The 102978-nt window shown below is 54.0% G+C and overlaps 27 protein-coding genes across 27 annotated transcripts; all 27 read left to right on the plus strand.

Moving 5' to 3' along the window:
* Positions 1–196: 196 nt before the first annotated feature.
* On the plus strand, positions 197–2332 carry JKF63_07977 (uncharacterized protein; the record flags this gene model as incomplete). The annotated part of the gene is made up of 1 exon (XM_067903905.1): positions 197–2332. One exon carries the CDS (start codon positions 197–199, stop codon positions 2330–2332), a length of 2136 nt encoding a protein of 711 aa, XP_067755632.1.
* Positions 2333–2896: 564 nt separating this feature from the next.
* JKF63_07978 (uncharacterized protein) lies at positions 2897–3265 on the plus strand (the record flags this gene model as incomplete). The annotated part of the gene is made up of 1 exon (XM_067903906.1): positions 2897–3265. The coding sequence occupies one exon, from the start codon at positions 2897–2899 to the stop codon at positions 3263–3265; it is 369 nt and encodes a 122-aa protein (XP_067755633.1).
* Positions 3266–5823: 2558 nt separating this feature from the next.
* JKF63_07979 (uncharacterized protein) lies at positions 5824–9414 on the plus strand (the record flags this gene model as incomplete). Its single annotated transcript, XM_067903907.1, has 1 exon — positions 5824–9414. One exon carries the CDS (start codon positions 5824–5826, stop codon positions 9412–9414), a length of 3591 nt encoding a protein of 1196 aa, XP_067755634.1.
* Positions 9415–11000: 1586 nt separating this feature from the next.
* Positions 11001–12326, plus strand: JKF63_07980 (uncharacterized protein; the record flags this gene model as incomplete). Its single annotated transcript, XM_067903908.1, has 1 exon — positions 11001–12326. The coding sequence occupies one exon, from the start codon at positions 11001–11003 to the stop codon at positions 12324–12326; it is 1326 nt and encodes a 441-aa protein (XP_067755635.1).
* A 1144-nt stretch (positions 12327–13470) lies between these two features.
* JKF63_07981 (uncharacterized protein) lies at positions 13471–16605 on the plus strand (the record flags this gene model as incomplete). The annotated part of the gene is made up of 1 exon (XM_067903909.1): positions 13471–16605. One exon carries the CDS (start codon positions 13471–13473, stop codon positions 16603–16605), a length of 3135 nt encoding a protein of 1044 aa, XP_067755636.1.
* Positions 16606–17877: 1272 nt separating this feature from the next.
* Positions 17878–20739, plus strand: JKF63_07982 (uncharacterized protein; the record flags this gene model as incomplete). Its single annotated transcript, XM_067903910.1, has 1 exon — positions 17878–20739. One exon carries the CDS (start codon positions 17878–17880, stop codon positions 20737–20739), a length of 2862 nt encoding a protein of 953 aa, XP_067755637.1.
* Positions 20740–22035: 1296 nt separating this feature from the next.
* Positions 22036–23670, plus strand: JKF63_07983 (uncharacterized protein; the record flags this gene model as incomplete). The annotated part of the gene is made up of 1 exon (XM_067903911.1): positions 22036–23670. One exon carries the CDS (start codon positions 22036–22038, stop codon positions 23668–23670), a length of 1635 nt encoding a protein of 544 aa, XP_067755638.1.
* A 4740-nt stretch (positions 23671–28410) lies between these two features.
* JKF63_07984 (uncharacterized protein) lies at positions 28411–31647 on the plus strand (the record flags this gene model as incomplete). The annotated part of the gene is made up of 1 exon (XM_067903912.1): positions 28411–31647. The coding sequence occupies one exon, from the start codon at positions 28411–28413 to the stop codon at positions 31645–31647; it is 3237 nt and encodes a 1078-aa protein (XP_067755639.1).
* Positions 31648–32638: 991 nt separating this feature from the next.
* JKF63_07985 (uncharacterized protein) lies at positions 32639–33568 on the plus strand (the record flags this gene model as incomplete). The annotated part of the gene is made up of 1 exon (XM_067903913.1): positions 32639–33568. The coding sequence occupies one exon, from the start codon at positions 32639–32641 to the stop codon at positions 33566–33568; it is 930 nt and encodes a 309-aa protein (XP_067755640.1).
* Positions 33569–34651: 1083 nt separating this feature from the next.
* On the plus strand, positions 34652–37636 carry JKF63_07986 (uncharacterized protein; the record flags this gene model as incomplete). Its single annotated transcript, XM_067903914.1, has 1 exon — positions 34652–37636. One exon carries the CDS (start codon positions 34652–34654, stop codon positions 37634–37636), a length of 2985 nt encoding a protein of 994 aa, XP_067755641.1.
* An 835-nt stretch (positions 37637–38471) lies between these two features.
* Positions 38472–39308, plus strand: JKF63_07987 (uncharacterized protein; the record flags this gene model as incomplete). The annotated part of the gene is made up of 1 exon (XM_067903915.1): positions 38472–39308. One exon carries the CDS (start codon positions 38472–38474, stop codon positions 39306–39308), a length of 837 nt encoding a protein of 278 aa, XP_067755642.1.
* A 1179-nt stretch (positions 39309–40487) lies between these two features.
* On the plus strand, positions 40488–41501 carry JKF63_07988 (uncharacterized protein; the record flags this gene model as incomplete). The annotated part of the gene is made up of 1 exon (XM_067903916.1): positions 40488–41501. One exon carries the CDS (start codon positions 40488–40490, stop codon positions 41499–41501), a length of 1014 nt encoding a protein of 337 aa, XP_067755643.1.
* Positions 41502–43206: 1705 nt separating this feature from the next.
* Positions 43207–44319, plus strand: JKF63_07989 (uncharacterized protein; the record flags this gene model as incomplete). The annotated part of the gene is made up of 1 exon (XM_067903917.1): positions 43207–44319. One exon carries the CDS (start codon positions 43207–43209, stop codon positions 44317–44319), a length of 1113 nt encoding a protein of 370 aa, XP_067755644.1.
* A 1240-nt stretch (positions 44320–45559) lies between these two features.
* Positions 45560–46531, plus strand: JKF63_07990 (uncharacterized protein; the record flags this gene model as incomplete). Its single annotated transcript, XM_067903918.1, has 1 exon — positions 45560–46531. The coding sequence occupies one exon, from the start codon at positions 45560–45562 to the stop codon at positions 46529–46531; it is 972 nt and encodes a 323-aa protein (XP_067755645.1).
* Positions 46532–47332: 801 nt separating this feature from the next.
* JKF63_07991 (uncharacterized protein) lies at positions 47333–47551 on the plus strand (the record flags this gene model as incomplete). Its single annotated transcript, XM_067903919.1, has 1 exon — positions 47333–47551. One exon carries the CDS (start codon positions 47333–47335, stop codon positions 47549–47551), a length of 219 nt encoding a protein of 72 aa, XP_067755646.1.
* A 754-nt stretch (positions 47552–48305) lies between these two features.
* Positions 48306–50012, plus strand: JKF63_07992 (uncharacterized protein; the record flags this gene model as incomplete). Its single annotated transcript, XM_067903920.1, has 1 exon — positions 48306–50012. One exon carries the CDS (start codon positions 48306–48308, stop codon positions 50010–50012), a length of 1707 nt encoding a protein of 568 aa, XP_067755647.1.
* A 1007-nt stretch (positions 50013–51019) lies between these two features.
* Positions 51020–51634, plus strand: JKF63_07993 (uncharacterized protein; the record flags this gene model as incomplete). The annotated part of the gene is made up of 1 exon (XM_067903921.1): positions 51020–51634. One exon carries the CDS (start codon positions 51020–51022, stop codon positions 51632–51634), a length of 615 nt encoding a protein of 204 aa, XP_067755648.1.
* A 579-nt stretch (positions 51635–52213) lies between these two features.
* Positions 52214–53086, plus strand: JKF63_07994 (uncharacterized protein; the record flags this gene model as incomplete). Its single annotated transcript, XM_067903922.1, has 1 exon — positions 52214–53086. One exon carries the CDS (start codon positions 52214–52216, stop codon positions 53084–53086), a length of 873 nt encoding a protein of 290 aa, XP_067755649.1.
* A 3004-nt stretch (positions 53087–56090) lies between these two features.
* On the plus strand, positions 56091–56669 carry JKF63_07995 (uncharacterized protein; the record flags this gene model as incomplete). Its single annotated transcript, XM_067903923.1, has 1 exon — positions 56091–56669. One exon carries the CDS (start codon positions 56091–56093, stop codon positions 56667–56669), a length of 579 nt encoding a protein of 192 aa, XP_067755650.1.
* Positions 56670–58932: 2263 nt separating this feature from the next.
* Positions 58933–59934, plus strand: JKF63_07996 (uncharacterized protein; the record flags this gene model as incomplete). The annotated part of the gene is made up of 1 exon (XM_067903924.1): positions 58933–59934. One exon carries the CDS (start codon positions 58933–58935, stop codon positions 59932–59934), a length of 1002 nt encoding a protein of 333 aa, XP_067755651.1.
* A 1041-nt stretch (positions 59935–60975) lies between these two features.
* JKF63_07997 (uncharacterized protein) lies at positions 60976–63177 on the plus strand (the record flags this gene model as incomplete). The annotated part of the gene is made up of 1 exon (XM_067903925.1): positions 60976–63177. One exon carries the CDS (start codon positions 60976–60978, stop codon positions 63175–63177), a length of 2202 nt encoding a protein of 733 aa, XP_067755652.1.
* A 752-nt stretch (positions 63178–63929) lies between these two features.
* JKF63_07998 (uncharacterized protein) lies at positions 63930–64667 on the plus strand (the record flags this gene model as incomplete). The annotated part of the gene is made up of 1 exon (XM_067903926.1): positions 63930–64667. The coding sequence occupies one exon, from the start codon at positions 63930–63932 to the stop codon at positions 64665–64667; it is 738 nt and encodes a 245-aa protein (XP_067755653.1).
* Positions 64668–65695: 1028 nt separating this feature from the next.
* JKF63_07999 (uncharacterized protein) lies at positions 65696–66328 on the plus strand (the record flags this gene model as incomplete). Its single annotated transcript, XM_067903927.1, has 1 exon — positions 65696–66328. The coding sequence occupies one exon, from the start codon at positions 65696–65698 to the stop codon at positions 66326–66328; it is 633 nt and encodes a 210-aa protein (XP_067755654.1).
* A 5045-nt stretch (positions 66329–71373) lies between these two features.
* On the plus strand, positions 71374–72306 carry JKF63_08000 (uncharacterized protein; the record flags this gene model as incomplete). The annotated part of the gene is made up of 1 exon (XM_067903928.1): positions 71374–72306. The coding sequence occupies one exon, from the start codon at positions 71374–71376 to the stop codon at positions 72304–72306; it is 933 nt and encodes a 310-aa protein (XP_067755655.1).
* Positions 72307–72758: 452 nt separating this feature from the next.
* Positions 72759–73124, plus strand: JKF63_08001 (uncharacterized protein; the record flags this gene model as incomplete). The annotated part of the gene is made up of 1 exon (XM_067903929.1): positions 72759–73124. One exon carries the CDS (start codon positions 72759–72761, stop codon positions 73122–73124), a length of 366 nt encoding a protein of 121 aa, XP_067755656.1.
* Positions 73125–74696: 1572 nt separating this feature from the next.
* On the plus strand, positions 74697–75851 carry JKF63_08003 (uncharacterized protein; the record flags this gene model as incomplete). The annotated part of the gene is made up of 1 exon (XM_067903930.1): positions 74697–75851. The coding sequence occupies one exon, from the start codon at positions 74697–74699 to the stop codon at positions 75849–75851; it is 1155 nt and encodes a 384-aa protein (XP_067755657.1).
* A 973-nt stretch (positions 75852–76824) lies between these two features.
* On the plus strand, positions 76825–78909 carry JKF63_08004 (uncharacterized protein; the record flags this gene model as incomplete). Its single annotated transcript, XM_067903931.1, has 1 exon — positions 76825–78909. One exon carries the CDS (start codon positions 76825–76827, stop codon positions 78907–78909), a length of 2085 nt encoding a protein of 694 aa, XP_067755658.1.
* Between the last annotated feature and the right edge of the window lie 24069 nt (positions 78910–102978).

The raw sequence follows: 102978 nt of genomic DNA on the forward strand, positions 1-102978 counted from the left end.
CCCTCGACACACCACCACCACCTTCACATCCCTCACTGATGCCTCCACGTTTCTCACTCTGTTGTTTTGGCTCCTGATTTCGGACCTTGTCCCTTGCTACACACGCGAATGTGCGGGAGTTGCTGGCGAGTGCACAGCCACAATAACCAGAAGAAAAAAAAAGGAGGGGGGTCAATCGATAGTCTTGCTTTATAAAATGAGTTTTTTTGCGAATCCCCTTGCGGAAGAGGAGGAGGAGGTGGTGCCCCCCGACTACCCACTGGAGCAGTACGACGAGCTCAAGCGCGAGGATGATTTCAACGAGCTCCTGGTACGATCCACAAAACTGGAGAGAGAGCAAAGCAGCAGCGTCGATGGGATGCCATCTCATCCCGAGCTTGAGACATGTCTGCGTCACACACGGGAACTTCGTGCCTCACTGGAGAGCGGGTGGCTTCGCATGAGTCGGCTGCAGATGGAGACGACACGTGAGGCGCCTTTCCCTCACATCGCCGAGAAACCCAGCTGGTCCACCTCTGTCCCTTCCTTTATCAGGACACTAAACAGCGCCGTCACGCAGCTGCAGTGTCACGTCACTCAGCGCGAACGACTGGGTCAACACCTGCGTGGACTACTTGAGCGTGAGGCTGCAGAGTTTTTCTCCTCAACGCCCCACCCAGTCACCGGCACAGCCTGCACAGACAACGCATCAAGCTTGGCAAGGCCTCCTCAAATGATGGCCCCGCTTACTGTGTCAGAGATGGTGGCCGAGCGTGCAAGTGGTGCGGTGCGCGCACTAGAGGGACTTCTCCCTTCCATGTCAACGGAAGAGGCTGCTTTGGCAAGTGCTGCTGCACAGCAGCTCTGCTATGGTCTGCAATCATGGAGCATGTTGACCCACCGCTGCGGCATCCTCCGCACCACCGTGGCTCTCAAATCGCAGGAGCAGGCTGAGGCTCACCGCGCTGCAGAGGCATTTGCTCGGTGGGCCGCGCAAAGGAAGCTGTCATGGGATAAAGCGGCCGCATCGCCGGCACCATCTTCGGCAGCCGTGTCCTCCTCATTTGACACCGCTACAGCCGAACTCCTTAACAAGGAGCTTTGCGAGGAGAACGGGCGACTGGAGGCGCTGCTAGCGCGACTCATTGCCACGCAGCAGCTCGACGGAGCTGCGTGTGACGCCTTCGCTGGAAGTGCGGTGGTGCAATACAACGCCCTTATCGTTTACGCGCAGGAGCTGGAGGCGGAGGTCAATCGCCTAGGCCGCGCTGTGTTGTATCTCCGTTGCATTTTGGCCGACCCGTCTTCGAGCGAGGCGTGGAGTGCACCAAGTGCCACGGATGCCGGGGCCGCTTCAGGTCAGCGCCCCACTAACGAGAGTAACGAGAGGCTGGCGATGCATCTGAACCGCATCCAGGCAGTTGAAAAGGAACTTCAATCGCAGCAAGCCGCGAGCAATGGCGCAGCATCGGCGAGCGACGTTGTCAACAGAATTCTGCGCCTCGGCTTGAGCCGGCTTCTCGAGTTGCACGACAGCTGCCTACATGGGTTGGCTCTACTCAGCACATATTTTCAGAAGCAATCGGGGACCGCTGCCTTTGTGAGCCATGCCATGCGCGGCGGCGGTGTAGTGGAGGACGCGACTATGGAGCGCGTGCTGGATGTGCAGCTCCCTGACGCGAAGCTGATGCGCCAGTGTTGTCCTCGGCCTCATGTCTTGAGCCTCGAATTCGACGCGAAGCTAAAGGGTATCGTGGAGGCATCGATCACGGCCGGGAATGTTTACCTCGCACGGTGGCAGGCTGTACGGAGGTTGTTGGTTGAACTTGTCCAGTCGGCCTTGGCGACGGCGCCGGAGGTGTACGCAGAGTTTTCGGCGCCTTTGGAGGCCTACGCGGAGTCGAAGACGCCGTCCGCCACTGCTGCCGCTTCCGCCTTAGTGGCGAACAAAATCCATGTGCATCTTGATTGCTCAACAGCGGCTCTCGCGGAGGAAGCAAAGGCGTTCGCTGATGAGAAGGCAGCACAGCGTGAAGAGATCATGGCGTTCTGGGCAGCGCAACAGGCGGAGGTCAAGAAGAAGATGGCGTGGCTCACAAAGCAGCCGAACGCCCCACTCCTAACGCAACTGTGCGAGGTGGAGGAACGGAATGAGCAGCTGCGCCACCAACTAGAGTGTTTGCAAGAAGCCTCTGAAGACACGTCCGTTCTACAGAAGGCTTTGCAAGACCTGCAAAAGCGGATACACGAAGAGGAACAACATAATGCAACACTGCAGGGAGAACTCGAAGGACTGGAGATTGCAAGGCGCGAGTTGGAGACGCAGCGCGATGATCTACTCTCCACCATGTAATGCGAATTGTAGCACACCTCTATAGCAGTGTGCCTGCTACGAGTGGTTTAGCTCGGTCCTTTCACGTCAATGGTTCAACTGCTTCGGTCACCAAGGCATCACCGAAACACACAGTTGGCTTTCACTTAAAAAAAAAAGTCTGTTGTTTATATGTGTTCCACCGCTTCTGGCATGTTAGACGAGGTGGGCTTGACTGCAGCTTGGCACTCACTCACCCGTGGGTTCGAGGCTACGCGTCGCTGGGATGTCGATAATGCGTCTTTGACCTCCTTCAAACGAACCAGCCACAATGAGGTCACCCCCTTTTTCCCTCAGGTACACTGGTCACACGGTGAGTCGGAATGCTCATCTCTAGGTCTGTTTCGTCGTTCTTTGCTCTCCTCTTCTGCATCCTCCCGTCTCTTCTTCATACTTGGGCAACGTACTGCAGATTCTCACGATTCCCCCTCCCCTCCCTTCCTACACTCACACACACACACACACACACACACACGGTCGAGTGCTAGTGTCCCTACCGTCACAACTGGTTCACAATATCATTATCACCAAGGGAGGGGGAGGAGAATGTCGTGCCAGGCAGGCCAGAAGGACTGGATCTTCACCGATTCGCCCGCATGTTATGTCACGTCGAACTTGCGTCTGCGACAATGCATCTGTCCTTTGGCAACGTGCACTCCCACTACGATGGGTTACACGTGTCAAATGACCACCTCTGTTATGATTCTCTCAGGCGTTTTAGTCGTTGTCTGGATCATGGCTGCGTGCGCGTACGTGTACGTATCAAACTATATTGGGGATTTGGTCTTGGAGTCCCGAGCCGAGAAGGTGGCCTCGCTTAGTCGTAACTATTACTATCACAAGCTCTTCGGCAATGATGGCCCCATGCTCCAGTCGAGCCCGTATCAACTGCGTAATGCACTGCACTCGGAGTAGACGTCACAAGTCTGCAGCCAAGGGGAGATGAAGGCGGCGTGATTCCCCCTCCCCATTTCTCTTTCGCATTCGAGCATCCTCACACCTTGAGTGTGTGTGTGTGTGAGGAGGGCGGGGGGTCTCCCGGAGGGGTGGGGGATGCATCTGCGTCTCTTGTAACAGTCAAGGTGCGCAGCTGCCGGCGCGGATCCCAGGCATTCATATGCGCCTGCACGCGTGAATCCGTGATCCCCCCTCCCCCTGAAGGGTGTGTGCGTCCTATTCTCTCGGCGTGTCTTTGGGGTAGTGGTGGTGGTGGTGGTGGTGGTGGCGATACCGAGGTGTTGCCGCCTCTGTAAAGCCGTATCGAGAGCTTCTGTTTCTGTGAGCTCTGATTTGGAATAATGAGCACTGCATTCCGAGGCAGCAACGTGTTTTCACCGAAAAGTGGGTCCACATCAGCAAAGTCAGTGTCAAACAAACAAAGGATAAAGTATGCACCAAAGCTGACCGGGGGGCTTCAAGAGGCTGGTGCCACTGTGAACGTGCACACGTGCCCAGGCGCCTCGTGGAGACAGGGACGGTGTGTGCGATGGGCAGTGCGGTGATCCTCGTATCTGTTGTGGTGCCAGGTGCTCGAACATGGTGTGAGACTCCAGAGCCTTGAGCTTTGCTGAGACTATCGACGCCACTGACCCGCATGCTTGTCTTCTTCACCAAAGAGTTTTTCTACACGGTCGTTGCCCGATCCCCCCTCCTTTTTGGCTTTTGCACTCCATCGCTTTTTCTCTCTCGCGATGTTGCCACTCTACGTACATCAAGGTGGGTCTCGATTCACCGAAGACGCCATACATGTCAGCGAGGCCATGCGGGGGAACATCACGAAAGACTGCCCCCTCCCCCCAAACGCAGGAAAACATCTGGAGAAGTCGAAGCCGAAGACACCAACATCTTTTGGAGAAAAGGGGGAGGTCCCTGTGCGTGTTTACATGAATCCTCGCGCATAGACACCCCTCTGAAGACCGTGTGTTGAAAAGCTTTCTTCTTTTTCTTCCCTTCCGCAACCATGGTGTTGGCCCTGTCAGGCCTTTGTATTCGCGGTGCGCCTCCATCATGTCACTCTTTTGTGTGAATACTTTCACACTCCCGAAGTTGCCAATGCCAGGACACCAATGAGAGTGTCACTCTTGCATGGGAGATCACAATGGTGCGCCTTTATTGCGCTGCCTTTCAATTTGCCCCACTTTTCGCTATCAGATTCTTTATAGACGCACACATGGTGCCCACACGCATACATCAAGCTAACTCATTGATACCCCCCCCCCTCGATCACACATGCACACGCACGCGTGCGTGGATTGATATCCACCAGAGGTGTTTTGAGCTCGCTTGTATCAATGAGTGCGGGCTGCAACGCTCTTTCTCTACCGTTTTGAAAGTGTTCGGGCGTGTTGTGAAACCCCGTTCCTCTTCTGTATCACCCTTTAATTTTGAGAGCAACGCAAAAGTAGTTTAGTAATCACTATCCTTTTTCATTCTCATGTGCAGTCAGGACTCTGTTCTGACTTTCTCTCTCCCCCCCATTGGTAAAAGGAAGGGGCACGCTGTTCTTGAAGTTGTCCTTCCTCAGCAAACAGTGTCCCTTCCTCTGGAAGCGATGGTCTGCTGGTGCCGACTCGTTTCCAGCGTAGGATTACGCCAGCGATGTGTTTGTGCGCGTGTGGTTTCTGAGCTGCACGCAGGTGAGAGGCATGTTTGCTTTACGTGCAGGCCACATAAATATTATGCCATGGTGCGGTGGTGCGCGTGCGTTTATTATTATTTATTATTTTTTTTTTTGGGAGGCGGCGGTTCTCTGACGCCATGCGCATTTCATCTTTTTTTTTCTTCACTTCTCTTCCTCCCTGGAAAAGAAAAAAAAGATTACGAGAGACTCTGGAGGGATTGGAAGGAGGGGAGGGGCGGGTGACGGAGACTTCGCAGGCATATGTCGTACATGATCATGTAGAGTCTACGCCGAGAAAATGGTATGCCCTGAAGGAGCTATTGTTACTATTATTAGAGTGGTGTGAAAAGGGGTCACGTGCACCTTCCGTGCTCACTTTTCTCTGTGTCGATTCCTACTCCTTGGAGCGGCAGAGGTGGCGTAGGATTTTATGCAACCTGCTGCTCAAGCACACCGTTTCTCAGCACGCTAATAACCCATATGATGACGATGGTGTGTGTGTGTGTGTGTGTGTGGGTATGTATGTTGAATATCCTATCTCCCGATTTTTCCTTCTTTACCCCTCCCTCCTTTTACCGCCGAGGCACCGGGGCTCATCTGGTCCGTCGTTGCTAATTTTGTAAAAAAAACGGTTTCATTCCCATTCCCACACATTGGGAGAAGTCACAAAAGTGTTCATTAGAGAAACGTAAAACCACAACAAAAGGGGGGGGGGACCGCAGCAAGTCAACAAAAAGACGGGGAATCACTGAAGTCATCTCTTCTCTCTCTTCTTGTGGGACTCGTACACACCAAAGAATACCTCCGCACGTCCTTTGGGGTAGGTGTAACGCGTCTGCATCAAACGGGAACCATGCCGCCCCCGCTTTCCTCACACACCGCGACTATCGTGGTCACTACGGCAGGAGCCCTGTCCGGAGCAGTGACCCTGGCCTGGGGTGTATCGTGCTGGCTTCGAAGGCGGCAGGTGCGTGAGGACACCGATTTCCCCACTGCAACGTGGACTCCCCATCAGGTGGCGGCGTGGCTTCGGGAGAACGGTGTCAGTAAGGCGTCTGTGGTGATATGTTGCCGCTACAAAGTGGATGGTGACACATTGGTGCGATTAACATCCCATGATCTCTATCGTATGGGTGTGCCATTGCGCGACGCACGAGTCATCCTCGCATGTATAGAGGATGTGAAGGACGGCCCAGTTCTGTCTCGTGCCTCGTCGCACCCGTCAAGCCCCCCAACGAAAATGGATCACCCAGCCCTCCCTTCATCGCTTGAGCAGTTCGAGGCCGCCTGGCAGGCACTGCTGCAGACCTCTGGACTGCCGGCAAGCGTCGCATCGCAAGCCGAGCACCAGCAGCGCTTGGCGTTGTGTACCGGTGCTCTTTTGGAAAGCTTTCAGGCGCTTGACGTTAATCAACAGGCGGCGGCGCTTTCACTTCTGGACGTGGGTGAAAACGTCCCGGTCTTCCCCGCTGGCAGCGCCTCGCGAGAGGTGCAGCCCACCCCAACGAAGGCGCAGGTACCAGTGGATTTGTTATTCCCTACCCAGCCGGTGGAGGAAAAGCTGAAACCTTTGCATCGGATGCTCGATGGGTTCCTAGACTTCTTGCGCTCTCCAGACCTCGACGCGGTGGGACCGGCCGAGTTCGAGGAGTTGGGGGATCGGGTTGCGGCGCAGGTAAAACGGATTTTACGAGTCGCGGAGCAGCTTCCACCCAAACTCGGCAGTGCTCTCCTCCTCAAGTGTAACAGCGTTTTTGAGGCCCTTTCCCGCCACCAACAGCCCGACGACTCTGGCAAGGAGACAGCCGACAAAACAACGCCAATGCAGGCTCTCCACAATGTACTCGCCGTCCTGGGGGACCCAGCACTGCGCGAGTTACCCGCAGCGGAGCGCGTGAAGGTGCTGTCATCGTTGGCCAAGAGAGCGGAGGCGATTGAGGCCGCTGCAGCCCGCTCCGTGTCCAGCGCACCGAAAGGTGCGGAAATTCTCAGTATGGTGCGGTCACTGCTCCAGATGATTCGGGAGGCGATTCGTGCAAGTGAAAAAGATGCGGAGGATGATGCAAGGTCAGCGGCAGGTGAGAAGGATGAGAATGGGGAGGCGATACCCACCGAGGATGCGGATGGCGCAGTCGGACAGATCCCCCTGATTGTCAGGACAGTGAAGGACATTCAGGGCACACTTCAGTCGGAGGAGTTTCAGCACGCGCCTTCAGCGGTCAAATTGAAGTTGTGCACTGCCCTTCTGCAACGTCTCACCGTGTTGGAGAGCGACGTGGCCACACTGCCGTCTCCCGCGCAGGCTATGGTGCGGGATCTTTTATCGAACACGAAGAGCGTGCTCGCTGTCATCGTGGCCGCGGCTGAAACGGGAGAGGACATTGGCAAAAAGAACTCTACAGCGGATGATGGGGCACAGGAGGAGAAGCGCGGCAATGATAGGGCACATGGAACAGAGGAGGGGCGAGGGCAGGACACCGACGCGGGTATAGAGGCGTACGTGGCGCAGTTGGAAAAGATTTTTGACTTTCTGACCTCGGACACACTAGAGCGAGCCACAGTAGAGGAGCGGCAGCGGGTGGCGGCGAGGCTTCTGCAGCAGGTGGAGGTGATCAAAGCAGGTGCAGCTGCACATGACCCCCAGGGCGCACTCATCACTGAGCTCATTGGTCCACTTCAGGATTTGCTTTCAGGCATGGCTGGAAGCCGCGTCGCGTCGCGGGAATTTCTTGAAATGACCGCACCCCTTAGCGATGTGCGACGTCTTCTGACCAGCGAGTCATTCCAGCAGGTGCCCAATGCGGAGAAGATGCGTATTGCGCGCAGGCTGGTGCCACAACTCCAGCAAATCGCCTCGTCGTTTTCGTCCCTATCGGATTCTGAGCGTGTGGCGGCAGAGGATTTGATGCGTCCCATCACCGAGGTCTTACTGAGCGTGATGCGTGACACCAACCCGGATACAGGGTCAGCGCAGGTCTTCGAGCGTCTTCAGATGGTGGTGCGCGCCATTCGGGACACCGGGCTTACAACCATGTCGCCAGCGGCAAGGGGTGCTTGGGCCGCTAGAACCGTGGCAGAGCTGGACCGACTTCGCCTCGACTGTGCACCGCTTGGTGCTGAGGGGGAAGCGCTAATGCCTATCATTGGGCGTCTACGAGGCCAACTAACCGGCCTGCTCCCTGTAAAGAGTGGTGCAGCTGATAGCGAAGGGCCTGAGGATTCCGGTGATGTCGAACCCACCCACAACGGCGACAAGAGCGAAGCGCAGCAACAGCCAGACGAGGAGCTCGAAAGCTCGGTCTGGGATACAGTGCGCGCCATGTGCACGGAATTGGTGTCTGCTGAGAAGTCAGCGGCACCGGTGCCGCTGGAGAGGTTGCAGGGGATACTGCGCATCATGAGAGAGGCGGCTGAGCAGCCGGACATCTCGGTAGAGCAGGAGGAGGCCCTGCAGGAGTTGGGCAGTCTCTTGCGTCGCCAGATGGGGGTCAATGCAAAGGACAGTGGCGGCGTTGCTGAAGGCGACGACAATGACGGTTCAAGCGACGATGTGGCCGAGGCCACGTTGCCCGCCTTCCGAAGGTCCCTACAAGTGCTGGCGGAGATGCTGCACGATGAAAACGTGCCGACGGCGGCGCTGGCAATGGTGGCGAGTAAGACAGAGGAGCTGATCGCAAGCGCGGATGCGGTCAATATAAACTGGCGCGAGGACTCGCGCTGTGCCCAGGCGGTGCGAAGTATTTTAGAAGCCCTGCAGCAGTCTCGCGCTAGCGAGGGCGATGCTAGTCTCGCCACAGCACCAAACTCACTGGAGGCGGTGCTGCAATCATCTATTGCTGCGCTAATCGCAGATTCTCCTACCGACAAGGAGGGCTTCACGCCATACATGCGTCTACTGCACCTGGCCCAGCAGAGGACGGAGCAGATGACGAACAAGGAGCTTGTACTCCTCAAGAGCTTCCAGGAGGCGGTGATCGAGGCCATGCAGCGCCTCCCAAAGCAGCCGCCCCGGGACAGCGGAAAAGATGGGGTGAGGACTGACGCCGAGGCGGTGGAGAGCGACGACAGTGAAGCGGACAAGGTAGACGAGGCGTTGAAGGCACTGCTGGACATGTCGCTCAAACTTCGTGAGCGTTCATTGTCGGTAGAGGAGCTAGACGAGCTTGAGAGGATCCAGCAGCATCTCGAGTCCCTTCTGGCTGCCGAAGGTGTTGATGCGGAGGATGCCGTGAAGGCGGTTCGGGAGCAAATTCGCGTCCAGCGCGACAAACTCGAGAGCAGCAAGGCAATCGGCCAGGAAGACGTCGAGGAGCTGGAGAAGAACGGGAACAGGGTCGATAACTCGCAACCGGAGGTGCAACTCGCTGAGAAGCAGACTTCGGGTCCGCCGCAGCCGGATAGCTCGGTCGCCTTTAACGAGGACGATGACGACATGCATTTGTAGCGGCGGTGCCGCAGTCATCTCGGGCTTCCTGTCTGGTATTGTGCAGTACACTGCAGGAGATGAAGAGATGGGCGGCCAGGTCAAGGTTCAAAAACTGATTCAGCTCCCCATGATTGAGTTGTGGGCACAGCGTCTTCTTTCCCCGTTGTTGACCACCGCCAGCACACCCACGAAAACGCGATGTATTATCTCAAAAAAAAATAGATATTCTCTATGGTGGTCCTCCTCTGACAGTTCTGAGTCACAGTAGAGAATACGCGTCTGGGGCGAGTCGTCGATTTTTACTGCGCCGCTGTATTGTGTGATGAAGAATAACGGGCGTGCACACGCACACACATCTAGATGAAAAAAGTTCGATAGTGGCCTACTGACTACATAGATGCGATGTACGCGTATGGGCGGAGGTGGAAAGTACCACAAAGCCTCCTCCTCTTCCTCCTTCTCCTCCTCCCCCCGCTCCCACCAATCTAATCCACACGGTGGTGATGCGTTTGCAAGTTTTGCGTACGATGGGGGACAGACGAGACGTTTCGCACGCACATTTTTGTTGTTGACCTCTGTTTTTTTTTTTTAAGTTTCTCTTGTACTTCAAAAGGATTTGTCTGGCTGAGAGTGCGTTGATCGCACCTATTTTTGTTTTAATATGCCCCCCCCCCCTACTCCCCGCAATGCTTTTTCACTATTTTAGTGTGACTGCATCCACCGTTGCACTGCCGGAAGGGAGGAGTCGGGTGGGGGGAGGGGGCGGAGGGGAGAGGGAAAGGGCTGATGGGAATATGCCACAAAACATTCCCCATATATATATATATATATTTGTCACTTCTACTATGATCTAAAGCAGCCGCATATAACGACACAGTAGTCCGTCAGAAGCGCACAGCGTGGATATGGCAGAGAAAGAGGCCGTGGCTGCAATCGCTTTGCAGGAGCAGTGCGTGCGTCTTAAAGCGGGTACGTCAGTGCATGCACGTTTCGTGGCTTGGCTGCTGATTCAAGGCGTCGCGAGGTACACTAGTAGGGGTTCATTGAAGTCTTTTTAGTCTCTTCGCTCTCTGAACGACGGAAAACAAAGGTGAAGTACTTCCCTCTTTTTACCTCTTCCGGCCTTCAGTGCGATCTCGTCACGTTTTTCACTACCCGCGGGCGCATCGGCGTCCTTCTTTTCCTTTCCCTGCCTTGATGTGATTTCTTTTTTTTTTGTGGGGGGGGGGGCGTGTCACACCGCCTTGAGCTATTTGATCAACCAGTTCTCCGCTCATCGGCTTCATGTCGAATCTTTACTTGTTTCTCCCACGCTGTGTCGCCACTTGATCGAGGCACGCACACGCCTGTGTTTCTCCTCTGTCTCTTGTTTTCTTCTACATCTTCGAGATAGAGTGTGCTGCATGATCTGTGCAGTGGGGTGCAGGCCGTTCGTAAGTGTGGCCGCCACTACATTTCGCTCCGCTTCAACTTGCTCGTGAGGGTGCACCACTGCTCACCCCGCACATCTTCACGCTGCTTCTCGGCAACCTCAACTGGATCCACACGCCAACACATTTACACACAACACACGTCAGTCCAGCGGTAAAAAAAAAGAAACGAAGATGGCCGAGGCGGCGCGCACAACGAAGCATTACGTGAGCGACTGTCTCGCGATGCGGTACCCTTATGATCCCAGCCAAGGCTTTGCTGGCATTCGCCAGCGCGAGGCGGGTCGCGTCTTCAATGGCTACAGTTCCCCCGCTGTCGATGATATGATGAACAGCTTGACGGACCCCTGCGTCCCCGTCGAAGAAAAGACGAAAGCTGTGCATCATCTGTACGCTCGCTCCGCATCACAGGAGGCGAAGATCGATATGCTCAAAAAAGGCATTGTGCCACTTCTCATAGCGACGCTGCAGAAATTCTCAGACCTCCTCTTGACGCATCAATGCCTGTTACTTCTGCGCTCTCTGGCAGTCCTCCCGCAAGGATGCTTAGCACTAATTCGGGAAGGCACTATCCCGATAGTCACAGCTGCGTTGAGCACCAGCTCACCGAATGCGGAGTCGTCGGAGGCAGCTCAGGCCTGTTGCGTTGCTGCGGCACATGTGTTATACCAGGTGAGCAGCAACTTGTCTGGGCTCCGGTGGATACTGAGGCTCGCTCACGATTCTGCATTCGAGGGGCTCGAGATTCCGTGGGCCGTGGTGCCGTTATCGCCAGAGGAATTGATTTCCTTCGTAGCCGACGCTCTTGCGAACGATGTAACACCCGCAAAGGCTACTGCCTACCTTGTTCAGACCCTGGCACGCTTGACCAGCCTCGAACGCGGAGTGAAAGCATTCCTTGCCGTTCCCAATGCAGTGGACGTTTTGGTCGAGCTTCTCAGGCGCCTTCCTAAACCTCTCACGTGCGACATCGATCTGTGCGCGGCGACGCTGGAAACGGTATGGAACACGAGCCTTGGACACGCCGGGGGCGCCGTAATGGAAGAACGCGGCGTTCCGGATAGCCTTTTCGAACTCTTGGTAACCGTCAGTGGGAGCGCCACTGAAGTGCCTGTATGTATCCAGCGTCAGCTGACCGGGGCCCTCTCTGCTGTCTCTCAGCTCACGTCCGTCAAGCGCAAAAGCACGTGTGCTGCGTCGTCGACGGACGATCGCACCCGTATTCTCATCCTGGTGGACTATGTCTGCGAGTGGAATAATCTCATTGAAATGCAGTACAGTAGCGCGGCCAAGCCTGTGCCGAGCGATACTGCTGCAATCTTGTCGAATTTAGTGCAGTGTATCCGTCTGGCTTCGGAGCTGAAGGAGGTGCGGGACGTAACTCACGCCGTTTTGGACGCAATGGAGAAGGAAGACACCACGAAAGCCTTCTACTTCCGCCGTCAGCTTTATTTTCACACGAGGTGGGAGGCCGAGTACGATGCGCGTGTCGAAGTCTAGGGTCTCACCCCGCGCGGGTCTCTTCTTCACCCCCTCCCTCCCTCCCCCTCCCCCTCCCCTTCCCCCTCCCCCATCCCCCCATTGCGTGCGATGTTGGAACGTAGCGAATCATTTCGTTGTTGCATATGGAGAGGGCACAGCCATGCCAGCAGCGCGGTGTGCGTCGATGTAGAAGATGAGTCATTTGTTTTCCTTTTTAATGCCCATTGCGTCTCAACTACGTTTTGTCCCGCCCCCCCCCCCCTTCCCCTCCCTTTCATCTCCCCTCCTCAGCTTGTTTGCCGTCAACCGCAGTGGCCCACACGTACTCTTGTCCAGACCCCTAAGGATCTCTCGTCTTTGCCACTACGTCTGTCCTCTCGGTCCACCGGTGTCGGTGCATTGTGTGCACAACTTTTGCGGTTTCTGTGAGAGGGGGGGCAAGGGCGGAGCGCGGGGAGAGGGGTTTGTGTCGGCGAGGGGGACCTCCAAAGGCAGACGAGGCAGGCGACCGATGCTTATGTAGTATAACAGTGGCCAACAGACAAGGATAGAACACGGGCGCGTCAGTGCATTGGTGTGCATATCCGGGGGGAGGAGCAGTGTTGCCCTTTTACCTATACTTGACCACATCGACCCACAAGGACGCAGACCTCCTACGCGTGGCGGCACGCCTTGTGCCCGACCTACGCCGGCCTTGTGCGTTTCCGTTGCTGTTGCTTCTCTCTACTCCCCCGCTTCTCTCTTTCCTCAGCACGTGTGCGAGGGCGTCGGCTCTTTTTTTTTTCCGTGTACTTGAAAGCGGAGATACGAAAGCGGTGCTTCCTCCGCCTTTATCTGCTACCACATCGCGCCTTTCAAGAGGTGAATCGAGACAGCACGCACATCGCACCCACGTCCCCATACGGGGTGTGTCCACACCCGCGCATCCGTTATAGATTCGAGTTAGAAACATCCCCAATAGAAAGAGGATTACATAGCCTCGAGGTGTCAAGGCGGCGGGCACCCGCTAACATCGTGCACCTCATCCGTTGCTCATTCAATACTGCGAAGTACTGTGGCAGTTCGCTGGACCTCTATTTTTGCCCGCGTTTTTCTTTTGCTGTTTTTTTTTTGGTGTTGTGGCATATAACCGAAGCCACGCGTTGTTTCACTGGCGGTCCTAATGGGTTCACGCAAGAAGGCAGCTGCTCTCTCCTCGACAGACACGTTCGAGGAGGTTGGGCGCATCTTTCAGCAGGTGCACCAGAGCGCCGCCCACACACAGAAGTATAAGAAGGAGCTCCTTAGTCTCGGCGAGCGGAGCGCGCCGCAGCTGTGCGACGATGTGTGTGCTGTGGTGCTTCTGATCTTGAAGCAAGTGACTCAGATCGCTCCCGAGGCAATGCGCAGACACTACGCTTTCCTCACGGAACTCTGTAAGGCGTTCCGGGAGTCCTTTGAGTCGGACCAGTTGGCGATTGAGCTTCTCAAGGGCGTATCAGCTTATCACAACGCGATGGACAAGACTGTGCGCCTGGCGGTTGTATCCACTTTTGAGGCCCTGCTCAAGACGGTGGACCAAAGCAATGCGTCGGAGGAGCGGCAGGATTTCTACCAGGAGGCTGCGGAGCTGCTAAAGCAGCGAGCACATGATAAGTGCCCGCACGTTCGTGCAAAGGCGGTCGCCAGCGTGGCCGCCTTTCAGTCCGGCAAGAAGGACTGCGACGTGACACAGCAGCTCATTGCGCTGCTCTGCTGTGATACCAACGCGGATGTGCGCAAGCAGATTCTGCATGCTATTGCGCCCCGAAAGGAGTTCCTTGAGGGGTACTTTCACGGTATGGTTCGCTGCGTCCGCGACGTTGTGGCCCGCGTACGGGCGGAAGCCTGGGATGCGCTAGGTCGCTTCCCCTGGCGCTACATTACCGCCTACGCCAGCGCCAAAGGGACAAAGATGCCAGAACTCCTCGCCGCCGGGCTTGACGACGCCAACGCATCCGTTGTCATCGCGTGCCGGGCCGCGATGACCAACTGCTGGGTACACCGCGACTGTAAGGATGTCTGTGAAGACTTTATGAACAGCATTGCATGTGGGTACGTGCTGCCGTCGCTGTCTCCGTACGAGCGCATCAGTGCGGAGCTGCTCACATACGCGCAGAAGCGCAAGCCGAACACACATTTTCCTTTGAAGCTGGATGACATCAACACAGGAGGTCTTCTCTTATGGAAGGCAGACTGTCGCGTGTCGTGCGACACAGTAGGCGAGGACGAGACGCAGCTTCTGCCGCCGCTGGAGCAGTTTAGCGCCGTTCTCCAGGACACTGTGTACGCCTACGCGCGCCCTGATTCCGAGCCCAAGACAGTCAAGTTTCGCAGCGTCGAGGACGCTGACAATATGCTGCGCATTCTGCTCTCTGTGTTTGATATTTACGACGATAACGCCTACTTGGCACACGCCGACAACACCACCCGCGCATCGCTGCTTCGTCTCATCAATTTTATTTTGAAGGTTGTCCCTGACGAAGACCCGTCGCTTTTTGTGGATGTCGCGGTGCGTGCTCTGAAGTCACTCACGGCTCGCACGCCTGAGGAGGCCACGAAGACAATTACATCTGCACTCGACTCACTCTTTCGCAGTCTACGACTGCCTCAGAGGCACGCCTTGGGGTTCGATGACGTTGAAGCGATTGGTCGCAAGAGCCGTGAGCGGCAGCAGGAGCTGGTGAGGCGCAGGGTGCTGTGGCGTGCGGGCGAGCTGGCGGAGGAGTCTTACACGGAGCTCAAGGAGGAAATGGACAGGGACGAGAAGTTTCTGCTGCGCATGCAGCTCATCGTTCTTGCGTTCCTCTCGCATTCCCAACGTGGTGATGCTATACCGACGTTCTGCTACCACATCATTCAGATGGGCCGGCACCTCGACAATGAGAAGGTGCGTGTGGCGGCAACCCAGTCGCTTTGCTTGCAGTGCCTTATCAACCCCGAGAGTGTTCACACATTCATGCCGCTGATCCTTGCCGACTCCAAAGAGAATGCCACCGCTTTCCCCGCCGACGCCGCGGAGACCCACGTGTGCTTACCCATCGCGGCTATTGGCGTCATCTTTGATCTCATCACCGAGTACGGCCTGCGCTTCTTTGACGTGGCGAGGCGAGTTCCCAACGAAGCGAGGACGGTGTACAACACAGAGAGTGAGATTGAGGCCCGACTCCATCACGAGCAGGAGTTGGCGGAGGAGGATGTGCACAAGGTGGGCAGCAAGAGTCTTTTGGCAACACTGCAGTCTTACCTGCAGCCGGGAAGTGAGGCCAAGCACACCATAGTGGCCTCCGGCTTCTGCAAGCTGCTGAGTTGTAACCGTCTCCCTGCCGAGGTAGTGCCAAACGTTGTTGCGATGCTGCTTATTCATTACACCGGTGCCATGGCCTCGAGGAAGGAAAGCTCCACCGCCGCGTACATGATGGCATACCTTGGGACATTCTTTCGAAGCTACGCCGCAAGCCACCCGAAGCGTCAGTTGCAGCTCTGCGAGGGCGGCATCACCGCATTCCGCGTGGTGCTCGAGCGCAACGTCGCCATGTCATCGAAGCTCATCGACTTTGTCGCGCGTATCACTGACGCCTACACACTGACTGTCATTCGCGACATCGACCCACAAGCCGCAAAGCGTGCAACCAGAGACATGACGGACGAGACAACAGGGGTCGCAGGGGATGAGGAAGAGGCACACCGTAAAAGCAACCGCATCAATGCGACACGCTCTTCGATGCAAGCGGGTCGCCTTCTGCGCGAACTGAGCCGCTACTCTCTTCACGAGCGTCTTTCGCAGGAGCTACTCGTTGAGTTGGCAAGCAACGACCTTGTCGAGTGCCGCACTGCTTGCATGGATGCTCTAGAAAAGTGCATGTATTTCTACAGTCGAGATCCGCAACCCTTTTTACTCCACTGTGCCGCCATGGCAATGCAAGCGACACAGCAGGGTGCTCCGAGCCTGTACGATCGCCTAGAGGTCTGGCAGCTGCAGCTCCGTCAGCGATGTACGGCAGCCGGCGCCGCAACACAGTCGCACAGCACTACCATCGATGCGGAAAGCCTGGAGTCACTTGAGCAGCGATGGTGCGAGGCGGTCAAGGCGCGTGCCGAGAAACTGGATGTGCTCCTGGAGGCTGGATTTGGCGGGTTCGCGTCCATCCCATCTAAACTCAATGTTGTCTCGCCCGCGGTGGTCAAATCCGAGGCGATGGAGTTGAAGCGAGAGCGTGACTCGGACGTGTTCGGCGTGGAGTCGATTGTGGGCACTCGCAAGCGGACGAGATTTTGACCTCTGAGCACAAACACCTACAGAAGTGGGCATTTTTTTTTCATGGTCTCACGGGGAGTAGTAAAAGTCACACTTGGGCCGTCGATGCCTTTCCTTGTCGATGTGTCCTCCTCAACTGCTTTGCCCTTGCTGCGAGCACGCTGGATGGTCTTTACCCTCACAGGCTTCGTGTATCGTGAAGAGAGCGTTGGCAAGTGTGAGGGTCCTGAGGGGGGGGGCAGTAGAAATGCCAAGGCCGAGACCGGTGTACGGATCCAGGAGAGGGAGGGCGGGTGATGAATAAGGCCGGGGGGGGCAGGTGTGCATCTTCTGCCTCCTCGCCCATGTCTGTTCCCCATCCTTCCCTCACCTTACCCTCGTGTCCCCGCTCTACTCTAAGTCTCCCACTCCCAAAGTTCCAGCCTCTCTTACTGCTGCTTATTCCCTGTTGTTGTTCAGAGGTTGCGTTTGATTTGACCCCCTCCTCCCTCCTCCCCTCTTCCCCCTCCGCCCTTTTTCACAGCGAGCCTTGAAGAGAGACCCGCTCACCCGTTTTTATACCTCGCTGGTACACATTTTTTAGGCCCTCCTCTCTACTATCTTTGGAAAAGACAACACTGATTAACTGATGCCGAGTGCGTCTTCCATTGGCGACTCGGGTCTGTAGCCGCACTCGAGAAACCCCTCCTCCCCCCCTCCCCCCCCCCCCCCACCGGCCGGGAAGGAGATGGAGGCGCTTGCCCTTTAGCGATAAGTTTTTCTTTTGCCTTTCATTTTTTGCTAATGTGATAGACTTGCGCATGGGGTCATCCTATGCCTCATCCGTAGTGTTCCCCCACCCATTCATCACTGCCAATGGTTGCCGTTGCCTCCCTTGTGGGCCACGTCCGCTTTGACCTCTCTTTCATTTCCTAACCGTGCTTCCTCTCCTATGCTTTCTGTTGTTGCTGAACGCGTCGGTATGCGGGTATAGCGAGTCAGCGCCCGTCGTGCGTCTATGAGGGCTTCGTGAAGAGTAGTAGGGGGGGAACGCAAGTGTGGTGGCCGGCCTGTCTGGTTCAATTTATTTACCTCATCATTCCCATTGTTTTGCCGTGCCATTGGCATCCACACGCTCTGCCCGAAACGGCATCGATTCTGTGCGCTTTCTCGGGACAGGCTCAAATCCTCGTGACTGTCCGCTGCACTTCACGCCTACCTGGGCTGTACGACGTGTAGCCCCTTTCTTTTTTTTTTCACGCTGTGTGTTGTCTCGCTCCTCTCCCTCCGCCCCCCCCCCCTTGTGCCGCGACGATGGGGACTGATGTAGATGTGAGCGGCATTCTGGTGTCGTTCCCCTTCGATCCGTATCCAGCGCAGGTGGAGTTTATGCGAAGCGTCGTGGAGTGCCTCCAAAACGGTTTCAACGGGTTACTGGAGTCCCCCACAGGGACTGGCAAGACACTTTGTCTGCTGTGTAGCACGCTGGGCTGGCTTGCGGCCACCTCACCGGGCGCAGTTCTTCGGCACACAAGCGGTCAAGCTCAGCAAGGACGAGGAACACGGACCCAAAAGGTGGTTTACTGCAGTCGAACGCACGCTCAGCTGACACAGGTAGTGCGTGAGTTGAAGCGCACGTCTTATGCGCAGCGCTTTACCATGGCTGTGCTGGGCTCGCGCGAGCACATGTGCTTGAACAACGAGGTGACGCGTCTTCCGTCGTCGCAGGCGCAACATTCCATGTGCAGCGCGCTTCGCTCGGAGCGCAACTGCCGCTTTTTCCGCGGTTTACAAGCGGCGCCCTCTGGCGCCAGCCTTCTTTCATCTGATTGCGTGGTGCACGACATGGAGGACTTGGTGCGAGAGGGTAAGCGGATGGGGTTTTGCCCGTATTTCCACGAGCGTGACGCGGCGAAGGATGCAGACATCGTGCTCATGCCATACAACTATGTGCTCGACCCCTCCTTACACAAGCAGCTTCCCTTTGAACTGGCAGGATGCATTCTTATTGTGGACGAGGCGCACAACCTGCCCTCTGTGCTCAGCACCTCGGGTTGTAGGACGCTGTCGCCTTTGGATGTCACTACTGCTATCCACGACTGCTCTCGGGCCATCGCAATGCACCGCCTTACTGCGAAGAAGGCGGAGCTAGACGACGACGTGGCAGAGGAGGAGGAGCAGGAGTTGGCTTCGCTGAAGATTCTTCTGAGTCGGTTAGAGACGTGTCTTTACGCTGAGCCCATGGCGGAAAGGACGACAGCGTCTGCACCGACACAGTGCGATGTCGTGCAAGACGGCTCGTATATGTTCACCTTCTTAGAGAAGGCCCTAATCACTCGCGAGGTCTTTGGGGCGCAGTCGCATGGAGTCACCTCGGCGTCGGGGCTGACCGGGGTCATGGGGAAGTGCGTGACGCTTCTAGCGGACAGCGAGCGGCCCGCGACAAGTATGGTGCGGGTGCAAGAGTTTCTCACGTCTATCTTTGACCTCGATCCCGCTGATCTGGACTCCACCCGGTTTGTCCTGCAACAGCAGCTCGTCGCCACCAAGGCAATCCGCACGCTCGGTTTTTGGGAGCTGGATAATACACGCTTAATGCGGCGGGTGGTGTCGACGCTGCATTCGGTCCTCCTAACGAGCGGGACGCTGTCCCCTCTCGACCAGTTCGCGGCGGAACTCGGCATGGAGTTTCAGGTACGCCTCAAGGGTAGCCATGTAATCCAGCCGGATCAGGTGCTTGGTGGCATTCTTTGCCGTGGACCGAGTGGCGAGAAACTGAATGGCGGCTTTGCGTTCCGCAGCAGCGTGGACTACCGCGTGGGGCTAGGCATGAGCCTGGTCAACATCACTCGTAACACACCTGGTGGCACTCTCGTTTTTTTCCCCAGCTATGCCGCGATGCATTCTGTGGTTGAGCTGTGGCGGGCTGGGAGTGGGCGGGCAGGTGATACCAAAACGACGTGGGGCCTCTTGTCGGAGCTGAAGCCTATCTTTGTGGAGCCGGACAACTCCAAAGACCTCCCAACCATCGTGCAGGGCTTCCAAAAAGAGGTGGATATGTCGCCTCACCGCGGTGCAATCCTTCTGGCGGTGTGCCGCGGAAAGATCAGCGAGGGCATTGACTTTGCCGACCACCACGGCCGCTGCGTCATGGTGACGGGTATTCCGTATGCCAACCACACCGACCTCTTTGTCCGCCTTAAACGTGAGTACATTACGTCGGTTGCGCTCCAGCGACCCCTGGTGAATGGAAGGCCCTTCACGGGCGACGACTGGTATCGAAACGAGGCGATGCGGGCTGTCAACCAGTGCGTCGGCCGCGTGATCCGCCACAAGGGTGACTACGGCGTCGTTTTGCTCGCTGACGAGCGTTTTGAGGGACTGCTGGGTGGCGTGTCGGAGTGGGTGCGGCAGCGCACGCGCGTCTTTTCGGAGTTCCGCGGCGCCTATGCCGCCGTCGCGCAGTTTTTCGGCAGCCGGCGTCACCGCGCGACTGAGTCGGTTGCCATTCCCTATGTGGTGGTCACCGACGGCGCTACTGCTCCAACGGAGTTACCATCATCCGCGACGCTCGCCAAGCGGTATGCAGATGCGCAGGCGTGTCAGCGCGAAGAGGAAGTGCGCGAGGCACGCCGGCGTCGTTTCGAGGAGGTGCATGTAGCCAAGGCTAGCGAACGCAGCGATGCAGTCGCGCCCCCGATGTTGCCATTTGAAACGTTGCCGTTTCAACCACCTCCAATGACGGGCGGGGCTGGCGCTTCCTCTTCGATACCGCGACTCGTATCTTCGGAAGCAGTGGTGACGGTGAACTCGATGGGGAGAAAGGACGCAGCGGGAGCGCTCAGCGCTGTGCAGAGAGGGCAGCCAGACGCGTCGCTAAAGATCGGGTCGACGTCAAAGGAGTTCTGCGAATTTCTCAAGGCACGCGTGCCGGTGGAGGTGTACCATCGCTTCAAGATGGTCTTGGCCCAGCTGGCGGCGCTTCGCCCACTTCTGCGAACTTCGCCATCTGCAGCCGCGGATGAGCTTACAAGGTTGTTCGTGCCATTGCGGTCTGTTTTCCTTGCCACAGACGTCGCCTACCACCACAGTCTCTTTACTGAGTTCGGTCGCCACATACCCGAGGAGTTTCGTTCGTTGTACGCTGACCTCCTCAAATCCAATGTGTTGACCTAAGAACACACTGAGCGGCTCATTACGCCACCTTCCTCTCGCCCCTGTGGTTTGGGAAGTGTGTTTGTGTAGGTACATGTCCATGTGGGGGAGGGGGTGGTCATACACATCTAAACGTTTTTGACGCCACCGCGCTCGCTGCATGGAGGAGGAGGTGCGCGTTTACTTCAATTCCACAGCGCTCGGTGTGTCTTTCGTCGCGTCCAAAGATACACACACACACACACACACACACACAGGGGCGTGCTCACAGTCAATTTCATATTTGTACGGTCACAGGCGCCAGGGCCTTTGTGGTTCTTCGGCCCCGGAATGAAGTGCAGTCCTTTCACTGTCATGTGCCGCCACCCCAGCCTTGACGTGTTCCAACTCATCTCTCCAAGTCGAAGCCTGTTCAACAACACCCCGCTCACTTTTCCTTTCCCCTTTTCCGTGAGCTTTCACCCTAATCTCCCCCGCTAACTTAATTGTCGCCGAGTCTTGTCGTCTTTTTCCCCCCTTTCACACAATCACATTTTCGCTCCCCCCCCCTCCCCTCAACCCACCCACACACCCCTGTCTGCTCCCCGTTGTTTGGGGCTATATCGGTACCGCTTTGCACACCCCGCACTGAGCCGTTCAAGCTCAGCTACCTTCCTCTTGTGCTTGCCTCACTCAATTAGCCGCGTATTGCCTTGTGAGAGTGTGTGAGGGGTACCGTTGCAGAGGGCTGCGCCTGTTCGAGGGATTATCCTCGGACTCGTCCCTCCCTCCCCCCTCGCATTCGTGAGGCTCACGTTTCATTTCAGCATAGACCACTGTCGGCCATCAAATCGAGTCCCGTTAGATTGGAGAGAAAAAAAATCGCCCCTTCAGGATCGGTGACATGAGCTGTTGGTCTACCTCCTGCGGTATTTTTGAGTGGCTGGCGCTTGAACACTTCTGTGCTTCCCCACTTGACTTTCTTCACCTTGTCTCTTAGCGTTTTTTCGGTGCACTGGTGAGCCCCGGTGAGCGCGTCGGTTGGTCTGCACACACGACCACACTGAAAACTTTGCCGTGGCCTGCTTTTCCCCTCTTTCTTCATTTTGGCTTCTTCTTTCTATTTCTATGATTGTTGTCCGTTTTTTTTTTTCGGCTAAACGGAGGTTAGTGTACCGCTAAGGCGCTTTGCTTTCACTGTGCACCTCTCCAATTGTCCCTCCTGCCTCCCCAGGTACACTGTTATTTCGATCGATCGAGTACGTGTGCGCTTGTACCCCCCCCCCCCCCCCCCAGTAGGGGCACCTTCACACCGGAACTCTTATATACTCTACGCCAATGCCCAAGGAAACTGCAGCAGCGGAGCAGCGCATGCGAGACTACAAGGTCTTCGAGCATCTTGGCTCTGGGGCCACAAGCGACGTGTACCGTGTGGTGAACAAGACCAACAACCGCACTTATGTGCTGAAAAAAATGTCGCTTGCCAATATGAGTGATGAGGAGCAGCTTCGGGCCAAGCAAGAGATTGTCGTGATGGACAATGTTGACCATCCAAACATCGTCAAGTTTCGGGAAAGTTTTATCGACCGGGTTGAGAACTCCGTTGACATCGTTATGGAGTACTGCGAGTTCGGCACACTTGAGGATCTCATTGAACGACAGCGCTACGAGGGGCGTCCCTTTCCAACCGATGTGCTCTTGGAGTGGATGGCTGAGCTGCTATGCGGGCTGGCCCACATCCACTCCACTCGCATTCTTCATCGCGATATCAAGACGAGCAACATCTTCGTGACGTCCAAGAATCATTTGAAGCTCGGCGACTTTGGCGTCTGCACGATTCTGTCGAACCCAAACGCCAAAGTGCAAAGCATGATCGGCACCCCTCTATACTTTGCGCCAGAGGTGTGCAACAATGACGCGCACGATGAGAGAAGCGATGTCTGGAGTCTGGGCATCGTCTTTTATGAGATGTGCACTCTGCGCCGTCCATTTGAAGCGGACAACCTTTTCGCACTTATTCAGCTCATCCTGGAGTCTGATATTGAGCCATTCAGCAATGGCGTGGAGAGCTCACTGGAGGGGCTCGTGCGGCAGATGCTTGACAGGGACCCGAGTCGCCGTCCCACCGCGCAGGAACTTATCGATGTGCATCTCGAAGTCCCTCTTAGCCACCCATCGCACCCCTCTCAAAAGCCGTCCAGCGGCCGTCTCCTTCAGCAATTCAGCGGCCCAGAGCTGCAGTACACAAAAAAGTGGCCGCCGCCCGAAGGCACCACACCCGTCCCCAAGGAGGGCGTCAAGGGACGCGCAACAGGCGAGTGGATTCACACTGGTAATGCGCTGAGCGTCTTTGTGGAGCTGCAGCGCACTTTGCACCAAATTCCAGCCTCTGCCAAAGCGAGGGGCCACACTGCCTCCTCACAGGGTTCACGGCCTGCGAGTGGTGCGGCACATAAAGCACCATCGTTTGTTGCAAAGCCGAGGCCGGATAAACCAGGCAAGAGAGCCAAGGGCTCTAGGAGTGCAGTGTCCTCCTCCACATCGGCCACCCCGTGCACGCGGGCGAAAGCCACAGGGTGCGCCGTACCACAGAAGGATGAAGAAGTTTTGAATACTTCTCTCTGCAGCTTTACAATGCGGGAGCTGCAGCTCGACGTGCAGCGGCTTCACTCAGCCATGTTCGGAGAGAATTCAATAAGCACGGACGACGTGCCTGTTGTGATCGAACTGCAGGGAGGCCCTGCCCTGGAGGCGTGGAGCGCGTTGAGTGGAAAACGCAGCGCGTCTGAGTTGCACAACGGCTCGAGTGTTCCAAGGGCGACAGCACCGGAAGGCCGCGCTTCGTTTCTCGCGGACATCAGCGCCGTAATCGATCGCCACGCGGCAAATGGTAGACAGATTGAACTGGAGGCTTTAGATGAGGCTGCTAGTCTCCTTTCGCAGTACAAGTACCTCAACTACGGCCTACGATGAGGAGAAGACGGGGGCGACGACGTGGTTTCCTCGTTGTGCCTGTTGGAATTCTCACCTTTCCGGACTACATGGGATGAGTCACACCGATCGTACAGTGCTCAACAAGTGCAAAGGTACAAGGGGAATCCCCCGTCCCGTGCCATTTCCCGCTTCTTCTCAAATTTCGACGCCCCCCCCCCTCTAAGCTTCCAGCTGCATCCCTCTCCCCCCCCTCCTTTCCCTTCCCTCAATCTCCCTATATTGGGATACTCGTGTTCTACTTCATATACTCTTTTTCTTCAAGCTACACGTGTGATGTGTGTTGCATGCAGTCCACCTTTCCCGTTTACTCTCTCCACTTCCTTCTTGCTGTCTATCCTTTCACGAAGGATTGGGACGTGCTGTTTTCTTTTCTGACAGACTGTTGCGCATTTTCTTTGTCACCCTCTGCGCTAAAGGAATCACATCTGCTGATAAACGTGACGGGGAGGCGGAGCTGGGGAGAGGAGGGGGGGGGGGAGCGTACGTATGCGCGTGCAAGTCAAGGCGGTTGCTTGCTGATCGGTATTCCTCTGCCGCTTTGTGCGCCTCTCAGGCTCTGCTGTCGCCACTTAACTGAACAAAAAGCTGGCAAAGGTAAACAAGTTTGGGTGTTCAAGAGGTGGTGAAGTGGTTCTTTAGTCATCCACCAGAGAATTGAGTAGCGTCCAGCGGAGGAGGAGTTCTCTGAGTTTCGGATCGCCCGCTAACTGCACATGGTGCATCTTCGATCTTCTTACTATGCTTGTTCACTGGGAAAATGCATATCTGAAGGCGCCCTGCCACTCTCTTTTTTCTCGAGGGAGGGAGGCTTGCTTTTGCTCTACTGCTCCCCTTCCTGTTCCTTGCCCCCCCCCCCTCCTCCTCCCCCTACCTCCTTCTCCGAGCCCCTCTCAATCTTCCATTACTGCCTCATACATCCAAGCCCCCTGACCCTCACAAAAAGTGAAATGGCCTTCTCTGGTGACATGGACGGTTTGTCCTGAACAGTTGTTGTGGGCTTCTTCTTTACTGTTGCGCATGCGCTCATCCACTTCGCGATTCGTGCACAGCTTCTGAATCCCCCGTTCCCGAACACACATGTTGAACTAAGCTCTATTTTCAAGGACGCCGTCGCCGGAGTAAAAAGAACAAACAAAATTTAGGAAGGCTGTCATCATTGATGCGAGGTTATTCAGCGCCCTGCTGGACGTCACCTCGACGGGAGGGGGTATTCCGAAAGCGGCTAGAACAATCTTTGGAGACCTCCATGTGCCACACACCAGCGAATTGCCCGAGTCGTGTCCGGGCGCTACCGCGCGGCACACCTCAGAGCTTTGCCCAACTCAAAGGTACAAGGCGAAATCTACTGCGGGGGTTGCATTCATGAACCATGACAGGTCAGGGAGAGAGTATTCTAGGGCGCTCACCCTCGCACAAAGTTGGAGAAGCATCTGCTCACCTGTCTCTACTGAACGGCGCACGCTCTGGTCAGTGAGACTCCCTTTTTTTTTGTTTGGGGTGGGGGGTCTGGTGAGGATGCCATTTGCAATGGACTCGAAGGGTGAGGCCGCCGGCACGACGAACTGCGCTTGACAATCAGTCAAAACCGGACTTCAGCATTCGCGATCATCACACAAACGTCGCAGTGGAGCTGTTTGAGGACGTCTGCGCTCCCCGATAGGCGCCTCCGTTTCTGTCTCGCACGCCATCGCCAGTCTGAGCTGCCCCTCTTCCAGTTTTCCCCTCTCATCGAGTGGGGGAAACTCAGGGGTGCTTCTTCTTGCTGCACTCACACAGCTCGCGGTTGCGGCGAACCACACGGAACGGCTTCTTCTTTCGATTCGCGCCACATATGCCCCGCAACTTCCGTAGAAAATAATATCGGTGAGTGTGGGCCTGTGGCGTCCCTGTCCACAACGAGCGCGGCCCACAAACAGCTGAGGCAGACTTCTTACAGGGGTGGACGCTGAGTCCTCTGTCTTGAGACACGCTGTTTGAGACTTGCTCTCACAGCCAACGCACCCCACCCCTTTCTCTCCCGGCCTTCGTTTGAAGTCGGATTGCTCACTCCGACAAACAAAAATCAGCACAGTCAATAGTCGAAAGTCAAAAAGTAGCCGTGTGAAGAGAGGAGATGCCACAGTGTGTATCGATTGTTGCTTTGGTGGCGGCGCGCAAGGGTGAGTGAGAGGGAGTCCCTTCCGAGAACTCCTCCTCCTCTTCTTGCAGCAGCACACCGTCGCTGGGAGGGGGGGGGGAGGAAGGAGAAGAAGTGCACAGACACTGTGTCGCTAACAGAGCAGCACGTAACCGGATGGGGGTACTGCTCGCTTCTCAGAGTGCATTTTTTTTTTCTCGTGGGCTGTCTGGCTGATGATGTGCGCACAGGTGAGACTCTCAAAGTGGAAATGGAAATGTTTTGCCCCGCAGCACCTCTCGCACATTTCGACGCTTTGTTTGGATAAAGCGCTTTATTTTAGCGGTACAATCAGCACGCGCTCTCCGCAGGCAGGTGAATGGGTCTATGACGCTGCACTTTCCGATTTGCTCTGCAGTCGGGTTGGTCTTGTAGGACGTCTAGGAGGCGCCCAGACACGACGTTGTGTGTCTCGGGAAGTGTGGGTTTCTGCACCCCTTGTCAGGGTGTATTATGTTGTACATCTTCAGTTCCCCTGTGATGTGGTTGGGCTTGCCAATTTGTAGCGGTACATTCACGTAACAATCGTGGTGCGGGGAGTTTTTTTTTTTCTCGGACGGGCTCATTACTGCCAACGTCTTCGATTATCTCTTCCCTGTAATGTGGCAGGGGATGCGACGGCGGTGACAACCTGCCTAGAGCCTTTCCTACCGAAGGCATCTACGCCCGCTATGCCCAAGGAAACCCTTTTTACGTGTGGTGACACACATTCTTGTCGCACCGAGCAAGGGAGCAGGAACTCAAGAAGACATTTTGTCAAGCCTGGAGAGACACTATCATTTTGACTTGGCAGACCCTACTCTCTAGAGTGTGCAGCCGCGTCTCCAAGTCATGGTTGCGTCGAGCCACCAAAGTTATAATCGAGGCCCTCCCCCCTCCGCCAATACCACCACCACCACCACCACCAGGAGTGGCTTCTTTCAGAGCGCCTATCTCAAGCAAACACCTTTGGAGGAGGGAGCCGTTTTTCTTCTTGAACTGGCGAGAAGTACTCGCTGGTCCCCTACCCATGGAGGCACTTGAGCCACATCGTAGAGACACAAGAGTGGGGCAAGCAGCCGGTAGGGAAGGGCGGGGCGGGGCGTGGAGGGGAGGGGAGAGGTCAACGCCGGCAGAGCAGCGGCTGGTCTGCCCTGAGTACGCTGACGGCACACACGCTTGCAGTGACATTGGGCGCTTACAAAGGGTAACGAAAAATGACGGCGTAGAGACGACGAGGCGGCGCGCAACAGCGAATCTTCAGAGGCGCAGCCCGTCGTATCACCCAACATGGGCTCGATTTTGGTGCCATCGGACTTTTGTATCCACTTCACTACACTCCCTGCCCTAAGGTGCGACGTCCACCTCCGGTAACAATTCGGCCTTCAGCGAACACCTTCTCTCGCCCCCCCCCCCCCGTGTAGTAGCTGGTGCCTTCCATTCAAGGGTCGAAAAAGATGTGAGTTCGATGCACGGAGTAGTGAAATCAATCAAAGGGCGTGTGCTGAGGCCGTCGCTGTTGAGCCACATCAAGTCCTGTAGCGAAAGGCGATGAGAGTTTAAGGTAGCCGCAAAGGAAATCTCACCTGAGAACACCCCTCCTCGTTCTCTGCGGCAGAGGAGATGAGGATCGCACGTCTGTCTTTGCATGCTGCACTGTGAGTGTGAGCAACTCTTTCGCTCATTTTTTCTGCGCCTCACTCCCCCACCTCTGCCCATGACCCGCTAAGCGGATTTTAACGGTCATTGGTGGAGTCAGCAAGCCAGCGAATCACAAAAAAAGGTCCACCCCCCTCACCCCCCACCCACCCCGCTCATGTCCTCGAGTGCCCTCTTCGTCACGCACCTTCACTGAAACGACCGCCACCTTTTTGTTGCGTGTGCAGGGATCAGTGACGGAAATTTCGAAGGAGTCGGAGAGCACCTACCCACCAATCAAAGTGATTTGGAAATTGTGCAAGACGGACTCATCTCGTGACAAGTACTCCAAGAAGAACGCGCATGGTTTCGCACCTGGCTTAACTTGTCGCAGTCAAGCATTTCTCTGTGTTGGGATCACGGTCTTTGCTGCGCTTGCCCTGGAATTCCACTGAATCCATGATGCCCACTGCTCTCTCTCTCCGTGCCTTTTTTCATTGCTGACCACGGCCAGCGTCTCTGCAGCACTTCTCTGCATGCACACGTAACTCAAGGCTCGTTCGGGATACAACAGAACGGAGGGGGGTGATTCTATACACATAAAACGGTGCCAGCGAGGAAAAATCCCCCCCCCCCCTTGCCCCCCTCCCTCCCCCCCTTTCTTCCGTTCTGCACACACCGGGACGCATACAACTAAAAAAAAAGTCGATCTTCACATGCACAACTTACAACAGAAACCCATTTATTTTTACGTTTCTTCAGTAAGTGCCTAAGTCTAAGAGCACCCGTTCCCCCTCCCCCTCCCCCCCTTCGTCGACGCCCCTTATACTGGCGTTGATTTCACTTGGTGGGTTTATCTCATCATTCACTTACCCATTTTCTCTCTTTTTTCACCACTTCGTGCCAATCGTGCGCAGCGTGTGCCCATGTCTCTCATGCCAGGGTACCCGGTGCCCACCACGCAGTGGGTGAAATCTGCAGAGGAATGTGCGGCGTGCGGCAAGCGATTTAGCTTTTTTAACTCCAAGGACAACTGTCCGTGCTGCGGGCAACTCTTCTGCACTAAATGTCTGCCAGGTCAGTGCATCCTCGCTCCGATGGCTAAGCCCACGCCTGTGTGCCTCGGATGCACACAGAAAATTCAAAACTGGCTTTCTTCTCAGCATCAGCGTCAAGGGAATTCCGACCAAGTAGACGCGAGTGCCGAAACCGTGCCTCTTTCGACTTCGATGGCAGCGCTGGAGGCGAAGCTGAACGCTCTCGAGGGGGAACTCCACTCCACCAAATCAGGTGCCTGTCAACTTCGCGAGGAGAACGACCGCCTCGTCGATCTCCTCGCTGTCAAAGACGCCCGCATTGCAGAATTGAAAGCGGAGCTCACAAGGAGTGACGCCTCGCCTGGTGCCGCTACAGAATCAGCTGAGAAGCTGAGAGTGCAGGTTCAGGAGGCAATGATGGAGTGCACAGCTATGAAGCGACGGCTCAAGGAGGCTGAGGAAAGAGCAGAAGGTGCTGCTCAGACTAACGAGGTCATGGTAGCACAGGTCCAGGGTTACGCAAAGGCAAAGGCAGATTGGGAGCTGCTGGCAGAAAAGCTGAGATCCGCCGTGCGGCAGGCAGAGGACTTGTCAGCACAAAGTTCAGAAGAGGTGAACAAGCTGCGTGCGTCAATGCAGGCCATGAAGGCCCACAGCGAGAGAAAAATCAAGGAACTGACTGACCAGCTGCAATCTGTGACGAACGCCAACACACAACTCCAGAAGGACTACGACCGTAACGCAGAAGCTCTGCATGCGGCCGAGCGATGCCGAATTAGTTCAGACGCGCAACACAGCAAGGAACTGCAGCTCCTCAGAGAGCAACTCGAAAAAGCTGCCACTGCCCTAGCACAAAAAGACGAGCGATACGAGTATCACCTAGGAAGCACGAAAAGGCCCGCGGAAGACACCGCGACTGGCAGCACCACAGAGGTGGAGCGCGAGCTCGATACTCTAAACAAACGGCTTGCTGCATCCAACAGGGACACGCAGCACTTCCCAGAGAAGATCTCACGTGCAGTAGAAGGAGACCTACATTTTCAACGCAACAGTGTACGTAGACCCCAGACCGCCCCTCCATTTACATCGGGGTCTCTCACAAAATGGGAACTTCAGGAAAGGGCTGTCGGCCACGGGGAGGCGAGTGCAGGGCGCCGTGCAGGCCTGGTGGGAAAAGAGCGACTTGTAGTGAAGTTGCAGTGCAGGTGCCGCGAGGCTGCCATAGTGCTGCGGGCAAAACTGGATAGCCTTCGTGCTCATCTCTCCGAGACAAAGATGGCGTATGAGGAGGGGCAGCTTGCATTTCAGGCATCGCTGAGTACACTGCGTGATGCGGTCGAGGCGGCGGAGGATCAACGGGCGTCTGAGGTGGCAGCTGTCGCCTCAGCGTCAGGCACCGTTCCGGGGAGGGATGCCGCTGATGCAACCAAGTCGAGATGGGGCCAGCCGACTATCATCGAGGATTTGAGGTTTCCGTGTGTTGACGGTGTGGATGTGCACGCGATCGAGGCTGTGTCTGGGCTGGCTAACTGGGAATTTGATACGGTTGCCGAGGCACAGCGAGGCGGTGAAGCAGACGTTCTCGTGCGCATCGGTCACCAGATCGCGCTTGACTTGTTCCTCTTCCCCGACGAGGCCTCACTGCACCGGTGGGCGTGCCTGCTGGTAACGGTGCAGGCGAACTACCGCGCCAACCCCTACCACAACAGAGTCCACGCGGCGGACGTGATGCAGGGTGTGTACGCACTGATGTGCAATTGTCCCAGTTTGCTGGGTCACATGACGACAGTGGAGAAGCGCGCGGTGGTCTTCGCTGCTGCTGTGCACGATCTCCGGCACCCCGGCCGCTCCGAGGCGTTCCTCAGAAACACTTTCGACGCCACGTACTTACACTACAACGGGCTACAGGTCCTGGAACAGATGCACACGGCTACCGCCTTTCAGCTTCTCGCCAGGCCGGAGCTGGACTTCACGAGTGGCGACATGAGCGACGAAGAGGCCTTGCAATTTCACGGCCTCGTTGCGGCGCTCATTGGTTGCACCTTCATGGGGCGACACGCGTCATTGATGGAGCAATGGTCGCGCCCTCTCCAGCACGGCAAGACGTACGACCTCGCGGCTGCCGCGGATCGGCAGCAGGTGCTTTCAATCTTCTTGCATGCCGCCGATCTTGGAGCGCAGTCCCGCGGCTTGGTAGTGTCACAGAAGTGGGTGGGTGTTGTAGAGGAAATGTGCGCGCAGGGTGACGAAGAGGCGGCACGTGGACTACCGCTGAGCCCCGGGGGCAGCAGGAGCGCGAGCTTCGAGAGAGGTCAGCTGTTCTTTCTGGAGACGTTTGTCTTTCCGCTATTTGACCTTGTGCACCAGCTGTTTCCTGTCATTGATTCGCCAATGCGGAACCTGCGCGCGGTGCACGCACACTATTGTGCGGCGCTGCGAGAGACGACACGCGCGTTCCCAGCGCCTATACAATACAGAAACGCGACGGAGCCGACAAGCAACGAGGTTGTCGAGCCCTGCGTGGAGGCCCTGGGCGTTCGCGAGGCCGCACTGGAGGAACAGAAAAGAGCTGTCGATCAGGCCATTTATCGCCTGCGGAAGGCGACGACCGCTGTGACAGCTCGGGAGAAGCGGCTAGGGGAGAGGGAGACCGCTGAGGAGAGGGTTGGGACTTATTCGGGCTCTGGACGTGACGAAGGGGAAGTGACTCCGTTGTCAACAGTCGAAGAAGAACTCCTGCGTGCTGCCACGGCCGTCCTTGAGTGCGAGTCGGAGGTAGGGCGGAGGGCGGCGGAAGTGGAGAGGATGATGGCGGCGTTGGAGGGGAGAGAGGCGATTGCGTCTGGCTTCTCTGCTCAGCTCGCCGCCATCGCCGACAGGGTGAACCGGCGTCGACAACTCGTGTCCTGTCGTGAGAGACGCGTTGAACACCGGGAAGAAGCGTTGCGCCGTGAGCGGGCCACTGATCTATGTTCTTCCGGCTCTGTCACCGAGTTGACGGGTTGTGCAGCGGCTGAGCGGGTCACGAATATTCCACCACCCGATTGTGTATCACCGTCTTGCGTGACGCGGGTGAAGTTGGAAAGCGCGCTGGAGAAGTTGAACTCGGCGTTGCAAAATACGTGAAAACAACAGGAGCGCCTAAGTTAACACAGATTAATAGGTGTATGTATCCGATGTGCAACAACTGTGAGTCAAGTCAAAAGAGGAGGGGTGAAGGGAGAGAGCTTTTTTGGACACCTTCCCCAGAGAAGTGAGGTAGGTGCAATGTATGCCTTCAATATATGGCAATTGTGTAAGGACCTTGCCTTTTCACGGTGCGCGGCTGTCACTTTCACATCTCGACTTTGTGGGGTCTCCGATTTAGGTGACGTCAAGTCAAACGCGCACCCGCTAATGGAAAGCGTGGGGCCCGAGGAGGGGTTGCGGCGTTGCCCTCCCCCCCGCCCTCGCCCTCGCCCCCGCCCCACTCTTTACTCATCCTCTTATCGTGAGAGTCCTATATTGGAGAGAGCTGCGAGTGTGGTGGCGCAATAAAAAAGTCACAACCATCATCAGGGTCTGCTCAATACCCCCCTCCCCCGGTCCAAGAGAACACTGGCATGGGCGAGGCTGCGCTGGGAAGGGATGAAGACAGTGGAACTGTATAGCATTCCCTCTTCGCGTTTTTTGCCACGTCCGTTACACTCCTTTCCCGTTGTTGTTTTGCTGTTCGACTAGTCTCCTGTAAACACAGCCACATCTCCACGACATGGCGTCGGCGTGTGCAGCGCTCTGTCTCTCTCTATGCGTTTTCACACAACCTTATGCCCACCGCGTCCTTGTGCTCGTGAGTGTCGTCTTCCCCTTATCGCATTGCCTCTCACGATGAACGCGTGACTCTTTTTGCTCGCACTTTCCGCATTCGTTTCATCGCTTCTTCTCTCTCTGGTGGAAAAAAAAATGCGGTGCGGTGATTGACTTGTTTGATCTTCCGCCAGGGATCACCACATTCGTGTTTTTCTGCGTTCGCACTGCAGCTGCGTGTGTGTTATGTGCACCCGCATCTGCGCAGTGCCTTAGCCCACTTTTGCGCCGGCTCGCTGCCCCCTCTTAGTTTACCATCTCCCCGCTTTCAATGGATTCATCGAATCGAAGAGCTGACAAGACGCCCGTGGCGCCCTCAAAGATGGATGCGTCAGCCAAGGGCTCAAAGTCTGGCTCTTTCACTCTTGGCGCGAGTGCCCCCAGCTACACAAGCGGTGAGGATGGCGCAGCAGCGCCGCCGCCACCACCACCACCGCCGCCGCCGATGCCCTACTACGGGCAGTATCCTTCCATGTGTGCTCTCCCCCCCGGTGCCACATCGATGGGATTCCCCATGCCGCCGCAGCTTGGTGCCGGTTCTCCACAGGGGTGGATGCCTGGTATGATGCCACTCCCACATGCCGCGAACCCCAACACCACGCTCCCACCTCACCCGTACGTATCACCCTATGGTGCCACTGCCCAGCCGATGGTGTACATGCCAATGCCATATAATTACCCACCTTACATGACCGCAGCTGTGACCGCCTCCGCTGCGGCGATGCCTCCTCCCTTCAATGGGCAGCAGACCACCAAGTTGGCAACACAAGGGGCGACTCCCTCGTACACTCCTGCCGCGGCTGCACCTCCTCCACCTCACTCAAGCACTGTCGAACCTGCGATGTCTCCCCCCCCGTTCATGGAAACACCATCGACAAACAGCGCAGGACCGGTGCCACCGATGGTGCCTGCGCCCGTACCCGTCTCGAGTACCGTGGCTGTCGAACACACTGTGATGCCGCTGATGCCCAACATTAGGTTACCCCCTGGCGACCCCTTCTGTCCTGCAGGTGTCTCCGTGCCATCGCAGTACGCTGCTGCTTCGGTAACGTACCCCTCTGGAGCCACTAAAACGGATGCATCGCTTTTGCCGCCGCCACAACAGTGCAACAGCGTCACCAGCGGCTTTCCGTCCTTGTCGTCACAGAGTGAAGGGCAGAGAGGCATGGCGACCGCTGCCACCGACACCAGCTCATCTTAGTGCATCCCGCACCGTTTTCTTGCAGGTGTTGCTCGTGTTTGTCCTTGCGTTTCTTCCTCGCAGTCTGTCTTTGTTGCGTTCCCACTCTCTGGGGAGCTGATTCCCCCTTTCCCACGCTTTTCCATTGCAGAGTGGTCCAGATTAACCGTCCCAACCACTTTCCTCGCGCCTCCCCCTTTTGGCGCTTTTATGTTTTGGTGTACCCCTTTTTCAACTGTTTCTGGCTTTCAGGCGCCGTTGAAGTCTCTCCGGCGAGTGGATGACGTCTTGATCGCGTTGAGGCAGCGATGTGTGTGCCGGGGGAGAGATGGGGGGGGGGAGGCACACCAACAGTGAGAACGAAATGGTGGTGTGGCCCCCCCCCTCCTCCCCTCCACTTCGTCTGATATTTGGGCGGCAGAACAACTTGTGCTTCTGCCGTCTCTCTCTTGAGCTTCCCCCCCTAATCTTGGCATCTATGAAGTTGCTGCGGGCTGCGGCCCAAGTTATACGCCACCCGACGAACGTTTGTTTTAGGTTGCGCCCCAGCCCCTGAAGATTTCTTGTGCTTAAGTTGGAGTGCGTAATTTTTGTTCTCCAAATCGCTGTGTGTGTTCAAGAGAAGACTCGTTTGGAGGTACGTTACGGGTTAAGAAAATACCGGTCATGCGTCTGACTGCACTTCATATATGAGAGACGTTGTCAAAGATGATGTTGATCGAAGCAATCTTGAACATTGTAGGCGAGTTCGAAGTATCAACCGTTGTTCGCAGTGACCGCGGACCTGCGCCCGTGCGTGCTGTCGCCTTTGTGTGTGTGTGAAGCTAGCGGGTTGCGGCTCAATCAGCAGCAAACGATGGCCCCAGTTGACTTGGGTGCGTCTTGTGCCATGGTGAGATGAACCGCTGCGCGAGACCCCCCACCTCAATCCCATTGCCAGCTTCGGCGCTGCCCGTAGCTTTTTTTTTTTTTGTGACGCCTGTCCTTTATGCTCTCGATGCCCTTGGCGCTCAACTGATGCGTCTCCTACCCCTCCTTGATGTAGGCATACGTACTCGTCTCTCCCATCATCGCAATCTGGTCACCCACAAATTAGGAGCCCGCATGTGGATCTCGAAGGCCCGGCTCGCTTTTCGCTTCTCCGCGTGCCGACGCTCTTCAACATTTTTCGAGCTCTACGGTCGTGCAGAATCGACAGAAGTGAGGGGGGCGATACCGGCATCGCAACCGTCGTGCAGCACTGCACCCGCCGATGAAGAGTGGAATAGGTTCCAAGCGCTCCTGGAGCGCTTTCAGACACACACCTACATCCACCCGGGGCAGGCGCCAGCGCGGCTCTGCAGAGAGACCCTAAAGGGCCTTGAACGACTGCTCGCGTCATCACCGAGGCGCCGGTCGACCACTGTGCGTAGCCTCTGGAGAGACGCGCTCGCGTTGTGGTCGCACCTGCCGACGCATGACGTCACCGCAGCAGCCGACACGGCGAGCGCGCTCCTTCTCTCTGACCAGGCGCAGCTTGGCTGCCATGTGTGCTCACAGGCTGCGAGCCATCCTGAGTACTCTCGCGGGTTGTGCAATGAGACAGAGCTTAGTGGCTGTCTCCGCCTCCTGACTGTGCATGCGATGTGCGCCTGCTATTCGGGTGAAGGGGTTTCCGTCCGCTGGTGGACTCTCCTTGCTGACTCCCTGGAGGAGGCGAAGCGTGTTATCAGCGGTTCAGATAAATCTAGGCGGGCACCAATCGCACACGCAATGGAAGTGCTGGCATGGTCGCTGGATTGGTTGCATCACCACAGCGACATATCAGTCAAAAAGGCGCTCTGCGCGCTGAAAACGAAGCTTCCTCGCTGGCTCCCGCTCCTCTTTGAGGAGTTTAACGTGGCCACAGCGGAATCGTCGTCACAGTCGCTGGCCTTCTTGCCGCCACGTTGGCTGTTGGCGATGGCCACACACGCTGAAAGTGACCGCGATGTTGCAACTCTTGAAAGGCTGCTACGCCATGCCTTAACCAAAGAGCAGCGGTACCACGGCTACACCGTATTTCAGCTCTCCTCTCGTGTGGCAGATATCCTTGTGCGCTGCTTCCCGGATCACCCGAGCGCAGGGCGGGCGGTCACTGTGCTGGGCACAGCCCTACACTGCTCGTCACTGAGTGCATACGGTAAAACGAGAGACGGCTTTGCCACCACGGTTGGGGTGCTTGCGTGGATGTCTGGTGTGCAGCCCTACGTTGCCATGCGGACGTTGCTGCGCCACCACTCGGCTGATACGGCTGCAAAAACCCAAGAGCAACACGGCGACCTGCTCACTGGAAACCCTCACCTCAACTGGAGAACAGCCCTTTCCTTCACAATGCAGCAGGTCGAAGCGGCCAATCCCCACTGGCGTGTGTATCTTCCAGAAACTTTGCGGCTACTCAGCGATGCTGGCAAGTCGAAACAATTTTGGAGCTTCCTGCAAGAGTACAACGCATCAGACGCAACCGCCAATATCTCTGTCGCAGCGTCGCTAAGCCACGTAATGCAGCGGAGTGGGAGATGGTGGCACGCAATGGAGGTGCTGGATCTCCTTGCCAGTGCACATCCGCCACGCGACACAATCGAGGATCAGTTGATGACCATGGCGTGCACCGACACACTACACGTGTTACTGCAGGCGAAACGGTGGCAAGAGGCATTGCGTGTCTTTCTGCTCTTGAGAGATGCTTTCCCACCAACAGCATCGTCCCTCGTCTCTAGGTTGCTCACGTCGATGCCGACGCTCGCCCCTTGGGACACAGCGCTCGCTGCTGCGTCACAGAGGAGGCTTGCCTGCGACACCACTCAGATTATATTGCGCTGTGTGCATGCCGGGGCATCGGCAGCCCTCTTGACACACTACCATCAGCAGAGGTTGGCTGTGCCCATCTTTGCCCAGCACGGCCGCTGGGATCTCGTGCGCACGATAGTCGAGCAGCGTCCGACTGAGGTGATATTCTGGCACGCCCTCGTGCAGGCGATTGTGAACTGTGCAGACGTTGTGGATGAGCCAACGGCCACCACCGCCTTTCCCGTGCCGCTTCCGCAGAGCTGCGTGCGCGACATGGCGTTTGTGAGCTCGTTCGCGCGTCTCTGTCTTCAACGGGGCTGGCTGTCGCTGCTTTCGTTGCACCTCCTTAGTCCTCCTGCATCATCACAGGACACCACCACAACGCCGATGTCGCGCCTTCGAGTCGAGTATGAACACCTTCTCCGCTTTATTCAGTCGAATTGCCGGCCGCCACCTGACTTTGTGTTCACCGACTCGTACGTTGTTCACCAGCTCATGTCATGCGTGACGAATCGACGGATATCCGTAGTGGTCAAATTGGCGTCTGCGGTGGCGAGTACCAAGCGGCAGGCATCCACCCATTTGCGCATACCTTACGAGAATCTGAGCGCGCCGCGCCCTGAGGGAGACGGCACCTTTGTCGTGCGGGCTTCATCGATTCGCGCTGCAACGTGCCTCAAGGAGCACTGCATTGTAGGCAGCTCCAGCGACATTGTGGTTGGGTACAAGGTGCCTGCCGCTTCTCTTTTCGCCTCTGCCAGTGGCCTTCTGAGGGTGCTCAACAACAACGGGGTTTACTCTCTCGCATATCACATGTCGCTCGCGAGCAGTGGCCTCTATCTTCTTTACCCTGCCCATGGCAGCCTTAGCTGGTATGCCTTCAGACTGCGTGTCCATCTCTGCTTGGCGGTGTTGCCGAAAGCGCCTCACGTGCCGCTGTTGGCCACATCATTTTTCGACCGCTTTGCGATGAGGTGGCGCAGGGGTCAGGGCAACCGTCACGAGGTGGAGGCGGTCCTGGTGGCTGAGGGTGGACAAGAGGTGCGACACGCGTGGAGGTCCTTCAAGACAGATCTAAACGCGGAGGGCTGGGGACCAGTCGAGTTGGAGGGGGGTGCAGGAGATATGTATCATATCGTTGAGCTTCACATATCACGCCGGGCGCCAACCAATGAGGGAGATGCGATGGTAGCCGACGTGATGGTCTTTTCGTGTCGCCAGCGTTCCCTGAAACCGCTGACCGCAGACGACGACGCGGCGGCGGCGGAGTGGGACTTGTGAGGCGGAAGCTTGTCGCTGGCAGCCTCGAATCCTCTGTGCGTGTTTTCTTTGATCTTTGCTTGTCTACACATGCGTGTATGCGTAGCAATGTATCCGGGTGCGTGCGTCAACACTGTTGTTTGGTCGTCATACATCTTCCATAATCTAGGTTTGCCTTTTAAAACTTTGCGACCGCCGCTTCCGCGGCAGGGCAGGGGAAAAAACATTTATTAGCGTCAGGAGCGGCTTCTTGTCGTGTTCGTTCCATTGCGTAGGCGTCGCGAGGGCGTGATTAGGGATGCACTGCACACCCCTCTGGTGAGGAGCGTATGGAGTTGACACACCAAGGGAAACTGCCATGGCGCCTGGTAGTTGCCCTCTCTAGTACGTTGGCCGTTGTTGCGTGTCTGCCGCGTAGTTGAGCTGCAGTCGTTTCGGATGATTGCTCAATTAAGCGCTGGCCTTCCCTGCTTCGGTAATCCTCCTTACACACACACACTCACCTCGGCCTCTCTCTCTCGCCGACCCCCCCCCTTCATTTACCTGTAATTCTCCCCTACACATCACTGCCGCATCAAATGTCACTGCGCCTCGGCGTTCAGGGACAACCCCCCCCCCAAAAAAAAAAAAAACAGCCGCGGAATCTCTCGTGTGCTGTGTCTTTGACTTCCTCATACCCTCCCCTCTTTTTTTTTTCCACGCGAAGCCGTTTCTCCCGAATCCCCACCTCTCCTCGGCTTTGTCCCCTTCCCCCACCCAGCACACGTGTATATAAGTGTGTGTGTGTGCTGCACTTTGCACACTCGCATTGCTTGCTCTTTCTGCGTTTACACCCTGCGCCTTTTGAGACTCTTCCATGCCATCGGAGACCATAGTTGTCGGAATCCAGGCGGGCGCCCACGCCGACACACTGGCTGCGGCGCTGGAGCTCGCGACGCCAGGTGATTCGATTGTTCTCTCTACCGGTATTCTGGAGGAGACGGTTCACCTCTCCTTCAACGTTACGATCACGGCACCTCCGGCAACGGTAGATGATGAGGACTCCGATACCCCGCCTGCCACTGTGATCGGCACTGTGATTATCTCGGCGAACGTGACGCTAGATGGTCTGGACATTCGTGGTATGGTAGATGTGCGCAAAGGGCATGCCATCCTCGACAAGTGCGATATCCACCACGGTGCTGATGGTATCCGCATCCACCCTGGGGCCACAGCGACCGTGCGCAACAGTCGCGTGCACCACTGCATCGGCGGCGGTGACGGCGTTTACTTTATGGCTGGTTCGTCTGGAGAGGTTTCGCAGACAGATATTTTCCAGTGCCGTGTGAACGCACTCCACGTCAAGGGCAGTCAGCCCGTGCTCCGTGGGAACCGCATCCACGACTGCGCCTTTGGCATCTACTTTGAAAAGGCTGCGGCGGGGCTCTGCGAGCAGAACACGATCGAGCACGTTCACAAGTTCGGTCTCTACGTCACGGACGGTAGCAGTCCGATCATTCGCAGTAACACCGTGGGTTGGTGTGGGATCCTCTGCTTCTTTGCCTCAAAGGGCGGTCGCGGCTCATGCATTGGGAACACATTTGAAGGCTCCCTTCACGTGTTGGCTGACTGCGTTGTACATCTCGCAGAGAACCGAATTAGCGGTACAACAGACGTCGAGGCCAGTACGGCAGCGGTGCATGTTTCAGGGTAGGTAAGGTCCCCATGAATTCTTAGCAATTCGCCGGTACACAGGCGATCTGATGTAGATTATAGGGAAAGCCTACATCTCTCGTGGTGCGCCCTTTTTGACTGTTTATTACTTCTTCAGTTGAACGGCTCATTTTTTCATGAATGGAGCTCTCCGGTACACGTTATCTGTTTGCTTCCTCTTCTGTGTGCGCCATGTTGCGTATGCGAGATGCAGCTCTCCCTTTTCGGGTTCTCCCAGCCTGTGCCTGCTTTGCGTCATTTCACTCATCTGTTTCTCGACTACTTTGGCGAGGGAAGCATGAGAAGGTTTTCATGGGTTCGATGGGCCTTGGCAAGGGTACTGGATCACATGTGAACAGGTGTGGCTCTGTCCCGATGTGGGGAGAACTGTTAGTGCAAGCGGCAGAGCTGCACAACCCTTAGTTGTCACTGCAACAGGTGGCTCTGATCGAGGCCGTTCCTCTCTTCCCTTCTCTTCTTTAAGGAAAGACTTCTACTCTTTTTCTCGGCGCCGTCGCGCTCTCCTCCCTACTTTTCTGTGTGTAAGTCTGCGTGTGTGTGTGTGTGTGTGTCTGCAGAGCTTCTAAGCGCAGAAGTGCCTTCATCCCTCGTCTGTGTACTTTGGTTCCGCACACTCGGCAGACAAAGAACCCCGACGGTCGTGTAGGCTTGCCGCACATCCGGCCATCCCTTTACTCTTAGTTGGCCTGTCACAAGTAGTGCACACACCGGCACTCCTCCCACGCGCGTACCTAAAACCGCGGACAATCACTCGCGTCTGCTGTATCGTTTTTCTTCCCCTTCCACCATTTCAGCAGATCACCCGGTTACCTGCACATACCCGCGTCGTGTATCGTACTGTTCAGGGGTACAGTGCACGCACACACTCACTCACAAAGACATACATACCCCCACATGCGCGCATCTGCACCGATAACATTGTAGGAGGATTTCTCGTTGTGTCTGTGGGCGTGCATTGCTAGCCTTGACTTCTCCTCTCTCCTCAATCTATCGGCTCTCCACGAAGCGACTCTTGGTGGGCAGCGGTGGTGGCGGCCGCACAGCAAAGGCGGCTGGGAGTAAAGGAGGAGGAGGGAGAAGCACCAAGTGAGTCGTGAGGTGTGCACGCCGCCACCACAGTTGGCAGAGACCGCCGTCGATATAGTAGTAGGGTGCTGAAATGGACGCATATGACATAGACGATGGAGGTCGGGCGCATGGCGCGCAACTCACCACTGTGCCTATTAGTCGCCTAACGAACGAAATGAGTGAGGTGAGCGATGTGGCGGAGGGATCGTTCGGTGTTGTGAAGTGCTACCGGCACGACCTCGACAACCTCGAATACGCTGTTAAGCAGACGAAGCGCCCCATTTATGGCGAGTCAAATCTGCAGCAGCAACTCCAGGAAATGTATGCTCTGAGCTCCTTTCCTCACAGACACATTGTCCGCTACTTTGACGGGTGGGTAGAGGACCAGGCTGTCTTTGTGCGACTCGAGAAGCTCCAAGACTCCATGGCATCTCTTCCGCGTCCGGTGAGTGAGACGGTGCTCACATCCATGCTCCATCAAATATCTATAGCGCTCTACGAGTTGCACTCCCATGGTGTGGTGCACCTGGATGTGAAGCCAGATAATATTTTGAGGAGTCAAGTTGACACGGATATGTTCATCTTTAAGCTGTGTGATTTCGGTCTGGCACGCCCCCTCAACGGCAAAGACTCGTTGACGGGCGAACACTTTCTAGGACTCAACGATGAGGACGGTGACCGGCGCTACATGAGCCCGGAACAGCTGAAAAGCCTGCGCGATGTTGTTGGCCCTCCTGCAGATGTTTACGCCCTCGGAAAGAGTTGTGAGGCAATGATGAAGACGCCAACGGAAGACCCCCCAGGGGTCAATGCTAGGCAACGCGAATGCTACTCCCCAGCGTTCACTGCCTTGATTGAGTCTATGCTGTTCGACGATCCTGCTCGCCGTCCCAGTGCATTCCAGGTTGTACAGGCTACTTTGCCACAGAGGCTGCTCCGCAACCAACGTCTGCTGGACCTGCAACGCCGCATCGACGCCATTCGAAGCGAAATTTCCAAATTTGACACAGACCGAAGCGGCGATGATCTCGTCTCCGCAGAGTCCAGGGCATTCATTCAAGAGATTTCACCTAGAGAGGGACACACGCCTCTTCGCCTCTCTTGAGGTTTGCCCACATTGTCAGGCGCCGCATTTGCATCAGTGCTCTGAGTATGTCCGTGCATGCTATGAGCTACAGCGACCCGGTCCGTTATGTGCTCCCCTCCATTTGTTCTGCTGATTGTCTGTCAGCAATCTTTGCTCCTCTCTTGGACCCTCCCCTGATCACCCCCTTCCCCCCTCTTTCTGAGAGCAACGTTGTTGTGAAATTTGAGAGGCGCCCGTTCCCGCCCTCCCCATCCGGGGGACAGGGGGGGGGGGAGGAGGGGGGTAAGGGGAGGAGGAGGGGAGAGGAGGGGGAACCCTCGGCTTATGCGGGTACGCTGTAAGGCCCCCAGCTGGTGTAGTGTATCGCATCTAGGCGAGGTATTCAGAGATGGAGAGAGCAGAAAGTGAGGGACGGGAAAAGGCGCGATAGGCTGCATACCACTTTATCTCCCCCAAATCTACGTCGGTGCGAAATATGCGGCGCCGCCGTACAGACAACGGGGGTAGGCGGATGATGCGCAGATAGCCGACCCACAACGACGGCGCCCGGACCATCCCTGTGTAGTGAAGCGGCCTGAAGCAACGGAGGAAGACGCATGACATGAGTGGCGTGCAGGGGGGTCTCTGAAGGCCCTGATGCCGAGGTTGACAGACCTCCTCTCTTTGCGCATCTGGCCTGCGCCTGCACCTACATATCATCATGTCCTGTGCGCACGACAGACACCGTCGGCTCTGCCCTTGAGCGGCGCACTGGTATCATGGCATGGACTGCACCCCTTTGTCTGCCCTGTGCCCACCGCGCAGCGCGCCTCCAAGGAAGGTGCGGGCCAGGATGGGGGGAACCCCCTGTCACCCGCATATCCCGATGCAACGGCAGAGACAATTCGTCTTCAGCCCACACCGTGTAGACTTGGTGCAAATAGGGCGTACACGCTCTACTCGTATGTGTATACTTGTTGATTTGTTCGCGGTAGCGAGACATGGAAGTGTTCGAATGCTTTTGTTTCGCATCGTACACGATTCTTCGCCGTGGCGGTGCTGAGCTTGTGTTCTCCGACACTTGTATCTTTCAAGATGCATTCACAATCAAAGAAATCAAGGCGAGCCTTTGCGTGAATTGGAGATAGTCGTGCTGGTCTCTTCATGTTTGCGTCTCGGAGAAATGCCTGGTCTGGTCGTAATGGAATACAAAGGTGACTGGGCAGAGTTGCTCTAGTGCTGTGTGCGCAGGACTGCAAAGTATCGCTTCGACGTACATGCCCGCCATGGCCTCGGGCGCTGTGGGGGACTTGACGTGTTTGTTATCCTCCTCATCTACCAGCTCGTTTTGTCCTTCGCTTTCGTGCAGCGTATCAACCACAGCACGACTCGCTCAAAAGGGACATGTGGTCCGGTGGAGGATGGAAGAAGGCGGCAGTCTACCTGCCCTCGTCGACGCAGTGAAAACAGGCCATCTCTCTCTTAGCACTCCACTCGTCTTCCTAAGCACGAATGCGCACACACGGGATTGATGTCGTAGTTCATCACCTGTTTTCTCACGCACCACATGCAATCTTTACAATTTTGTTCTCCTCACCTTTTTTTCTTTTGACGTTCTCTTGCCTTTCCACCTTTTTTTTTGTCGTCACCGCCAAACGTTGAGCAGAGGTGCGCATATAAAAAAACGAAGAAGGAGCGATTTGTTGCCGGGGCGCCGCTGCGAGTACTGCTGCTGCCCTGACCAATGAAGCCCCATGAGGAGCGATATGCGGAATGCAAGGGTCACCGCTATGTTCTCATGACACTTCCCCACTTCCGCGCTTTCCGCGACCTAGCTTTGTCTGCAGATGCATCGTGGACGACACATTACTCTGACAGCGTACTGAAGGTGGAGTCGAAGCCCCCGGGAGACTCCTCCACCAACCTGAATATAGTTAGGGCAACGCGCATAATGAAGAACGTGCCCCCGCAGGTGTTATTCGATCAATTGCACGATGCTCAGTACCGAGCTACGTGGGATACAAACATGCTGGAGGGGTACAACGTTGCACGACTAGATAGCCACAACGACATCGGGTACTATGCTGCGAAGTTTCCGTGGCCGCTCAGCAACCGCGACTTCTGCAACATGCGCTCTTGGATGGAGTTCACAAATGGTGAGTACATCATCTTCAACCACTCTGAGCCACATCCCGATTGTCCTGAGAGAAAAGGCTTCGTCAGAGCCCGCTCCATCTTCACTGGATTTTACATCCGCCCTATTCCTGGCGAGACCGGCACCCAGCTAATCTACGTTACTCAAAGCGACCTGTGCGGCTTCATTCCCCATAGTGTCATCAATATGGCCATGACCAAGGGTGCACGCATGATACTCGACAACTGCGAAAGGTCCTCGGAGGAGTACCCAGCCTATGCGAAGAAGACGTACCCAGCGGACCATGTATATCCATGGCGTACACCCAAGATGGACTGGGAGAGCCCTTACCTCTACCCAGAGGATGTTCCCATAGGCCCTGAGCTGGCAACGGCGCATCACCAGCAGGAGCAGCAACCTGACACTTACAAGGGCAGTCCTGACAAAGAGAAGGGTGATGTGCGATCCGGGGATCAGGGGGGAGTCCCGTTTCTCTCAACTGGCGCCGCAGTATCCTCTACGCAATTGCCCCTTGCCTCAGTCGCCCCGTACCGTGTGACCGATCTTCTGTCAGTTCAGCAATACCGCTCTATCATGCAGGATGCTATGAATGCCATAGACCGCTCTTTTCTCCGCGAGGGGCGTGTGCCAACCACAAAGGAGTATATTCTCCGACTCAAGTATATGATTGAAGGTATTCGCCAAACTACTGTCGGCGTCTAGGCGGTGGCCAAGTACTGCTGCTGCTCTCTTCCGCTGTTCTCACCTATCGGATCTTTGCGCTGTGTCAGGATTGCTCGTGTGTGCAGCGCAGGGTCGCACCCATGGCGCACCAGCAGCGGCACTACAGTTGATTTTATTTTAGCCATGTCTCATATAGGCGCGCTCATTTCAGATGGTGGTTGTGCTCTTTCACTTCTTTCTGTGCGCTGCTGTGCGTCTGTGCGTGTCTGTGATTCCTTTGGCGGGGGAGGGGGGGGCGTCGCATGCCTGTCTCGTCGTCTCTGCTCTCTCCCCCCGCTTTGGGTGGTGCAGTATTCCTCCTGCTCTACTTTTCATGCGGGGGCACGACTGGTGTTTGAGGATGAACTCTGCTCCATGCGTTTGTTGAGTTCGTGTTCACGTACGCGGAACTTCCTCTCCCCCCCCCCCTCCACCACCACCACCACCACTTCCACCACGGTACGTCTCTCTTGTTTTTTTTTTACCGGAGGGGAAGGGACCTGGTGTAGAGAACCACAACGTTGATACCGGCGTGAACACACGAGCATACAACACTCGCGGTTCCGCAGCAAATAGTAAAGGATGGAAGGATGATGAAGCCAGGGTGACAGGAAGCGATAGCGTCTGTTGCGCCTCTTCGGCGCACTCAAGTCTCGAGTCGAGGCAGTGAGAGCGCACACTTGGGCGGGGGTGTCTGCGCTCCTGTGTCTTGATGGGCGGTCTCGCCATCCCTCCCCACTCCTGTTTCCATCTTGTCATTCTTGTTCTACACTGTTGTGTCGGGTTACCGCAAGGTGATTCTCTTGAAGTGTGCATCACGCTCGCTGAAATGACTGTCATCGCAATTACTGGAAGCGATGCCCCTTCCTCCCTGTCCTTGAATCCCTTCCGCCCTGTTTTCCTGATATCTGCCGGCCCTGCGCCTCACATTGTATAGGTGGCGTAGTCTAATCGCCAAATTCCATTTCTCCTGTGGGTTGCGCGGTGCGTCGGGCAGCAACGCATCCGTCCAAACGACGAAACGCTTTCTTGCACAGTCAGGGCAAAGAGGCGGCTGAGTGGAAGTGGTGTTGCCTGCACTGCTATACTTGGCCGACCCTACCTGTCCAGCTTTATCGGGGTGTTTCCTGCTCTCTTTCCCGACCCTCTACTGCACCTCGGCCTTTTGCCTGCTCCCCGAATCCACGCCGCAACAGCGCTATCACAGAGAATCAAGCCCTGCTTTCTGGAGTTAGTGAGAATGGAGGCGACGTACATTATGGATTGTGGGCATCACACCCTCAAATATGCTGGTGTCTCGAAGCGGAGCCGGAAGGCCGTGGATGTGCATATCAAAGAGCGCCCTAGTGAATGCAACGCATACGTGACCGACGATGAGCGGTTTCGACAGAGCGTACCTCTGCTGCTCTCTGGAGAATTGTGTGCTGACGAGGACCTGACGCTCATGTTGTTGCTAGACACCTTCCACTCACAGAAGTCGAAGGCGAGGCTCCTGTACTCGTGCTTCGAGCAGTTCGGGTGCAAAAAAGTCTGCCTTCACTACACGGCGTGCGCGGGGCTCTATGCAGCGGGGGAAACTTCTGGTGTCGTGGTGGACATCGGCTACGCTGGGGTGCAGTTCACTTCGGTACACAAGGGCACCGTGCAAACGGCCGTGTCTGCGCGGCTCTCTTCTGTCGGTACTCGAAGCCTCGACGGGGAGTTGCACAGACTCCTGCGCGGAGACATAGCAGACAAGACACTCGACCTGGTCAAGATGCACTGCTGCTCTCTGAAGGAGCGGGACGAGGTGGTGCCGGAGCTGACGCTGCCAGACGGATATGTGATCCCTTCTGAGGATCTGAAGATGAGTGAGCTTCGCAGAGCCACCCGTGCGCTTTTATATTCCACCACATCCTCTGTCCCAGACACCCTGCGCACCATTTACCAGAAACACTCGATTGGTTTCCCCGACTCTACTTCGTGGTTGCAGCTGGGAGGCGGATCACTGATCAGCGGTGTCAATGAGGTGCTCACAACCGCTGTGTCACACACACTTTGCCGCCACTTTCCCACGCAGTTGCACCTGAAGGACGTTACACATGCCCCAGTCAGCGGTGGAATCATCCTCTCGCAGCTAAACGTTTTTAAGAGTATGTGCGTTGACGCCAGCGACTACGAGGAGTATGGCCCTGAAGGCTGTGTGCGTATGCAGGTCGTAGACGCCAGATGACGGCGTGGTTGAGTAGGGACTTTGCTCTATGCGACGGGCCGTTTTGGTAGAGTGATGCATACATATATACGCATATGTCTTTTTTTTTCTTTTTAGCTCCCTTGGACACCCTTTCAGACCTTTTCAGAGAGGGAGCCGACGCACGCACACACACAGTTGTGCTGCAGCAGCTGCTGTTGACCTATGAGTTCATCAGTCCGTCTGCTTCTCTGCTAATTGATGTTGACTTGATTAGTAATATTATCAACGCCTCAGCCGTATTTCCCCATGGGCGCACACACGCCTCCCTCTCCCTTCCCCTCCTCCTCCTCCTCCCCCACGGATGGTGGTTACTCTTTTTCTTTCGGTGTTGTGAATTCCTCACACTCCACAGGATACGTTCAAGAGGCGCCTGAAGGCATAAAGTACTCGTTGGTCACATCCTGAGTGATGGGGAAGAGTCTGGGAAGGGATATGAAAAGGGCAGGGTAGCGGAGGGCCGAAACCGTCGTCTCTCATCATTGGTGATCACCATACTCTTTTCGTCATAGCTCTTCTTCTTTCCTTTGGAAAAGAACTGCTGCTGATGGCGGCTGGCGCTGTTCTGTCACGTGGCGCCGTCCACCCCACTCACCGCTCTTCCGCCCCCCCCCCCCTTCGCCTTTTTTTTCCCCCAAAAAACTCAGACCTCCCACAGCTCGTCTTTTATTCCCTGCTGTGGATGTTGTCGCTTTGACGCGTGTGCGAGTGTGAAAGCGTCATCTTTTCAGGGAGGGATTCTCCGGCACCCACCGCCCGTTTGTTGAGTGACGTGGGGTGGCCATGAAAGTACTCAGTGTATTGAAGCATCGCGCGAGAGCGCGTTTTGAGCTCACTCGAGCTCGGATGCAGCTACGGAACGTGCGCGACCACGAAGTCATTGGGCGCTATTGTGGATTGCTGCTTTTCCCCTTCGCCATCTACTTTTGCGTTGGACAAATGCAAGGCTACAGTGAAGGTCAAATTCGTGATCGCCTCGCAAGCCGGAAAAACCTGCCCTGATTAGTAGCCATGTACACGCGTTGTGGCTGTGGTATTCTTGGTTTTTCATCTCTCTGAACCCAACCGAGCTTTCAATTGATTCCCAGAGCCGCCGCCGCTGCGCAGGCATGGATCACCTAAGAGGTTCCCTCTCCCCTGTATCTTTCTGTGTCCGCATAGGGGCACCCGGTACGGTTTCCTACCGCTTTCAGCCCCCCGCCCCTACCTCGCAATAGCGAATGCAGCGTCACTACGAGAATCCTCTGTGCGTTGATTTTTTTTTTTCCACGGCCGCTCTCCGCTGCGGGACACAGTTCCCCTATGGCTTAAACCGAAGAATACGCCAACTCGGCTCCCTCACGGGGCCACACGCTGACCCTGTTCTCGGAACGGTGTGCAATACGTAGTGAGGTGCAGGTGCATTCACTATAGGATGCCTTTGTTTCCCTTCAAAATTCAATTTATTCTCGTCACCACTCCGACTGTGCTTTTCTTCTCTGTCTCGACGTGTTCGGCTACCTCTTTTTTTCCTCAGTACGCCCCCCCCCTCCTCCCCCCACGGTAGGTCTGCCACCGCATTTCTGCGCCTCTACACACCATCCTAACACTCCGACTGACAGACAGAAAAGCGCGCCATTGTGCGGCTATACAACTGGCGAAGAGAAAGCATAGCACACACACATATATATATATATATATACAGCCTCTCCGGCTATTATCGGCGTCCTACATTGACCAGGGCACATTACGTTGCAAGAACAGCAAGCAAAGCCCAATGATTACTTCGAGTGGCCGCGTTGTTCGCAAAGGCAGCAGCGCGCCAAGTGGCCGAAAAGCGCTGCCACCGAAACAAACACCACGAGAGCAAATCGAGGATGCATTGCAGGCGCGCGATTTCTCGAAGGCGACCACTATCTTAGAGTTTTACAAAACAAGTGGACAAAGCCTCGGCGATCTTTCGATAAACGAATGGCTGGCTTACAGCGCCTTCCACGCGAATGATATGGACAAGGCCATTGAGGTTTACAAGGAGATTCTCGCTCTGGAAAACTCTTCGTCGATCAACCATACATACCTTGGCTGCTGCTACTACATGAACGGCTCGTTTCAGGAGGCGGAGGAGTGCGCCTTACGCGGCCCTGAGTGTCCCCTTCAGACACGGCTGATGCTGCACATTGCGCAAAAGACGCATAACGAAGAAAAACTTATGAAGTACCATGGGAAATTGCAGGACACGATCGAAGATCAGCTCTCGCTGGCCGCGGCGCAGTACATCCGAAACCACTACACAGAGGCCATCGAGGCCTATAAACCTATTCTTGCCCAGACAAGGGAGTACAAGGCACTCAACGTGTACGTGGCGATGTGCTACTTTAAACTGGACTACTACGAGGTGAGCGTCAGCGTGCTGAACGTGTATTTACAGACGTACACCAACAGCGCTGTAGCCATCAACCTCAAGGCTGCGAACCACTATCGACTCTTCAACAACAGGGCGGCGAAGAGCGAACTGAAGCTACTGATCGACCTTCAGCGCACCACATACTACGTCGAGACCGACATTGTAAAGCATAACTTGGTGGTTTTCAACAACGGCGAGGGCGCCCTGCAGGTTTTACCGTCAATCATGGATGTCGGCATTCCAGAAGCGCGACTGAACCTAGTCATCTACCACCTGCGACATGAGTGCATCGACGATGCCTACAGGCTGATGGTCGATATCGAGCCCCTCACAACGCAGGAGTACATCTTGAAGGCCATTGTCAATGCGTATATGGGTCAAAATACGGATTCGCAGGACCACATCAATGTGTGCAAAGAAATCTTCAACTATGTGGGCTCCTCGGCAAGTGACCGTGATACGATCCCTGGCCGACAGTGCATGGCATCGTATTTCTTTCTGACGCGCGACTTTCCCAACGTGCTCATCTACCTGCGTTCAATTAAGCCGTATTTCAGCAAGGATGACACTTTTTTGTACCTCTACGGCATTGCGTGCGCCGGAACTGGCGATTACGCGGAGGCCGCGCAGAGCTTGATGGCGATCAGCTCTGAGAAGATCAAGTCGGAGTTTAGCTACACAAGCTGGCTGGTACGGTCGCACATAATGAACAAGCACCCAAAGATGGCGTGGGATATATACCTCAAAAAGGAGATGGGCGAATCCATTGGCATCTTGCGACTTCTCGCTAACGACTGCTACCGCACCAGCGCCTTTTACTACGCAGCCAAAGCGTTTGACGTATTGGAGCGACTTGACGGCGACCCCGAGTATGTGGAAGGGAAGAAGGGGTCGTGTATTGGGGTATTTCAGCAGGTCTTTGCGAACGAGGAGCCGGCCGATTCCCTGTTCGAGGTGATGAAGCTGATCGACGCAAGTTTGCAGCGTCATGCTGATGACCCCTCAGTAGCACAGCAGTTTTCGAGCATGCTGACGCTGATGAAGGACTGGGCAAAAGACACGAAGCTGAAACGACGCTGACGTCACGCTCCTTGGTTTACTTTCTGTTTTCTCCTTGTTTGGTACTCTCCCCCACCCCGATGAGGTTGTCACATGTACAGCGGGCTCATCTGGTTTTTTCCTCGATTTCCACATTGTATTACTTTTTGCCTCCTTCAATGTGTAGCTCCTTTGCCCTTGGCACGGGGGATGGCGGTGGTGGTGTGTTGTTTTTATGTTGTTCTCTCTGCCTCTGCACTCTTCAACCCCACCACCTTATTTTCCATTGCTCGAATAGGGCACACAAATAGGCATAGACAAGCATGCACGGTTTAACTGGGACGCGCGCGGTTGTTTGCTTCTCTCGGAGATGCTGTCTGTCGTGCGATACATATGCGAACTCTGGCGATACCCTTCCTCCCCTCCCTCCAAGCATCATGAGATTCACCCTTTGTCGGGGAGTTGTCGGAAAGGGGATACTTGCTGGCTCTTTTCCCCTACACTTTGTGCGATAGCGCCCATGCAACTGGACGTCAGTGACGCTGGCAATCTCTGGGATCGCTTTGCAGTCGACCAATAATGGGCTCACAGTACTACTCCTACTGCCTCCGTGCATTTTAGCTCCCCAATGTGCAGAGAGGGTTCCGCTGAGGAGGGGGGGGGGAGGAGGGGGCACTGGATCATCTGCAGCGAACTACTTGACGAAACTTTGTGTCTCTCCTCCGCTACCCGATGCTCTCTGCGCGTTCTCTATGCTCATGTAAACCACAGCGGAACAGGTGCGCAGGCACCCCTCCCCACTCCCTCCCTCCCTCATACAAACGCAACGTAGCGCGAAACATGCGAAACACTCCGTAAAGTTCACCGACAGTTTCAGCTGCTGTGCCATTTTCGCACACCCCCCCCCTTTTGTACACACTCACCGGCTTGCCCTTTAGCTGAGCAAGTGACGGCTGCCATCACCCTCAACACGAAAAGTTATTCACCAACACCTAGTCTTGTAGGAGTGGGGCGTATGCATTATCAAAAAGAAGGGAAAGGGGAAGGCAATGAAACCACACGGACTCGTTGCGGTGCCGTCGGTTGCGCAACCCTCACCGCTCCTCACTCGATCCATTCGCGCCCTTTACTGGAGAGACTCGTTTCTCGGGAGCTGCGTCGCCATCGCTCCGTCGATTGTCATGACGGCGGGGCACCACTACAATGCGGTCCGTGACGATGTCGGTGACTTTAGCGTGCTGACCCGGCCAGGGCACTGGGCGGCGGTTGAATACGCGGTAAAGGATAGCACTTATGACGTTGCTGTGTTCTGGCTCTGCGAAGAGGTTACAGCATACACCGCACTGCGGGGATATCTGCCCGCGGTGGGGGCCCGCGTCACGACGGTGTGGTTATCTCCCAAACCACCGCACGATGCCATAGTGTCCCCAGGCGTGGTTGTGGAGAGCGAGGAGGAAAACTGCGTCGCGCGCGGCACTGTGAGCACCACCGGATCCAGTGGTGCGCCGGTCGTGGACATCTTTGGTGAGCACATTGTCGGTCTCCATCTCACGTCCAACACGCGCGGAGGTTCTCGTGTCTCAGGCTTCATTCCTTCACGCAAGCTTGTTTCCCTCCTTACTGACATGTGGGTTGAGCACGGTCGTGTGTCCTCCTCGGCATAGATCGCGGTATGGCCAAACCCCTACTGGAAGATCCCGTGAACGCTTTCTTGAGTTCTGACAGTGGCGCGGAGGCGCTAATCTGCGAGCACGCCTTGTGTCTTGGTAATTGAAAGGCAACATATGGCGCGTCTAGGTCTGTGCGTGCGTGCGCTTCACTTTTCACCACTTCGTTGCATGTCGCGCTGTTTGTAGAGGCGACCAAGTGACAGTCCGACCAGGCTTACGCATGACCGCCTCATATTTCACATCTTTACTCATCGCAAGCGCCTCCTCCCTGGCTGAAGGCTTTAGGCAATCGGAAGAGCGAATGTGCAAGCGCGCTGTTTTCTGTCTCAAACTGCCCTCTACCTCTCCCCCTCTTCCTTTGATATGCTCTTGTTTTTGCGTGTTCTGCACTTCTCTACGGCAACTCGGCGGCAACCCCCATAATCACCACCACGGTGTCTGGAACGCGCGCGCGGTTTGCGCCATACCCCCCCCCCTCCCTCGACGCTCTCAACAGCGTGAGTGGCAGCAGTAGGTTGCTCGTGTTTATCTGCTTGTCCTAGCGTGGCAGCGTAGTCGAACGCATTGAGGTGCATGTCTGACACCACATTCCCTACCACCTCCAAGGTCCAACATGAGGGGCTTCAATTCTCATTCGAGGAGGTGGCAGCCGGCGGAATCGCTGGCTTTGCAGAGCACTTTGTCATGTTTCCCTGCGACACCATCAAGACGCGGATGCAGGGCGGGCAGGTGCGGAGTATCCGACAGGTTGTGAGGCACTTGTGGAGCCACGAGCGTCTAACGCACCTTTATCGCGGATGCGTGCCGGTACTTGTATCAGCCATTCCAGCGCACGGCGCGTACTTCGGCGTGTATGAGGCCTCCAAGCGTCTCTTTGGTGATGACAGCAGTGTTTGCATCGCCGCCGCGGCGTCGTGTTCCACGGTCGCCCACGACACCGTCTCTACACCGTTTGACGTTGTGAAACAACGGATGCAAATGGATAAACAGCGCCGCTTCACTAACTCGGTGGTGTGCGCCAGGCGAATCGTTGAGAGCGAGGGAGTTGGGGCTCTCTTCACCTCCTTGCCAACAACGGTGGTAATGAATATTCCTCACTTCTCCGCTTACTGGGTTGCCTATGAGGGCTTCCTGGCTTTCCGCGGGCATGGCGGTACTCGCCATCCCGAAAGCGAGATGATGGTGGACTTTATGGCCGCCGGCTTCGTGGCGGGAGCGTGCGCTGCAGTTGTCTCATTCCCATTCGACACTGTCAAGACACATCTGCAGCTGGGCCACGGACTGGGTTTCCGTCACACGTTGACTCAGTTGATCCGACAGCGTGGAATTCGCGCCGTGTTCTCTGGCGTCGTGCCGAGAATTCTCTACACGGCCCCCTCAGGCGCAATAATGATGGCGACCTACGAATCCGTGAAGAGCATCCTGGCAGGCAGTAGTACTCTCTAATTGGGGGTGTATGTGTCGATGTGAGTCTGCTCAGGCGGCAGAGCTAAACTGCTTTGGGGCATCAGCTCGACACCCCTCCCCTCGCCTTATGTTGTCCGCGAGATGGAGAGCAGAACTCGTGTGATTGGGGTCGAGGCGAAGAACTCTGGCTGAGCGAGACAAGCAAGACCGCAAAACCACTGTCACGCCCTTGCTACATGTGAACTCATACTTTTGCGTGTCCACTTGGTTGCGGTCTCACTATTCTTTGGCTTTAAGTGTTCTTCATCTACCTATATCTCCCTGCGATTCACGCTCACAGACACAGCGGTACATCCAACTAACACCTGTTATCTTATTCCATGTCTCGCTACCGCGAACAAATCAACAAGTATACACATACGAGTAGAGCGTGTACGCCCTATTTGCACCAAGTCTACACGGTGTGGGCTGAAGACGAATTGTCTCTGCCGTTGCATCGGGATATGCGGGTGACAGGGGGTTCCCCCCATCCTGGCCCGCACCTTCCTTGGAGGCGCGCTGCGCGGTGGGCACAGGGCAGACAAAGGGGTGCAGTCCATGCCATGATACCAGTGCGCCGCTCAAGGGCAGAGCCGACGGTGTCTGTCGTGCGCACAGGACATGATGATATGTAGGTGCAGGCGCAGGCCAGATGCGCAAAGAGAGGAGGTCTGTCAACCTCGGCATCAGGGCCTTCAGAGACCCCCCTGCACGCCACTCATGTCATGCGTCTTCCTCCGTTGCTTCAGGCCGCTTCACTACACAGGGATGGTCCGGGCGCCGTCGTTGTGGGTCGGCTATCTGCGCATCATCCGCCTACCCCCGTTGTCTGTACGGCGGCGCCGCATATTTCGCACCGACGTAGATTTGGGGGAGATAAAGTGGTATGCAGCCTATCGCGCCTTTTCCCGTCCCTCACTTTCTGCTCTCTCCATCTCTGAATACCTCGCCTAGATGCGATACACTACACCAGCTGGGGGCCTTACAGCGTACCCGCATAAGCCGAGGGTTCCCCCTCCTCTCCCCTCCTCCTCCCCTTACCCCCCTCCTCCCCCCCCCCCCTGTCCCCCGGATGGGGAGGGCGGGAACGGGCGCCTCTCAAAGTTCACAACAACGTTGCTCTCAGAAGGGGGGGGGGGGGTTGCGGATCCGGATGAATTGCGGGCATGAGCCAGCCACTGGCTGAGGCGTTGGTGCGAGTTTTGTGGTAGCGGGGGCATGTCATCTCCTCAGCCCACGCAACATCGCCGAGAGTAGGCCTGTCAAGCGACTACGAAGGTGGACCGCGTTTGTGAAGGCGTGCTGCAAAAGTTCAACAGCGGCTGCTCAAAGAGGGAGGCCGGCTGCTATCCGTACCCAATGACTAATATTCGTTCACCGTTAGGGAGATTGCCGCCCTCCTCGGCGCCGCGACGTATAGCAGAGAGAGAGAGATGATGAGGTGTGCTAGAGCTCTTTGGCGAGCGATGAAGCTGGACTCGTCAGTGATACCCAACACCGTACTGGCTGCCTGCACCGCAAGAACGGGGAGGTAGTTGGGCAGCTATGATGCTAACGGAGCAGTAGTCGGCACATCACGGACATCTTATTTTATTATCGCCGTTCGCCGTCCTCTGCCGAAGTCTAAAGTACGATCACGTGCCCCTGAGGACTGGGGCGAGGGCATCTTCGCGTCATCTAGGTCAGATCAGTTTACCTTTTTTTTTGAACCTGGGTAAGACGCTTGACGCGAAGTCGCTTTCGTATTGCCGTAGGTTATCGTGCACCACGCTTGCGGGGGATGTCGTGTGGGTGTTCGATACCAAGGAAGTCTAGGGCGTGTTTAGTTGGCGTCGGCTCCGTCTGACGCGCAGAATTGGCTCAAATTACTGGCCTGCCCTTTGGGTTGTGTATTCACGACAACGACGGAGAAGCTGAAATGAGGACGAGGGTCACCCCGCGCTGGTCGCGACAGGTTTTGCTCCAGGATATCTTGCCGTGTGCTCTTGTCTACAAGGGATTGTGCCGCGCGTCTTGAGGACCAAGAGTGACTCTGACGCAGGAGGAGAGATTGTTTTTTTTTTTCCTGTGCGACTGCCGATGGATTGGTCTGCGCAGTCACTTTAGTGCCGACTTGCTTGCCCACAACTGAGCGTGGGAACTGTCAGCAAAAGAGCCACTTTCTGTGCTGCTGCTTCTGAAAGCATTTCAACCATGAACCCGCCGCTGTGGCTTACGGTTTAATGTCTTCTGCTGCGCGTCTTCCGCCCGCAGCGTTTGGACGAAGTTTCGAAGGAGAAAAGAAGAAAGGGCAACTTTCGTTCTTGCATTACGCTCACCCCTCCCTGGAGAGTACTCCACTCTCAGCCAACACTGAAGTGAGATGCGAAGACGCACAAATCCGCTGCGGATAAGGGGGAAGTGTGTATGTGTGCGCGTGGATCATTCTGGGAGTGCAAAGAGGGGTGGATGCCTACATGAGAGCAGCAGGGGGGCGGGGGGGGGGCGTTACATTACCATGATGCAGCGTATGCACTCATGTACGACGCTGAGTGCTCGATGTACTCCTCGGGTGTTTTCGCACAAAGGCACAGGTGAACGCAGTGGATAAGCAATGTGGAGGTGGAGGGCAGTCGATTGGCCATACTGAGTGTCTCTACTCTGCGCATACTGCCACAGCGGATGGAGGAAAAAGAAACGCCTTGCTTGTCGGCTTCTCCGGCCGCACCCCATTTCCCTCCTTGCGTGAGGCTCCAATCTCCCTTGTTTGCGAATGTAGAAGTACTCTACAGCACACTGTGAACCTGAATGGGATTGCTTTTCTATCTCACTATTCATTTTTTTGTGTGCGCAGATCGCTGTTTTGTGTGTGCTTGTCTCTTTCCCTCTCGCTCGCACCTCACATCTCAGCTGGCTGACGCAGACACGGAAACTACTTTTTTTTGCTCCGCTGTTGCAGCTTTCTCATTCTCTCGGCATCTGGTAGCTGGCACAGCAGAGTTTCTTCGATGGTGCGTCACACACAATGAGTGGCTCCTTCGCCCTGCGGAAGCTCCTCTTTGATAGGGGTGATGAAGAGGATGTCAACAGGCGGGGGTACCACTACGCCGGTGCTTATGCGCCACTTCTCTACCCTGTCGCAGTGCTACAGCCCGCTGCGGTTCTTCCAAAAAGTGGTCTTCCCTTCGCTTGTCTTTGCCTCGCGACTTCCTTTGCGAAGTGTCTCACAATGAAGGTGCGCAACAAGGAAAAGTGGTGGATGGGCATGTTTGCCATCTGCACCGTCTACTATAGCAGCGTCAAAGCACACAAGGTAGGTAATGGACTTGTGGGTCATCAAAGCGGATTCTTTGCAGCAGGCATGGGTGCCATTGGGTGCGTAGCGCGATTGATGGCGAGAAGCGGCACTGTGCGACGTAATCTCCGCGGCCTCGGTCTCTTCGCTGCATTGCTATGGTATGAGCTCGGACGCTATCACTTGTGGGCAGAGCACGTGACAGAGTTCCGCCGGGATGTAACACCGGAGCGGTCGTACGACTTGCTAGGGGAATACGTTCCTCAGTCGCTTGAAGTGGAGTTCCTTCCGTACCGAGGTGTTACGTAAAACACCGCGCACAAAGTGGCGTCGGTGCCCACGTCCGCCATGTTTCCTTCTTGGATGGGGGGAAGACAGGGAAAAGCTGCATGAATGCCCATACCCTACAGCCGATGTTTTTTTTTTTCTGCGCCGACTCTCTTCGACTCGCCGTAGATCCGACGCAGCGAACCTTGCTGCCAACACCAGAGATGAGTCCCGCCCCCAGAGGATCTAAACGTCGAGGAGTTTTTTTTCCTAGGCAGCGAGGGAGGGGAAAGGGTCACGGGGAAGGAGGGAGAGGAGGTTTATAAGCGTAGTCATCAACGAAGCAGCGTTGCGGTGTCAAGCAATCCAACTTTTGAGTTGTTCGGGGAGAGCGTGCCGCGTACACCGAGGCAATACTGGCAGTGGTAAAGTACGTTTTATTTAAGAGCACATTTGTGTGTGTCTTGCATTCGTGGGCTGCTCAGAGAGTAGGGCCATTTTTTTTTATCATTACCTTCCCTCCTTTTTGCGGGATGTGCCCTTTCGAGTTTCGTATGCGGAATCACGGCTTGTCCCGTTTTCGAGGGGTTCGTTGGATAGTGTCATTCAGGCCGTGGATAAACGTACTGTGAGCTATCCGCGGGACGCCCTTTCGGCTGTACAGATGTGTGCTGTTGGTGCGAGGGGCAACGAGAGCAGAAGTGTCATCGACTTCGAGGTGAGCTGCCGCTCCAGCAGAGAGAGAGAGAGACAGTCGAGAAAATGGTTTGAATGCATAGCGTGCCCGTAAAGGTTCTGCTGTATTGACTTGCCTGGTGGTGCCATGTCCCCTTCCCGTGCCGGCGACGGTAGTTCTCCGCCTTGCTCGGTTCACGAGCAGCTCCACCTCACCCTTCCCACCTTCCGTTGGTGCAATACACCCTGGTGTTTTGGTGACAGGACCACTCGTGCCGCCTGTCCAGCGCACCTCAGAGACTCGCATTCTGTGCGGCCAAAGGTTGGCGGTGCACCATGCACGCAATCCCTTGAATGGCGGCCGTTGTGCACGCTACGCCAGATCACCCAAGTTGATGTGCCGGAATTTATGAGCGCTCTGCCCCTGAAGCCTCGCCCTCTTAAAAGACACTCGCGGAGACCCGGTGTCAGACGCCGAGCTCATTTCTCACGCATTTCCTGGATGGTGTTTTATGCAAGGCAGACGCCTCCCCCCATCCTCTCTCCAATCCTCCCTACGAGGGGCGTGGCCCTCGATGGAAAGGATGCACTCGTTGGGCATCTGCGCCTTGTTGCGCAAGCGCCGCATGACTTCTCCACGTTGTAGGAGAATATATATTTACTTACAGTAGATGCCCATCATCTTTAACGATTTGTCGAAGCTGATGGGCCGACGACCGGTAGGCGATGCCATCTTTCTTGAACATTGCAATTGTGAGGGTGCTTGGGGCTTGACCAGTCATGAAAAGTCTACACACAGCGCGTTCTCCCGGGATTGGTTTGTCGAGACTCAGTGAAGTTAAATCATTCAGTTGTACTGTGAGCACCATCACCAGCTGCAAAACATTCTTGGATGGTATAGCTCCTTTTGGGGTGAGATTGACCAAAATTGGGTTGAATCCACGGCATTTGGCACAGTGCGTTTGTGTGTGTGTGTATGTATCGGATTTTTTTTTCGCGGGGCGTGTCGGGCCTGGTGACCGCACTAGCTGTACAAGGTCTACGCTCACCATTACAAGATAAACCTCCAATGTTCGTCTCGATAGGTGTATTGAGAGTTTCCTCGTGCTTTTCTGCGACCAGAGTGTAGCACTGCCAGGGGGGGGGGAGGCCTTGCTCTAACTGGAATGCACATGATGGCTCAAAGGAGCGGGTATCCGAGTTGTCTCTGTGGGTTCTCCATTTACTTCCCATCGGTTGTAGCTGCCCTTCCGCCACGTACTTTTTTCCCCCGGCGATACAATTCTTTCAGCTGTCTCTGTGTGAGGTGTGCCAAGACACTCAAGGGGCAGTTTTATCTCCTCCTTTTCCCACCGTTCGTATCTCTTTCTCTTCGCAATCCCTTCCTAGCATCGCCTCTGTGGGTGAGTATTCGCTGCTGACGCTGCGCTGTCCCACCACTTTCTCGCATCTGGTTGTCCCGCGTTGTCCAGGACCTCCCCACGCGACCGCCCGTAAGGCGCACAAAGAGGAGACTCACTGAGCTTCTTACAGGAATTTTTGTGCACTTGGGTTGCTTCTCTTGCACGAGTTGCTCTGGAATTGACATTCTCATACCCTGCTTTGATCGAAGGAAGAAAAGCGTATATACATGCCCCCCAAACTGGTTATTCTCGACCACGACGGTGGTCACGACGACCTGGTTGCACTAGCGCTGCTGCTAGGCAACCCGGACTCAGTGAAGGTGATCGGCTGCATCGTAACGGATGCCGACTGCTTCGTGGATCATGCCTTCAATGTCTCCGGTAAGGTGATGGCCATGATGCACGCCAGGGAGGCGACAGCGCTCTTTCCCGTTGCAAAGACGTCCTTCAAGGGAGTCAATCCCTTCCCCTCGGAGTGGCGGTGGAACGCAAAGAATATGGAGGATCTGCCATGCGTCAACATTCCCCAACACGTGGCCATTTGGGAAGCAGTGCGTGCCGAGAACGACGCCCTTGTGGGGGAGGAGGTCATGGCTCAACTGGTAATGTCGTCAGCAGAAAAAGTGACGATTTGTGTGACCGGACCGCTTTCATGCGTGGCGTGGTGCATCGAAAAGTACGGCGAGCGATTCTGCAAGAATGTGGAAGAGTGCATCATCATGGGTGGTGCGCTCGACGTGAAAGGCAACGTCTTCATTGACGGTCGTACCGATGGCAGCGCGGAGTGGAACATCTTTTGGGATCCCGCGGCGGCCAAGACGGTCCTCACATGCCCTCACCTACGGTCCGTGCTCTTTTCACTCGACTCGACTAACTCCGTGCCGGTGACTTCTGAGGTGGTTCAGAAGTTCGGCACACAGAACGAGTACTTGCTGTCCCAGTTTGTGGGCTCTGCTTGGGCGAGCTGCACCCACTTCGAGTTGATGCGCCCAGGGGACGGGTACTATGCATGGGACGTGCTGACGGCTGCCTACGCCATTGACAGGAGAGTGGTGGAAGTGGAGGCGGTGTCGGTTGACGTGGTGGTGGGCAAAAACGCCCCCAATGAAGGGCAGACCCGGCGCGCAGCCGACGGCGTTGTCTCTGGAAACACATTCGTCGCGAAGAAACCAAACGCGGACATGTTTTATCGCATGGTGATGGAGAGTGCTCGCCGCTGCCCAATGTAGTCGCCAGAGAATGCCTTATCTGCTGTGCCTCCAACGCGTTTCTTTCTCTCTCTTGCTTTGACGTTCATTCTTGGTGTTTTATCACCCCCCCCCTTCCCCTTCCCCTCCCGTTTCACTCAACCAGCTCTTTTTCGCGCCGCGACGAGCTTCCCCCTCCCCCTTTCCTTTGATGCGCCTTCTCCCTTCCTGTCTTTCCCGGAGCTTTCAATTTTTCTTTTGGACCCTCATTGTCACGTGTGCTCTGGACGACAAATTCACAGAATCGCGGTGTTGGTAGGGGAGAAGATCTTTCGAAAGTTATGGAGAAGAGCGCATCTGAGGAAAGGGGTGCGGCTCAAGTTGAAGGAGCCGCCTATGAGCTCTGGCATCCATAATATGGGAAAAAACCTGTTGATGATTTCTGTAAACCTTACCTGTTTTTATTAGTATTTCTGACTGCGGCGATAACCATACTGCGGCCTCTGCGCAGCAGCTTCACACGCCCAAAGGCAATCGGAAAATAAAAAAAAACGGGACAAAAAACTGTCTAGCTGGTGTTTCAGTGTGGCAGAGAGATACCACATGCTCGCGTGTACTGGTTATCGCTACGAAACCTTCTTTTCCTGGTGTGGGAACTGTCTACGATTCCATACGCTGCTGCTCTCAAGTATCTTGCACACATACACGCAGACACTCGCCACTCGCTTCCAGCGCCGCGCAATATCTGCTTCGTGCGTCTCCAAACCGTTCTCCAAGCCACCTCTTTTTTTTTTTTGCTCATTTTTGTGATGGGAATCTTCTGAAGCTCCAACAAGCTGATCCACAAAACGCGTCCTCTTTGCCTCCAACGCCTCGAAGTACGCACCCCTCTTTATCAGTGTTGCGGGTTTGTGAGCGCATTTTTCTGCTGTTTTGACGCAATCACTTCACTTCTTTTAGATACCAGTGCGGTGCGCAGGAGTCCAACGCTGAGAGTATCACGTTGCGTTGCTGCGCACTGTTCTTCTCGGACAAGTTTGCCAGCATCTTTTTTGTGACTTTCCCTCAGGGAGGCTCTCTCCAATGGAGGACCTGTTCGTACCCTCGAGGTCTACGGCATTCCCGCTCGATGCCCACATGACGTTGGCGGCCCCTCTGCCAGAGATGATGGCAACCTCGCGAGAGAAGTCACAGCGGCGGCAGAAAGATGATGACGCGGCCGAGTTGTACAGGTTCAAAAGCACGAAATGCCATGCGTTTCTCCAGGATCGTAAGGCGGTGACCACAAACCTTCCCCGACTCCTGCCGGATGGCATTCCGTACGCCGCAAACTTCGTCTCCTTTGACCACCTGCAGAACTGCGGTGCGTTGAAGGAAATGCGCCGAAATGAAGTGAGCATTACTACCGAAGATTTGCGGCTCCTCTACGAAGCCCGGTGTCTGGACCAAAACATCCCCCCATCGTGGCAACGTGAAACGCGCTTCATGGAGCTTATCAGTGCGAAGTGTAAAGGTTGTTTCTTCTGCTTACCAGAAAACGGGTTCGGTCTCTGCTCTGCGGAGGCACTAGCCGCTGTTCTCTCTCGCAATAACCACTACAGTGTCCTCGACTTATCAGGTAACCGGCTGCGTGACGACGGGGCGCGCTTCATCGCACAGCTTATCAAGCGAAACCGTAGTCTAGTGCATATTGACTTAGCTTCGAATGACATCGGGCACGTTGGTGGAGTCCTCATAGCGCGAGCCCTTCTGGAGAATAACACGGTCATCTCGCTTGACATCGGCGCACGCGCCGGCGTAAACGGCAACCATATCGGCACTCCTGGCGCAGAGGCGATTGGAGAAGTGCTGCGATCCAACGAGGTGCTTTCTAGGCTCAACATCAGTAGCAATGGCCTTGGGGCAGGCGGCGTAGGCTTTATCGCCTCCGCCCTCGAGCACAACAAATCTCTCACGCGCCTCAATCTCTCGAGTAACAATCTCGGCATCGACGGTGCGCAGATCCTCGCACAGGCGCTGGAGGTGTCTCACGTGACGCACTGGGAGCTTCCGCGCAATCATCTAGATGACAGGGGTGGCGCGTGCTTTCTGAATGCGCTGTCAGATGCGATCCGAGTAGGGCACGACGTCGTTGAGCACCTGGATCTAGAGGACAACGCCCTTGGTGAGCGCAGCGCGGAAGCGGTTAGCAAGGTACTATCTACCTCCACCTCATTAACCACTCTGCGACTGAACGGAAACCCGCTGGGCCCAGGGTTCAAGGCAATTGGAGCCAGTCTCAACGAAAATCGTAGCTTGACCTCCCTTTTCCTCTCCAAGTGTTCTATTGACCAAACTGGCGCCGCCCCGCTTGGCGCCGCTCTCTGTGTGAACTACACACTTCGCCAGTTGGACCTGAGCAACAACCGTCTCAAGGATGGCGGGGCTGTGGAGTTGGCCAAAGGGCTGATGTTGAACAAATCCCTTACCATGTGCAACCTCTCATCCAATCGAATAGGTCACATTGGTGGCTTGGATTTGGCGAAGGCGCTCCAGAAAAACCGGACCCTGCGTCACCTCAACCTGCGGCGCAACATGATGTTGGAGGCGACCGGTGAGGCCATGAGCGATAGCTTTCACACAAACAAAACGCTTGAGCGACTTGACGTGGCGTACAACGACTTTTCTTACGTTTGCGCGATGTCGATCGAGCGAGCGTTGGAGCGCAACAGGTCATCAAACAAAATACTCCTCGTCCCGAAGCTGCAGTCGAATATCGACGCGCTGGCACCTAAGGAGAAGGAGCTTGAGCGCGCTGTCGAGGACATTGAGCTGGAACGGCGGATGCTGCGAGACCGTGGCGAGGATCTGATGCGGCGCGGCGAGGAGGCGCGTGTTGTGTCTGAGAAGCTCCGACGTGAAATCACGGACCTGGAGCGCGCGCTAGAGAAGGCCCGCTCCATCAGCGACGCCGCAGAGAGTCTATTCAGACAGACGGAAGACCACTACACGAACGCCGTGACCGAGCTGAAGATGAAGCGAGCGAGCATGGACACCCGCATTCAGCAAGAAAAGGATCGCACGGATCGCTACCACCGCGAAGCAGAGAAGATACGGAGACAAATCAAGCACATCCAAGACGAAGAAAACGAACGCTTGGCGCCACTTCTGCGTGAGCTAGAGGGCACTGGAAAAGAATGTACACAGGAAATGGATGACGCGAAGTTCGAGGGCGAAAAACTCGCTGCACTGGAGCTTCGGCAGAGGGAGCTCCAAATAATTGCAGATAAACGCAAGAAGAAGTGAATGCGAATGTATGCCAGGATCGTTTTAGCCTCCCTCTCTTTTTCTCCTTCACCTAAACGCGTCAGCCCGTGTCTCTTATCAGAAATGTACACTATCCTATTTTGTGATATATATATATATATATATATACATATATATGCTCTGATCGCACATGTGTTTAGCGCGCTCAAAGGTCACGGGTGCATGCACATTCTCATGCCCCCGTGTTGGTGATGTCGTTGTTCGAATCGGTAGAAAAAAGCCTCTTCTTTGAGAGAGATCTGGCGCAGGGGCTACACAAAAATGCCAAGCCCTCACGAAAAAAAAGTGAGAGGTCATATTTTCTGCCAATGTTACCTGCCAAGTCTTGTGGTGCTCTTCAGGAATCCTGTCGCCCTAGGAAACTCTCGTTTCCATTCCGGTAGCACAACACGTGCGCCTTTCTCTGGGTACTCGACACATGCAAATGGTTTAGCCGATGTGATTTTCACTGTGTAGTGTGTACGCTGCACTTTAGCTGACTCGGAGCTGCAGTGTGTGGTGGGGCACGATCCGGAAGAAGCCCTGCCCCTCATTGCTGGTCTTCTTCTGCCCTCCATCCCCCCAAATGTGTATTCTTTTGTTTTCCCAATTTTTCTCATTTGCTCTTTTTCGTGCCATCATATGTTTTCGGAGTGGAGATGATGACGGCGTCGCGGTCTTCTCTCCTTGCTCCACTCTCTTACTCGTAGCTCCCCGAGATAGGCAAAGACAGAAGGGAAGGTACAAGCCGGATGCCGCGACTTCTCCAGACGTCACAGAAAGCACTCAGATGGCAAAGTAAAGGCAAGCTGAAGGAGTCTGTTCCGCAAAGTGCCAGCGAATTGGCAGCACAGTCTCTCGCAAACTTGTGGCACCGCCTCTTTCAGAGCTATGTCCACTTCAGTCAGCCTGGATGTGAGCCTTTTGTCGCAGATGCGGTAACATCTTTTGAATGTCTAGGGGCCGAAATCAGTGGCTCCCACGCTAAGCTTGAGGAAATGTGGGCTGCCGGTTTCGGGGCATCCTCGACACCTGGCGCACTTATAGTGCATCTTTTTCTCGCCAACGAGCTCTTTGACGCCGTTTCGTGGATCATCGCATTTTGTCTTGTCGATCGTCTGCAGCTGAGCCACTACGTTCGCCAACGACTACGTGCGCTTTCTTTCTTGCAGCCGGCCGGGGATAATTACAGCTGCTTTCAGCAACTTGCCAAGCAGCGCGTCACCCAGCTACTCTTCACGGCTTACTCGCTCGCCTTCAAATGGCATTTGGACTACACCGTCTCAGTCAAATATCTCACTAATCTTTTGCCACACACACGTGACGCCCGCGGGTGTATCCTTCGCAGCACAATCGACGAGGAGATCCTCGTTCTGAAGACACTTGAATTCAACTGTGGTGTTTCTCAGAAACATTTACTGCAGTTGATGGATCACTTCTTGACAGCTTCTGAGCGTCGCTATGTTCTGCAAGTCGTTCACAAGGAATGACAGCAGGTCATCTCTTGTTCTTCTGTTTTGCACCTCCTTCTTTTTGGCTCTTGCACACAGGCTTCTCTTTGCTGTGTATTTATCGTCATGCTCTCGTCCTCGTGGAGGCCGCTTCACTTCGATTCCTGTCGTGGCAACGACCTGAGGTCCCCTGCCTCTCGGTCTGCTTTTGCCGGTGCACTTTTTTAAATTCTGCTTTGTGCCCCTTCCTTTCTTCCTTCCTTCCCCCTCCTCTTCCCCCACCGCTTACACGCTGCTATCCGCATTCCAATGCGAAATTCATGAGTCAAAAAGTTTCAGTGTAGCTCTGCTGCCCTTTCCTCGCCTTCCCGAAGCATCTTATGGTGTGATTCTCCTGTGGGTGTGTCACTTTTGCACCGGGGCGGCCAGAGCAGGAGAAGAACAACCTCGCTTTTTTTCTCCCGAGGTGTTTCTGTTCAACGGATAGGCGCACCGAAGTGTGCAGCTGAATTCCTTCTGTTGCCCACAGAAACGATTCCCTCTTCATGTAAACAAACCAGGGATTTCCTCCTCTTCCCCTCTTCACTCCTTGCCGTATTTTGCACATCCGCGTCTGTGAACTTCTCACCTCTCCCCCCCCCCTTTCGTCGGGCTAATGAATGTGTGTTGTGCGTGTGTGCAGATGAATTCAACCTCTGTTTTCCTCTCCGCACAGTTGTTTCTTTTTATTCCTTCGTTTTTCTGTCCTTCATCCCTTCTGCCGCTTTTTCTCCTCGGTTTCTGTCTGTTGCCCTCGTTCTTCTTATCGGCGGTGATCGCCTTTTCCGTTTGCCCCCAGAAAAACATTGTGACTTTTTTTTCTCCTTGTTTGTCAAGTGAGTGAGATCTTTCTTTCCACACGTTACACAGCACCCCCTCCCCCCCCTCTCTCTCTCTCCCTTTTCCTCTTGCCGCCGCCTCCTCTCGGTTTAGCGTCCACATTTCCCTTTGTTATTCATTCATTGATTTCTAGAGAGAATATCAGCGTAAAAATCTCTCTCTCTGTGCCATCGAGGCTCCACGCAAAAATGTACTTGCCGAACACGAACTCTTCATCGCACATGATGCAGTTTTCGCCTAACCAATCTCAGCAGCAGTTTTCTGCCATTTCTTCCTACACTCCTCAGCAGCAACTTATTGTTCAGCACCCACAGCAGCAGGGCGTCTACCAGACGCAAAATCCGCAGCTCGTTCCGATGAACATTCCCTCACAGTCGAACCAACAGTACGTTGCTGGGCCTGCTGGTACCATTTACGAGAGCAGCGTCCAAGGGTCATTGAACCAGACAGCTCCCGACCAAAATATCATCCGTCACAACCGGACGCAGATGATTCCTATTCCGTCTAACGACGAACGCTATCGCAAGCAACTAATTGTCAACTACCTTGCTCAGGACGTCACCGGTGCCGATCTGCACAGTCTTTTTGCACGCTTCGGCCCTCTTGACGGCGCCCGCATCATTTTCGATCGCCAGACCAGTATGCCTCGTGGCTATGGCTTCGTCTACTTCCGTTACCCTGACAGCGCGAAGCAGGCGGTAGACACCATGAATGGCTACGAGTTCCACGGGAAGCGTCTGAAGGTTGGGTACTCAACCAACCCGCTCAACATCATCTCCAGCGCATCTTCAAACCCGTACCCCGCTGGCCAGGTCAAGTGACTCAGACGCCATGCTGTCAATGTACCCCAGTGTTTGTGATTTGCCGGCTACAGAGACGCACTTCCGCTGACCACCCTGCTCCAAAGTTGTTGCACATGTACTTTTCTTGTTCTTAAAATTCTTTTTCCATTGATGATAGTTGTGACCGCTGTATGTTTCTGCGTATTTCACACGCAGAAACACGAAAGCGGTGATGTCTGTAATGACGGCAGAAAAGTGCGCCGGTGTGTGAAGGTGTCTGTGCATATGTGATCGACTATTTGCTTCATTTATTTTGCTTCTCGATAGTGCTGTGTGAGCGCCTGTTTGTTGGCGAAGTTGCTCTTCCCCCCCCCCTTCCCGATTGTGCGTGTTGTTGTTTCTGTCTCGTATGCAAGTTATGCATTTTGGTGTGCCGTTACACGTTCATACTTGTGGTGGGTGTACCCGTCACGTCTTGATTAGCCGATTTTCCCCTCACTTTGTCCGCTTATCAAGAAAGATTTAATTTTTGTCCTTTTTGTTTCCAATGTTCATCTCCATTGGAGTGTGATTGTTGGACCGTATTTATTCAGTTTTCTTGTATTCATATTCGTTAACACGCATCTTTCCCATTCTCTGGCATCATCCCCAACAGTTTATCAATACACGCATATATACTTGTGCATATATAAAACCATATGTATATATATATATTTATGGTTTTCTGTTTGATTTGATTTTCTCGTTTCTTTCGTGTGTATGCCCATTTGATCGTTGTCTTTTTCTCTACAATGGTTTCCGTTCCTTCACTTTTTTTTTTTGCAATAGAAGGGTGGGGGGAGAACTTGTCCCTTCTTCGTTCTGCCATTTTCTTCCTCCTCCTCCTCCTCCTTCCCCCCTCACTCGTTTTGATTTTCAACCTCCCACTCATTTCATTGCCTTTCCCCCTTTCTTCTTTTCTCCGCAGACTTTGGTCTCCTCTCTGTCCTGTGTTTCTGTCTGTTTTTGGTGAATACACCCGCGTATTCGGTTACGTGGGTCTGTGTCTATGTCTACGTCTGTGACTCTCTTTCTGAGTGACTTTTTTTTGTGGTGTTTTTTGATCTCCTCGTCTTTCTTCCCCCCCTTTTCCCTGCGCACCTTCCCTATTTCCCCTCCTTTGTTTTTACCCTTTCTCCACACACCGCCTGTCGACCTTTTTACGCTTCTTGGTTCTATCATTGGCTCTCTCTTTCATTTCACTTCTGTATTCCTGCTCGCCATATCTGTCAATCTGAAGGTCTTCTCCAAAGTTTTGTGTTTGTCTCGCATATCTTCTCTGGGGGTGTCTTGTTGTCTTTTCCTTGTTTTCCGTGCTCCTTTTTATTTTTCCTTTTCCCTCTGTGCGGGTTTGATGCAAGCAGCCGGAGAAGCGGAAAAAAAAATCGAAGCGCTGTTTTTTTTTTACCTAGTGTTCCTTTTTTATGCACGTGTGACATCACACTCGCATTTGTGTGTAAGAGTGTTGTTTAGGTCCAACTTTTATTCCACCTCTTGCTTGTCTCTTTCTATGCGTGTATGTGTATGTGGTCCCCGAATATTTGTTTGGCAGTCTCTCTCTTTCTCTACGTGTTTCTAATGTGCGTCACATTTCCTTCTTCATTTCGAGACAATCCCTTTTTTTTCGGTATTCACTCTTGCTGTTGTGGCTTTCGTAAGCCAATGGTGTGTGTTTGTGTGTGGGGTTGGGGTGGGGGGCAGTGATGTCTCTTTTTTTTTCCGATTGGAGAGGGACATTGTTGCCCCTCCCCCTCATTTGGCGTGCACGTGTGTTGAAGTTCACTCTGTGCTTGTGTATATGTGATTGCGTCTGTGAGTTTTGCATCGTGACCCTTGTGACAAAAAAAACAATGCACAAGGAAATGCACACAAGGCAGCACGACGGTGTCTTTAATCTCGTTTTTTTTTTCACATAGCTCAGCAGCTCCATGCGACGACAATAATCTTTGGTCCCCCGTGGCGAGGTGTGCCGGTATATCAGATAGGTGACGATGAAAAGGTGATTCGTGTATTTGGTTCCAGCAAAGGGGGCGGAGATGTAGATACAGTGTGCCTCTGCCCTCTTTTTTTCAGTGTTTAGTAGTTCAATCATCACTTCTTTTCATTATACATTCATTTTTTTTCCTTTTGTGTGTGTGTGTGCGTGTCAATGTGCATCTTTTCCCCATTCTTTTTTTTTTTTGTGAGCTCCATTTCTTTCTTCCCCATTTGCCCACAATCGTGTATTCGGCTTTACCTTGTTGAAGAGGTATCGATCAGTGATTACGCGTGTATGCACGGTGCACAGGAAAAAGTGATGAACCAAAGGCGTAAATACGATTCATTGATGTTCCCTTTTCCTGATATCTCTGAAGGCCAACGCTCACAGAGTTTTCTGTTTTGTTGTGCTTAGCTTATTTTCTGTTGTTTGCAGCTCGGCTGCAGGTGTTTGTCTTGCGTCTTTGTGTTCGTGCATTGATGAGTATTGTGTCCCTGCAATTATCGTCCCAAAGAATCGTTCTCTTCGATAAACTGCGTGTTGTTTTCTCCCCCCGGTGTCATTCCCCTCCCCCCCCCCCTCGTGCAGTGCCGGTCCTCCAGTCCATTGGAATGAGGCTGAACCCCCCTCTCCTTTGGAAAAAAAGGGAGGTGTGCATCAGCGACTGACACCGTCCCGGAATCAACGACAGTAAACCGCGCGCAAAAAAAATGAGAAAAGCCCAGTTTCCTTCTGCTTCAATAAACAACAGCAAAGTATGTTTCTGTTGATCTCAGTGCCACTGCTCTTCGTTTCGTTTTTTGGTGCTGTTTTTTTTTTGATTTTGCAGTTGCGGATCAGAGATCCTGTCGTTTGAGTCGATGGAACAGCCACGGTTTCTGAATCCTCGTGTGTATCGGCAGACTTGGATGACCTCTTCAAGGTTTCTCCGTGTGAGCTAGCTTATTTATGCACGTCCCCATGCGATTTTGTGTGCTCTGCGGCGGTGTGTGCCCTTGTTTTGTGGCAGAAAACGTGAAAGAGAGCATGATGTATGGTGGGGAAAAAACCCTCCGTGCTTCATGGCCGAATTCTTGTTTTGCTCCATCTTTTTTTTTTTAGCCCTGGAGTTGGTACGTGACAGCTCGCTTTGGGTCAGTGATTTCACTTCTCGAGGCCATTGTACGGTTTTTCTTTCTTTATCCAATGTCTCTTTCAAGTGATCAATCAAAAAAAAGAAACACTTCTGTACGCACAAGTCAGAAGCGCGCGCACAAACTTACACACACACACCTTAGCACACAATTATTCACCTTTCCGAATGGGAGAAAAAACTACTTAGTTTTTCGCTCACTTTATTTTTCATGGCTTTCGCGTATGTCTCGTTGCATCGTTCACGTCAGCAAGCGCAGGGTAAAGAAACAAACGAGCTCCCCCCTTCCCCTCTCCCAAATGAGTATAGACTCTACTTAAAACAATCTTGAGATGGGGATCTCGATTCTCTTGCACCGGCGTTCTCTTCGCCACCGCGCCATAACAGAGCGTAATCGGTGTGAAAATGTTGTGCACTCTCGAGTGGATTTACCGCATTCCACATTTCTTTTTTGGGGGCGAAATTGGCGCCCTAAAGTGTCTGGCAGGGGTAATACGAAGCGCATTCCCGCTTCAAAGGCAAAAATACAGTGATCAGCTTACTTGTGAGAAGGCGTATGCGGTGGAGTTCAAGCAGCCAGCATACACCGGAAAGGGGCGAAGCCATTTTGTAGTAGAAATCGCATGGCGTTTACAAAGCGAGTAGCTGCCCCCCCCCCCCCCCCCTCCCTCCGTGTGTCAATCGCTCTTTTTTACCCCTTGTGCAGACAACGGTCATCGACTTCTCGTTTTTTTTTTCGTTTGTTTCGATTACTTTCTCGCAGCGCTTTTCCCTTTTTCTTCGCCCTTTCTTTTATTTCTCTCAGCTTGCCCTGCCCCCGCCTCCCAAACCTCTTCTCTTCGTTCGTTTTTCGAATACTGTGAATTTTTGGATACAAAATCAAAAACACCCGAAAGCAACCCTCTTAGGCGAGAGCTTTCCGGAAGAGCGACGTGAAAGAAAAAGGCAACGCCCATATCGGTGAGATCTGCACTGATTTTTCGCTTTTTTCCCCTCCTTTTCAAAAATTCCAATTGTAAGGAAGGGAGCACAGGATACGGGAGAAGAGGCTCATTTGTACATTGAATCAAATCAAAAGGGAGGTAAGAAAACATGAGGGAAACGCTTCTTGATTGTGTTCATTTTTTTTTGACTTTGCAGTTCTGTGCGCCCTACCGTTGTGTTTCTTTCCTTTTTTTTCATTTCCCTTGACGTTACCCGAAGGGCTTCTCCCTTCTCTCTTCTCCCTTCTCCCTTCTCCCTTTTCCCTATTTCCCTTTTTAGTATATAGTCGCTTCGTTTAGCTTGAGATTTCAAGGCCCCCGACAAGAAAAAAAAAAGAACCCTGAAACCACAACCTGTATGTTCTCGTCACGGACAAGTCATGGATTATTGAGCTCCCTTTCTTTTCTTACTCAGTGCGATAGGGTGTTCCGTAACGATGTTAGGAGGAAAAGGCGCACTGCGGCCTTTTTGCAAGAAAACCCTGGTTTGCTACACTTCACGATGTCCATGCAACAAGACACGCTGCCAAAGATGAGCGAGATGCGCGCGCACACACACACACACAAACGGGAAAATAAACATTGCTTGACTAGGTACACCGAGCAGGGTCACATGGTGCTCCTGCGTCTGCTACATACACGTGTCTCCCCGCAAGGGTATTGGATGCCCTCTATGTCTTCCTTTTACCCTGAGTACTCGCTGCTAATTTTCGTTGCTCGACTTGGAGCACAGGTCGATCAGCCCTACCTTCTTTCCTCAAAGTCAACCATGAGAATTCAAAATCGTTTCGCTTACGCATCTCTAGTTGCTTTCTACCTCTGCGTGTCCCCCCTTTTCCTCCTCCTCCTCCTCTTGCCCCCCCCCCCCCGATTCCGTTTCACCAGCACCGAGTTTGAGACCGCCGGTGAAAGTGCAGAAAAGGAGGTATTCATTGCTCTGAGGTAGCGACATATGTCCAGCTTCACAGCTTGCGTGCATACCGATATTCTGATGCGACCTCCACCGTGGTGGGCCTCCACCCTGATTGCGGAAATAAGAGGTGCAGAGACGTGCTTGAAGTTACTTACGACACCAGCTCAGCAATTTCAGCTAGGCAGACAAGCCTGTGGAGGTGCGGGCAATAACGCTAGGCGTTCCTGGACGCGTACGGTGTGCGTCAGCACTGCCACTGATACCCTGGAGGCTGAGGTTATTCTGACGCATGGGAGGCGGCTCAAAAGAGTTTCTCTTCACCGCGGCGATGTGGAGCTCCACGTGGACCTCTCTGAGTTTCTCTCCTGCAGAGGGACAGCTCTGACAGAGGTTGCAGAAAAAGTGAAGCTTCTTGCCGAGTGCACACAAAAAAATTCGTATACCTCTCCTTTCTGGCTGACACAAATGCAACTAGAAGGCCACTTTCACAACCCCAATATTCGTCTCTCTACACGTTGCTCGCCAGGGAACTCGTCTCGTATCTCCGAGGTGTATGGCAACCCTAACAAGCTCATCGAGCTGAACTGTGGGTCTGCGGCAACAGCCCGTTTCGCCAACTTGGACGAGTTCCGAAACCAGCCTCATTTGGAGCCCTGCTTGCATTCATGCCTCTCTTTTTTCAGGATCTTCTCCCCCATTAACGTGAAAACATGTCTCAGATTCGACGAATGTGTGGAGCGGTATTTGCGAGTGGAGTGCCAGCGTAGTGGGTGCTGGTGCAGCGTTTGGGGGACGCCGGAGGACTACACGAGCTGCGGGTTTTCTACCCTCGATGGCGCCATCGGTGTCCACGTCTTCGATGGCCTCGGGAATCCTTCCTTTCTTATCCGTGCCCTCTGTACCACTTCACCACTTGATATATATGCAAGGTGCTACCCCCACGATAGCATATTCGAGAGCGACACGTGCTGATCACTTTTCTGTTCTCGTTGAGCTGCACTATCTGCTACTTTTCTGCTGAGATGTGTGTGTGTGTCTCTCTCTAGTCTTACAAGCGGACGAAAACGCCACTGACACATACTCGGTATGGAGTCAACAACAAAAAAAACTATATATATATATATATATGTGCCTAGAAAACAAAAACACTGTGAACGGTGGGATGCACAGTGTTTGGGAAGTTTCGGGACACCTGCGTTGCTGCGAGCTTGCAAACAAACAAGGGGGAGTTTCACAACCGTGCTGTTTTGCTAGGGCAGCACGTCACTGATCTCTTGCTTCCTTTGTCTCTTCGGCAGCTTTGCCGCTTACATCGTGGCAAATCTTAGTAGATCCCCTCCTCATTTTGTCTTTCTCTCTCTCTCTTTTCCCCCCCTCCCTCCCTCCGTCATACGACTCCGTGAATCGCCGGAACGACGAAAGCGATGGAAAATCCAGCAGGATCAGAAACGGGGACGAAACTCACTGACAATCAGCGCAGCGCTTTTCGTCGGCGGCTACTGATTGAACTGTCTGTGTTGCGTAGTCGCTATGCACGCCTCTCCGATTACCATCACCACAACGACAGCGGGCATACTCTGCCTGTTCCTGCGCCCGTCAATGGTTTCACATCTGCAGTCTCCAATGCAAGTTCTGCCGACGAAGAGACGGGGGCGTTATGTCAGAGTGACCGCGACGCCATAGAGGCACTTTTTCATTCCATTGACGATTTCACCTGCGTATTCAATGAGGGAAGAGGCGAGGTGATGCGAAATGACATCGTCTCCAAGATTATGAGCGACATAGTCTAGTCCAATGCGGTTTCCAGTTCTGCCTGCTTTCCTGTATCCCCTGCAAACAACAACATCACCGTTTGGCTGCGAAAAGGTGCCTTCACAGTTTTTGCTCTTCCAAGCCACCCCTCGGCACTTACCACGACCTTTGCATTTTATCAAGCATTTCGGGAGATTCCCTTGCCTGTGTATGTATGTGTGTGTGTGATTTCCAAGTCCCCTGAGCCCTTTCAGTGGTCCAGGCTCGCCTAGACATACCGAGTAGCGTACCGATTCCTTTCCCCTGTTGTGCGTATTGGCGGTCATGGGTCTTCTATTCCTCGTCCTTTCTACCCTACCCTCTCTTTGTCCAACCACACCCATCTGACTTCACCATTGTTGATATCCTTCTCGCTCACCCTTTCCTGAACCTGCCTGCTTCTCTTTCCCTCCCCCGCCCCCCCCATTACCAAACGATAACCACAAAAACAAAAGACACACGGTAGCATCGTACTCAAACATGGCTGCTTCGACCAACAAGATCCGCCGCATCGGCAAGAGGAAGGGCGCGACCCTGAAGGACGTCAACGCGTGGCGCTGGATCAAGACGGCCGCCTGCCACTTCAAGCAGGAGGGCAAGATCTTCGTGCCAAACTGCACCGAGATCATGAAGAGCTCCCACGGCCGTGAGCGCGCTCCGCAGAACCCGGACTGGTACTACATCCGTTGCGCCGCCGTTCTGCGCGCGATCTACCTGCGCCCTGGTGTCGGTTACGGTGGCTTGAGCAAGCGCTTCGGCAACAAGAAGAACTATGGCAGCCGTCCCGAGCACACCGTGACCTCTTCTAAGGGTCCTCTCCACTGGGCCTGCAAGTCCTTGACGCAGCTCGGTCTGGTAGAGCCTGGTGCGCAGTCTGGTCAGCGCCTGACCCGGAAGGGCCACAAGTTCGCTGACTCCCTGGCCTTCCAGGTGCACATCCGCAAGTTTGGCCAGACTAAGGCGTAAAAACCGTGTCCGTATGTTTGCTTTTTTGTTTTCATTTTCGTTTTGCGTTTCTGTGTGGATGATTATGATGCGCCCCCCCCAAAAAATATATATATATATATGGAAACAACAACACGACAAACGCGCTCGTTTCCCCCTATCAGTTCTACGCAACTGCTTCACCGCGTGAACGTCTATGAGAGTCTCGTTTCCTAGACACGCATTAAGGATGTCGCAAGTAAAAAGCGCACCGCCTTTTCTCACAGGTTTTATTCGGTGTCGTTGCAGATAAGTAAGGGTCTCGTGTTGCTGCATGTCTCTTACCTGTGGGAACGGAGGTGCAGGGGAAAACGAGAGGCGGTTGAAAAAGCAGGTGTGCCGTGCGCTGTTGAATTTGTGTGCCTTTTCTGCTAAAAAGCGGTACACTCCGTCAGGGCTATAGCTTTTGTATGCGTTCACCCTCGCACTGTTCCCTCGGTTTACGTCTTCAACGGCTTTCCCTTTTTGTTTTCCAGATTTCCTTCGCTCATATTGGCTCTGGGGGCTACCGGTTTGTTCGGTGTACCACCCTCCTTTGGTGGTGTGCATTTCAGTGACAGGCCTTCGATGGGGGAGAATTGAGACCCATGCCATCTTTCTTTCTACTTCTCCGGGCCACCGCGCTTGGGGCAGTGGGGGGCGCACTTGCCTCCGTACAGTATGTGCGGTGTATGCCCGAGTTATCGTCCTCACTATTCACGCCACCCGATGCACCCCCACCGGACGTTCTTTCCAGCATGCGTATGCAGGATCAGGCTATTTCATGGGAGGTTGAGACTGACGACTTTCGGCACGGCTACCAGGGAGGGGCGGTGCCTCTACAGATTCTTCGACTGGGCGCCGACTACGTTGATTCCAGCGGTGCCAGCTCACCAGTAATGCGCATTGTCGGCTTCTTACCGGGGGTCACGACACCGACTGTCTACGAGCATCTCACCGATCTGACGCTGCGCTGCCGCTGGGACAGGAACTACACCCTCTTTGCAAAGTTCACCGGAACAGTCCCTCTGAAGCTCCTTGAAGACGAAAAGCTGTGTCGTCCTTTTGCCACTGTGGCGAAGAAGCGCCCGGACTGCTCTGGCAATGTATGCACCCTTGTCCCAGATATGTTCTGCGTCGCTTTCGACGCTAACTGGTTTTGCCACCGCGTTGGCGGGGCGCTCTTGCGCCGTTTCGGCCTCGCAGATCGCCTCTTCCAATACGAGCGTCTCTCGAGCGTCTACAGCTTCCGCGAAGCCCCTGCTGCGACGGATGGGAAGGTTGTTAATGCGGTAAAATTTTACGACGTGCTGTTTAGCGGCTCCAAACGTGCCCGTCAGGCCGCCGCGGAGGCTGCACCAGAGCTTGCAGCCTGGCTCCAGGCGAATCATGACGCAGCGCCGTGTGAGGAAGTAGACGTGAATTTCCAACATATTCTCTTGGTGCCGGTCGCCGATGCGGAGGCGCAACTGTTTAGTAATGCATACCAGATTCGCCAGCTGTGCAGGATGGGCAGTATGGTGGATGAGAGGAGCACCAAGCTTGTTTACGATGTCTGCAAGGATACACTTCACCGTTTCTCATCTGGTGCCGCATCCTCCCCGGGCACACTTTTTGTCATGACGTCGGCGAACAATGTTAGCCTGCCAGCGCGGCTGCCTCGATGGGCGCAGAGAATGATTTTAGGCTCTGTCTCGAGAACGGCTTACGGCCGACTGCTGCAGGCTTGCCGAGAGTACGAACTCAAGAGCGTTGCAGTTTGACTAACCGACTCCAGAATGTTTTCATCATCACAGTACCATTGCCGCATCAAAATGGTTTAGCCCCAACCAAAAGAAAATAATATAGCATCGCTCACTGGAGGCAATGGTACCGCTTGGAGTAGCTCCTCCACCCCCGATCCCCCGAGGTCGTCCCGCGTGGCTAAACTCTTCAAAGTCGACCACTTTCTCCCCTGAAGCGTCCAAGTTGTGCTTGGCTCGCATCCCTATTTCGACAAGTCGCTCGCCTTTGGGCAATACGCTCCTCCCTAATCCTTTTCATTCAACTCTGTCTATCCACGCCGCTGAATTCTGTTTTTGTTTTGCCCTTCACCTGTTTTACTGTCCTATCTTTTCCTCCACTCTCTTCCGTATCACGACAACTCGGACATGCAAAGGTATGAGGCATCGCACATATATATATATATATATAACCTTTGCTAGCAAAATGGGGAAAGGGCCACGCTAGCACGTTTTTGATTGTCAGCTCAGTTCCATTGAAATGAAAAGGAGGGGACTGATTCATTCAACCTAGCAAGAGGCTCAAGTGCCAGATTCTTTTTCCTTCTTGTGTGGTTTTTTCCGGATGGCACCAACCCCTGAAGGAGTGGCTTATTCCGTCACCGTTGCACACAAGGGGTGAGGCAACACAAAACAAGTTCTGGTGTGAAAAGGAACACCCTTGACGCCAGGAGGGGTGGAACATCTGGTATATTTACATGTCATATTCCATTGCAGTGTGCAGATGTCTGCCAGATGCATCTACATCTTCACTCAAGAGCTCTATCTCCCTGCTTTCTTCCCCCACCCCTCCCCCAGATCCTATCGTTTAACGTTTTTTTTTTCTAATTCCACGAAAATCTATTCTCTGATTGCTGGGCTGAGCATCGCTTTGCGACCACACTCTCGTTTTTTTTTTGTATTTTTCAAAAAGCTTTTCTCCACAGCACATACCTGATCCGCCACCACCGGGAAGATGCAAGACGCAATCGTTGCACTGCAACGTGACCATGATGTTTTATACCACCACGAGGAGTACAGGATGTGTCACATGAAAGGGCAACGGCTGCTTCAGAGATTGGAAGACTATCCCTTGGCCCTAATCTACTGCTTCATGCCCCAAAGGGCTTCATTTGCAGTTGCTGCTGTGTCACCAAAATCGCGCTTGTATAGCGAGGTTATCTTTGGTGCTCTCGGCAAAAGTAACCCCAGAATCGATTTGTCCGGTCTTCGTATTCGCCACATTATGGAGTATGGGCGTGTACCCTATGATCTTCATTCGATACTTGATTTTTCCGGCTGGTGGGTGAAGAAAAGCGGTCTTCCACTGAAGGCAAGGGAAGCTGCAGCACTTCAAGTGCTGCTCACGGCCCCTGCGGATATCGTATCGAAGGTCGACGCGATCGACCTTGGCTTGGAGGCATTCCACACCCTCAACCCATATGCGCTGCAGCCCGAGCCCGAGCCCGTGGACGCACGCGTCACGTCGGGGATCGACCTTGCGCTTCGCAAGGTGCTCGCGTCACCGCTGCTCAACGTATGCGCTCTCCATGTCGGCGGCTGCAGCGACACCACTTTGCAGCTCATTTGGCAGCTGCCAAGTCTGAAGGAGCTTTCCATTAACGGCGTAAAACAGCGTGATCTTTGCATGCACAGGCTGGAGTCCGCCCGTCATTTAAAAAAGCTTTCTATTCTAGGTGGACAAGTGGAGGAGTTCGGCTGGTTCGGACTATGCAAAGCCCTTGTGAGTGTGACTCTCGCGTACTGCCGGGATTTGCGGAGCCTCGCTCTTCTGGCGCGCGCTACACAACTCAAATTTCTCTCTGTTGTCAACAGCGACATCGAGAGTGCTGACGGACTGGCTAATTGTCTTAGACTGGAGAGCGTGAGCTTCACTGACTGTGAGAGCTTTACAAGTGTAGCAGGGCTTGCGGGGTCGCCGGAGTTGCGGGTGCTTTCCGTCAGGAGCTGTGCGCTACACAACATTGAGGGATTGTCCACCTGCCCCTTTCTGGAAAGTGTCGATTTCCGCTTCTGTCGCCGGCTCTTGAGTCTTGCTGCGTTGTCTGGATCACGGGTGTTGAAAGGGATCAATGCCGCCTTCACAGGTGTCGAGGAGATAACGGGGCTGCACTTGTGTCCCCATCTGGAGAGTGTCGACTTCACGGAACTAAAGCGATTGCGGAGCCTCGCACCCTTGGCTGGGGCTCGAAGCCTGAAAGTCATTGACGCCATGTTGTGCGGTGCTGAGACCATCGACGGCCTCAACTCGTGCCCGCAGTTGGAGAGTATCAAGTTGAAAGACTCACTCAAGCTATCAAACTTCGCACCTCTAGCGGGCGCTCCCCGATTAAGGACCCTCAATGCTAGCGGATGCCCTGTGTCTGTCATTGATGGGCTCGGTACTTGCCCATGCTTGGAAACTGTCATTTTCAGATTTGCAAAAGGGTTAACGAGTCTCCTGCCCTTGGCTGGTGCGCCACGCCTGAGGACTGTTGACGCTTCCTGTACCGGCCTGCAGAATGTCCAGGGACTGGACGACTGTCCCGAAATAACGTCCGTCGATGTCAGTGGTTGTCGCAGGTTGACGAATCTTTCACCATTGTCAGGGGCGCCGCGGCTGCGAATCATCAAGGCATCCGAATCTGCGCTTGACACCGTCGATGGGTTGAGGGCGTGTCCACAGCTCGAGCGCCTTTACGTTCGTCTGTGCAAAAAACTGACAAGTCTCGCGAACCTGGCTGGAGCGCCGCAGCTACAGTTCATTGACGCCTGCATGAGTGGCTTGCAGACCGTAGGCGGGCTTAATCAGTGTCCGAACCTAACGTTTATCGACGTCAGCCACTGCTGTAGGCTACCGAGTCTCGCGCCGTTATCTGGTGCGCTACGCTTACGAAAGATCGACGCGAACCAAAGCGGTGTGCAGAAACTGGACGATGTTCAGATATCGGCCCGCGTTTATTTCAACTACCTTTGGGTGAAACTGTCACGTCACCGGAAAAAGTCCACCAGACTGGCTAAAGGTGATCTATGTGGAACCTCTTATGTGAGCAACCGGTAGCAAAATACGCAGAGAGGTTCTGGCCAGATGTGTGCGAATGTCAATGGCTCGCCATGGCACCCTGCCTGAACTCTTTTTTTTTCTTTGAAGGTGGGCAGTACAGTTACCTCCACTAGCCTTTAGCATATCGCGGAGTGTCTCTCAGATCGTGTTCATCTCACTTCGGTTTCTGCGTCTGTTCCACTCTTCTACATGTCAACTATCGGAAAAGGTGCCGCTTCTCTCTTTTCCGACACCTTGAGGACATGACACATGGAGGTGCATACTGTTTGTTGATTTTCTCTCCCCTCCCTCCCTCCCTCCCTTCGCACTGCGATTGCTTTATAATGTCTGTGTCCTGGCAGAGCTTTCTACACTCACAACTGTCCACCTCATCCCTCTGTAGGAGTCACTGAAACTGTCAAAACTGCAACCGCCCCATCGATTTTTATGCCATCAATAAGTATCGTGTTTTTTTTTTTACCACTGTGAATGCATTTTCGTGATGTACCCGTGTTTGGTTCGTCTTTGTCAAGCGACAAAAAGACCGTTGACGCATAAAAAGCCACTCACTCGCTAATAACATATGCTATTTTCACCTTTTTTTCTCTCGTGACCGTCAACACGCCTGCACTGCTCCTGGACGTTTGAGTGGACGTGAAATAGTTGTTCCTTGTTTCCTGTCAGCATTGTATCTCCTAAAAGCTTCAGGGAGAAGGTGGCCACACTCAGATCCTGACTGAATTCGCTTGTTGTGGCAGCGTATACCGACACGTTACATTACCACGGTCCATTTACGTAATCCTGCAGATTGCCTCCACAGCTTTATTTTTCCTTCTCTGTTGCGGTCCTAAAGGCTGCTCTGTTTGTCTCCCTATTTTTCTACCTGATCGTCAGCATAAAGATTTTTTCTTCTTATATATATCAGTATCGATCCCCAGTAGTTCGACGATGTGGTCGCGTGAGGGCACTTCCCAGCTAGCTGAACTTGCCAGACACCGGCTTCGTGGGAGCAACATGCAGTCCAGCTCTGAATTCGATTCCTGGCCCGACGGACTAGTCGGTGTCCTCGAGAATGCTTCTCTACAAAGACGTTTTCCTCAATATGATGACACTGTCTGCAGTAGGAGCTTTCTTCCCTATTTTTTTGTACCCCTCCCCCCCCCCCCTTCCACACGTACACGTCTCCATACGACTCAGTGTTGAAAAGCGTTCGTGAAGATACCTAGAGCACTAGTAAAAAGACAAGAACTACCTATTATCGCCAGCTCGTCTTTTTACTTGGGTGTCATAGGCACTGTGTCTCTCCCCCCCCCCCTGTAGGCTGCGTGTGTCCGCGTCAGGGGCGTCTTGAGAACAACTGAACCGTCTCACAAACGATTCACGTGTGTTTTGTGTCTTCTCGAAGGTTGTCAAGATATTTTTTCGTCGATCCTGCAGCATCACACACACGGCACAGCCGTTGTGGCGGAGGTGCACCTTTTTTTTTCTTTGATGAGGTCCATCCATGGGTGGCACCCTCTAAGACAAACTTACTTTCAACTCTAGTGTATCTCTTGACTGTTTTGTACTGTCCTCTTTTTTTTTTGTAGTGTGTTTGTGTGCGGCGCATGGGGCGATAGGAACGCCCCGGAACTGTATGGGTGCGGATACTGCGGGTTTACCTGCTGACACAGAGGAGCGAGCAGCTGTCTCCCCTTTTGACAGATTGCAGCGATGTGTCGGTTTCCCAAAATGCGCACGCATGCTTGGAGATTTGTATCATCAATTGTGTTGTCCCCTCCAATCCCTTTGAGAGCCGAGCTGGTGAAACAGGAGCTGCATCGTCTCCCGTGGATGCGAACCACGAACAGGATGAGGATGAGGCCCATGTAAGATTGGCATGGCGTGAGGTTGCCCGCTCTGCCATCGTACCCCGTTCCGAGAGCCACACGCAGGGCTTTCTCCGCCTTCTTGGTAGAGGTGAGGTTCATGGTGGTGATCTGTGCTGTGTACCACCTTGTGCGCATGTGGCTGCGTATTTTCCATTCTGTATCCTCCACCTCTTGCCGCTCAAGGGGGCCACTCATGAAACACCCACTTTCCACCTTTTACTTCATGTTTCTTTTTGTCCTTATTTCCCAGCGCCCAAGAGGTGTATTCACCTAGCGCAGCGCAACAGGTGCAGCATTGATCTGGCGCTCGCGGTCAGACACTTTTGTGCCTTCACCATTACATCCAGGAAAAAGCAGGGTTCCATGTAAAGATGGATTCGTGACGAACTCATTGAAGCGCCTTGTAGCGCGATAAAAACGCAGCCGCCTCGAAAAACTAAAAGCCTTACAGTTCCCTAAAACGGCGTGGTTCCTGTCGTCGGGCAGGGGCACTTGTTGCTGCCGAAGCGTCTTTAAGGACCCCGCGATTGTCGGGGGGGGGGGGCAGATTCGCTACGCGAGGGCCGTGCGGGGCGATAGGGTCATAGGGTCAGGGGCATAGGGTTTGGGTCAGGGGCATAGGGTTTGGGTCAGGGCCATAGGGTTAGGGTCAGGGTCATAGGGTTAGGGTCAGGGTGCATAGGGTTAGGGTCAGGGTGCATAGGGTTAGGGTCAGGGTGCATAGGGTTAGGGTCAGGTGCAGGGTTAGGGTCATGGGTGCATAGGGTTAGGGTCAGGGTGCGTACGGTTAGGGTTAGGGTCAGGGTGCCAGGGTGCAGGGTTAGGGGTGCACGGGTTAGGGTGCATGGGTTAGGGTGGTAGGTTAGGTGCTAGCGTGGGTTAGGGTGCTACGGGTTAGGGTGCATAGGGTTAGGGTGCACGTGGGTTAGGGTGCTACGTGGTTAGGGTGCATAGGGTTAGGGTGCATAGGGTTAGGGTGCATAGGGTTAGGGTGCATAGGGTTAGGGTGCATAGGGTTAGGTGCATAGGGTTAGGGTGCATAGGGTTAGGGTGTAGGGTTAGGGTGGGGTTAGGGTGCAGGGTTAGGGTGCATAGGTTAGGGTGCATGAGGGTTAGGGTGCATAGGGTTAGGGTGCGTGAGGTTAGGGTGCATAGGGTTAGGGTGCATAGGGTTAGGGTGCAGGTTAGTGGTTAGGTTAGGTGGTTAGGTTAAGGTTAGTAGTTAGTGGTTAGGTGGTTAGGGTTTCATTGGCGAAGTCTTTTCGACGGAGGCAATCGAATGGTACATGTTTTTCTGGATGGGTGAAAGTTCTGCACGGGAGGGGGGTCCGAGCGAGGGGGCCGGGTACCATGTGGTCGGCCGGCTTTCCGAGTGAGTGACGCACATTCGCTGCTATGCAGTGTGTGGTGCGGGGGATTTCTGATGAATGCATGTCCGGGTTTCGTCCGAGATGTCTGGTCCGAATGTATTTTGGTACCCCGGACCCGGGTGTACCCGGGACGGTTTGGTCCAGTGCACCTTGTGTGCCGGTATGCTCCTGAAGTGGTTTTCTACAAATGTGATGTCACATGCATGTGTGTTTGTTATCTCTTTATCGAATGATTATTCGTTCTCTCTCCTTCTACTTCTGTCTCTTATGGAATTGGATACAAATCCAGTAAGTAATCTAAGTGGGTTTAATGCGGTCTCTGACGCAAAAACGAAAACAAAAACACATTTTGCACAAAAAATACCGTACGCACGCGCCCAGGCAGATCCGCAGCTTCTCGTCATCTAGCCGTTCAAGAAGTTCCGCCACGTCACAAAAAGACGATTGTACTTCACAACATTCGCGCTTAACAATGAGCAACAAGACGGATATCGCTTCGCTTTCCACCGAGGAGGGCGATGTGGACATCAGTTTCTTTTTGAACAACCCAAGCACGTCGACTAGAGCGAAGACGTGGAGAGGTCTCCGCAAACAAGGGATCATTTCAGCGGAGAAGTATCACGAAGAGCTTGTGCGCCTGGCTGAGGGTCTTGAAAAGGACAAGGAAAGGGACCGAACGGTGCCGTTGGACGGTGACGCGAGGATTCAACACAACATGATGGAAGCGCAAACCATCTACGCGGACACACGGCTCCGCGAATGCATGAACACGGAAAATGCAGACAAACAGGCTATCGAGGCGCTCCGGAGCCTACGCCAAACAACGGAGACCCGTTAGAAGGGGCCCTGGAAAAACTGGAAACGGCAATCGAAGCATCACAGGTGACACCAGTCGTGGCGGCGTCGGCGGTAATCCTGCTCGGCCTATCCGGGCCGGAGCTGAAAGAATTGAGCGATAGGGAGCGGATCGCGTTATGGCTCGATATGTTTCTCGAAGAACCCAAGCCGACGCGCCTTTTCCGGTACAACGTGCATGTTGCAAGGGCGATGGGAGCCCAGATGCGTACATGGCGACAAATTATCCAAGAAGTCAGCGAGCCATTGCTTCCACAAACGCCACGCCTGGCGAGATTCACGCGAGACGTTATGGAAACAGCGCAGGCTGCAGTAATGACTAAAAAGGCGGAATTTGAAGGCGGCGCTGGTTACACCAAAAAACCCAAAAGCACGTTCCGGAACTCAAAGGACGATAAATGTGACCCGCTTGAAGGTGGAGCTGCGTATGCGCAAATTGTGGGCACGGACGGGTCACCAATTGGAGCGTTGGACTTGAGCAGCTGGGATGAATTCGCCACCACTCTTTACGCAAAGTTGGACACCCTCAATGCCAATGATCGTGAGCTTGTTTCTCGGATGATGAAAGAACGCATGCGCGCGCAAACGCGCCAAAGCACTCAATACCGCTCGGACGCCCCGCAAATTACAAGAGTTACCAAGGACGAAATTATTCAAATGGTAGCAGGCGAGGCGGCTACGGCAACGGAAACGCAGGAGGCAGAGGCCACACATACCGCGGAGGCGAACCGCAGGAAAATCCAAAAAACTGATGCGCGACGGAACGGCAGCCGTCGTTTTGAAGGAGGAATCCACACACACACCAAAAAATATGTCGAATATTGCCCGCGAATTCGGCAAGGAGGTGTGGGGCGGCGACATGCTCGAAGGCAAAACATCAAACATAGAACTCGACGCAATTTACGAGCAGTACCTCCCACCAAAACGCATCGTTCCGTCGGATACAATGGTGTACTTGGACCGCGATAAAACCCAACAACTTACGAAGATGGTGCGCGAGCACGGCTTTGTTTATTTTCCAATCTTTATTATGAAGCATTGGATAGCGGGCATTTTGGAGCAAGACGACGAGGATGCAACAGGCATTCAGTTATCCCTTTATGATTCCGCACCATCCCCAATTTTGGAGCAACAACTCAATGAGAACCTCAAAAAGGTTTGGCCAGCTTTGCGTTTGGTGAAACAATTTTCGCCACGTCAGGAACGCTATAGCAATGATTGTGGGTTGTTCATGTCCGCGGCATTTTTCAGTCATTATTTACAATTAATGGTTGATCACCGTCGTGATTTGCCACGGTGTTTGCGACGACTATTTTATGCGGCGTCGCAGTATCACCCGCCTCGTGATTATTTCCTCACGAAAATGAGAAAGGTGCTCACGAACCACCCGGTGTCTAGGAAAGATTTCTTTTACGATGAAATCGCAAAGATGCCATGGAAGCGTGCAAAAATGGATGACGCAGTCCAATCGTCCGGATCACGCGACGCCCTCCACGGAGGCGGTGGTTTAAAGCAGTCGAAAAAGTCTCCGCCGAATCGGAAACGACCCACGACACGCACCACACGAGCGGTCCAGAGCATTCCAAAACCATCTTCGAGACAGAAGAAAAGGGAAACCAGGGTGCAGAGGAACGTGGACCGAGCTGCGCGAACGAGGCGCACACCACAGGAGAGAAAATCGACATCGCAGGCGTCGTCCCGAAAACGTCCGGACAGGTCCTCGATGGATGCTCCGCTTCCAAGGCGTAAGGCTGCAAAGAAACGTGGTAGACAAACGTCCGCGGATCCAGTTCAGGTGACAGAAAACACATCACATTCCCCACATTTAAGCGACCCCTCATCCGATGATGAGGACATGTTGCTGATTGATGCGATCGCGCGTGCCGACGCACGTGCTGCAGCACTGCAAGGCAACGCACCCGTCAATGAAACAACCAGCGTATCAGCACGAGTCGTGGCTCACGAGCCTGAGAGCGCATTGGCGAAAACTCCCGAAAAAACATCAGAAAATGAGCAGAGGATTGTCCCAGAGAACATCCCAGGGAGTATGCCAGCGAACGCGACCGTGAGTGTAGCTGAAAACGTGCCGGCGAATCCATCACCACCACCTCCACAAGGGAAATGCATCTCCGAGTGGATAGAAGAAACATTCGCAGAGGCAAACAAACACGCCAGGAGGGTATACGAATTTGTTTTGGATCACCTATGGGCTGCGACGGCTCTGGCGAGAGCCGGCGATGGTGTCGCGCGCGGTATGAGCGACACAGCCGTTGGACAGCAGCGTGTGCGACACAAACTGACACCGCTGCAACCCTATAGTGTTCAAGAGATGCTGAAACTTCTCCACAAGAAGATCCACATCGTGGATCCATCACCGACAGATCCGAATGAGGTGATTTTCCGTGAGGAGAACGGAGCCGATGAGGTGTCGATGGACCCTCCGATCGACGAATTGTATCTCGTTCGAGGGCCCTCGATGTCGGCGTTATCTGACCAGTTTAGAAACTATAAGTTTCTCTTCGGAGCGAGGCTCCGTGAGGCACCGGAAGACATGAACGGTGTGCGATACCCGAGCTATTACGTCCTCACAAAGGTGGCGTCAGAGGCGACGGTGGGTGTGTACATTCCCGCCGGGATGACGCATTACCCGGCCTCAAAACCACAGCGTGCGTCACGCCACGCGTCCCGATACGTGCCTCGCCCAAGAGGTGCGACGCCGGAGACACATCAAGGTCGTTCGGAGGATCCAGCGCCACGTCTGACCAGACGGAAAAGATGGCCAGGTGATGGAGTGAACGTCGATCCGGACAACAACGATGAAGGCGATGAAGGCGAGACATCCAGGATTCCCGGCAACAGAAAAGGTGATGGATACGCCGATGTCGACGCGAACATATCAGAGGAGGCGAAACGAGCACTCGAGGATATCCGTTCAAACCCTTTAAACATGCAGGGCAGGCCTCTTTCGCAAGCAGAGGAAGCAGAGGCCTGCCCGAGAAACTGGTTCCTCTTCAGCGCGAAACCGCCACACGTCTCACAGCTGGCATGGAGTCTTGTGAGGCCGGACACGCGCGCACACCATCTACGATGGCTGACGCGCATAAAATGTATGAATTCAGAGCAGATGCTCATGCGTCTTCCGTCGGCGTGTATCGACCTGATCCTGTCGACCGCCCGGGCACGCAAATGGAAGTGGGCAACGACAGCGAAGGCGTTTGCGGGAGTAGCGGGTGCGCTGCGCGACCTGCCGCTCTATTCCACCCAATCGCGAGGCATTCGCCTTCAGGACGACCCGGAATGGCGAAGCGCTTTTGGCACGGCGCAGCGCTTCATGAAGGAGTCGGTGCCAGACGCGCCTCCTTTCGTATCGCGTATGCAGGTCGAGAGAATCCTCGACCGACTTCGCCTAGGCCACCCTCGGGCTGCACTTTTCTTGGCGATGATGTGGGGATTCGCCGCGCGAGCGTGCGACATATCCACGCTGCGTGTGAAGGACGTGACGGTGTTTCCGACACCCGCGGCGGAGCCGGACCACCGAGGCAGGAGGAGAGCGACCACCATTGCAGAGGAGGAGCCGTGCGTGCGAATCACCCTGACGATACGCAAAGGAAAAGGTGCCAAAACGAGGGGTCCATACCCTGTGCCGTCGATGCTGACCAGGGACCTTGCAGCCACGCTGCAAGAACTGATGACAAAACGGAAACCATCAGAGGAGTTGTTCGCGCCTCACTCGGAGGAGCTGAGGGCGCGGATCGCACACGAGGTGCGGACAGAGATGCGAGGCGCACAGCTGCCCTCGATTCGAAAAGGCGCACTCCGCTGCATGGCGGAAGCGGGTGTCCCGCTGAAGGACTTGATGACGATATCAGGCCACGCCAAACAAGCCACGCTGCTGCGCTACCTTGGGTATGGCCAGCAGCCTACGGTGGAGGCCGAGACCGCAAGGGAAAACGCAGGAAGAGCGTTATTCCAGACCCGCTAGAAGCGGCGACTTCGGTGTTTCGTTTCCGCTCCCAGGAATCGTCATGTGCGAACCTCGCGATTGCACCGCAAGAGGTGTCGGACATGGTGGATCGCATGTCCGGGTTCGTCCGAGTGATGGCGGAAAGGCCGGCGCTGGTAAAGCACTGGCCGCTGCACTTGAAACAAAACACGCCGCTGGACATGGAGGCGGTGCTGACGATGCCGACAAAACGCGCCTCCACAAAGCGTTTTCTTCGCCGGATCCAGTGCTTCCTGGATCCCTGCTTCTACGACGGATTGCGGACCTCGAGGACCATCAAAAAATGCGCCCTGACAGCGGACGAGATCCGCCAGGCAGTCGACATGGGAAAATTCGAGCCGTGTCCTGCCAACGGAGTGGGTACCCAGGCGCAACTGCCTGAGGGAGTGCATGGCGTGAACGTGTTCACGGTGCCCGAGTTGAAGGGCAGACGACGCCTCATCACGGAGCCGCTGCTGAACCGGGTGATCCCGACACATCACGTGCCACGCGTCCACTACGACACCCGCCTCGGAAGGCGGCAGCGGTTGCGATACGCCCGCTACATGCTGCAGATCGATTTCGAAGCTTATTACGACGCTATCCCGATCGCGGCGACACTCCGCAACAAGTTTCGTTTTCGAGCACGACGTGACGGACGCTACTACCGTCTGCGGACGCTTCCGACCGGTGCGCGATGGAGCGTTGCCGTGGGTCAGGCCGTGACCTGGACGATCGTCGACATCGACACGCCAGTCACCATCACCACCCTCATCGACAACATTCGCGATCGCAGCGAAGGAGGGTCAGGAACGTGAGTTCCTGATGGCGGTGCGCGCGGTCGTGGCGCGCATCAAGGCGGCAAACCTCATGACATCACCAAACCGCGACGGGTTGGAGGTGATGTCCGACGAAGCGATCTTGCGGATGGCAGAGTGCCAATACGGTGTTCTCGGTGAGGAATACATGTGGAACGGACATGAACGTCTGATTCGGAACTCGGTCAAGACCGTGGCGAAGATGCAGATTGCGCTGCGGAAAACTTCCCACACGATTCGCAGTTTGGCGTCGCTGATCTCGCTGATATTTTTCGCACTCCACACCACCCAGGTGAACCCGGCTCGCGCCTTCAAGCTGTTGAGAACCTACCGCGGCATATTCCGTCTGACGTTTCGGGGCTTCGACTGGGACGACCCAGTGCCATACATTGACTCGGCGGTTTCGCGCACACTCCAGGAGATTGGCGGAGCACTTGTGCACAACCAGTGGTGGAGAATATCGGATGAACGTCACCCGTCCTATGACGAGGCGGCCTACGACGCGGTGTGTTTCACCGACGCGTCGCTGGAAGGCTGGGGTGCGGTCCTTCACCTGCGCGAGGCCGGCGCCACGGAGATGTGGACGTATCGACAACGTTGGTCTGAGGACCTGGAGCAGCAGCTCTGCGGTGAGGATGGCGAGGCGACCCGCGTGCTGGAAAAACTGCGAAAATACCAGCAACAATGCCATAGGAATCCGGACGGCAAACTAGGAGATCCGGACCTCGAGACGGACCGGTTCCAGGCGAGGTACTCGGCACATGCGGAACCTCGCGCAGCGCAACTGATGCTGCGATACATTGTGGAACACCATCGCGTTCCAGATGGTGCACGCATCGCGCTGGCAACGGATCACCGGGCGATTGTGATTGCACAAAAGCACCTGAACGGTTTCGGTGGCATCGGCAGAGGCTATGCACTGAACAACTTTTCGAGTACACATATGACCTCTGGTATGACAGAGGCATCGACGTAGTGTTTTTCTACGTCGAGGGTGCGCAGAATCCGGCTGACGCCTACTCGCGCCACTTTGGGGTGGACGCGACGGGATCGCTGGAGGTGGAACGTGTAGCTCCCATCGGTGTGCCGTTTCTCCGCCAAACGTGGTGCCCGCTATGCGAAGAGCAGCCCCGCGAGGAGGGCGGAGAAGTGTGACGACCAACCCCGCACACACACACACGCACACCATGAGATGAAGAACTTCGAAGGAAGAAAGGATGCAAGAGTGGTTTCTGGCTGAACCGCGCGCTATGGGGGAGCTTCCCGGTGCCGGTGCCAAGCCACAAGAAAAACACACAACAGAGATGTAGACGACGTGACGTGTCCCACACGCGACTGGACGCGAAGGGTGGACGAACGGAACCCCAGTTACGCGGCCACGCGGCTGTAGTCGCGTGCCTGCCTTGCCGCTTCCCATCGGGGTCGCGAAGAATCATGCCATGACCTGCCCCACCTCAGGCCACGCCTCCCTCACTTCCCCTCGGCCTCTTTCTTTCGCGACACATCTCACACAGGTCGGTAGCATTTCATTGGCGAAGTCTTTTCGACGGAGGCAATCGAATGGTACATGTTTTTCTGGATGGGTGAAAGTTCTGCACGGGAGGGGGGTCCGAGCGAGGGGGCCGGGTACCATGTGGTCGGCCGGCTTTCCGAGTGAGTGACGCACATTCGCTGCTATGCAGTGTGTGGTGCGGGGGATTTCTGATGAATGCATGTCCGGGTTTCGTCCGAGATGTCTGGTCCGAATGTATTTTGGTACCCCGGACCCGGGTGTACCCGGGACGGTTTGGTCCAGTGCACCTTGTGTGCCGGTATGCTCCTGAAGTGGTTTTCTACAAATGTGATGTCACATGCATGTGTGTTTGTTATCTCTTTATCGAATGATTATTCGTTCTCTCTCCTTCTACTTCTGTCTCTTATGGAATTGGATACAAATCCAGTAAGTAATCTTAGTGGGTTTAATGCGGTCTCTGACGCAAAAACGCCCACCCACCCAACCCTGAGAACTGGAACTCCTGACGGTGTCTGGTCCACGGTGAAGTGGTTTTTCTTAAAGAAATGTTGATTCAGTTTAAGCTGTTCTATGCCACACGATGGCAGATCAGCGAAGCAGTCTGTTTTCAAGGTGGTCAAGAATGCCACGCGAGTGTGATTTTATTCCGTATTTTTACATGTGCCCGAGGGGGGTTTCGACCAGCTCTCTTTTTCCCCCGCGCCCGGGTCTGTCCAAGAAAGAGGGCGCGGGTCTGAGTTGAAAGGGTGCGCTTCCGAGATGGTAGGATCGTGGCGGAAAGCTATCCACCCTCATATGCCGATGGCGTTTCAACACCCCGTGGGCTTTAACAAGGGGAACCGTTGATCTCATTAAGGTCATTCTTCTTTAAAAGTTCTTTAGTTTTCCAAGCACCATCTTGTCTTCAATAGTTGATGGCTGGGCATCGCTGGGTGAAGAAATGGTAGCCAGGATGACCTCAAAAATGGAAAAACTATCTCTAACGTTTATGATTGATTTCTCTAAAGATTCTCTTGTTTTCAGTTTTCTCTTGACACAGCATGGATTCACGCTGTGTTCGCCATAACCCTCTGACGAACGCCGGCGGGGCGTTTGTCATCCACCCAGTATCTTTTCTTTGTTTTCTGTCACTCTTTGATTTGTTCGATTTCTCTAGTTTAGTAGATTCTCTTGTCTTCATCTTTTTGCCCACTGACAACACGAGTGCTCGTTTCGCCTCGGCTTCTTCCCTTTTTCCCTCGGGCACCACCGTTTGTTCAGTCGGAGCTGATTTGCCTTTGTAGTTTCATATGTTTTCAGATTTTCTTTCGTGATCCGTTGTTCTTGCATGTCGTTTGGCGTGCACACCTTTAGCACAAATGAAAGGGCACTCGGTGCTGGGGGCTTCCCCGGTACCGGTGCCAAACCACAGAAAAACACACAACAGAGATGTAGACGACGTGACGTGTCCCACACGCGACTGGACGCGAAGGGTGGACGAACGGAACCCCAGTTACGCGGCCACGCGGCTGTAGTCGCGTGCCTGCCTTGCCGCTTCCATCGGGGTCGCGAAGAATCATGCCATGACTTGCCCCACCTCAGGCCACGCCTCCCTCCACTTCCCTCGGCCTCTTTCTTTCACGTCTCCACATCTCCACACAAGTCAGTAGCTGTAGGGTTGGGTGGGGTAAAATTAAGTTAGATTGGTGAAATTGAAATTGGATTAAAATTAAAGTTAGGTCAGTCATAAGGTCAGAATCATGAGATTGGTAGAGTAGGTGATAAATTAAAATTAGAATTAGGTAGAGTTAAATTGAAATTAGGGTGTAAAATTAGAAATTAGGGTGATAAATTATGAATTAGGTAAGATTAGTAGGGTAGATTGAAATTAGGGTGCAAGTTAAATTAAGTTAGAATTGAGTTAGAATTAAATTAGGGTAGGGTTAGGTTGAGGTTAGGTGAAGATTAGAAGTTAGAAGTTAAGATTAAAGTTAGAATTAGAATTATTAAAGTTGAAATTAGGGTTAGGTCAGTTTCATTAGCGAAATCTTTTCGACAGAAGCAATCAGAATAGTTTATGATTTTCTGGATGGATTGAAATGGGCTTTAAGCTCGGCACGAGGGGTCCGAGCGAGGGGTCGGGTACCATGTGGTCGGCCGGCTTTCCAGTGAGTGACGCACATTCACTGCTATGCAGTGTGTGGTGCGGGGATTTCTGAAGAATGCATGTCCGGGTTTTCGTCCGAGATGTCTGGTCCAGAATGTATTTTGGTACCCCGGACCCGGGTGTACCCAGGACGGTTTGGTCAAGTGCACCTTGTGTGCCGATATGCTCTTGAAGTGGTTTTCTACAAATGTGATGTCACATGCGTGTATGTTTGTTATCTCTTTACCGAATGATTATTCGTTCTCTCTCCTTCTACTTCTGTCTCTTATGGAATTGGATACAAATCCAGTAAGTAATCTAAGTGGGTTTAATGCGGTCTCTGACGCAAAAACGAAAACAAAAACACATTTTGCACAAAAATACCGTGCGCACGCGCCCAGGCAGATCCGCAGCTTCTCGTCATCTAGCCGTTCAAGAAGTTCCGCCACGTCACAAAAAGACGATTGTACTTCACAACATTCGCGCTTAACAATGAGCAACAAGACGGATATCGCTTCGCTTTCCACCGAGGAGGGCGATGTGGACATCAGTTTCTTTTTGAACAACCCAAGCACGTCGACTAGAGCGAAGACGATGGAGAGGTCTCCGCAAACAAGGGATCATTTCAGCGAGAAGTATCACGAAGAACGGTGGCGCGCGGCTGAGGGTCTTGAAAAGGACAAGGAAAGGGACCGAACGGTGTGGTTGGACGGTGACGCGAGGATTCAACACAACATGGTGGAAGCGCAAACCGTCTACGCGGACACACGGCTCCGCGAATGCATGAACACGGAAAATGCAGACAAACAGGCTATCGAGGCGCTCCGGAGCCTACGCCAAACAACGGGAGACCCGTTAGAAGGGGCCCTGGAAAAACTGGAAACGGCAATCGAAGCATCACAGGTGACACCAGTCGTGGCGGCGTCGGCGGTAATCCTGCTCGGCCTATCCGGGCCGGAGCTGAAAGAATTGAGCGATAGGGAGCGGATCGCGTTATGGCTCGGTGTGTTTCTCGAAGAACCAGCCGACGCGCGCGTCCGGTACAACGTGCATGTTGCAAGGGCGATGGGAGCCCAGATTGCGTACATGGCGACAAATGCATCCAAGAAGTCAGCGAGCCATTGCTTCCACAAACGCCACGCCTGGCGAGATTCACGCGAGCATTATGGAAACAGCGCAGGCTGCAGTAATGACTAAAAAGGCGGAATTTGAAGGCGGCGCTGGTTACACCAAAAACCCAAAAGCACGTTCCGGAACTCAAGGACGATAAATGTGACCCGCTTGAAGGTGGAGCTGCGTATGCGCAAATTGTGGGCACGGACGGGTCACCAATTGGAGCGTTGGACTTGAGCAGCTGGGATGAATTCGCCACCACTCTTTGCGCGCAAAGTTGGACACCCTCAGTGCCAATGATCGTGAGCTTGTTTGTCGGTTGATGAAAGAACGCATGCGCGCGCAAACGCGCCAAAGCACTCAATACCGCTCGGACGCCCCGCAAATTACAAGAGTTACCAAGGACGAAATTATTCAAATGGTAGCAGGCGGAGGCGGCTACGGCAACGGAAACGCAGGAGGCAGAGGCCACACGTACCGCGGAGGCGAACCGCAGGAAAATCCAAAAACTGATGCGCGACGGAACGGCAGCCGTCGTTTTGAAGGAGGAATCCACACACACACCAAAAATATGTCGAATATTGCCCGCGAATTCGGCAAGGAAGTGTGGGGCGGCGACATGCTCGAAGGCAAAACATCAAACATAGAACTCGACGCCATTTACGAGCAGTACCTCCACCAAAACGCATCGTTCCGTCGGATACAATGGTGTACTTGGACCGCGATAAAACCCAACAACTTACGAAGATGGTGCGCGAGCACGGCTTTGTTTATTTTCCAATCTTTATTATGAAGCATTGGATAGCGGGCATTTTGGAGCAAGACGACGAGGATGCAACAGGCATTTCAGTTATCCCTTTATGATTCCGCACCATCCCCAATTTTGGAGCAACAACTCAATGAGAACCTCAAAAGGTTTGGCCAGCTTTGCGTTTGGTGAAACAATTTTCGCCACGTCAGGAACGCTATAGCAATGATTGTGGGTTGTTCATGTCCGCGGCATTTTTCAGTCATTATTTACAATTAATGGTTGATCACCGTCGTGATCTGCCACGGTGTTTGCGACGACTATTTTATGCGGCGTCGCAGTATCACCCGCCTCGTGGTGATTTCCTCACGAAAATGAGAAAGGTGCTCACGAACCACCGGTGTCTAGGAAAGATTTCTTTTACGATGAAATCGCGAAGATGCCATGGAAGCGTGCAAAAATGGATGACGCAGTCCAATCATCCGGATCACGCGACGCTCTCCATGGAGGTGGTGGTGTAAAGCAGTCGAAAAAGTCTCCGCCGAATCGGGAAACGACCAACGACACGCACCACACGAGCGGTCCAGAGCATTCCAAAACCATCTTCGAGACAGAAGAAAAGGAAACCAGGATGCAGAGGAACGTGGACCGAGCTGCGCGAACGAGGCGCACACCACAGGAGAGAAAATCGACATCGCAGGCGTCGTCCGAAAACGTCGGACAGGTCCTCGATGGATGCTCCGCTTCCAAGGCGTGAGGCTGCAAAGAAACGTGGTAGACAAATGTCCGTGGATCCAGTTCAGGTGACAGAAAACACATCACATTCCCCACTGGTAAGCGACCCACTCGTCGATGATGAGGACATGCTGCTGATTGATGCGATCGCGCGTGCCGACGCACGCGCTGCAGCACTACGGGACAACGTGCCCGTCAATGAAACAACCAGCGCATCAGCACGAGACGTGGCTCACGAGGCGCGTTGGCGCATCAGCACGAGTCGTGACTCACGAGCCTGAGAGCGCATCGGCGAAAACTCCCGAAAAAGCATCAGAAAATGAGCAGAGGATTGTCCCAGAGAACATCCCAGGGAGTATGCCAGCGAACGCGACCGTGAGTGTAGCTGAAAACGTGCCGGCGAATCCATCACCACCACCTCCACAAGGGAAATGCATCTCCGAGTGGATAGAAGAAACATTCGCAGAGGCAAACAAACACGCCAGGAGGGTATACGAATTTGTTTTGGATCACCTATGGGCTGCGACGGCTCTGGCGAGAGCCGGCGATGGTGTCGCGCGCGGTATGAGCGACACAGCCGTTGGACAGCAGCGTGTGCGACACAAACTGACACCGCTGCAACCCTATAGTGTTCAAGAGATGCTGAAACTTCTCCACAAGAAGATCCACATCGTGGATCCATCACCGACCGATCCGAATGAGGTGATTTTCCGTGAGGAGAACGGAGCCGATGAGGTGTCGATGGACCCTCCGATCGACGAATTGTATCTCGTTCGAGGGCCCTCGATGTCGGCGTTATCTGACCAGTTTAGAAACTATAAGTTTCTCCTCGGAGCGAGACTCCGTGAGGCACCGGAAGACATGAACGGGGTGCGATGCCCGAGCTATTACGTCCTCACAAAAGTGGCGTCGGAAGCGACGGTGGGTGTGTACATTCCCGCCGGGATGACGCATTACCCGACCTCAAAGCCACAGCGTGCGTCACGCCACGCGTCCCGATGCGTGCCTCGTCCAAGAGGTTGCGACGCCAGAGACACATCAAGGTCGCTCCGGATGATCCAGCGCCACGCCTGACCAGACGGAAAAGATGGCCAGGTGATGGGTGAACGTCGATCCGGACATCAACGATGAAGGCGATGAAGGCGAGACATCCAGGATTCCTGGCAACAGGAAAGGTGATGGATACGCCGATGTCGACGCGAAGCATATCGGAGGAGGCGAAACGAGCACTCGAGGATATCCGTTCAAACCGCTTTAAACATGCAGGGCAGGCGTCATTTCGCAAGCAGAGGAAGCAGAGGCCTGCCCGAGAACTGGTTCCTCTTCAGCGCGAAACCGCCACACGTTCTCACAGCTGGCATGGAGTCTGCGTGAGGCCGGACACGCGCGCACACCATCTACGATGGCTGACGCGCATAAAATGCATGAATTCAGAGCAGATGCTCATGCGTCTTCCGTCGGCGTGCATCGACCTGATCCTGTCGACCGCTCGGGCACGCAAATGGAAGTGGGCAACGACAGCGAAGGCGTTTGCGGGAGTAGCGGGTGCGCTGCGCGACCTGCCGCTCTATTCCACCCAATCGCGAGGCATTCGCCTCCAGGACGACCCGGAATGGCGAAGCGCTTTTGGCACGGCGCAGCGCTTCATGAAGGAGTCGGTGCCAGACGCGCCTCGCTTTCGTATCGCGTATGCAGGTCGAGAAAATCCTCGACCGACTTCGCCTAGGCCATCCTCGGGCTGCACTTTTCTTGGCAATGATGTGGGGATTCGCGGCGCGAGCGTGCGACATATCCACGCTGCGTGTGAAGGACGTGACGGTGTTTCCGACACCCGCTGCGGAGCCGGACCACCACAGCAGGAGAAGAGCGACCACCATCGCAGAGGAGGAGCCGTGCGTGCGAATCACCCTGACGATACGCAAAGGAAAAGGTGCCAAGACGAGGGCCATACGCCACGTGCCGTCGATGCTGACCAGAGACGCTTGCCAGCCACGCTGCAAGAGATGATGGCAAAACGGAAACCATCAGAGGAGTTGTTCGCGCCTCACTCGGAGGAGCTGAGGTCGCGGATCGCACACGAGTGCGGACAGAGATGCGAGGCGCACAGCTGCCCTCGATTCGAAAAGGCGCACTCCGCTGCATGGCGGAAGCAGGTGTCCCGCTGAAGGACTTGATGACGATATCAGGCCACGCCAAACAAGCCACGCTGCTGCGCTACCTTGGGTATGGCCAGCAGCGCGCGGTGGAGGCCGAGACCGCAAGGAAAACGCAGGAAGAGCGTTGTTCCAGACCCGCTAGAAGCGGCGACTTCGGTGTTTCGTTTCCGCTCCCAGGAATCGTCATGTGCGAACCTCGCGATTGCACCGCAAGAGGTGTCGGACATGGTGGATCACATGTCAGGTTCGTCCGAGTGATGGCGGAAAGGCCGGCGCTGGTAAAGCACTGGCCGCTGCGCTGAAACAAAACACGCCGCTGGACATGGAGGCGGTGCTGACGATGCCGACAAAACGCGCCTCCACAAAGCGTTTTCTTCGCCGGATCCAGTGCTTCCTGGATCCCTGCTTCTATGACGGATTGCGGACCTCGCGGACCATCAAAAAATGCGCCCTGACAGCGGACGAGATCCGCCAGGCAGTCGACATGGGAAAATTCGAGCACGTGTCCTGCCAACAGGTGGGTACCCAGGCGCAACTGCCTGAGGGAGTGCATGGCGTGAACGTGTTCACGGTGCCCGAGTTGAAGGGCAGACGGCGCCTCATCACGGAGCCGCTGCTGAACCGGGTGATCCCGACACATCACGTGCCACGCGTCCACTACGACACCCGCGCTCGGAAGGCGGCAGCGGTTGCGATACGCCCGCTACATGCTGCAGATCGATTTCGAAGCTTATTACGACGCTATCCCGATCGCGGCGACACTCCGCAACAAGTTCGGTGTTTCGAGCACGACATGACGGACGCTGCTGCCGTCTGCGGACGCTTCCGACCGGTGCGCGATGGAGCGTTGCCAGTGGGTCAGGCCGTGACGCGGACGATCGTCGACATCGACACGCCAGTCACCATCACCACCCTCATCGACAACATTGCTGATCGCAGCGAAGGAGGGTCAGGAACGTGAGTTCCTGATGGCGGTGCGCGCGGTGCGTGGCGCGCATCAAGGCAGCAAACACTCGTGACATCACCAAACCGCGACGAGTTGGAGGTGATGTCCGACGAGCGATCTTGCAGATGGCGGAGTGCCAATACGGTGTTTCTCGGTGAGGTATGCGGTGGAACGGACATGAACGTCTGATTCGGAACTCGGTCAAGACACGTGGCGAAGATGCAGGTTGCGCTGCGGAAAACTTCACACGATTCGCAGTTTGGCGTCGCTGATCTCGCTGATATTTTCGCCTCCACACCACCCAGGTGAACCCGGCTCGCGCCTTCGAAGCTGTTGAGAACCTACCGCGGCATATTCCGTCTGACGTTTCGGGGCTTCGACTGGGACGACCCGGTGCCATACATTGACTCGGCGGTTTCGCGCACACTCCAGGAGATTGGCGGAGCACTTGTGCACAACCAGTGGTGGAAGGATATCGGATGGACGTCACCCGTCCCGTGACGAGGCGGCCTACGACGCGGTGTGTTTCACCGACGCGTCGCTGGAAGGCTGGGGTGCGGTCCTTCACCTGCGCGAGGCCGGCGCCACGGAGGTGGACGGCGTCGACAACGTTGGACCGAGGACCTGGAGCAGCAGCTCTGCGGTGAGGACGGCGAGGCGACCCGCGTGCTGGAAAAACTGCGAAAATACCAGCAACAATGCCATAGGAATCCGGACGGCAAACTAGGAGATCCGGACCTCGAGACGGACCGGTTCCAGGCGAGGTACTCGGCACATGCGGAACCTCGCGCAGCGCAACTGATGCTGCGATACATTGTGGAACACCATCGCGTTCCAGATGGTGCACGCATCGCGCTGGCAACGGATCACCGGGCGATTGTGATTGCACAAAAGCACCTGAACGGTTTCGGTGGCATCGGCAGAGGCTATGCACTGAACAAACTTTTCAGTACACATGTGACCTCTGGTGTGACAGAGGCATCGGCGTAGTGTTTTGCCGATCGAGGGTGCGCAGAATCCGGCTGACGCCTACTCGCGCCACTTTGGGGTGGACGCGACGGGATCGCTGGAGGTGGAACGTGTAGCTCCCATCAGTGTGCCGTTTCTCCATAAACGTGGTGCCAGCTATGCGAAGAGCAGCCCCGCGAGAGGGCGGAGAAGTGTGACGACCAACCCCGCACACACACACACGCACACCATGAGATGAAGAACTCGAGAAGGAAGAAAAAAGATGCAAGAGTGGTTTGCTGGCTAACCGCGCGCTGTGGAGGGCTTCCCGGTGCCGGTGTCAAGCCACAGAAAAAACACACAACAGAGATGTAGACGACGTGGGCGTGTCCCACACGCGACTGGACGCGAAGGGTGGACGAACGGAACCCCAGTTACGCGGCCACGCGGCTGTAGTCGCGTGCCTGCCTTGCCGCTTCCATCGGGGTCGCGAAGAATCATGCCATGACTTGCCCCACCTCAGGCCACGCCTCCCTCACTTCCCCTCGGCCTCTTTCTTTCGCGACACATCTCACACAGGTCGGTAGCATTTCATTGGCGAAGTCTTTTCGACGGAGGCAATCGAATGGTACATGATTTTCTGGATGGATTGAAATGGGCTTTAAGCTCGGCACGGGGGGGGGTCCGAGCGAGGGGGTCGGGTACCATGTGGTCGGCCGGCTTTCCGAGTGAGTGACGCACATTCACTGCTATGCAGTGTGTGGTGCGGGGATTTCTGAAGAATGCATGTCCGGGTTTTCGTCCGAGATGTCTGGTCCGAATGTATTTTGGTACCCCGGACCCGGGTGTACCCAGGACAGTTTGGTCCAGTGCACCTTGTGTGCCGATATGCTCTTGAAGTGGTTTTCTACAAATGTGATGTCACATGCGTGTATGTTTGTTATCTCTTTACCGAATGATTATTCGTTCTCTCTCCTTCTACTTCTGTCTCGTATGGAGGTGGATACAAATCCAGTAAGTAATCTAAGTGGGTTTGATGCGGTCTCTGACGCAAAAACGCCCACCCACCCAACCCTGAGAACTGGAACTCCTGACGGTGGCTGGTCCACGGTGAAGTGGTTTTCTTGAAAAATGTTGATTCAGTTTAAGCTGTTCTATGCCACACGATGGCAGATCAGCAAACCAGTTTGTTTTCAAGGTGGTCAAGAATGCCACGCGAGTGTGATTTTGGTTCCGTATTTTTACATGTGCCCGAGGGGTTTCGACCAGCTCTCCTTTTCCCCCGCGCCGGGTCTTTCCAAGAAAGAGGGCGCGGGTCTGGATGAAAGGGTGCGCTTCCGAGATGGTAGGATCGTGGCGGAAAGCTATCCACCCTCATATTGCCGATGGCGTTTCAACACCCCGTGGGCTTTAACAAGAGGAATCGTTGACCCCATTAAGGTCATTCTTCTTTAAAAGTTCTTTAGTTTTTCAAGCACCATCTTCCCTTCAATAGTTGATGGCTGGGCATCGCTGGGTGAAGAAATGGTAGCCAGGATGACCTGAAAAATGGGAAAACTATGTCTAACGTTTATGATTGATTTCTCTAAAGATTCTCTTGTTTCCAGTTTCTCTTAACACAGCTTGGATTCACGCTTGTGTTCGCCACTAACCCTCTGACGAACGCCGGCGGGGCGTTTGTCATCCACCAGTATCTTTTCTTTGTTTTCTGTCACTCTTTGATTTGTTCGATTCCTCTAGTTTAGTAGATTCCCTTGTCTTCATCTTTTGCCCACTGACAACACGAGTGCTCGTTTCGCCTCGGCTTCTTCCTTTTCCCTCAGGCACCACCGTTTGTTCAGTCGGAGCTGATTTGCCTTTGTAGTTTCATATGTTTTCAGATTTCTTTCGTGATCCGTTGTTCTTGCGTGTCCGTTTGGCATGCACACCTTTGGCACAAATGAAGGGGCACTCGGTGCTGGGGGCTTCCCAGGTACCGGTGCCAAGCCACAGAAAAAACACACAACAGAGATGTAGACGACGTGACGTGTCCCACACGCGACTGGACGCGAAGGGTGGACGAACGGAACCCCAGTTACGCGGCCACGCGGCTGTAGTCGCGTGCCTGCCTTGCCGCTTCCCATCGGGGTCGCGAAGAATCATGCCATGACTTGCCCCACCTCAGGCCACGCCTCCCTCCACTTCCCCTCGGCGTCATTACTATCGCGACATCATCTCACACAGGTCGGTAACATCAGGGTTAGGGTTAAGGTTAGAGTTGGATAGGGTTAGGTTAAAATTAGAATTAAAAAATTAAAATTAGTCAAAGTCAAAAATTTAAATAAAGTCAAGGTGAAATTAAGGTCAATAAATTAAAATTAAAATTAGAATTGGTAAAATTAAGTTAGAATTGGGGTAGGTGAAATTTAGGTAGATTAGAATTAAATTAAATTAGAAATTTAAAATTAAATTAGGGTGTAGTAATTAAATTAGATAGGTCAGGTTAGAATTGGAAATTAAATTAGTTAAAATTAAAGTTAAGGTTAAGTTGGAATTGAAATTAGTAGGTAAAATTAAAATTAAAATTAGGTTAAAATTGGTAAGTCAAAATTAAAATTTAAATTAAATTAGGTGAAATCATAAAATTAAAGTCAGAGTCAAGATTAGAGTCAATTCATGAAATTGAAATCAAAGTCAAATAGGGTTAGAATCAAGGTGATCGCAAGGTTAAGGGTCAGGAGTCATAGGAGTTGAGGTCAGGGTCATACGGGTTAAGGTCAGGGTCGCAGGGTTGAGGTCAGGTGGCTAGGAGTTTAGGGTCAAGGTCATAGGGTTAAGGAGTTAGGGTTAGGGTTCATAGGGTTAGGGTTCATAGGGTTAGGGTTAGGGTTAGGAGTTCGTAGGGTTAGGGTTCATAAGTTAGGGTTAGGGTTGCTGAGTTAGGTTCATAGGAGTTAGGGTTAGGGTATAGGGTTCATGGGTTGAGGAGAGTTAGGGTTCATGGGAGTTAGGGTTAGTAGGAGTTGAGGTTAAGGGTTAGGGTTAGGGTCAGGAGTTCAGGGTTGGGGTCAGGGTAGGAGTTAAGGTCATGAGTTAGGGTTGCAAGGTTGAGTTGAGTTAGGAGTTCATAGGAGTTAGGGTTGGTGAGGTTAGGAGTCAGAGAGTTAGGGTTGAGGTCAAGGTCAGAAGGGTTGCAGGGTCAGGGTCAGATAGGAGTTGGGTCAGGGTCAGAGGTTAGGGTTAGGGTCAGAGGTTAGGGTCAGGGTCATAGGGTTAGGAGTTAGGGTTGAGGTTCATAGGAGTTAAGGGTTCATAGGGTTAGGAGTCCAGGGTCAGATTGGATTGGTCCAAGTGCATAGAGTTAGGGTCAAAGTCGTGAGTTGAGTTGGAAGTTTAGGTCGAGTTAGGTAGGTTGAGTTTAAAAGGTTGAGGATTAGGTTCAAGTTAAGGTTAGAAGTTCAGTTGAATTAAGTGAGGTTAAGATTAAGATTAAGGTGAGTAATTAAAAATTAGATTTAAGTCAAAAATTAAAATCTAAATTGAAATTAAGGTTAGAAATTAGAATTAAAATTTAAAATTTAAAATTAAAATCAGTTAAAATTAAAATTAAAATTAGAGTTAGAAATTAGAATTAGGATTAAGAATTAAAATTTAAATCAAATTAAAGTCAGAATTAGAATTAAAGTCAAATTGAAGTTGAAGTTAGAGTTGAAAATTCAAGTTGAAAATTAAAATTAAATTTAAGATGCAAATTAAAGTCAAGATTCGATTGAAATTAAATTAAGGTTAAAAGATTCAGTCAGGTCAGGGTCAAGTCAAGTTATAGGTCGAGTTAAAATTAGATTAAGGTTAAAGTTAAGAGTTAAGGTTAAAATTTAGGTCAAGTTAAGGTTAAGATTAGAGTTAAGGTTAGAGGTTAGGATTTAAGAGTTAGAGTTAGGGTTAGGATTAAGTCAGGTTAGAGTTAGGAGTTAAGGTTAGAGTTAGAGTTAAAGGTTAAGGTTAGGGTTAAAGTTAAGGTTAGAGGTTAAGATTAAGAATTAAAGTTAAAGATTAAATTAGAGTTAAAATTAAGATTAGTCAAGTTAAGATTAAAATTAAAGTCAAGGTTAAATTAAAGTTAGAGTTAGGAGATTAGAGTTAGAGTTAGGAGTTAAAGGGAGTTAAGGAGTTAAGGTTAAGAGTTGGGAGTTAGGTAAGGTCAAGGTTAAGAAGTTAAGATTAAGTTAGAATTAAAGTTAAAGGTTCAAGTTAAGTTACAAATTAAAGTTAAGAATTAGAGTTAAGAATTAGGGTTAGGGTTAGGGTTAGGGTTAGGAGTTAGAGTTGGAGTTAGGGTTAGGGTTAGGGTTAGGAGTTAGGGTTAGGGTTAGGAGTTAGGGTTAGGGTTAGGGTTGAGGTTAGGAGTTAGGGTTGAGGTTAGGGTTAGGGTTGGAGTTAGGAGTTAGGAGTTGAGTTGAGTTAAGGTTAAGTTAAGGTTAAGGTTGAGTTAGTTAGGAGTTAGGAAATTGAGTTAAGGTTAAAATTAAGGTTGAAATTTGGAATTAAGTTAAAATTAAGGGTGGGGTAGAGTCAGGGTCAAATTAGGGATTAGGAGTTAGGGTTGAGTTAGGGATTAAAGGTTGAGTTAGGAGTTAAGGGATTAAAGGTTAAGTTAGGAATTAAGGTTGAGTTGAGTTAAGATTTGAGTTAAGATAAGGTTGAGTTAAGGTTGGATTAAAAGATTAAGATTTAAAGTTAAAGTTAAAAAATTTAGGAGTAGAATAAGTCAGAATTAAGTCAAATTAAAATTAAGAAATTAAATTAAATTAAGTCAGGTCAAGTTAAGGTTAAAGTTAAGGTTAAGGTTAAGGTTAAGGTAAAGTTTAGAGTTAAAATTTATAATTAAAATTTAAAATTTAAGTCAAGTCAGTTAAGTCAAGTCAAGT

Source organism: Porcisia hertigi, chromosome 29 (assembly GCF_017918235.1).
Source record: "Porcisia hertigi strain C119 chromosome 29, whole genome shotgun sequence".
Lineage (NCBI taxonomy): Eukaryota > Euglenozoa > Kinetoplastea > Trypanosomatida > Trypanosomatidae > Porcisia > Porcisia hertigi.